Source organism: Danio rerio, chromosome 11 (assembly GCF_049306965.1).
Source record: "Danio rerio strain Tuebingen ecotype United States chromosome 11, GRCz12tu, whole genome shotgun sequence".
Classification (NCBI taxonomy): domain Eukaryota; kingdom Metazoa; phylum Chordata; class Actinopteri; order Cypriniformes; family Danionidae; genus Danio; species Danio rerio.
This window is the reverse complement of record NC_133186.1, coordinates 19,857,511-20,001,689: the sequence shown is the minus strand read 5'-3', so window position 1 is coordinate 20,001,689 and position 144,179 is coordinate 19,857,511. Positions and strand designations below refer to the sequence as shown.

Sequence of the window (144,179 nt, the reverse complement as noted above, 5' to 3'; positions counted from 1 at the left end):
CCCAGATTTCAGAGCCTCTGAAACTGGTTGGCATGGATCTGAAGGGCAAACTGACACCAACTGAGAGGGGCCATCAGTACATTTATGTGATGATTGATTATTTCACCAAATGGACAGAGACTTATCCTTTGAAAAGCAAAAATGCAGAGAAAGTTTCAAGGTGTGTTTTAGATTTCTTTTACAAATTTGGTGCACCCAAAAGGCTTTTGACAGATCAAAGCAAAAAGTTTGTCAATAAGGTAAGAGTTTAGAGTTTATTTCTAAAGAGGTTTTTGTTGTTTATTCTTGACAAATGTATTTTTCTTTTTTCAGATTAATTTTGACCTTTGTCAGAAACTGGGAGAAGAGAAGCATCTCGCAATTAAGAGAAGCTTATGTTCACCATACCACCCACCAACAAATGGCCTTGTGGAAAAAATGAACAGGACAATAAAGAGGTATGTTCTGTACTGCTATTTTCATAGCAGCATGTACTTTGATAGGTTTAACAAAATGCTGATTTTTTTAGAGTTCTAGTGAAGTTGGTGGGATTCAGTCCAAAGACCTGGGACACTCATTAACAGGCAGCATTATTTGCACATCACACAAAAAAACAACTCACCACACAATTCTCACCCTACTTCCTTATGTTTTTGAGGCCAGGTACCCTTCAGAGGTTCCTGCGGATTATGAGGTTTGTGTTATTTAAATGGATTCAGTAAATCTTGTGAAGTCATATAGCTAATTTTGGGTGTGCTTTGTCTAAGGTAACTTATTAGCAGGTCAAGAGAACTGTTGCTTTAGAATCTTTATGTCCTGGCCTCCAAGACCTGCCAAAGCTGCATGATGTAGTAGAAAAAAATGTGGAAAGAGTCAGGGAAAAGGTAAGGAAGAGGAAGGCGCAGAGGCGTCTGGAGGACAAATTTGAGGTGGGGGACAAAGTTCTGAGACAAAACCTACGCCAGGAAGAATGAAAAGGGGGAAAACTATTTTAAAAATGAATGAAAAAAGTGTGGATCTTATTTCAATAAAAGTAAAGGCCATCCATAATGTAAATGCTGACCAATTAATGCCATAAATTGAACCAGAGCCCAGGGTTCCTCACAAATGGCCTTGTAAAGACTCAAGAAATCCTGGAGCGCTTCTCTAAAAGCAAGTCCCCTACTGAAAGTCCTTATAAATCAACTGCACCTGTGAGGCCTTCTATCCTTCTCTCTAGTGAAGGTCCTACAAAGGCTGCTTCTCTGGGTCATTCTCTCCAACATTCTGAAGACCCAGCACCATCTAAGGTGATTTCCCTAAACCCTTCAGTTCAGCGTTGCGATTCTTTAGAAGGCTGTAAGTTCTTACGATTTTTTTCTTCCTTCTAATTGCTTTTTTTTGTTCCGTCTAATTTCTTTGTTTCTCTTTGCTCCTGTGGAAGATGCCATCTGGGATGGTAAAAAATTGGGTTTTGTGGAGCAAGATGGGGCCATACATGATCTTTTCTGAACCTATACAAAATTATCTTGGACCTAGAAAGGAGTTGGAAAGTGTGGTAAGTTATTGAACTTTGTTTAGGAACTGATTTTTTTTTTTTACAACTAATGGATTGATTTAAATGTTTTGCAGATTATTAATGCATATCTTGCAAGTTTTGTGAGGGAGTACGGCACAGAGGGTAGGAGAGGCTATGTTATAGACTCCTACCAAATGACTGGAATGGAAGTCACAAAGGCCTAAAAAAAAGGTAATAAACCTCTTTGCTTATGATCATGATTATGATCCAATGGATTATGACATGCTGATTGCAGCCTTGTGTGTAAATCATCACTGGACGCTTGTAAGTGGAAAAGGACATCTTAAGGTAAACTTTGTAATGGCTTAGCTATTCCTTACAAATATCTTTTTATTGGTGCACAATCAAGGTCATTTATCCAAAAGAGAAGCAATGCATCTATGTTGACCCATTTGGAGCCAAAGTCGAGGCAATGAGGAAATGCAGAGATGTAACTCTGTAAAAACATGGTGTCTGTGTGGGTGGGATGAGGGGATCTGGCTCTCTCTTTCTCTCTTTAAGGGGTGACCAGAATGTAATTTTAAGGCTTGGTTGTGTTTATAAAATGCAAATCAATGTGTGCTCATGATTCACTTGAAGGAAATCCCGTTATTTTTTCATAAATCTAACTTTGATTATACAAAGCTACTTAGCTAACATGAAAATGACTGACATATTTCCTAGTTCCTCTGAAAGGCCCGCCCTCATGTGACTGATTGGTCATGTCATAATGTGCTGTGATTCGCGGATCGGCTCCACGTCATGCCCGTACAAGCACACGCTCCTCTGCTGTGTAAACAGTCAGTCAACCTCCTGCCTACTCTTTTAAATAAAATCTGACAAGTGCCTGTTACGAGTGAAAATGGGGTGCAGCTCCCTTAGGAGACCTAGCTATTGCGTGTGTCTATGTGTGTGTGTGTGTGTGAACTTTCTGTAGATGTGTGTAATGTGCGCGGGACTTTTTCTTTTTCTTTGATGCTCGGATTGTTATTTTCTGTAATATATTGTGACACTGCTGACTGAAGAATAAAGCACAAGATGTGGCATGAGACCTGTGTAAGCCTTGATTAATTTTTCTGCTGCTACATGGGTTAGGAGAGCTTTCCTGTATTTTTTTAACTCAACGCATTACACAAGGTCTTTCACATATATCCGGAATATGCAGGTGTAAGTAATATAAATCATCCACATATCTTTTGCGACTTCATTATCTGAGATGTAAAACGCATGGAAAAGCTGCCTAAAGAGAAACTGCAAAGTCGCGTACACACATAGAGAGGCTGCACGCGCCGAGATGTGTGTGTGTATGTTTGTAGCAGTTTGACTGATAAGTATGAATTTGTAGCTAAATCGTTTGCGGTGCAAAACAGGATTTCTCGTTGTTTACATCATTGCTACCGCATACCGTTAACACTAGACACTGTAAATGTCATGATCAATTTTAACAAATAAAAACAGTATTTTGTAAAAACAGTAGTTTTTTGTAGTCCCCAAAATTCGTTTATTGTAGGCTTTGCTAAGCTAACTGTAAAAATCAAGGTCTCCCTTTGGATTGAACTTTGAGCTTTTTACATTCAAAGATGTTGTGTATGTTCCCAAAGCTAAATTGCACACCAACTAAAGTTTAAAATATGATATCTTAGTGGACCACCCCTTTAATATGATACCATTTAAATTTTATAGAGCCTTTATGACACAGAGGGTTGTACGCATTTCTAGGTGGACAAGCAACACCATTGTCCATTCCCAACAAGAAGACAGTACATCCTGCGGGGTATTTGAGTGTGTATAGTAAGTTAAACTGCAGCAGGCATTTTAATTTTGTAACCCTAAATTCATGATTTATCAATTCCTTCTCTCTAAAACAGTTAGCTGAATGTGTCCTTAAGGAGGAACATCCAACATTCGCAACTGTTCGCAAATTGTTCTGAGCCTACGAAAGTGGACATGTAATTTTTAAAGTTTTATATCTTTCTGTTGTATTCATATTTTGTATTATCTCTAACAAAATCTCCATTATCTCTATTATCTAAATAACAAAAAGAAAGAAGCTGCTCGCAGCATCAACAGAGCTGTGAGGCGAGTGCTCTTTCTTACGGCATTTACAGGCATTTAACGCGAACGTATCATGAACAAGCATACCATTTAGATTTGACAAAAACTTTCGACAACCTTTATTGACTGCTATGCATTTAAAATGGTGTAAAGATTGTTGTGTGTAATTGAAACATCAAGGAGGACACGGCAAAGAAAAGTAATCAAAACTTTATTATTCTATGCAACAGCCTTACATTTAAAAGTTAAACAAGGTGATTATAAGCAAAAAGACCCCTAGCCTATAAGGTGTTTTATGAAATAGCGCTCGCTTTAGGCGAGATAGTTAAAACATAGCTATTATGCCCAGGGGCCTCTGAATTCTTAATCCGGGCCTGGTTGGAATAACAGATTTGGGAAACACCAAATCAACAAATTATGTTTGTAATGACACAACTTGCGATCTTAGTTGGCTAACAAGGGTTTTCGGAAAAGAAGTGCTTTAGATCTGGATGTGATTCAAATGTCGCTGGACACAAATCGTACAGTACATAAACTTTAGCAACTTTGCCATGCTTTAAGCTTGGACCTAGAATCTAGCATAATTAAAGTTAGTCTCTGTGTGCGAGTAACACAAACTCCAGGGTCTGCTTAAGATGATTTGGGCCACACAGAATTCTCTGCTGCTGCCGCTCCGGCTCAGCAGGCAACACGCTTTTCAGATATGTTCTGTGTTTTTGACGTAAAAATATATATTAGTTTTGGCACTACTGGCAATACTACGAGCATAATTGTAGTGAAGACTACCTTGCCATTAGGGCTAGTTAAAGGGAGCATAGAGAACCAGGGGTGTTGGTCAGAACACGACAGAGATGAGGTCAGGTTTAAGAGGATTTATTAATAACTGCAGAACATCCACAAAAGGGGGGAGCCAGCCTGTACAGCTATCATTCAGTAATAAAGAACAAGATGGGGAGTGAGCTCTAATGCAGCAGCAAATACTGATAGTATGGGGCAGAGCAGCTTTGAACTGTCCACTGAAGGCTGTATGACTTATAATCCAGGGTACATCAACATCCAGGCCAATGAGAGGGTGACTTGGAACGAGTTTGTTTGTATGAACTGAAGCACCGTATTTATGAGGGTGAGCTGGTTAAGGCAGAATGCACAGCAGTCCAATGGTAGTATATTGCACACTGAAGAGCAGTAAGATCTTCTTGAAAATGAGGCATTGGGCTTAATGGTGGCCTAGGTTTAATCTGTGAGCACTTATGGGATGTACGTTGGGTGTATGTGTGGTTTCTCTGGAGCACACAAAGTAATATAAACTAAATTAAACTAACATTAATCAGTCACATTAAAAATATAGGCTGCTCCCCATATACAAGAAAAAAGTGAGCCATAAACATGTTACCTGACATTAAATATCTTGACTTATAACTGAATATGAAAGTTTTAGCCTACTGTGATAAGAATTGAAGTGCATCATCACGTTTGGAATGTTCATTCATGCAATTAACATGACATCTGGAATGCTACTCTCTCTCATAGGACGCACACAACACCATACACAATCCTTTGTCGCAGAAATGAGCTGCAGTGTCCGTCTGTGGCTCTTAACAGGTGGAGAACTGCACGTGAGCAATGGCCGCAGCGATATATCGATCAGGGTTGCCAGATTCGAAATGTCAAACTATCGTACCAGAACATGAAAATGATCGGATTTGGAGGAAAATTATCGTACACGAGTCAAACGAAGAGTATGCAGTTATTATCTAGACAAATAGCGTTTTGACACAACGTGCAAATTACCATAATGCATAAAAAACTAGGCGTACCTTAGTGGGAAGCTTCAAACTCCACCTCAGAGTCGCTGTCATCGGATAACTGCGTGTTGCCAGATGTTGAAGGATTCACTTTGGGGTTCAAATTAGACGCCGTCATGGGCCTCAACATTGTGCTGGTTGGTTTGAAAGCAGTGCACCCTCCCGAATTTTTAATACACTGATGTGTGCACGAGCCCATTCAGGGTGTGCTTAATGAGCCGATTTCGTGGTTTGTCTTGATGAGATTCACTTTGAAAAACACACGCTCAAATGAGGCATTTGAGTGGGGGAAAACGAGAACATTAAGGGCAAACTCTCCCAATTCACTGAACACCTTTGCACCCTCGAAATTCTTTAATGTATAAATACGGTGCCAGAATTCATCATCATCCATTGCCTTTGTATCTTCGCTTGAGGCCACCAGTGGCAATCGCCTCCATTGGTCATCGATGATTTGAAGACGTTCTGCATCTGTCTTGTCAATCAACCGTGGCACTTGTTGCGTGAGGGGAAGCAAAGACGGACATTCTGCGCGTGCCCTGGCATCACTCGTGATAGCAGGGGAGAGGCATGCGATTTGGGTTAAGAGGGCATCATCAAAGTCAAATCGTTTCCTTATTTCTTCGCAGGCAACTCAGAGAAAATTCTGACAGCGAACATGAAAATCTGTCAGGATGGATACTAGAATGTTAGCCTGCTTGGCATGCTGCATCACTTTACACCAAAGTACATTGTATTTAATCTGAGCTTTGGCCTGTCGTTTATGTTGATGTACGTCCATGAAGGCAAAGAGGAGATCTTTGTAGGTTTCACAGACCTTGTTTTTCAATGAAGTAATCACCACCTTTTCACTTTAAAAATACTGATTAAGGTCTGTGAATTTAGGCAACGCCCACTCAAGGAAATAATAGTACAGATGAAGAGACTCATCATTTAGGGAGTGAAAAATATTCTCCGCAGCTGTCAATCTGGCCTAGAGCCACTGGTCGGTGAAAAAAAGGCGAAGAGCATTCCGCTGGGGGGACACACGTTTCACAACTTCGCTCAATGACAGCCATCTAGTCTGGGCGGGCTTTAGTTGTTTGTGGGGCTCACACGTTTTTGAAATATCCATATGTCTCTGGCTAAATCCTCGCACCTGTGAGGGAGCTGCTTGCATGCTTCACTTGCACAGAGGTGCAACGAGTGGCAAACGCACCGCTGCACTGTGATGCCTGGCAGATCGTTTCTAAGGCGACTGGAGACGAAATTATTTTTTCCCATCATTGTATTGCAACCATCCGAACCGAATCCCACTGTTTTCATTCGGTACCTCTGCATCGGTGAATGACTTCATCATCTTGTTGTAAAGTCTTTCTGCAGTGGCTCCCTCAGCGGCCAACTGTCCGTCTTTTTCTGAATAGATCTGTACCAGTTTCCAGAAATGGGTTTGAATCCTATTTATGCCTTAGTCGAAAAAACCAATGTTACATTCCTGTACATTCCTGTGTTGCGTGATTATTATTTATATATTTTTTTCTCGCTAGTCTCTCTCTCCCTCTGCTTCTCTCTCTCTCCGTGCTCGCTTGCTCTCTACCTCTCCCGCTTCCACCTATACAGTGGCTCCAATTGGCTACCACTGCCCAGCTGTTTGCTGTGCCCCCCCTGACGTCACCCAAGATCTCCAATCCAGCCGCTGCCAACGTGGCATAAAAGTGGTGACAGGACGCTACTCTGGAGACTCTGAATTTCTGTGTTGTGCTGTGTGTCAGTGATTTTGATATATGTCTACTGTGTTTTACAATTTGGTATCTGTCCGTTATTTGTCTGTTCTCCATTTGTCTATCATCAGTGTCATGCGCATCTGAGGTTGGAGAGTTGGACAGGTAAGAATGTGGCTCGACATACATTGTTCACACGTAGTTTGAATATCTCTGTTAGTAGACACACTAGGTAAGGGGCGTACTCCACCCACTGTATTTTTGTTTTCTCATCAGATATTAGCGTAGGTTAGGTAGTGCGTAATAGACGTGAAGATTTCTTTTCAATAACTTCTGTATTTTTCTTTTGGATAGTTAGGATAGAGATTGGGCCAATAGATTGTTTTGGTTTATTTATTTCTATTGTTTGGACGCCGCCCACGTCTCATTACTCCAACTCTCCCATATCTGGTCAAACGTCTTATGTCTCATTTGTTATCTGTGAAATTCAGTGTGTCTTTGTAAATATTTAATGATCTTTCTATGATACATATTTTGGCATTTATTATTGTCACTATCTTTGTAAATAAACTCACTTTATTTCATTTAGCTGGTCTTGGTATTTTTGTCCTCACTTGTTGATAATGTGTGTTTGCTTATGTGTTTCACCCAAAAATTAATGTTACTCCTCTTCCCCTTAAATTACCATCTTTTGCATCCACATATATATCTTAAGTGTTGGGTGGTGTTGTTTGAGATAGTTGATGCTGTTTGCAGGCATTATGGTCGTATTTGACTTGCAGGCTTTTATTCTCAAACCGAGTTGGGAACAAATTCATAAGTGTAGAAAAGATGACTTATTGATTATTGCAAGCCATTATGACATTACTGTTGAAAAACAGGCTTTAAAGAAAGAGATCAGACATTTGGTTGAGACACGCTTGGTTGAGCTGAAGGTACTGCAGGGGAGTGGTGAAGGCGGTGAGGGCTTGCGACATTCCAGCATGGAGGCGCGGCCTGCTGATTCCTTGAATGAGCTGGGTAACGGTTTGGATGAAGTAGATGCCGAGGCGGAGGCTGATGGTAAGCCTGCACTTCCTCCCTTTTATCCTTTTCCCCCTGTTTCCACTGGGTCTAGGGAAGATGTACGTTTAAAGGTACGTCTGGCCCGAATGCAAATGGAGACGCAGAAAAAGATGCAGGCTCGCCAAGCTGAATTAGACATGCATGTACAAATAAGTAAGCTGGTGATCGAGGCTGATTCACAAGTAAGGTTGCGCCAGCTTGAGCTGGATGCTGCGAAGAGAAATCAGAGAGAAATTTCTCATGAGAGAAATCAGTCCTGTTTGATAAGTGGTGTGCTGCATGTCAGGTAACTGATTTAGCAAAATTACGAGAATTGCTGGTAATTGAGGAGTTTAAGTCATGTTTACCAGAAAGGGTAGTAGTTTATTTAAATGAACAGAAAGTGTCCACTGTGTCCCAAGCAGCTGTGCTTGCAGATGAGTTTGTGCTTACGCATAAAAATGTGTTTACTTCAGTGCGTCCCGAAAAGAGCTCATCTGGCCCGCATGCGCAGTCACAGCCATCTAGTTCAAACCCCAGTCCACAAACTACTAAAAATGACCTTGAGTGCTATTACTGCCATAAAAAGGGCACAAAATATCTGATTGTACTGTTTTAAAAAGAAAACAGCAACAGCCAAAAAGTGTTGGATTTGTGAATTTGGTTACTGCGTTACCGAGTGATGCTTGTAATAGCAGCTTTGCGCCTTTTCTAATGAGAGGTTGCATTTCTTAATCTGGAGAGCTGCATGATCAGAAAGAAGTTCAGCTCTTGCGTGACACTGGTGCCGCTCAGAGCTTTATTCTTTCTGATGTTTTACCGCTGTCAGATAAATCGTACTGCCTGCGGCAAAATTACCATTACCGATCGATGTAATTTTCGACTTGTCTTGGCATAATGGTAAATTAACATTAAAAAACATAATTAGCATTTAGCATATTTTTTAGCTGTGCCTGTGCATTTACTATATGAGCACTGTGCAGCACAGTAGGTGTACTGTGTCTAAACTGATAAAGTTAGTTTTAGTTTCGCATATTCAGACTTTCCCCGTAATAATATAATTTCATAAAGTATTATTTGCAAACTCTAAATAGCAAAACCATATTAGCAGCCAATGACTATCAAAGTACAACATTGTTCAACATTGTTTAGAAGTTACACTTGCATGCTAATTCCAATTGAATATTCAAAGTTACATGGTAAACAATAGAGATTTTAAATAAACGAATGTGCGAATATTAAACCAACTCTACCTCTATTCTAAACTGACCCCACTGAAATTTTTGTAAACCTTTTTAAAATCTTTTATTTTCTAATTCCTTGTTTTTTATTTAAGCAGCTATCATAACATTATTGATCAATATGGAATTTGGGACCATTGTTTTTGTTGAAATCCATCAAAATGATCTATAAATAAACTTGCCTTGTCTTGCAGTGTCATAGACAAGACAAAATGACAGAGAAAAGAAAAGGGGACACAAGGTCATTTTTAGTGCACCTAAATACTAATCACATCAAATATTAATTACAGACAAAAGAGGAGACAGAAAATATTGATGGGCAGGTAGAGCAGGGTCAAACAGATCCACAATGTGAGGTAAGTGTGTTTTGCTTTTATTGAAGGGATAATGACAGATTTTTATTTTTTTTTGTTCGGGCAAACATTTTATTTTATGTTTTCTGAGTTGTAGTTGTTCAGTAGAACATCACAGGGACACCAATGTACAGTTTGATCCATCAATTTAACAAGTGTAATGTAAACTTTTTTAAGTTTAAAGTTTTTATGAGTATGGAAAACATCTTTTCCTGCATTTTTTCTGCTTCAGGAGTCAGTCTGTTTTGAGACAGTGAGAGTAGAGGAAGGGGCAGATTCAGAACCAGGGAGAGAGCCGGAGACAGCAGAACAGAAAGATGATATTATTGCCAGCACCAGCACAGGGAGCACAGTTTTTAGCTTAGATATCAGTGCCAGCATAAAGCCATACCAACCACCTCCCCAGTGTATTGAAAAACAAATACTTTCAAATAAGTCACTGACATTTTAAGAAAAATGGTATCAAGACTTTCCATGGCTACATTACAGTCTATCAGTGAAAGGAGTCTTATGTTTTTACTGTAGCAAAGGGTTTCAAACCAGGCCTCTTTAGGTCATAGACCTGATGCTGCTTTCGTTACTACAGGCTTAAGAAACTGGAAAAAAGCAATTGAAAAATTTAAAGCACACCAGACCTCTCAAGCCCACCAACATTATGTGACTGTCACTGCACATCAGCCAAACCCAATAAGCACCCAGTTGTCTAGTGCATGGCGTAAACAGCAGGAGGTGGCAAGACATTGCTTGAAGAAAACTGTTAGCTCTGTGCAGCATGTGGCAAGGCAAGGACAGTCTTTAAGAGGCTATACTGAAGAAAATGGAAATCTATATCAGTTCAACTTAGGGCAGAAGAGGACGATCCAGTTTTTCTGAAATGGTTAACAGATCGTGCCACTTCATATGTAAGCCCTCAATCACAGAATGAAACCCTGAACATTATGGCCAATACAATAATCAGAGAAATTGCAAGTGAGGTTAGGTCTTTAGCCCTTGTTCAGTTTTTTGTGATAGTTGACGGCGCCCAGGATATTTGTGGTAATGAGCAGGAAAGTATCTGTCTGCGCTATGTGGACCATGATCTTATGCCTCACGATGAGTTCATTGGACTCTATAGTCTATCAGCGACAACGGGCCAAGCCATTGCCAATATGGTTAATGATGTGTTGTTGAGGCTTAATTTGCCAATGTCTGCTTTACGTGGGCAAAGTTACGATGGCACCTCCAACATGGCAGGAAAGTACAGTGGTGCACAGGCAATAGTGAGGGAGCAGCAGCCATTAGCCCTCTATGTGCATTGTGGGGCACATTGTGTCAATTTAATCACACAGGCTGGCTGCTCAGTCTCCCCTATGATTCGGGACTGCCTTTCTTGGGTCCATCAGCTAGGCATTCCTTAACCAGTCAGGAACATTTAAGAGAATGTAAAAAAAAGCATTGTTGAAAGCATTGTTACCTCTGAAAATGAGCCTATCACCACCACACTGAAACCTCTATGTCCAACCAGGTGGACTGTGCGTAATTCTGCTATAATAGCTGTGCTAGCACAGTATGAGCGGGTCCTTCTGAGTCTAGAGGAGATGGCAAAAAGTTAATCTAGGACAGCTTTAACTGTCAGTGGCTTATTTGAGCACTTCACTAAGGGTAAGACTGTGTTGGGTCTTACACTTGCCTCTGCTGTTCTTGGAGAGCTTGAGTGCTTAAACATTTCGTTGCAGAAGAAGACCCAAACTGTATCTGGTATGCAGGATGTGGTAGATTGTTTACGATCCTACCTTCATGGAAAAATAAATGACATGCTATCTTGAATTGTATAAGAAAGCTACATCGTTAGTAAACTCCATCAAATTAGTTGACCCTATTGAGACTGCAAATTCAAGGCATTTTGCTGGCAAAGCAGTGGACCATTACAGGGCAGAGTTCTTCAAAGTATTAGATTGTGTGGAGGTTCAGTTTGGTGAGCGTTTCAATCAAGACAGTCTTAAGTCCCTGCAAAGCTTAGAGAATGCCCTCTTGACTGGACTGATAACTGATTCAGTAGATAAGTACCCTGAGTTGCACAGAGATACTCTTGCAGTACAGCTCCCTCTCTTTCGCCAGAAATTTTCCTGTAGCAGCAGTAGAGAGGCAGCAGAGATCCTAAGGGGAATGCCAATGGAAGTGCGTGGGTTGTTTGATCAAGTTGAAGTTCTTGTCAGAATTTTGTTGGTGGTTCCAGTGTCCTCATGTGAAGCTGAGAGGAGCTTCAGTGCATTGCGGAGACTAAAGACATGGCTAAGGGCTACTGTGGGTCAAGACAGACTTAACAGTCTGTTAGTCTGCAATGTGCACAAAGACAAGATTGACAACCTTAGCATAAACAACATTTGTGCGACCCAGTGATACTAGGAAAAACACATTTGGTAGTTTTGTTTAGTGTTTGCTTTGTTTATTGAAAGTTTGCTTTAAATTACAGATGTTATTTAACTATATATATATGTGTCCCCCTCGAAAATTGCTCATGAGAAATTTTATGTTTATTGTCCCCCCCTACTGGTAAATCAGATTTACGCCCCTGGCTGTGCCAGCGTTTTAGTTCAAGAATTTGAGATGGGTATTGTGAATGTGCCATTACACCGTGTACATTTGCAATGCGATCTAATTACAGGATTTGTGAAAGTTGGTTTGCGTTCTTCTTTGCCTGTAAATAGAGTTGACATCATTTTTGGAAATGATTTAGCAAGAGGGAAAGTGATGCCTGTTGTGGAAGTGTTAGACAGTCCGACTGTGTCTTCTTCACCTGACATTTTTACGAAAAACTATCCTGAAGTATTTTCTGCGTGTGCTGTCACACGCAGATGTGCAGAGGTGGCGAGAACGCCGCATTGGATGACACTTTTATGGCTTCAGTTTTTGCAGACCAGTTACCTTCTCCTCCCTCTGATTCAGAGTCAAGTTCAAAGGCTCACTCAAGTTCAGTGTCGGCAAAAGCGCATGCGCCACTAAATTTTGATGCTTAACCATTAAATATCACTCGAGATCAAATGTGTGCTGCGCAATGTAAAGATCCTAATTTGGGTTAATGCTTTGATTCGGCTCTGGCTCCTGAGATTGCTAAAAAGAATTAAGTTGCTTATTTTGTTGAAGATGGTCTGCTTATGAGAAAGTGGAGTCCTAATAACAGAGGAGACTTAGACTGGAGTGCTGTGTATCGAATTGTCATACCTGATGTGTACAGACAGCAAATTATGAGTTTAGCTCATAATAATCACATGTCAGGACATTTGGGGGTGACAAAAACGTATGACCGTATCATCAGACATTTTTTTCGGCCAGGCATGAAAAGAATGTGGCTGAATATTGTCGCCCCTGTCATACTTGTCAGGTCAATGGAAAGCCTAATCAGGTGATTCCCCCTGCCCCACTTGTGTCTATTTCTGTGATTGGTAAACCATTTGAAAATGTTATCGTTGATTGTGTCAGACCATTGCCAAAGACTAAATCAGGAAATCAATTTCTTCTAACTATTATGTGCCGCACGACCCTGTTTTCCCGAAGCAGTGCCACTGCGTAAAATTACAGCTTCTTCCATCACCAAAGCACTCGTTAAATTTTCTACATTCTGACTTCCTAAACTTGTTCAAACAGATCAAGGAACTAATTTTCTTTCTAAATTGTTCTCACAAATTCTGAAAACCTTTGGCATTTCCCACCGTCATTCTAGTGCATATCACCCCGAAAGTCAGGGTGCGCTTGAGCGGTTCCATCAAACCTTGAAAAGCATGTAAAGAAAATATGCAATGGACACTGAAAAAGACTGGGACGAGGGTGTGCCACTGGTTTTATTCGCAGTGCGTGAAACTGTTCAAGAATCGCTGGGATTTAGCCCCGCAGATCTAATTTATGCACACGGTTTTCGGGGACCTTTGAAGATTTTGAAGGAAAATATTTTATACACAGACTCACCCCTGACAGAAGACGTCAGTCACGCGTATGTCACATCAATAAGCTTAAACCATATCACTTCAGAACTTCACCTGTTACATCCACAGTTCAGATCGCAGGGCCTGCAATCTCTTCTGCTGCAGTCTGTGATGTGTTATCCTCATCCCTTCATTTGCCCAGTGCAGATGATGATGGAGTGGTTTTGCGCAAAGCATCAGTTCAGTCACCGCGTTTAAGCAATTCAGATAGGCTGAAAATTCTGTCCACGTAGTTAGATCACTTGTCTATCGAACAACAAAAAGATGTTGAGTGTCTCATTTATGTTTTTCACAATTATTTGGAGACATTCCTACGCAGATCACAGTATTAAAGCATGACATTAAAATCAACTGCTCTACTCCGATAGAGTAGCATGCTTATAAAGTGAATGCCACAAAGAGGTCCATATTGAGAACCGAAGCCAAATATCTGCTTGATAATAATTTGGCGGTTCATAGGAGTAGTCCTTGGAGTAGTCTGTGTTTGCTCATTCCAAAGCCCGATGAACTGTATCGGTTCCGTACAGACTACAGAAAAATAAATGCCGTCACTGTAAAAGATCCATATCCATTACCGCGGATAGAAGACTGTATTGATAGCCTTTGTACTGCACAATTTGTCACAAAATTAGACTTACTTAAAGGTTATTGGCAAATTCCCCTCAGTCCACAAGCTTCTGAAATTTCTGCATTCGTTACTCCGGATTATTTTCTTCAATATTCCGTAATGGCTTTCGGCATGCGAAACGCCCCCGCAACATTTCAGAGACTTGTCAATATTGTTTTAGCCGGTGTTCCAAAATGCAACGCATACCTTGACAATTTGGTGGTATATTCATCTGACTGGAAAGAACATTGCTATTTTAAGGACAGTGTTTGAGAGGCTAGCAAATGCCTCACTGACCCTTAATTTGGCAAAATGTGAATTCGGCCAAGCAACCGTTACATATCTGTGAAAGGAAGTTGGTAAAGTTAAAGTTCGTCCAGTTGAAACTAAGGTCACTACCATCTCTTAGTTTTCCATTCCCAAAAGCAGACGCAAATTTCTTGGTATGTCTGGCTATTACTGCAGCTTTTGTCGAAACTTTTTAACTATTGTTAACCCTCTTACTGGCCTTCTTAGCCCTGCTGTGTCATATGTACGGACAGAGCAATTTCAGCGTGCGTTTGACAATGTCAAAGCACTCTTGTGTAGTAAACCTGTGTTAGCTGCACCAGATGTGACTAAAGCTTTCAAATTGGAAGTTGATGCCAGTGGAGTTGGTGCAGGTGCTGTCCTCATGCAGGAAGATAATTCTGGTATCGATCATCCGATTTGTTATTTCTCTAAGAAATTCAATAAACATCAGTTGAATTACTCAACTATTGAGAAAGAAGCTTTAGCCCTTCTTCTCGCAGTGCAGTATTTTGAGGTTTATATCGGATCCACCTGCATTCTGGTTGCAGTCTATACAGATCATAATCCGCTTGTGTTTTTGTCAAGGATGTTCAATCAAAATCAACGCCTTATGCAGTGGTTGCTGATTTTGCAGGACTACAACCTAACCATTTTCTATAAGAAGGGAGCAGAAAACGTGGTGGCAGATGCTCCTTCTCGAGCTTAAGTTGTTTGCATTTTCTTTGAAATGCTTGTGCTTATTTATTTATTTATTTATTTGTTGTCACGAGTTACAAACATAAAATGTTTGTTCTTTAGGGTGAGGATGTTACATTCCTGTACATTCCTGTGTTGCGTGATTATTATTTAGATTTTTTTTCTTGCTAGTCTCCCTCTCCCTCTCTCCATGCTCGCTTGCTCTCTACCTCTCTCACGCTTCCACCTAAACAGCAGCTCCGATTGGCTACCGCTGCCCAGCTGTTTGCCGTGCCCCCCCTGACGTCACCTAAGGTCTCTAATCCAGCCGCTGCCACCGTGACATAAAAGTGGTGACAGGACGCTACTCTGGAGGCCCTGAATTTCTGTGTTGTGCTGTGTGTCAGTGATTTTGATATATGTCTACTGTGTGTTACAATTTGGTATCTGTCCGTTATTTGTCTGTTCTCCATTTGTCTATCGTCAGTGTCATGCGCATCTGAGGTTGGAGAGTGGGACAGGTAAGAATGTGGCTCGACATACATTGTTCACACGTAGTTTGAATATCTCTGTTAGTAGACACACTAGGTAAGGGGCGTACTCCACCCACTGTATTTTTGTTTTCTCATCAGATATTAGCGTAGGTTAGGTAGTGCGTAATAGACGAGAAGATTTCTTTTTTAATAACTACTGTATTTTTCTTTTGGATAGTTAGGATAGAGATTGGGCCAATAGATTGTTTTGTTTTATTTATTTCTATTGTTTGGACGCCGCCCGCGTCTCATTTCTTCAACTCTCCCATATCTGGTCAAACGTCTTATGTCTCATTGGTTATCTGGGAAATTCAATTTGTCTTTGTAAATATTTAATGATCTTTCTATATACATATTTTGGCATTTATTATTGTCACTATCTTTGTAAATAAACTCACTTTATTGCATTTAGCTGGTCTTGGTATTTTTGTCCCTCACTTGTTGATAATGTGTGTTTGCTTATGTGTTTCACCCAAAAAATTTATGTTACTCCTCTTCCCCTTAAATTACCATCTTTAAAATCGTAACAACGAACAACAACACAAAGCGTTTTTACTTTCCCGATGTCTGTTGACTCATCAATCAAAACACAGATTTTTTTCATTTTTAGAATTTCGGTTAGACTCTCAAAGTAACAGTCGCCAATGACATGCTTGGTTATAGCTGTTGTCTTTGTGTGACTAGGGCACATGTGCTGTTTTTGAATCTTTAAATATATATTTTAAGACACCAACCAAATGATCTGAGGTCCTTAGTGCTATGTTGTGCTCTGCCATAAACCCTGTTAACTTTATCTGTGCATTTTTCACTGCTGTATCCATCTCACTCTCCACAGGTTTCTGCAGCAAGTGGGCTACGGACCTTTGAGCTGGGACAAGATTTTTCTTTTTGTCTTGAAGTTTCTTTGACTTTTTGTGATTTTTTAAAACAGTGATCTCAGCCACCATGTGCACATTACAACACCGGCAGAAAGCTTTGCTGTCATTGCCAAAAACAGGCCTTAGCCATCCTGCAAAAATCGGATCCTTTTCCCACTCACTTCTGTACGTTTGCTGTCAGTGCTTACTTTTAGGCTGCTCCACAGACTCTGCCTTCCTCTTCGCCTCTCCCCTGTCCTTCTCACCTTCCTTTTCATCACTCATTTTTTAAAGTTTGTTTTGCTAATACGATCGCCCTCAAACTGAAAACTACTGTACTGACCTAAACACGGCGCGCGGGAGGAAAACTGCCATTCTCCATGTTGATTGGCTGAGAAGATGTGACGCAAGTTCACGTTCTCCTCACAGAAAGTAGAGGAAAGATGCAGCTATATTAATAAGTATAGAAGCCCTAAGATTACAATAAAATTAATTTTAAATTCCAAAAATTCTGAAATCATCACACATTATGGGATTTTTTTCATTATTGATTGTACAGAGGTCGAAATTATCGTACAAATACGATAATTATCGTACGTCTGGCAACGCTGATAGCGATCTCCAGAATGAAAGCAACTTTCTTTTCTGGCCAGCCGCGATCTGTACATTCATAATAAAAATCCTCCGGGCACCATCCACAACATCATGCTTTCACTTTCTTTAATCGCCCTTTTGCACTGTAATGTAGATATTTTAATTAACAGTTCAGTCCAGATGTTGCTGTACCTAGAAACATACATTTCCATAAACTAAGCAGGCCTGTGTAGGTAAAAGATAACCGGGGATTTTTTGTATCCATGTTTGTGAAAAACACTGGAGAGTGCTCAAACCAAATGCTTGTGTGTCTAAGATGATAATGGTGCAATAATGTGTTTTAACCGGAAAAAACAACAACCTGAAAACACTGAAAAAGATTACAAAGGTTGCTACAGAAAATAGCCTAACAACAATAATAATACTACTAATAATAATAGGCTAATGTTTCCCAGTGATGGATTGCAGCTGGAAGGGCATCCGCTGCGTAAAACATATGCTGGATAAGTTGGTGGTTCATTTCGCTGTGGCGACCACAGATTAATAAAGGGACTAAGCCAAAAAGAAAATGAATGAATAATAAACATAAAATAAAAATAAGGTAATAATCTTTACAATAATCTTACAAGCAGCCTTTTTTATTGTTATTTTAGAGATGATACATTTGAATTGCCGCTGCCCCCTTCACCCACTTCAATCCTGAAAGTTGCAGAGAGAACACCTTGATGCCTAAGTCTCAATAGCAAAAGATCATAGTCAATTTACACCTCAGGACAAGTGCTAGTCTCAAACAGACTATTCAAACGTCACAACAGAGATAATAAACTAAGATTAAACTTTCTTACCACACTGGAAACAGGAAAATATCAGTTTTAGAACAGTTTGCCGGTAATCTGCTCACAACAACATTGTCACTTGCTGAGCATTGTGTACTTTTTTGCTTGTTGTATCCCAGAGTCCAATGCGATCTCCAGCATCGCTTCTCTTAAAGGGGACAGAACCCAACATCCTGGGCCCCAATGACCTTTCCAAAGGTCATTTAAGAACAGAGAGAAGGGTTGTGTCCTAAACTTAACTGTCATTGGTGAAAAGATTGGCCTCCAGAAGACAGATTTTGTCCACTGGATGAGTGAAGATACCTGCTTGTGTTTTTACTTCCACAGTACGCACAAGTACATTCATGCCTGGACAAACTTGAGTGAGCAGTCCTTAAGGCCAGTGATTTTGTGGTGAGTGTTCATGCAAGATAAGCACAAGATCTCCAACTTTTAGGTTCCTCTTTGGTTGGTGCCATTTCTGACGTTGCTGTAAAGCAGATAAATACTCTTTGAGGCATCTGGCCCAAAAGACATCAGCCAGATATTGAACCTGATGCCATCTGCGCTGGTAAAGATCTTGTTTCACAAAAGCTCCTGGAGGTAGAGTTGGACCGGATCAAAGTAACAGCAGATGATATGGTGTAAGTGGTAGAGGATCTGATAGGTCATCTGAAAGTTTAGTGATTGCTCTACCATTGACAATAGACTCAACACAGCAAAACAATGTTGCCAAACCTTTATCATCTGGTGTCTGCTATGACAAGTGTTGAGAAGAAAACGAACAATGCGTATTTGTCGCTCCCAAATACCACCCATGTGAGAGGCATCAGGTGGATTGAATATCCACTTCACACTGTTTTGCAGCAAATAATCAGAATTGTTTTGCTGATTCCTGTCAACAACACCCCCACGAAATTAGTTCCATTATCAGATCGTATTTCAGTGGGTGGGCCTCTCCTAGCAATGAACCTTTGTAAGGCATTGATAAATAAATCTGGATTAATGCTGTGTGCAATTTCTAGATGGATTGCTCGTGTGGTGAGATATGTAAACAAACATCCATATCTCTTGATCTAACTATGTGCACTTTTAATCAAGAAAGGTCCAAAGTAGTCAATGTCTACACAACTAAATGGAGGTTCTCTTGGTGTCACTTTAGAGGCAGGCAAGTCTGCCATTTGTTGGTCCTGAGATTTAGCTCTAAGTTTTCGACACTGCAGACATGACTTAAGAGATTGATTAATGACAACTCTGCCTTGCAGAATCCAGAAACTTTGTCGAATTTCACTGAGCACTCGTTCTGTTCCTGCATGTCTCAAGCGAAGATTGCAGTGATTCACAATCAGAGAGGTGACATGGTGATTGTTGGGTGGAATAATTTAATGTTTAGCTTCGAAAGAAATTGTGGCATTTGTTAGTCTGCTTCCTACACGAAGCAGTTGTTCATTCTCATCCTGAAAAGGCTTAAGCTTGACAAGAGATTTGTTTTTTGTTTCAGTGGTTACAAAAGATTTAGTTTTTTTATAACTGAGAATTGCTAACTCTGCCAGTTGTAGCTCGTCAACAGTGATTGGATCTGAAAGATGCTCTCTGTCTTTCATGCACAACAAGGTCTTGAGACGCAACAATTTAGCAGTAGCCCTTTTTAATCGATGCCAGCTGAAATACTATCCACTGCATTTTTCGTCACCTGGTTGGAATTTATGCTAGCCATACACCTCTTTAGTTCGGTTGATCTCCACTTATTCTGGTAATTTGTTTACATCAGGTTGGACAGGCCAGTGTTCCTCCTAATGCAGAAGAAATTGTGGACCAGACACCCATTGTTTACTTGGTAAGATGTCTCCCATTGACATCCCGCGAGAGACTTTATCTGCAGGGTTAGAAGCAGAGTTGATGTGTCTCCATTGGCTGGGTTCTGAACATTCAAATATTTTTGCAACTCTGTTAGCAACAAAATTCTGAAAACAACAGTTTGTTGTTAATGTACTGAAGTACAATTGTACTGTCCGTCCAAAAGAAAGTTTTTCAAATAGGGATTTCAAAGTGATGCTTGATAATCTGATCCAGCTTTGTAGCAACTACCGCTGCTAGTAGCTCCAATCGTGTAATGCTAATTGTTTTGATAGGCGCAAGTCTGGCCTTTGACATTGGAAGACTACAAGTCAGCTCTTGAAAGATAGCCTTTGCCTAGAGCACAAATGGGCTAGCGAATCCTAAAGGATCAAATATGAAACTGGTAGTGCTCAAAATTCCTCTCTTTGTTGCAGGCTTATCAACTGTCTTGACTTTAAACGTTAAACGGTGGTTGCGTTTGAAACCACATATAATGCGGTTACTTAATGAGTATACGCAAACTTAATGAGTAGGTACTCAATTTCAATAAGTACTTTCTTTACGAGGACTTAAAGAGTAGGCAATCAACAGCTAAATCTCGTTAAGTATGAATAGGATCGTACCTCATCCGCCATGTTTACGTTATCACGTGACTCATGTTAGAAGTGCAACAACTTTGAAGAAATTGCAGGTTTAATGAATCTCAATTTAAAATATTTATACTTTAAAAAGTTCACATAAATTTGTTGTTGTCTTTATTGTTTGTAGAACATTTTTCATCCACAAATAACCTGCTCAAATCTTGTTTGTTTTCCTGACTTGTTTGATTATTCAACACAGATATATTTCCTAACCTTCTCATTGTGCATTTGTGTGCATATAATCTCATATAATACAAGAAACCCATTACATTTGTAATTTTTGATCATTGTAAACAATACAACCATGTCTTTCAGAGCTTGTATAAATTATAAGTTCTTTAATTATTAATAATATTTATAACAATCCAATAATAATATAAATAAGATAGCAGGGACAGAAGTACTATATCTAATAGTTTTTAACACTTTTTTCCTTACACACACACACACACACACACACACACACACACACACACACACACATATATATATATATATATATATATATATATATATATATATATATTAGTGCTGTCAAAATTAATGCGTTAACGCATGCGATTAATTTTAAATAATTAACGAGTTAAAAAAATTTAACGCAATTAACGCAGTTGCAGGTTTTTTTACTTTCTGTTGTGGTTGACGTGTGTTCAACATGCAATAAATGTGGATAAGACCAAGGAAGCACTTTTTGAAGGCAAGTTTCAGTATAAAACAATTAGTCGCATCACCAGGCTCTCCAGAGTTTCATGCAGTTTCAGGTGTTTCATTTTTAACTTTCGACTTCTGTTGTAAGTTGATACCGCATGGCAAACAGAAAGAAAATATTGGTGTCTTACGTAAATGTACTGGACGTCTCTGGTGAAGTCGCGAGCTGTCAAAGACAGGGCATTACTCTGCCTTTCAGCATGAGCCCTCCAAGTTTAGCGTGTTTCCTCATTAAACGCAACGAAAGCATATGCTTCACGTTGTTGTGTCAGAATCCTTGTGAAATACAGTAATACTTTAGGACGCTTAGTTTAAGCAAATTTGATGAATGTGATCATGCGTGTTGAATCTGAGAGGAGTCGCTCCAGTATGGAAGCGCGTCTGCAGCGCGTTGTGTGTGTGTCTGTGTGTGTGTGTCTGTGTCAGGCCCGTTGAGGGGTGTCAGGGGTGGAGTAAGCGACGTATCTGAGTAGGGGCGAGAAGGGTGTGCAATGTATTTAACGACTGGTTTGCAAGAAATTATCATTCATTTGCGGGCATTTGGGAGTCTCTGTGCCCTTACAGGATACTCCTAGTCTTAGCAACTGGATGAATGTAAAGGAGGATTAAGCAAAATTGTTTCTACTCTATACCTAATGTTCTCAACTCACAGCAATAAAACTTTACAATGAGTGCAACAGTTTGTATTATATAGTTGTATGTGCCATCAATCTGTCTCTTCTTGTTTTGTTTCTCTCTTTGAATTAGCAGGATTTGAACGCGGGTAACATAAGACAGTCCAGTGATGTCATTTCGAACATGTTTAATAGCAACTTAACTGAACTATAATACACGGTCTTGCTTCCATCTTCATCACACAACTTCTTCCAAGCCGGAAGTGACATCAGCATATACTTAATATTAAAAATTAAATTACTTTTAGTAAAATATTTTCAAGTTGCTTTTTACATTATTATCAATTTAACATACATAAAACAATGAACTTGCTATAGGCCAGTTTCAGGTCTGTAAAGTCTAAAAAGGAAAGTATTAGTAATTTTTTTTTTTTTTTTGAGTACAGTTAGTGGTATATCCAGCGGCAATTGCAGATTAGGAAGTGAAGTGGAGACTAAATAGTTGAGTTTTTAGTCGTTTCTTGAAAACGGAGTGACTCTGCCGTTCTGATGCAGTTAGGGAGTTCATTCCACCAACTGGGCAGACTGAACGCGAGCGTTCGCGAAAGTGATTTCTTCTCTCTTTGGGATGGAACCACGAGGCGACGTTCATTCATAGAACGCAAGTTTCTGGAGGGCACATAGATCTGCAAAAGTGAGAGCAGATAAGAAGAAACAAAGCCAGAAGTCACTTTGTAGGCAAACATCAGAGCTTTGAAATTGATGCGAGCAGCAACTGGCAGCCAGTGCAAACGGATGAGCAGCGGGGTGACATGTGCTCTTTTAGGTTCATTGAAGCCCCCTCGTGCTGCTGCGTTCTGGAGCAGTTGAAGAGGCTTGATAGAGTTAGCTGGAAGCTCGGCTAGTAGAGAGTTGCAGTAATCCAGTTTGGAGAGAACAAGAGCTTGAACAAGGAGTTGAGCTGCATGTTCAGATACGAAGGGTCGGATCTTTCTGATGTTATAGAGTGCGAATCTGCACGATAGAGCAGTTCTAGAAATGTGGTCAAAGAAGTTTAGTTGGTCATCAATCGTTACTCCAAGGCTTTTCACCATTTTGGATGCATTAATGGTTGCCCCATCTATCTTGATTGAAAAGTTATGGTGTAGAGTCGGGTTGACAGAAACTACAAGCATTTCCGTTTTTGCGAGGTTAAGCTGAAGATGATGATCTTTCATCCATTGTGAAATGTCCAACAGGCAGGCTGAGATGCGAGCTGGAACCGAGGGATCCTCAGGATGAAAAGAGAGGTATAGCTGGGTATCATCAGCATAGCAGTGGTAGGAGAATCCATGTTTCTGGATGACTTGTCCTAGAGATGAAGTGTAGATGGAGAAGAGAAGTGGCCCAAGAACAGAGCCTTGAGGTACCCCAGTGTTTAGATGCTGTAGGTTGGACACCTCTCCCCTCCAAGACACCCTGAATGACCTGTCAGGGAGGTAAGATCTGAACCATTGTTTAACAGTGCCCGCAACGCCCAGTGACTCAAGCCTAGATAGCAGGATCTGGTGGTTTACAGTTTCAAAAGCAGCTGACAAATCCAGCAAGATGAGGACTGATGATTTTGAGTCTGCTTTAGCCAGTCTGAGACTCCTCCTCGACCGAGAGCAGGGCAGTCTCAGTTGAGTGGCCTTTCTTAAAGCCGGATTGCTTGTTGTACATGAGATTGTTTTGAGTAAGAAAGTCCAGGACTTGATTGAACACTACTTTCTCTAGAATTTTGGCCATGAATGGAAGCAGGGATACTGGTCTGTAGTTTTCAAGTAGCGTATGGTCCAGGTTGGGTTTCTTTAGCAGTGGGGTTACCCTAGCCTGCTTAAATGAAGTGGGGAATAAACCAGAGTCAAGAGATGTGTTAATTATGTGAGTCAGTGTTGGTATGACTGCAGGAGTGATGGCTTGCAAGAGATGAGAGGGAATGGGATCAAGTGAACAGGTGGTTGCATGGCTAGATAGCACGAGTTTGGACACCTCAGACTCAAAGAGCTGAGAGAAAGAGGTGAGTGTGTGTGGTGTTGGTAGTGTATCTTGTGTGTTTGTTGTAGGTGCAGCAAATTGAGCACTGATTTTTGCAGTTGAAAGTCTGTTCTCAAACATACCGTCAAGGCTAACGTTGCCGAACGCAGCTCAGACATATTGAATCTGTTGTGGGTTCTTTGCTCTTTACGGAGTATTTTTTACTGCTTTTACTAACAGCGACTGATATAGCTAACGCGTTAAGGCAAGCTAACTGTGATTTTGACTCACCAGGTCTAAAGTCATGGTGGAGAACGGGAAGGAGACCACTTCACGCTCCTGTCCGTCAGCGTGCGGATTTATGATCTCGGGCCGGGATTTACATCCGATGTGCATCGCATGTACGTGTGTGAAGCATGCCCAGGCCTCGTTGGCGAACACCAAAAGCTGCGTTCACTGCCAGGCAATGCCGATGAGGATTTTGGAGAGAAGGCTTCGAGTGGCAGCATCTTTCAAGGACGATCCTGTTCACTCTGCCACTCCGTTGTCAGCTAATGATGCCAAATGCTCTCGTCCAAGGGATCTTGCTTCGTTGGGGGATATCATGGAGTTAGAATCCCTCGAGTATGAGCCACTGTTTGACTAGCAGCTACTGGTGGGCGGTGATGAGATGGAAGGGGATGAGGAGGAGGATGATGAGACGCTAGCCCGTCTCCGAGATAAGCCGGACGATTAGGAGAAGGATGTCATCTGCCGTTCTTCCCATGCATCCAGGCCGGCTAGCGAACCGGTGTCGACAGTGGTGGATTGCGACCTCACAGATGTTTGCAAACGTGCTGCCACCAAGATCGATGTGGCGTGGCCTGTAATTTCTGGTCATCCAGGAGTTAAACGGGATGTGTATGAAGGGAAAAGGCTCGCTCCCCGCGCTCCCCCAGCAAAACAACTACTTCCCGCTCTCCCAGATTGCATCACGGAGATGAAGCGGTCATGGGATAAACCCTTCACCAACCATGTGCCCGTCAAGGGTTACTCTTTGCTCAACGTGAGCGAGATGAAGGGGCTAGGGCTCTCTAATCCTCCCATGGTCGAGCAGATGGTGGCTCTTCACCTGCATCCAAACAGGCGGGCTGCTGTCTCATCGGCCACACCGTCCCTCCCTGGTAAGTTGGAACGCTTCACTGCTTCCATGTACCAGAAGATGTATAAATCTTCGGCGCTAACAGTGAGGGCTTTGAACGTCATTTCATTGCTGACGGCCTATCAAGGCAAATTATTGGAGGAGCTTGGCACACAGCTGGACGCCGGCGGTCCAATCCAAACCCGGCGGTCTGGGAAGAGATCTGTTACATTACAGATCTAAATCTGCGCGCCTCACGCTGGGCGGTGCAAAGCTCCAGCCGTACTATGGCTCTCGCTGTTGCGGGCGATCGATCGCTGTGGCTTGATCTCTCGATTATTAGGGACAGGGAAAAATTGGATTATCTCGATGCTCCCGTAGACTCGACTGGGTTATTCGGCCATTCAGTCGCGTCGATGAGGCAAAGATGCCACCTTAAGAAGAAGGACGAGGAGACTTTTGACCTCTGCTTGCCTCGTAAAAGGACATTATGTCCTCCTGTTCCTGCTACTCGGCCCATTCCTCCGACGCAGGGCAGAAAATTTGTTAATACGTCCAGTCAGCCTAAACCCCACAGCACAGAGCAGATGGCCTGCCCCCTGCTGCTACAAGCACTAAGCCATGGGGAAAATAGTCATTCGCGGCAGCAACTGCAAAGTCCAGATCCACTAACCCCTCCTCCAAAAAGTACTCCTAGGACGCTATGCTTGGAGAGGAGAGACAGGCAGCACATAGGGTTTTCTGCGATGTCTTCTCCACAGTCTGCCGCATTTGTTTCCCAACCCGCAAAAATGCAGAGATGGAATTTGGGCGAAGAAATGGTCCAGAGTTGTGTTCAGGCCAGTTCAGCTTCCCTTCAAAACAAAATGTTTTGTGGATTGCCGACAGCAATTCCACAAGTTCATGTGCAGAGCATTCGGCCACCATGTGGTCTGCCGAGTTCAGGCACACGTTCGCAAGTGTGTTGTTACAAAGCACTTCATTCCTTGTGTTCATGGCAAATAAAAAAATCCCCTGTCGCGTCCAGGCTCAATGCCGAGGGCGCAGAAAGCCAAAAACAAAATAAAAACACAAAGAAAAGCGAAAGCTCAAAGCCGAGAGACAGGCTAGTCTCTGAGCCAAACAGATCCTGGCCAAAATTCTTTCTGGCCACAAGAGGGGTCCAGAGCTCCACCAGTAGGGCTGGTTCGACAGCAGCCTCTGTCTCTTTACCCGGAGGCCTGGATAGAGTGTTCTCCGCACCCGTGGGTCCTCGCAACTGTAACCAGGGGTTACAGGATTCAGTTTGCTGGAAATCTCCCTCCTTTCAATGGGGTTATAGCATCTGTGGCTAACGAGGATTCGGCTCAGGTGCTGGAGGCAGAGATATCCTCCCTCATGGAGAAGGGAGCTATAAGACGAGTTCCAGTGGAGGAAACTCAGACGGGTTTTACTCATGTTACTTTCTAATTCCAAAGAAAGATGGGAGCCATGCTTTCGGAGAGAAGGATTACGGCGTTCCGTCTATGCCTGACCTATTTTCGCAACGGAAACCTGGTCTCGTTCAGAAACTGTCTCCGCCTGATGGGCATGATGGCTTCATCTCTTTCTGTGATCCTGCTGGCCTTATTAAAGATAAGAGATTTTTAGCGTTGGACTATTGCGTACGGAGAATGGGTTCTCCACCCGCAGGTGGTGAATCAGATTTGGGTGATGTACGGCAAGTACATGCCGTAGATCTCTTTGCCTCGCGGGCAAACGCAAAATGTCCAAATGCGTATGTCAATGTCCTTCTCTCCCTCACCGTCAGAGGCACTTTCTCCAAAAATATCTTCCCAAAGCTAAAACATTTACAGTTGCTGAATGATTTGGTCGACATTTACAGTTTATGTATCATTGGAAAGAAGACCCTCTGGGCAATATTATCCATCATCCAGTGTTTATAATGCTTTAAATGACAAAATGTTATGGATGCTTAAGTAATGTAAAAAAATTGCACCGCACTAAACATTTTATTTCATAAACAAATATGTGAAATAACTCCTGGATCAACACAGAAAATGTAATGGGTCAAAAGCCCACATCTCCTGAGTATATGTTTTGAATTTGATGCCAATATAATGCAAAACGAAATTTCTGGAATTATTTTACTGTCTTGTGATTTTTTTTGTCCCTCATATTGTTTGTGGAGAAGCAGTCTGATGACCACACACACACTAACTGATTTACACTCCAAAATTTTTTTAATTGTGAAATAATACGCAGAAACGTACAGCATGAATGATTTATTTAAGCACAAGTAATACATTGTATAAAATAAGCCTAGTGCATAAGCAACAAAAAAGTCTTACACGAATAGTTGTTCTGCTCTCAGTAACTGGCAGAAGATTCTTCACTCCATCACTCTAGCGCAGAGATTCAGCTACATGACAAAAAAAAAATAAAAATAACAGAATTAGGATTCTATTGTAAACAATTTTGTTTTCCCCCCTTGAGTAGCAAACACAATTTACTCTGATGCCCATTTATACAGATCTAACAGCAGCCATTCAGATAAATGGCCAACATGCTGCATGATAATGGCAACCATTACTGAAAGATTATGGCTAGCAGAGACACATTCACACTTTTAGGCACAAGCAGGCTAAACACAGAAGACCTGAGACGTAAACAAGCAATGCCAGTATAATAAATTACTCACTGTTAGAAAAACCCAAAGTAGAGCTTCATCCACGTGGTGTAAGTATCAGCTCTCCTTAGAAATATTCTCCTTTATTTACTTTTTGCAAACGAGCTGCTCTCTGCCGTTAGCTTGAGTTGTTAGCAGCTGTGTGTGGACTCCGTGCAAGGGGCAGGTGCATCGAGTGATAATTGACAGTTTTATGAGCCAATAACCGACAGTAACAGAAAAAAGTGTGCAGTAAGATGAAAACCATGCAGCTATTGGCTAAATTCTCTGTCAGTCAAACTTAGTGAAGTAAGTGCCTGATCGATAGGAATGACGGCTTTGCTTAGGTTTTAGTAACTATAACTTGGACTTTTTAAATTTAGTTTGTGGCCTCATTTTGTCTGTAACATTGTAAGCTATGACATCAATAGTCTTTTACTCCAAAGACTCTGTTTTCGCGTGTAAGTACCATGGTAAAACAGTGTAAACAATAGGTCACCGGCAGAAACGGTGACATAAACAAATAAATAACCATCCATAATTCAACACTATTGTGTCAGTGGAATAAATGTGCTTGATGGGATGTTTTTCTGTGGACTCTAACCTTTCAAAATAAACTGTGATGTACAGCAATGAATGCGTGTGTGTGTTGTTATTACATGATATGTACGCCATATCTAATAAGCGTTTTCTGTAAAACTTTAACAAATTTTGCAAATACATTCTTTATAAGCTTTCCATTGAAAAACAACTAGCTGCAATGGGTGCTTAGGAGATGTAGCTTTAAACTGATGTAGAGTTTTTCAAGATTACTCGTCCTTTTGGGTGTGATCTAGTCATAAACATTGACATGTGGAAAAAAACAGTGCCTCAGTGCGACCTCGTCGGGGCGCTGTGGAAGGGGTTAAATCTAAATGCGCTCTGGCTTCCACGGGAGGTCATAAGCACTATCCAGAGCGCTCACTGTACGACCTGAAATGGCGTGTGTTTGAGGACTGGTGCACTAGTGAAGGGCTTATCCCCTTCCAGTGCTCGGTAAGGGATATTCTCTGCTTTTTCAAAGCTTACTGGATAATGGGAGAGTGTTCTCTACCATTAAAGGTTACCTGGCTGCTATTTCCGCCTGCCATGTAGGGTTCTAAGGGGTTTTAGTGGGACGGCACCCCATTATATGCCGTTTTATGAAAGGAGTGAAGCATGTGAGACCAACAGTGAAACGGCTGGTTCCGTCATGGCATCTGTCTCTCGTTCTGGGCGCTTTAACTCGTGCCCTATTCGAACTTCTGCAGGATATTCCTATTAAGCTCCTATCACTGAAGACGGCCTTACTACTCGCTCGAGTCTCAACTAAGCGAGTGATTGAGCTGCATGCTTTATGGGTACATCAAGCGTGCATGGATTTTAGCTGGGATGATGACAGGGTTACACTGCTACCAAACCCAGCATTCGTTCCCAAGGTCAGTGATTCTGCTTATAACTGTTCTGCTATAAAGTTGCATGCCTTTTATCCTCCTCCTCTTTTGTCACCGGAGGAGAGAAAGTTGCACACTTTGTGTCCCGTACGAGCGTTACGCCTCTACATAAACAGGACGCGATCGTTTAGGAGAAGCGATCAGTTATTTGTGTCATGGGCCACTCGCCATAAGGGTGAGGCTGTTTCATCTCAACGGCTCTTGCATTGGATAGTGGAGGCGATCGAACTGGCCTATACATCTAGGGGTCTTCGTTCCCCAGAGGGCTTGAGAGCTTATTCTTCAATGGGTTTCGCTACCTCATGGGCTTTGTCTAGAGGGATTTTGGTAAGAGATATTTGTAAAGCGGCAAGTTGGTGTGCCGCAACCCTGCGTTTGAGTGAAGGTCTCGGTCGTAAGATCGCCCCCTGGAGGCTGGCTGCAGTACAAGTAATAAAACCCGCCTCCTCCGTGTTAATGAAGGAGACTTGAGCCCAAATAAAAAAATTAATTACACTTGCAATAAAATGTCCCGAAAGATGGTTCTGGTCCATTAAGGCACTGATTATTGTGCTGAAATAGGTGCAGATCTTCATTTTTGTAAACAGTTTGTTTTTAGCAGTAATTTAATGCTGGGCGTGTCATCGTGATTGACAGCTGTGATTGACAGTTTCTCAAAGCAGACCGTCTGAGCTTCGGCAGGAGACTGAAATGTTATTATTTGATTTCTGTGTTATTTTACCATGCCAAAATGAGTTCAGCAGTAAACTACAGTTTCTAACATACATGATCTGGTGGAACACTGTTTATTCGCTAAGGTCAGGGATTTTTTCTGGTTTTATTAGTTTGCTGATACACGGACGCCACCCAGATAGCAAAATACACTCGGGCCAGTTCTTGCCTGCCGGAGACTTACCCCTCAGACTGACTACCTCTGCTGGACCTACTCCGGATGCCTATGGACTCACTGTCCGATTCCAGCCCGAGTCAATCGAGCCATATGCGTCAGGCGAGCGAGCCGACGCTGCCGCATGCGAGCCGGAATCGGCCCGCGACGCCGCGAGTAAGTTATGTGCGCTGCAGCCCAGAGCTGGCGCGATTGAATCTTCATTATATAAACCCTCACCTTTGTTAACGTTATTATAACCATTTGTGTTAATATGACAGCAAACGCAGGCTATATGTAAACGCAAAGTGTAGCACTGAGTTTAACCTTTGAATAAAATTGCAAACAGCATACATCGCATATATTCAAATAAAGCTAGGACAAAATAAATAACAATAAACCTGTATTAATTGCACAAATATTAAATAATAATAAAATTAAATAAATTTTGTAGTGCACAAGAATAAAGAAATTCAATAAAGGCTAAATATGGCAATAAAACTGCACAATAAATGACAAATAAACTAGTTTAAGTACGGGGAAAATACAGGTGATCGTTAGCAGTAATTCTCTTTGTGTGTCTAAAACAGGGGTCGGCAACCCAAAATGTTGAAAGAGCCATATTGGACCAAAAAAAACAAAAACAAATATGTCTGGAGCTGCAAAAAATTAAAGGCTTTATATAAGCCTTATAATGATGGCAACACATGCTATATGTATTTATATTAGCTATATTAGCCAACTAAAAAAATGACTTCGTTGGCTACAAATACATACTGAGCCTTCATGATTAAATGTTCATTTCCCTGCAGTGCATCCTGTAGAGAATGACGCGCCACCTGACTACTCTGTTGTACGATGCCGTCTCAAGTTTAACTTAATTACAGTATATTAATGAATTATGTTTAATGTTCAAGTTTAACTTCATTAAAATATTAATGAATTGTTTAATGATCAAGTTTAACTTCATTACAATATTAATGAATTGTTTAATGATCAAGTTTAACTTTATTACAATATTAATGCATTATGTTTAATTATCAAGTTTAACTTCATTAAAATATTAATGAAATATGTTTAATGACCAAGTTTAACTTCATTACAATATTAATGAATTATGTTTAATGTTCAAGTTTAACTTCCTTACAATATTAATGAATTGTTTAATGATCAAGTTTAACTTCATTACAATATTATTGCATTATGTTTAATTATCAAGTTTAACTTCATTAAAATATTAATGAAATATGTTTAATGACCAAGTTTAACTTCATTACAATATTAATGAAGTATGTTTAATGTTCAAGTTTAACTTCATTACAATATTAATGAATTATGTTTAATGATCAAGTTTAACTTCATTACAATATTATTGCATTATGTTTTGCTTTGATGAAATTAACAAAATGCAATAAAGAAATCAGATTTTTTAATGTTTTTTTTTATTTTGAGGATTCAAAAAAACAAAATCAAAATGAATGTGCACAACGTGCCCCTTATCTGGACAACAAACAGTGCAATAAAATGCAGCCTGCCATTTCAAGATCAGCTCGAGTCATTCCTGGGAATGTGCTCAACAAGGAAGGGTCAATCTCCAAGGGTGTGTGTCAAGGAAAGACAGTCTCGTTTTTTCCTTTCGCAACTCACAAAATCTGCTCCCAAATGCAGTTTGCATATCAACGATCGCACCTTGTAAATAATCACCGTTGAGTGAGTGATCGGGATGGGCTTCTTTGAATTCTCTCAGGGAGGGAAAATGAGAAAGCGTGCCCCGCTGTACATCTTTGGCAAAGACAGCTTGCGCTCCATGGCGCATCACACAGCCGCCGGTTTGTTTACAACAGCTACCTGCCTGGCATCCCGCCCTGCTGATAGAAACGTGTCTCGCAGGCTATGACGCAAATCTTCGTTGACAGAAATGTTGAAATTAAATATTCTACACACTTTTACAGCATTGGAAAACGTTAAGATTGTTTTTCCTCCTATAGAAACCATATTAAAACAAAAAATATATTTACCTCCCTCATCGTTTTCCATTTTCAAACATTTTTTGAAAAAGTTTCAGGGAGCCACTAGGGCAGCGCTAAAGAGCCGCATGCGGCTCTAGAGCCGCGGGTTGCCGACCCCTGGTCTAAAATAATAATCTCCACGTTGATCTCCTGTAAGGTTATTTGAACTTGCTTTGCAGGACGTCTCTGCATTTTAAGTTTTGGCATGTTAATTGAGTAATCTACTAAATGTGCTGTTATAAAACATTATTGAAACCGAATCTTATAGTCTAATAGAGCTGTAAATGTTAGACATTATTTATTTACATACTGTTGGCGTTTTATTTGAAAACTCCAACTAAATATTAATATGAATGTAAATTCCTCATTGCCAGATATAATGAAGGCATCGAATAAACCAAATGAAAACAGAGGCAAAAAATATAAATAAATAAACAATTCAAGCGAAAATTAATAAACAATATACTAGCGATGTTGCAGCAGATGGACATTGTATTAATACTGCAATGTTTTTTTTGCACAAATTGACAAATTGCAGGGTTGGGATGTGTAAATATCCTGTTGATGTTTAGTAATCTTGCTGTATTTATGATTTAAACGCACGATTGTTCTTGCCTGGAAAATCGTTATGGTGTGTAGGCTATATTTTGGGTTCAGTTGATTGCTAATTAAAAATAAAAACCTTTCCTAAAATGTACGTGTTGTTTATATGTTATTGTTCATATTTTACAAGTGTTATTTCTACCCCTATGAAGATAACAAATACCAACAACCCTGTTATAAGAGAATATGTTATTTGTGCTCATGTTCAGGCTAGAGTGTATAAAAGATCGTTTATTTCTGCAGTCCAGCATGTATTGCTTTTATTAAATTTTAACAGCTTACATCACACCGTTTTTAAACCGTATATTATTCTGTGTTTTTAAATGTAAGTGCTTCTATTTACATCAGCGAACGTTTGTTATAGTGCAGACACCGGCAGTCGAGTGAGAAGTTTGGTAAGATTGATTCAGCTCATTTTCGCGGCTCCTCCTCTGGCTCCATCAGACAGTCCTTCTGTGCATGTCCAGGCTCTAATTTCAGCAGTCTTTTGCGACAGTTTGTGCCCGTCAAGCAGGCAATTTGCCCTCAAGGCGTTCAATGGGAAAAGGGGCTGTCGCGTCGTCCATATTTTTTACAGTCATTGGTCTTCCACACATACATTTGTCAGGTTTTACCACCTTGACGTCACTGCACCTTCATTGGCTTCCTTTCACGCATTACACTCGGGAAGAGCGTGCTTCAAATGCCGATTCGGGGAATCACAGCGGATTATAAAGGAGAGGGTGGTATTCTTATCGCGTCCTGTGATTTGTCCGTCCTCAGACTGATGTGATGTAATTGGTGCCTCCATAGTCTGTCATGCCTGAGGCGTTTCCCATAGTGAGATACCTCGCTCTGTTCTCAGAGAACTGGGTTTACACAAGTTACCTTGTGGTCTTGTCCACAGCACTAAAGTATCTCCATCATCATCTCCAGCACACTGCTGCGCTTCTTCATCCTCAATGCACACGGCACCAGTCGGAGGACATTTCAGATCATACAAAATAAACAAGTCCATTTAACAGACTAATGTCTTTTGGTGATTGAAAATAAATACAAACAAATTCCTCACTATCAACTATACAAATGAACAGATAAAACAAATGAATTGTGTCGACAACGGTGAATTCATCAGCACAAACACATCACTCACTTGGGTGTCTTATTAATGTTGTGATTTGCTGATCTGCAACACTTCTCATATATTTATGTCAGACATTTAATAATCGTCTTTTTGTTTATGTAAATTCACATTCCTACATAATTATGTTTTAAAGAAAAATAAAACAAACATAACATTACTATAAAGCATCTTTACACTTTCAGCAACTTTACAATTTACTGTATACAAAGTTAGCTCAACACATGCAATTTAACTCTTTGCTTTCCAATAACTTACGTTTCAAAACGTCAGTGTCCCGGTTTTCCTCACATATCCTCTTCTCCTGCTTCTTCTTCTCCATGCCGTATGCTATCCCATGGCCTGATGGGATAGATAAGTAACCATCTGAGAATAATTCGGAATCTGGGCAGAAGCAGTAGGGCATCTGGGGATTTCTCGCCTGCCGTTTTTTTTTTTGATAACTGAAGTTTCAAACATACTTCTTTCTTCACATGCTGTTTTCTCCTATTATGTTGTAGGTGAGTATACGTATGGCCGAATCTCGCGAGGATTGAGGTAAGTCTTGCCTTCTCTGTTTTGAACATTTGGGATTCAAACATACTCAATCTGTCACCTACTGCTTTTTCCATACCTAATAGAAGGGAAGTATGCATTTTAGAATGAAGCCAGTCTCTTTCTACATCCCAAAGGACACCTAATGTTCGTTCATACGGTAAGTCCTCCTGATCGAGATTGACCTCATGCAATGAGTTGGCCCACAGTTCAGCTGGAATTGTTTTCATGACTACCTTGGAATTGCTCAACTAATTAGTTAGCCTAAAGCCTCCACAGCTGAGTAGCTCATGAAGATCAGAAGTAATTTTACTGGTATCATTCACAGTTGATACTGACTTGAGACTTCATTTCCCAGTTTCCAAGGCATCATCAGAAAACCTTTCACAATTGTCTTCCGCAACTTTCTGCATGGCAAAATTGGCAGCACTAGGACTCTAAACACCTATGAAAGGATAAGCGGTCATTCAATAGTGTTTAGGTGGTTTGTCAGGAAATAGTGGGTTCATTAGTAGCCGACACTGTAATGTCTGTCATTTCTTGTTGAAAGTTGATTTAGCATTTGATTAAGAGTTTGGCTGCGATATTGCATATGGATTTCCAAAACGTCTTTTCAAAATAGCCATTGCATCAGCATAACCCTAGCTGGAATTGGGGTTATACAAGCAATGTGAGATGGCATGTTTAGCTTGCCCAACTGTGTACTGATACAGTCGAGTTAACTTCTCTTGGTGAGGCACTCTTTTTACTCTCTTTATCAATCACAGAATTTAATAATTTCATGAACTGCCATTACTTCAAAGGCTCTCCATCAAACTTGATTATATCAACAGGTGGTAGATGCATGGAGTTGATATGTGATTGATATTGTTGCTTTTACAGCTCTAAAAGTTGACTCAGAGAATTCTCATTCACTGTTGAGAATGATGAACGAAAGTTAAGAGCAGGTTACCTGAAACAGGTGTTAAAAAGTCCTTGTTTACTGTCGTTAACTCTGGCTCCTTGACTCCCGAGTTCATCCGTTTTAAGCTCTGAATGTTGAAGCTGTAATTTAAAATCTGCTCGAAGGCATTCCTTCCTTCTGGGCCATAAACATAGAAAACGTCTGTTTTTCCTTTTTCCTGAGTTTATGTAGCTCCTGTAGCTGATTAGATAGTTGATCTGCAAAGGATATAGGAGACTTCACAGTTTCATCAGTGACTGAATCTTGAATATTTAGTGCATCAGGAGATTCTTGCTTAAAATCTTCCAGCCAGCTCAAAACTGTACATGTCATGAACCTCATAAAACTGATCTACAGCCTCATTCAAATTAGAAAGTTTTGTTTCTACTTCTTTGGGCTGGTTACAGTTCATAGCTGTAGTAATTTGTGTCAATGACAATGACACTTTAGATGTGGTGGTTGTTTTTTAGTGTCTAGATTTTGGAGTGGAAACTGCATCTGAATCCATGTTGCTTTTATTTGCTTTATTAATTTCTTGTTTGTGATGTTAGTCTTCTAGATTTGACATTGGACTCCTTGATTCAATGTGTTTGACTTTAATGTTACCAATAAAAATAACATTAAAATAACATTAACAAGTTACTTATTACACTGAAATGTTGATTACACTGGCATGTGTTAGCTATTAAGTGAAATAGCTTTAATTAATTAGTAATATTTTATTTGTTTATTTTATATGTTTGCAGTTTGACCACACACACACATAATCATGTTAATGTTATCTTTTTTTGGTAACAACTACTGCGCTTACCTAACTCTCTAACATTACAGCCTAATGTCGTCTAAACTCTTTGCTGTTGTTTATTGCCTGTGACATCATGTCTTCAAACTACTCGTATGTTCCAAGGTGTTTTGTTGGGAACCTGATGGACACAGCACAAGCATTGATGACTGGATAACATATAATTTGATCTCCGTAACATTCGTAGTCAAACTCAATGTGGATTTCAAATGCCTTCTTCTGAGTTTCAGTCAGCGGGATGTGTTCTTGGCCAGTACACCACTGGAAGAATTGTCATACGGTAACAGAATCACCACTTTCCTGGTTTTCGGCCACAGCAAGTTCTTCTTCATTCTCCAACTTTTAAATGAAGTCTTGCAAAAAGTTGATTATGCGGCACTCCCTGTGGCGGGCAAGCAATCTGTCCTTGCAGAATACTGAAGCCAAGGCAAGCTCTTGGAATTCTGCATTAACTTTTGGCAAGTGTCCAGGAACAAAGTGTGGCTGACAGGTCTCACTGTGTTCTCGGAGTAAGTCATGGAAGCCATACAACTTTAACCCATCACAGATTTGCTGTAATATTGGATTTGTTCAGACTGCCGAGTGCAGGAGGATTGTAATATCCTTCTTCCTCTTATAGACAATGGGCACAGACAATTGTTCCTATACAGATGTAGTCATAGCACCATTTCTTTAAAAAATTTGGTGTGGGGCCCCCTTGTGCTACACTGACAGCAAAGATCTGCCCACAAGTCTTGTAGTGATCTTTCTGATATTCAGAAATTGAGTATTTTGGGGTCTTTCCATCATCTCCTCTTGAAAAAAGCTGAGCCTCTATTCCTTATATCATTTCGGTTTGGATTTCTTTTCGGAGAGCCCTATTGTCAATTCCACACTCTCCTAGAAAATGGACACTAAGCCGATTCTTGGGCCCCTGTAAAACAGCTAATCTCTCGTGACACTGATGTTAAATGTTGACGTGCTATCCATCCTGTCAGAGAGCTCCATGATGACGTCAGAGAAGCTTCTACGTGGTTTCTTACTTCTCTTTTCATCGTCTTTATCATTCCATTTAAGCCTTTCACCACAACTGCAGTCCAGAATAGCCCTCTTCATCTGGTGCCACTATTGTAAGGGACTATTGCCCAGATCCCCCAGCTGCTTTGTACAACATCCAGGCCTCACTTAATTCTGCCATTTTTGGGAACACTTCAATGAGGCGGTCCGAGACCTCTGAATGGCTTCGGGCACACTCACGATCCTTCGACCCAGTCCTGCCTGGAGGGTGTTCTGTAGCGCCTTCAGTCATAAGACTAGTGATTCTGGTCAATAAAATGGACCTTTTTGCCCTTTTGATTAACACTCCTTTGAGCCAATAGCTGAAAGAGAAATGTCACCATTCAGTAAGCTTTAAAAAATTTGAGATGGTCTCGTCCTCTCTCTTGACAGGTTAAGAATGGATTCTGACTTTATGAATGAACTGGGCCAGATGTGCATGTGATTTGAATCACATTAGGATTTCAAACGTAATATTATTTATTCATGGACTACATTAAAGCCCATAACTAACATTCACTTTTTAAGTTCAGGGTTTGATGTTGGAAGTTGATGTATTTAAAAAATAATACATTAATTAATTAAAATATAAATAAATACATTATTTAATTAATTAATTATCAAAAATAAGTAAATAAATAAATAAGTAAATCAATAAATATATAAATAATAAAAAACCTCTGCCACATCTGATTTTCACTTCTGAAAAGATTACTACCCAGCTATTGAAAAATATTCAACACATCGTGCACAGAAGTTCAATCGTATTATGCCAGTAACTCATATGTTCTTACACAAGTGACATATGTGAGTTCATAAAAGCAAATTGGTTGGATGTGAAACGGCAAAGAAACAAACTTCCCGCTCGACTACAATAAATAGGAGGAGGCCATTCCTGAAGAATGAAGTAACGTTTCATCCATCTACTCGGTTTTAGATACATTTGCATTTAAATATATATATATATATATATATATATATATATATATATATATATATATATATATATATTAGAGTTGGGGTCGAGTCCACCTTGTCACGGTTGCAGGTTTGTGCGCTTTTCCGGAGTGTCTGTTTGATCACGTTGGTTTGTTTTTGTTCTCCTCGTGTATTTGTTTTGATCACGTGTGATGACGGCACTCAGCTGGCTTGATGAGCTCGCCAGCTGAGGCTCATATTCGGGTCTATATATGGGCCACGTTTTCTGTGTGTCTTTGTCAGTTCGTTATGTGTGCTTATGGTGTGCTATTCTGTCTGTGTGCGTAGGATCTGAGGACTATTTTCTGGACCCTGTTTCCCGTCTGATTCCTGCCCGATCTCTCCTCGCACTAGCACCATTCTTTACTTGATTTTTGTTTGACTTTGTCAATAAATATTATTTTGTTTAACTCGCACTTGGATCCCTCAGAACATTCATTTAGACGTGACAGAACGAACTGACCTTCACCATGGATCCAGCGAGTGCATCACAGATTTCAGAGTTCCTCACAAACAGCAATGCCCGGATCGATCGCCAAGATGAAGCGTCGGCCACTACAGCACAGGCTATCCAGGCCCTGGTTGAGCAGGTTTCACTGCTGACGACGCAGGTTCAACAGCTGGGTTCTGGAGCAGCTCAAGCGGCTCCTGAACCAGCCCCGGAGGTGATACCTGCGCCAGTTATTGCTAACGCTAGCCGCTCTGCTGAGCCTCGCCTTCCTCCTCCGACCTGCTATGCTGGAGAGCCGCACTTGTGTCGGTCCTTCCTGGCCAAATGCTCCCTGTACATCACCTTGCAGCCATCCTTGTTTTCCTCTGAGCAGTCCAAGGTGGCGTTCGTAATCACCCTCTTGTCTGAAAGAGCAGCCCAATGGGGTACCACAGCATGGGAGTAAAAGCTACCGTGTTGTTCATCCTTCGACCTTTTCTCCAAAGAACTCAAGAAGGTCTTTGATAGGGCCGCCTCAGGGAGAGAGGCCGCCCGAATCCTTGCTGAGCTCCGCCAGGGGAATCGGAGCGTGGCGGACTATTCAATCGAGTTCCGCACGTTGGCTACTGAAAGCGGTTGGAACGCGGAGGCTCAATGGGACATGTTTCTACATGGGCTTTCGGATCGGCTCCAGGATGAGATCTACTCTTTAGATCTGCCTAAGACGCTGGACGAATTAGTGGATCTGGCTATCCGGGTGGATTCCAGACTGCTCCGCCGTGAGAGTCGCTTGAGGCATGACAGATTTCCGGATCCTGTTCCTGAGCTTCCGGTCTCGGCGGTGGCGCCGGAGATGAGTAGCGCTGACCCGGAGCCCATGCAGGTGGGCAGATCCCGCTTGTCCGTGCAGGAGAAGCGTCGTCGGAGAGCTGAGGGACTCTGCCTTTACTGCGGGGGGGTGGGGCATCGGGTGGCTTCCTGTCCCGTAAAAGACAACACCCATCAGTAGGTAAGAGGTTACTGATGGGTGAAATCAGTTTGGACAAATCCTCTGCGGCGGCCACATTACTACCTGTCACCATAACATGGGGTTCCGGAAGTCAGAACACCCTTGCCCTTGTCGATTCCGGGGCGGAGGGAAATTTCATAGACTCCAGTTTTGCTTTCAGTTTTAAACTTCCGGTTATAGCTCTGGCACAACCCATTGCAGTACGCGCACTCAGCGGACTTTCCCTTCCCACTATCACTCACTCCGCTAAACCCATAAAACTGATCACGTCTGGAAATCATGTTGAAAACATTTCATTTTTTTTAACAGACTGTTCCAACACACCGGTGGTTTTAGGTCATCCTTGGTTAATTCTTCATAAGCCTCATATTAACTGGGGTCTTAATACTATATTTTCGTGGAGTGAGAACTGTCATCAGTCTTGTCTTTCGTCTGCTCGTTCTGCTGTTTCTTGTTCTGTGTTTCAGGAGGAGCGCATGGACCTGTCAAACGTGCCCAGTGAGTACCTCGACCTGAAGAGAGTGTTCAGTAAGTCTCGAGCTGCTTCTCTGCCTCCTCACCGTCCCTATGACTGTGCAATAGACTTATTGCCAGGTACGTCTCCGCCTAAAGGCAAGTTATACTCTCTTTCTATTCCTGAGAGGGAGGCCATGGAGAAATATATTTCTGATTCTCTAGCGGCCAAGATCATACGGCCCTCTTCTTCACCGGCGGGGGCGGGGTTCTTTTTCGTGAAAAAGAAAGATGGGTCTCTTAGACCCTGCATTGACTATCGAGGGCTGAACAGCATCACGGTGAAGAATACGTATCCTTTGCCGCTGATGTCTTCAGCGTTCGAGCGTCTGCAGGGGGCTTCGTTTTTCACGAAATTAGATCTCCGTAACGCATATCATTTGGTTCGCATGAAGCAGGGTCATGAGTGGAAAACTGCGTTTTTGACCCCCAGGGGGCATTTTGAATATTGTGTTCTTCCGTTCGGGCTTTCTAATGCTCCTGCAGTTTTCCAAGCACTCGTAAATGACGTGTTGCGAGACATGATAGATCAGTTTATTTATGTCTACCTGGATGACATTCTGATTTTTTCTCGTTCTCTCCAGGAACATGTGCAGCACGTCAGGCGAGTGCTTCAGCGGCTGCTAGAGAATGGGCTTTTTGTCAAGGCGGAGAAATGCGTGTTCCATGCACAGTCTGTTCCCTTTCTAGGACACATTGTGTCAGTCGAGGGGGTGCGCATGGATCCAGAGAAGGTTCAGGCTGTGGTAAATTGGCCAATTCCGGAGTCTCGTAAGGCCCTGCAGAGATTTCTGGGCTTCGCCAATTTTTACCGGCGTTTTATTCGCAATTTCAGCCAGCTCGCCGCCCCTCTGACGTCCTTGACCTCCTCCAAAACTTCCTTCAGGTGGTCGAGCGCAGCGCAGGCTGCATTCTCCAATCTAAAGAGCCGCTTTGTTTCAGCTCCCATTTTAGTGACACCTGATCCCTCCCGTTCCAAAAACATCAAGCCCGACGCGTTATCCCGTCTTTTTGATTCTTCCGAGCGCAATACGTCTCTTGAGCCCATCGTTCCCCAGAGGATTTGTATTTCTGCAGTGACATGGGAGATCGAGAGCAGGGTCCGCACAGCCCTGGACGGGGTAACGCCCCCGGTCGGATGCCCACCTAGTCGATTGTTTGTGCCGGAGGGGATTCGGTCTGACGTCATTCGGTGGGGACATTCCTCCAAAGTGGCTTGTCATCCAGGGGTGAGTCGTACATTATTCTTAGTTAAACAGCGATTCTGGTGGCCAGCTATGGCACGGGACATACGTGAGTTTGTTTTGGCCTGTTCCGTTTGTGCTGTTTCTAAGACTTCTAATCGCCCTCCTGCTGGACTCCTTCAGCCGCTGTCAGTGCCTTCGAGACCCTGGTCGCACATTTCGCTAGATTTCGTCACTGGTCTCCCGCCATCTGGTGGCAATACGGCTGTTTTGACCGTTGTGGACCGGTTCTCGAAGGCTACTCATTTTATTCCTCTGCCCAAATTACCCTCAGCCAGAGAGACAGCGGATGCTGTCATTAATCACGTCTTTCGCATTCATGGCCTCCCGACGGATGTGGTTTCTGACAGGGGACCCCAGTTTGTCTCTAAATTTTGGAGAGAATTCTGTCATTTATTGGGAGCGACTGTAAGTCTTTCTTCTGGTTTTCATCCTCAGAGTAACGGACAAACTGAAAGGGCCAACCAAGATCTCGAGCGCATGTTACGTTGTTTGGTTTCCCAGAATCCCTCCTCTTGGAGTCAGCAGCTCCCATGGGTGGAGTACGCACACAATTTTTTACCAGTGTCGGCTACGGGCCTTTCTCCGTTTCAGTGTAGCTTAGGTTACCAGCCACCAGCTTTTCCCAGTCTGGAATCCGAAGTCGCGGTTCCCTCCGCCCACGCCTTTGTCCAGAGGTGTCGACGCACTTGGAACAGGGCCAGACAGACCCTCCTCCAAGTGGGTGCGCGCACCAAGGCTAAAGCCGATCGCCACCGGTCGAAGCCTCCCGTTTACGTCATCGGTCAAAAAGTGTGGCTTTCAACTAAGAATATTCCCTTGCGTTCCGTATGTAATAAACTTGCACCTAAATTTATTGGCCCATTCACTGTCATCAAGATCATTAGTCCGGTGGCAGTCCGCCTTAAACTTCCTCCAGCGTACAGGAGAATACATCCCGTGTTTCACGTTTCTAAATTAAAGCCCGTTTTTCATACGGCGATTAACCCGCCCACTCCGGTTCCCCCCCCGCCGCGTCTCGTAGATGGGGAGACCGTTTATTCGGTTAAGCGCATTCTGGACTCGAGACGGAGGGGGGGAGGATTTCAGTACTTGGTGGACTGGGAAGGTTACGGTGCGGAGGAGAGAACTTGGGTGCCTGCAAAGGACATATTGGATCACTCTCTTATCGATGATTACAATCGCCAGGTAAGCGCTTCTGGGAGCACCAGGAGGTGCTCTTGAGAGAGGGGTAATGTCACGGTTGCAGGTTTGTGCGCTTTTCCGGAGTGTCTGTTTGATCACGTTGGTTTGTTTTTGTTCTCCTCGTGTATTTGTTTTGATCACGTGTGATGACGGCACTCAGCTGGCTTGATGAGCTCGCCAGCTGAGGCTCATATTCGGGTCTATATATGGGCCACGTTTTCTGTGTGTCTTTGTCAGTTCGTTATGTGTGCTTATGGTGTGCTATTCTGTCTGTGTGCGTAGGATCTGAGGACTATTTTCTGGACCCTGTTTCCCGTCTGATTCCTGCCCGATCTCTCCTAGCACTAGCACCATTCTTTACTTGATTTTTGTTTGACTTTGTCAATAAATATTATTTTGTTTAACTCGCACTTGGATCCCTCAGAACATTCATTTAGACGTGACACACCTTTGTCGAGTCCAAGTCGAGACCAAGTCCTTAACCAGTCGAGTACAAGTCCAAGTCCGAGTCCAAAAGGGGTCGAGTCGGACTTAAGTCCGAGTCCTTAACATCCGAGTCCGAGTTGAGTCCGGCCGAGTCCAGAGTCTTAAAACTCATTTATTATTTTTTCTTTTGGCTTAGTCCCTTATTTATCAGGGGTTGCCACAGCTGAACGAACTGCCAACTAGTCCAGCATATGTTTTACGCAGCAGATGCCCTTCCAGCCACAACCCATTCACTCTCATTCACACTCACACACCACGGCCATTTTAGTAAATTAAATTTACCAATAGTGCATGTGTTTGGATTGTGAGGGAAACTGTAGCACCCGGAGGAAACCCACACCAACACACAGAGAACATGCAAACTCCACACAGAAACACTCCTGGCCCAGTCGAGACTTGAACCAGTGACCTTCTTGCTGTGCGGCAACAGTGCTAAGCATTGAGCCATGGTACCACGTATGTAAAAAAAATTTAAAATAACAATAATAATAATAAGTCAAATATATTTTTCTATTAACAATTAAACTGTTAAATGAAGAATTTAAACTTTTGTTACATTTTTACAAAATGACTTGTATTTTTTGTTAGCTTGCTTCAAATTAAAATGAAAATAGGATATATGTCGAATTTTTATTATTTGACAAAACTCACATGTTTGACATTATTCTAATGTTTGTTTAAATTACGCTTATATTACCAAGGCAACAATGCATTTTTATGAACATTAATTCCAGAGAACTCTGTTATCAGCCCCAGCGTGGAAAATGAAACCATATTCATGCAAACTGACCCAGATCTGCACAGAACATAAAAGGTTCAGCAAATAGAGACCATTCGGCTTCACCGCTGTCTTAACAGGGAATTAACAGTCAGAAGAATTTTGTTTTAAATAAACAAAGAGTAAATAAATAGCGGGGGCGATTGGGTGCAAAATAAAACCCAGTGGGAATCACACTGAAAAAACAGTCCAGTGCAGATTTCTAGGCTCATGATCTGGGTCTATCTGTTAATGATAGCCTGAAACAGGGGTTTTCAATGTCTACATTAAAAGGTCCAAATCTGATTTTTTTAATTAAGGTCAAAGGTATAAAACAATTGATATTACATAACTTGTTTTTAATAAACATCCACAAGATGCAGCACGGTGGCGCAGTGGGTAGCACAATGGCCTCACAGCAAGAAGGTTACTGATTTGAGCTGGCTTAGGGCAAAATAAACACATACTTATCTGTTCATTCAACTTTGAACTGTCTATTCTCTTCATCAATTCTTTTCAGTGAGGCCGACATCTTCTTCCATTAAAATTATTGCTTTGCTGCAGTGTTGTTAAAACAGGCGTGCGTGCGTGATTATCCAGCATGATCATGATTAGGCCCGGCCCTAACCAATTTGGAGCCCTAGGCAAGATTTCAGGTGAATTCCAGTAAATTCCACTGCTAGTGTACATATACTCATAAGACACTCATTAGCTTTGTCTTGGACATTCTTTCATTTTAATAAAGCAAGTTTACATTCAAAATACTTAGATGTTTTTGCAACTCTGGGACACGCAGCGATTATGCATAGTGAAACCTGTGTAAGTTTTGCAACTGGACAAAACAAAAATTAAAACAATATTATGATGATCTTATTTCAACTAAACATGCTATGAAGCAGAAAAGAAGGATGAAGAGTCAGGCAGGTATTAGGCCTAAAACAGTTCACAATTCAGGTCTAAAAAGACAACAGATAATTCTCATTCATTCATTCATTTATTTTCTTTTCGACTTAGTACCTTTATTAATCAGGGGTCGCCACAGCGGAATGAACCGCCAACTTATCCAGCATGTTTTACACAGCGGATGCCCTTCCCTTCATATGCTATGGCCAATTTAATTCATCAATTCACCTAGAGTTTTTGGATTGTGGGGGAAACCGGAGCTCCCAGAGAAAACCCACGCCAACACGATGAGAACATGCAAACTCCATACAGAAACATCAACTGACCCAGCCGTAGCTCGAACCAGTGACCTTCTTGCTGTAAGGCGACAGTGCTACTCACTGCGCTACCGTGCAGCCCACAGATAATTCTATAAAACATATCTTTTTGTATCTTATGGAATTGTCAAATTAAATTAATATTCTTGCAAAAGACTTCTCAAATGATCTTAATACATCACTCCAGTTGTGTCTTTGTGTTCCAGTTACATTTAAGACAAATTTCTGTTATTTATTTAGAATATTAATTGTATAATAATAATAATAATAATAATATATATATATATWTTTATATATATATATATATATATATATATATATATATATATATATATATATATATATATATATAATATAAATAAATGGAGGGTGGGGGACTTTTGAGGATATAGGTCATAGTCCTGGTCCTCAGTTCAAAAGACAGTGATGATGACATAAGCATACAACTATGCATAATTCTGAATCATTTCAAAATGAAACAATTGAGATGATTAATTGTGCAATACACATATTCTTGCACTCTGTCATTGACTTCATATTAATAGAATCAGAAATATGTCATTATCAGATTTTCTCTTGCATATTCAACATGTAGGGAAGATATATACTGCTGCTCACAATCAGTAATGTTTATTCTCACACAGAAGACTCACATTGTGGACTCAGGCAGCCCTAATCTCTCCAATGTCTCTCATCAAAATATTACCTGAATATAAATTTTTACACAAATTCAAAGTCAAACCTCATTCTATCTTTAAAAAGATTAAATTATTGCTTGAATTTGTGGACTTAGTGTGGACTGATTATCCATTCTGAATGTTGTCTGGATTTGAGTATAACTCTACATTAAATTCATTTGTGCTTATATTGACTTAATATAATATGCAACTCCAAGCAACATTATTACAACATTTCTGCTGAACCATCATTTAATTACTGTAATTTTACACAATCTTTATACTCTCCTAACCCTATCCTCAAAAGCAGAAGCTGATCTGGGATCTGGGATGAGTTTATTATACGGAACGCGTCCGTCAGTCAGCATGCATAAGCTACACGTGATGATCGACGCACATCTTTAATGGAAGTGAATGCAGACATTTTTATATTCATTTTAACGTGCTTTAAGCCAAAATAAAGCGAAAGCACAATTCTCTTGAACAGCTCTTGCAGTTCTATCGCATTTGAGATCGCTGTGTTGACGGTACTTTCACTTTTCATAGAAAGATTAAGCATAAGGGGGAAGTATTGGAAAATGAATCGGGATGATAGCGGGATGTCATTATAAGAGTCACACAGGAAAACTTTGAATATTACGGAGTCCGGATTTGAGAAGCCCTGCCCTAAATCAAGCGCTGAACGCATATTTCTCTGGCTCAGAGCCAAAGCGCAAAACTTTGAATCTGACAGTTATTTGCGGATATATTGACACCAATATAAACAACAAAACAATATCGCCAGTATGTTATAACATCATCCCTACGATATGAATGTACAATACAAGTAAATAAGCTCTTACCTTTCTTTGTTTTCTTTCAACATGTCGGTAGAAGACATATTATTGCTGATTTTAAAGACATTATTGTCCTAAACCTAGCCACGCATTGTGTGATTATGGCTATTTCTGGTTACACGTTTAAGGTGATGACGTGCTGCTGCTGCCTGCTGGTATGGTGCGGTGGCGTAAATAAAAGCTGGCATGCAGCCAGAGAGATCGCTAAGTGTGGTTTATTCATAAACTAATTTCGAGAGGATCACGTGCTTATAATCATCACGGCTGGCTCCTTGTTAGCTCCGTAATCAGCCCTATTAGATGATTACGGAAGCATTATAAATAACCTGAGTTTTCCACTCCAGTTATCTTCGTCTTGAAGCTCGCTTCCCGCTACAAAACGCTCCAGCATCGCACCATTTAACCTATCGATACGGAAGAACACACAACAACAACAAACAACAACTCCAGCCAGAGCTCCACTCTCCCGGAGAATTCAGCCGCAGCCTCGCCAAAATCGAGCCTGAATTCCCGCAAAAACGCCGGTGCTGCCCACCAGCTCTTCCACCTCCACTTCAAACTGCCTCACGCAAACGCAGTCCACAACTCCACCTAAACTCTCTAGGCGTCGACGATCCAAAACATCGCAAAAGCCTAACTCACTGCTTCCTAGTGGTGCACCCTCGGTAACTAAAAGACTAAACCTATTTACAAATCTTTTAAAAACAAGATTCGCGTGATTAGAAGATTCATAAGAACTCACCCTTCAAGCCCGTTCACAAATCCATAAGTAAATCACTGCAAAGATCACGACATTAGTCCACGACATATTGATACGTCGATGAACCGCGCTGTTATCATCCAAACTAGTCGCTGATGTGCCGCAGTGTCTTCACACAACACTGGTAAACAAACTTGGCCTTCGATCTTGATTGACGCCCCATTGAGCCAATAGCGAAGAAGCAGCGCCCTCATCCAATGCGCTTTTAAAAACTCGATATGGTTCCGCCCTCTCAACAATTCATGAATGAACCCAGCCATAAAAGACTCGTGAATGAACTGAGACAGACATGCTTGCGAATTAAGTTAAGATTAAGAATTTAAGAAGTTATGATTCCTAACATGTATTTAAACAAATTAAGTAAAGCCCATAACAAACATTCCATTCATACAGTTTCCACCAAGTAGTGAATTAAGCGTTTGATGTTGGGATTTGATATAATAAATAAATAAATTGACAAATAATAATAATAAATGAATGAATTAATAATAATAATAATAAATAATAATAAAATAATAAATAAATAAAAACCTCTGCCAGATCTGATAGCATTTAATTTCTGTAAAGACTACTACCCAACCAGTGAGAATTTAACACAAAAGTCCAGTCGTAATACGTCAATGACCCATACTTGCATATACAGTGCCATATGTAACTTATAATGGCACGCCGGTTGGAGGTGAAAATGGTAAAGAAACTAACTTCTCGCTTGACTGCATGAATAGGACATTTAAATAAATCTTCAAGAAGAATTTCTAGGACCACCAGACAAGCTACACCCCCATATCCCCAGCTCTGCATCCACCTGCTATCCTGTGGGGGAACAAATGCCCACCTCTATCATCCTCGCAGACTGCGACAACGAAGCTCACAATTGTCCATGCTCTTAAGATGCCTTGCATTAGATATCGGCTAAAACAATTTTGTCATGTCTGCTATACATGTATCATGTTGTAAAATTTAATTTCTGATTTTCTCTTGTTTCTTATTCCAGAGATTAGGACAGCCGGCCCAGAAGCTGACCTTCATCCAACCTATTACACTCCACATCCATTCCAAATGCAATCACAATCTACACAAGGATGCATTTCCAATCATACAGCCCACATCCACAATGCCATATTCACATTAGTCTTCGGGTTTTGAGATTCTCTGAATTACCATCAGTTGCAATCCCACAATCCACCTCACCATATCTGATCTGACTGGAGGAACACTATCTCTCTCCATTAAGCAAGCAAACCGATTATTTCGGCAAAGCATGTCCTATATACATTTTCGACATCCCTTCCCCCACTCACACAATTCAAATGTTTTAAGTGTTACTAAGTATAAGCACAACTTAAACTATCCCATACACCCATACATTTTTACTCACCACAGTTCCAACTTATTTAGGGGTTGCCTAAATTTTTCTATTACTGCAGCAGGGATGCTCTAAGCAAACTCTATACACTTACAAGTCCAATAACACTCGTCACACTGCCCTGCACTAATACAGCAGTAAATGCTTCTGCAGGAGCACACATTGTCTCCATACTGATCCTCTGCAGCAGCAGAATCGCTCCACTGTGCCATACTCACCCATTGCACCTGTAGCTAAGCCCTTATTCACTTCCTCTCTACATATCACTACTAACAGTATTTAATATTCTTGCGAGAGCATTCATAACTCTCCAATACCGATCACTACTGCACCTATCCAATAGCAGTAGCGTTCCGCTGAGCTACACTCACCATAGCATCACAACAACCGCAGTCACACTCTACCTGAGCCCCTACTAACTTTCATCTCCACACATCACTTCTGATATTTAATATTTTTGTGGGAGCACCTATAATGCTCCAATACTGACTACCACCGTACCTGCAACAGCAGAGATGCTCAGCCAAGCCTTATTCTACCTCTGCACCACTGTCACAGCGCAGCTCCTTTCCTTCCCACTCCCTAACACTGCACAGCAGTTATACATTTTCGGGAAAGCGTACCCGCCTCCCGACATTGACTTCCACCACACCTCTGCAACAGCAGAGAAGCTGCAGAGCTTCTTTTCCCCCCCGCTTCACTGTCGCAGCAGTGACGCTCTGCCTGAGCTCACATACACTTCCATTCAACATACCACTATTGACACTTCACAACAGTTTAAACGCCTCCATAAAAGCGTTTACTCGTTATTATCGTCTAGCCCAATTACACGTAACAGCCTCAGCGTGATGCATGTATACATTTGGAGAGAATATCAATTCATCCTCACAGCTCGCACTCACGACATCCACTATCTTGAATACAAGGACAGAAATTTAATTCTGCCTGTTCCCCCCCCCCCCCCCCCCCTCTTTACAGCGCTCCCAGTTCAGCAAATAATCTCCCCCTATCTCTCTCCCAAGAGTGCCTGAACCCCGACCCCAACAGGAGCAAAACTTTTTTCCCCAAGGCTACCAGTATAAAATCTTTTCAGTCTTCACTTCCTTCCTGCGTCGAGTTTCTCCGCACCTCCTTCTTCTCCTTTCTAGCGTTGAGTTCCTCCGCACCTCCTTTCCTTCCTTCAAGCGTCGAATGCTTCCGCTCTTTCCTCCATCCCCTCCCACTCTCCCCCCACCACCTCAACATCTTTTACTCCCTACCCCTTTCCAGCGTCGAGTTTCTCCGCTACTTTTCTCTTTTCAGCGTCGAGTTGCTCCGCTACTATCTCTTCCTTCTAGTGTTGTTCTTCCGCTACTCTCATCTCATCAGCCTAAGTATCACCATTCAAGGCCTGACTCCCCCGGAGTCAATCAATTACCCCAAACCCCCCCCCCCCCCTCCACAATCGACAACTTTCTTGTTTTCTAGCGTTGAGTTCCTCCGCATCTCCTATTCTATGTTCTAAAGCGTTGAGTTCCTCCGCATCCTCTTTACTTCCTTCAAGCATCGAATGCTTCCGCTCTTTCCTCCATCCCCTCCCACTCTCCCCCCACCTCCTCAATATCTTTTACTTCTTACCCCCTAGCGTTGAGTTCCTCCGCATCTCCTGTCCTATATTCCCTAGCGTTGAGTTCCTCCGCATCTCTTTCTCTTCCTTCCAGCGTCGAATGCTTCCGCTCTTTCCTCTCCCCCCTCTTACAACTTCTCTCCTCTCCCTACCCTTAACTCCCGATCCCCCTTTCAGCGTTGAGTTTCTCCGCTACTTTACTATTTCCAGCATTGAGTTCCTCCGCTACTCTTTCTATATTTCAAAAACATCACTCACCAATCTGACTCCCAAGGAGTCTTCCCACGTTCTGACTCCCCCGGAGTCCCGCTCAGCCCACCACCTACAGAAGTCTCCACCTCTCCCTCCCTTCCCAGACTCCTGTAGTAGTCCAATCCTACAGCTCTAACTCCCACGGAGTTGACCCAGAGCTCTGATCCCCATAGGTTTCTTTTCTTTACCTTTCCAGCGTCGAGTTCCTCCGCATCTCATGCTCTCTTCTTCCCAGCGTTGAGTTCCTCCGCATCCTTTTTACTTCCTTCTAGCGTCGAATGCTTCCGCTCTTCTCTCCACCCCCTCTACAACCCCTCTCCCCTCCCCACTACATTCCCCTTTCCCAGCGTTGAGTTCCTCCGCTACTTTTCTTCTTTCAGCGTTGAGTTACTCCGCTACTTTCCTATTTCTAGCACCAAATCCCTCTGCTACTCTCCTTTCTTCCGTTAGGCTCCCCAACCCTGCCTCCCCGAACCCAACTCCAACAGAGTCCCCAGCCTCTCCTAAGAATCAGTTTAAACTTTTCTCCTGCAGTAACCTATCTCACTTAAATTTACATTCAGCAGCCGGATATGGCACTGACCTCTCGCCTTTTGGGGGGCACTTCAATATGCGGCTGCTGTCCCGAGCTGAAAACCTTTGCCTTTTGGGGAGTTCTCGAGACCTACCTGACCTCGAATTCCCCTCTCGCCCTTCTAACGGGAGGGAGCCCCGGGCTCGAGGATATTACGAGCTCAGGACTCTCTCCCGGGACAGCATGCCAAATACGCTTTATTGATTATCAGCTAAGTGTGAACTCTTGAAGTGTGGTTTATTCATAAACTAATTTCGAGAGGATCACGTGCTTATAATCATCACGGCTGGCTCCTTGTTAGCTTCGTAATCAGCCCTATTAGATGATTACGGAAGCATTATAAATAACCTGAGTTTTCCACTCCAGTTATCTTCGTCTTGAAGCTCCCCCCCTTTCCACCCCTACATCCTCCCACTTTTTCTGATCGGGCGACACGGTGGCCCAGTGGCTAGCACTGTTGCCTCACAGCAAGAACACCGCTAGTCCAACTCATCGGGCTGGTTGGTGTTTCTGTGTGGAGTTTGCATGTTCTCCCCGTGTTCGCGTGGGTTTACCCCGGGTTCCCCGGTTTCCTCCCACCATCCAAAAACATAAACCATAGCCAATCGACTAAAACAAATTATCACCCAATACAACCTGAGTTTACACTTCTCACGGTGACAAGCAGGGGAGTTCTCGAGACCTACCTGACCTCGAATTCCCCTCTCGCCCTTCTAACGGGAGGGAGCCCCGGGCTCGAGGATATTACGAGCTCAGGGCTCTCTCCCGGGACAGCATGCCAAATACGCTTTATTGATTATCAGCTAAGTGTGAACTCTTGAAATTCTTGTCATACTTTCATGCTGTTATTTATTCATTTTAATATCTTTATTTGTGTTGTGAATGATGTGGACTCGACTGGACTCGTGATATTTTCAGTCCAGTCCAAAATGTCCAAGTCCGAGTCAAGTCCGAGTAAAAGTTTCCCCAAGTCCGTGACAAGTCCGAGTCCAATGAAAACTGGACTCGAGTCCGGACTCGAGTCCGAGTCCAAGTTCGAGTACCCCAACACTAATATATATATATATATATATATATATATATATATATATATATATATATATATATATATATATATATATATATATATATCACAAAAAGGGTTTAAACTCCTCTTCACCTACTTAGTCTTCAACAGGTACTTCCTGGACCACCAGACAAGCCAGGCCCCATATCTTCAGCTGTCCATCCATCTGCCCTCCTGTGGGGGGACAAATGCCCACCTCTACCACACATTACGTCTAAGAAGCTATCATACCATGCATTAAAGGCGCTTCCATTCACAGTTGCCCATACCCTCATTAAGACGCCTCTCATGGATTTCAGCTAATACAATTCATTGTGTCTGCTGTACACATATCATTTTGCAAAAAATTAATTCTGATTATCTCTTGTTCTCATTTCAGAGTTCTTAACAGTCGGCACCAGAAGCTGACCCTTATCCAACCTATCACACTCTACATACATTCTAAAGCTACTGCAGAATCCGAAACTGTCAATCATCTTATTAAAAAAAGAGATCGACAAACCCTTTATGATTGGACCATTCTCTGCCCAACCCTTTAAGATGCCATTCAATAGTCCTATAAGCAGTGCACCTGGCCAATTTTTTTGACAAATGGATGTTATGTAAAAATTACAGATTAAAGACTCCACAGAACAAAGCATAAACAAAGGCATCTCTACTCACCACCTTTAATGACGCTTTTAAGATACCTCATTTTGACACTAGCCAAAAAAAACAATTATGTCTGCTGAACTTGTTCCAGGTTGCAAAAATCAAATTGCTGATTCTCTCTCTTTCTCACTTTCTTTTCCAGAAATTTCAGTACTTGGCACCAGAAGCAGACCAGCATCCAACACCTGTCCCACATTATTCACAAATTATATTGCCCTAAATCACCCATTACACCACTTACATGAAACTTCCATATCCATCATCCTACATGCAGCGCCCCAAAATGCTTCAGTCTTATCTCACCGCATGGAAGTCATTCAAACATTTCCACAACCTCTACTATATACATTTCCTAGATTTCTCCTTGTTCTCCCATCACCTGCTTTATTTTCCACCTCCACGTTGCCAAAAATATGCAGGCTAGCTATATAAAAAGCTACCTCAATGGAATCCAATTTTTTCATAAATTGATACACAGGTCCCCCTCAGAAGCCATTTCCAACGCACAAACCTCCCTCCTTATCAAAGGTATCCAAAAAACACACCCCTCCCCGACTCCAGACTACCCCTTACACTCAACATTCTTTCAAAATGCATCCATACACTTCGCACACTGGACGCCATGTTTACCCTGGCTTTTTCGGCTTCCTTGAGTGTTCAGAAATGGCTATTACATCCAATTTCAACCCTGCCATCCACCCCACAAAATCTAATCTAACTTTCTTTATTAAGCAAAGCAAAACAGATCAGTCAGGAAAAGCATTCCTCCACCTAAGGAAATCACTAGAGCCTAACCCCTTTGCCCCACTTTTTTTTTCAGATGACACTAACTGTCCAGTAACCCGTGTTTGGTTCAAAAAACACTTAAAGAAGTTTTCCGCTTCAGGCTTTTCCCCCCGAACCATATTCTAGCCATTTATTCAGAAATGGCGCAGCCACCACAGCAGCTCACAAAGGTCTCTCCTCACATCAAATCCAGACCCTTGGCTGCTGGTTCTCTGATGCCTTTGCCAGCGTTGAGTGCTTCTGCTAGCTTTTTACCCCTTTTTTATCTCTTCTGTTATCTCCTTATTCTTCAATTCCCCAACTATTTTTCTTTTTCCAGCATCAAGTTTTCTCCGCTAAATGTGTTTTTTCAGCGTTGATTATTCTGGTACCTTCTTACTTCTACTTAGGCCCTCAATCCCCAGCTGTAACTCCCGCAGGAGTGACTAAAATAAGCTTCAACTCCCGCAGGAGTCTACTTTCCTCTGCTCTCGCAGGAACCTCTCTTCCTAAGCTATCAATATTATATCCAGCAGCTGTGTATAGCATTGTTACATCTGCATTTGGGGAGTTCTTAAATACACAGCTGCTGTCCCAAGCAATACAAGGCATTTTGGGGAGTTCTTGAGATCTACCTGAGCTCAAACTCCCCTCTCATTTCCTTTTAGTTTAAGTCGTGACTGAGGAATTTGCAGTGAAATTTTATTTAAGGACCTAAGAGACAGAGGAGTTGACTGTAAGTTAATAAGTTCTGATATATAAGAAAGTGCTTGCCCATTCAGTGCTTTAAAAACAATAAGTAAAATCTTGAACTGAATTCTAAAATGAACAGGAAGCCAATGAAGGGATGCAAAAATTGGTGAGATATGAGCATGTTTTTTGGTGCCTGTTAAAAGTCTAGCTGCCGCATTTTGAACCAACTGCAACCGTGCCAATGAGGATTGAGGGAGACCAACATATAAGGAATTGCAATAGTTTAGGCGGGATGTGATAAAAGCATGAATGACCTTTTCCAGATCTTAAAAGGAAACAATGGATTTGAGTCTGGAGATGATCCTCAGCTGACAATAACTATTCTTAACAACTGAGCTAATTTGTTTTTCTAGACAAAGCTCAGAATCAAAGATAACTCCTAGATTTTTTACTTGCGATTTAACATACGGTGTAAGACTTCCCAAGCCCCCAATATAAGACATTCTTGTTTTTGAGGGGCCGAAGAGAATAACCTCAGTTTTGTCGTTATTAAGCTGAAGGAAGTTTTTTGCCATCCAACATTTAATATCATCAAGACAATTAATTAGAGACTGCAGGGAGTTCTGAGGTTTTATGTGAAATGAAAAGAGATGTTATGTTTCCTTATAATATTACCAAGAGGAAGCATTTATAAATTGAAGAGCATTGGACCCAGAATAGAGCCCTGCATTACTGCATTACTGCCTAAATCTACCGACAGCTGTAAGTCATTCAACACTTTTAACAGAGCGGTTTCAGTACTGTGGTGCGTAGTGAAACCTGGCTGTAAAGGTTCAAGTTTATAGGACGATTTAAAAAAGGCTGTAGCTGTGATAAGACAGCTCTTTCTAGAACTTTTGACATAAAAGGAAGTTTAGAAATAGGACGTAAGTTGTTAAGGCATTTTATATCGGCATTGGGTTTTTTAAGCAATGGCTGGACAACTGCATGCTTTAAAAATGCAGTGACAGTGCCTGAAACTAAGCAGGAATTAATAATTGCTTGTATAATAGAACCTATTGTGTTGAAAGTCTCCTTTAAAAGGTAAGAAGAAATAGGATCCCTTAACAAACCTTAACTCAGAGAGAGACACCGGTGATCCAGTGATTTAATGTGTTGAAGATTTACGCCCATGCGTCGGATGCGCACCCGTGGCGGAGCTCCGAATTCTGCCGGCTGCCGTTGGTCCGGGATGAAAGGCAAGTGACAGGTGTATCTAACGTCCCACGAGCGTCGAGCCGGGTGCAAACCGCGGTGACCATACGTAGGTATAAATAAACACGCAGTATGTAGAGCCAATGAAATAGAAATTTCCCTCCTCATCCTCACCCAGACACCTCCGTGATTTCCCCTTCTTCTGCGACAGCAGGAAAGCCAGCGAACAAACACAGCCGTGGGAAAAGGAAACGATGAATAGCAGTAGTCTTGTGTTATGGAGCAGTCTCTATGTTGATTCTCCAACAAACCTCTAATGTTTAACAGTGCTTGGCGGTCATATAAATTAATGCATCAACACAGCTCATGAATAGGAGCAGAAAAAGCACTGATAGAATGGTTGCCGAACAAACATTTAAAAACTGACGAGGCAAACGGCATGCCGACAAACACACAGTCGCCATCTTTGCACACGTCAAGTGCACACGTCTTGCCATTGTAATAACACATAATAATATGATCACACACACATAGCGCAGACACTCACACAGAGAGAGACAGTGCGCGTTAAGCTTTGCAGTCGTTTTGCATGCATATGTGACATGATACAAGTTAATATACACTGCTGTTTGGATATCTGTTATGTTAATGTACAAAATAAACTTGTTCTAACATCCACAAACCGAGACTGAATTGTCTTCTTTTATAATTGTTCTGACATGCGGACGTGCTGATGAAGTGAATCTGAAGTGAATCGCTGTAATTCATTACACACGTGCTTGCAAAACTCACTCTTGATCACATTTGATGATGATTAATAATCCAAGCAAACTGAACAGACCTTTTATTTCCGGTTGCTTTGCGCTCGTTCTGTCTTGTTGATATGATTATATGCGTTACTACGGAGACATGTTAAGGCGCGCAGTTGTCAATCAATACTGATGGGACCGCACTCCTACGCCAAGTTGCGGTCGACCAATTGGTCCACCGTTTTTATGTTGTTAAATTTGAAAAAAAAAAGGACTGGGTTTGTTTATATCATCATAATATGACAATATATACGCTATATCTACACATATGTCTGTCAAAACAGTTTTAAAAGTACATTTTTCACCATAGGTGCCCTTTAAATGTGTGTGTGTGGATGAGGATCAGGTGCAGGGTAATCAGCATCAGATAGGGGAATTCTGGGGGATGGAGTACTTAGAAGGCTGGTGATAGTGACCTCTGCTGGTCAGTGAGGGGAATAGCTGGGACCGAGTTGGTGACACATATAATGCATAATATTCATATTAATTACATACAATTAACACCTGCACTGGACACAATATTTAGCACAGCCTTGTATGCTTCATTTGAACAAGAAAAACATATTCATCCTAAAACATTAATTAAAGAAAGGAAAAATTTATATGTAAATATACACAGAACATATGCAATTACAAGCTTTGATTTTGTATGTAATGACATTGTAATTACATTTTAATTACATTACTGATGAGTGAGGAGTTATGAATCCCTACCAGGACCTACTTATCATTTAACAATGATAAACCCTCGTTTACACCAAAACTCAGACAGCTTTGTCAGGCCAAAGAGGATGCCTACAGGAGTGGTGACAGGATCTTGTATAATCAGGCCAGGAACACACTGACAAAGGAGATGTGTTTGGCTTAGGTGTGGCTAAGAAGAGCTTTGCCAAAAAGCTGCAAAACCAGTTTTCTGCTAACAACCCTACATCAGTGTGGAGAGGCTTGAAGGGTATTACTAATCACAAGTCACCATCCCCCAGCATCGACAGCAATAAACATCTTACAAACGAGCTGAAAATTTTCTACTGTAGATTTGACACCTCTGACCAAACACCTCACACCCGCCCAGACCATCTCCCTACACAGCCATCAATACCACATCAACACAGCCTGGACCATCTCCCAACACAGCTATCAACACCTCCAGCCTTCTCCATCTCCCCCCTGCACTTCAGATCAGAGAGGATAATGTGCGTCAGATCTTTGGTAAACAGAAGAAAAGGAAAGCACCAAGCCCAGACGGTGTTTCAGCAGCCTGTCTGAGAACCTGCGCTGACCAGCTGGCTCCCATTAGCCGCATTTCCACTATCAGGCCAGTGCGAGCCAGGGCTTATATCGGGCCAGGCCGGACCAATCGCCTGGGAGGTTGAGCAGTGAGGCCGAAATCATGTCGCGTTTCCACTGTGGGACTAGTAGCTTGCAGCGCGTCAGCAAACCCCTTCCCCAGAACATCCCCGAATCGAACGTCACTCAAACCGCCCACTTCAGCGAGAATCATGCAGATAAAGCACACCATCACATCATCACAAAACTATTAAAATAGGACAACCAAAACAAACAAATGACACGTTACTTTACAGTAGTACAACACATGTCTATACGCACATGCCTGTGTGTTTTCATTCATCATATTAATTTACTCGCCGACCGACTGGCATCGAAATCCAGTGGTCTTGCCACCAACGGAGGGACCCAGTGCAGGGAGCGCACACATCCATAATATAACACCACATATATAAAATTCTCCGTTAATAACTCGATATAAAATGTATTTTATAACATCCTCTAGATAGACGCTGTCCAACATTCATCCCAAATGCTCCGGAGAGAACTGAAACATGATTATTTTTCCCTATAGGCTTTATGACACTTAATAGGTGATTCCCTTTATTTAAAGATGTTTCTTATTATATCTTAAGTAAAGGAAAGTGTTCAGTGTTTCAGCACATAAGAGCAGAACGTAATAAAATATTGCCTATATTTCGTTGCGCTCAGCAGCAATGCACTAATAAAGCTCTTTATGTATTTTAAATTTCCTTTTTTAATTTTACCACGTTATATAAAAACATACACACTAGTTTGAGTACACAGAACACATTTTGAACTTGCAGTTTTCCCCGTCAAAAAAGTGCTGCGCAGCTGGAAGATAGAAAAAAAAGGTTCACTCACCCCGAAAATGCTCTGTTTGCATGATTTGATTAATATCATCGTATCCAAATACTTTATAAATAATATTTAACACATTTTCCGGTGTTTATTTATTTATTTATTTATTTATTAGAAAATCTTTTTTTCAAAGAGGCTTTTGAAAAATGAAAGTTTAATATAAATTTGAAGTTATAAGTTTATAAGTTTGATATAGTACCTAATTGTTATAGCTATAGCTTTTGTTAGTTTTATATTGGTTTATTTATTTAATGTGATTTTATTATAGGCCTATCTGATATTTGTAATTCTTTAAATTATTTAAATATAGCTTAGGCTATTTTATCTTAAGATGACACTATTGTTTTGAGCCTACAAAAGCGCACATGAAATTTGTAAAGTTTAATGTCTTTATGTTGTATTCATAAAGTGTATGATCTCCAAAATAAATTAAAACAATAAAATGAAAAGAAAAAAGCCGCTCGCGGCATCAACAGAACTATGAATGGAGCGCTCTTTTCCTCGGTCTCACACACGCACAGGCATCCGTCTGTCTAAAAACACTTATTAAACTTGACAAAACCTCTTGAAATCCTTTACTGTCTGCTGTGTCTTTAATATGGTGTAAAGATTAGTATGCGTTATTGAAACATCAAAGAGATGCAGCAAAGAAAAGTGACTTATTAAAACTATCATTTTATGCAACAACCTTACATTTAAAAGAGAAACATTAGGGCGATCATATGCAAAAAAGACCCCAGCCTATAATTTGTTCCAGATGTTTTCTTTCTCTTATTTATTTATTTGTTATGTGTTTGGCGCATGTACTCGTGTGCGATCGGAAAACTGTGCTCGCCTCTCCTTTCACTCCGCCCCGAAGCCCTGGCTGGCGCTCTTTGGCCCAAGGTATTCGGCGGGCCGAAAAAGGCCGGCCCCTGGCCCCAAGAAAGCCCCGCTTTGGCCCGATTAGGCCCGGAAGTGACAGTGGAAACGCCACTGGCCTTGGCTCGCCCTGGCTCGCTCGCTTTAGGCGCGATAGTGGAAACGCGGCTATTTTCTCACAGATCTTCAACAGATCACTGGAACAGCGCCAAGTTTCATCCTGCTTTAAGCGCTCCACTATCATCCCAATCCCAAAGAAGCCAAAGATCACAGGACTCGATGACTCCAGACCTGTTGCCTTAACATTTGTGGCCATGAAGTCATTCGAAAGACTGGTACTAGCATATCTGAAGGACATCACTGGACCCCTGCTGGACCCCCTACAGTTTGATTTTACATTGAGAATTTAGATTTCAAATGCATTTTTTTGAAATATGACTTGGAGATGGTGGAAATTCTCACAATCAAGAAATATAGTACTATTTTCTAACTCATTATCTGCATTGAAAATTTTTTACAGTGATTAAAAGGATCATTTAAAAGACAATAGTGTCTGTATAAAATTTGTTAAACAAAAATAATAAATTATACTAAAATCAAAGAGAAATACAAGTTACTTTTTTATGTTTAGTAGAGCAGAATGAGTTGACAGAGAAGCTGACTTAAACCTGCTCAGTGAAAAGTTGTTGCTGTCAATCATTATTTACTTGACTAAGTCAGTTTAATTGATTGGGATTGATACCATAGGCCTATTGATAGAAGGTTTACGAAGAAATACCCTACTCCCTTGTAAATATATTTTGTAGTATTTTCAAAATATAAAAAAACAGTATTTATTTTGATACATCTGTGGCTGCTGTATTTTGTAGTTTATATTGATACGTGTAAAATTGAGGTATTTGGTATTTTATTTTAAAATACATTTCAATGTATTTTTGTCCATCCCTGTCCATGCCTAATATCAGATGGCCAGTAAATGGTTAATTATTATAAATTCTTACAATTTTGGTCTTTGTAATACAGCATGTCCAGAAACTGTTGTGTAAACCATGATTGTATATAAAATTCACTTTAATATGTGCTATTACTAAAAAGTGGTCAAAAACAAATATATTCTCTATTCAAATGTGACCCGCAAACTGTATTTCATATGTCAACGATACATCACCACTTAACAAGCAGCTTTCTCCACATGCCCCAGTCTAATCTGAAAAAGACAAAAACAAGATTGAGCAACTTGCTGGCTGATCTCCAGCAATAATCAATTGTTCTCCATTGTTCTGTAGTCTGAGCCCAGCTCAAGCCCACTAACACCTCCTACCTCTTGGACATCTGTCATCATTAGGTGATACCTGACCATCAGTTTTTTTTTAATCATTGCTGAGATGTGTGATTCCTTAGTTTCTCCACTCTACTCTGTAAAGACAAAGACAACATTTATAGAGCTCTACCTGCTTGTTTAAGGCTATCTATCTATCTATCTATCTATCTATCTATCTATCTATCTATCTATCTATCTATCTATCTATCTATCTATCTATCTATATCTAGCTGTCTGTCTTTCTATCTGTCCCTCTGTCCGTCCGTTCATCCGTCTGTCTAAAGCAAATATCCCACTATCACTGTAAAAATTTAAAAATATAGTGTTTAAGTGTTTTATGAAGTTAATTTATTTCAATTAAAGAATTTAGGGCTGTACCTAATTTATTGCGATGCACTTGTCATTGCTGAGGTGTGTTACCCTGTTTCTCCACATGACCTAGTCTAATCTGCAAAAGTCAAAAACAAGACTAACAGAGCTCTTGCTTGCTGGCTGGTCTCCAGCAATAAACAAATGTTCTTGTGTTCAACAGATAAATTCTTACCATTGCACTTTTGAGTCTCCCTCATCTGCCTGTTGTGTGTCCATTACAGACATCTATCTATAATTACCAACCCCTCCTGCTTGAATTGCTCATTTTATTTAACAAAACTAGCAGAAGCCTGGTATTTACTGCAAGTTGCAACTACTTGGCCTTATGGTAAATGCAGTAAGTGACTGTATCATCATTAATATGTTACCACAAAAGTTCGTAACATACAAAAAAAAAAAAAAAAAAAAAATCTTACCTATGAAATGTGATACCTTTGTGCTTTTTATTCTTTGTTTGTTTACTACACCCGAACATTGCGAAAGTCCTGTATCTTCACATTGGCTTTAGTCTTGACTAAGTGTGGTTGAATGACATTTGAACTGAACAAATGTGGCGCTATTGAAGCACGCTCAGCGTCCGTATGCCATAGTGTATCTATGATCATTATCACTGACGTTTATTTCCCTGTGTCTCCACATGCTAAATGCCAATCTGCCTAATGGAAAGATATTAGGTCTCTAATTAATCCTAATACATTTCTTTGGAAATAACTCCACTGTTCAGTCTGTTCAAGTAGTTCTACCTGTTTGCTAAGCTTCCAGTATATCTTCACCGTTCCCTTAGGGATGCTGCTAAACACTGGGGCATGGGTCCCCCTCAACCCAGCCCCCCTCTGTTATTTACCCAATATATAAAAAGATTTACTGAATATTATACATTTAAAGTGTCAGTGTCATCAAGATAAAAAGTCCTGACACCATTGTTTATGAACAAGATAGTCAAATGGCTTTGTCATGTTTTCATTATGATAGTTTACTCTCTACATTTTTTCAATGCAAAAAAGTCAGATTTTGGTGACACATTTACTGAAAATGCTCAAGACAGCACTTTATACTATTTGCACAGCCATTTGAAAACTACAGTAAAGTTAGACATCACTGCATTTAGTGAGGTATCTGAGTACAAGACACTGAATATGTATGTTTCACATGTTTACTGCATTTGCTCGTTGCAGTTCTAATTTATTCACAGCATTGTGCAAAAGAATAAACACACCCTTATATACAACAAACATAAACTCCCTTTGGGTAGAGCTGTGCACAACTGTAAACAATATTGCAGTACATATTGGACCTGAACCTACAACATACACAGGTCTGTAAATCATTCATCAAATTGTTCAATTTTAAAGACATTTTCAGGAAATAAAGATTTAATTAAAAAAAAATTTTTAAGTTTGTTTGACCGATTTTGACATCAAGTTCAACATGTTTGTATGTAATGACTCAAGTAATGAAATGAGGACTGTTAGTTTTATATGGAATGACTATTCAGCATTTACAAGTTTAGTTCATTTTGACTGACATGACATAAGCAGATGATAATGTTATAAATAGCAGAGAGTTGTATGAAAGCAACTGATTCAGAATTTGCAATTTGTTGAAAGGAATGAGAAACTGCTACTATGATGTGCACAAATGACTAACTGTTTTGAGAAATGCATGACCTGTTGTGCAAATATAAATAGTGTTGTAAGAAATGCACCAAAGCCACTATGAAAAACTCTAAATGTGGTTTCAATAGAAAAAATATTTTTGAATGTGTTTTGTTTTCTTCGTTTTTTACATTACATCTGATATTATAATTTTGCTAATGGTTCACAAATTCAACAGGAAATGTATTAATCGTGAAGGTACAAATATTGCTGCCATCACTGGGAAACATCCGTACACACTTATTCACTCACACACATACACCACGGACAATTTAGCCTCCCCAACTCTAATATACCACATGTTTTTTGGACTTGTGGGAAAAACCAGAGGACCCAGAAGAAACCCAGGCAAATACGGGTAGTTTATGTATATTTGTAACAAATATTTGTAAAAAACAAACAAAAACTTTTTTTACAGGTTTATGTGCTTCATAGAGGTCTGCATGTAATACTATAACCTTAATATTGCATTACATTTAAATAATATTGCATTTTGAGTAATTGCCTCCCAGCTGTGCCGATATACAGCCATATCACACTGCTACTCGTGTGATATTGCGTTTATAAAGCATAATTGTGAATATAAAAACAAAATCAAACATGGAGAGCCTCAAAAACCCTTTTGTATGACAAACTACTTTCTTCCGCGTTGATTTCAAATCATAAACTGACAGTTAAACAGCTGATCAAGCATCTTTTAAACTTTAGATCTGTAGTGTCTGCTTTTTGCTGGCTGAATGTGGGCAGAGTAAAACACAAAGGCTGCATCTGAAACCGCATACTTCCATAATATACAGGATGCTAAAATCAGTATGCGAGCCGAGTAGTATGTCCGAATTCAATGAAAAAAACAGTATGCGAGAAGTACCCGGATATACCCGGCGAGATTCTGGAGTGCGCATCCCATGCATGCTGCGCTATCCCATGATGCCCCGCGAGCGAATTCATGAATGGGAGTAAAACGGCGCAAATGACGCAGGTACGTCACGTGACTATGTCAAAATGGCGGATGTAGTAAGTCTGAATACATACTTTTCACATTCATACTTTATATGAACGTACTTTTCTAATGATGGAGTAGTACGTTTAAATTCAGTACCTACTGAGCAGTAGTTTCGGATGCAGCCAAAGGGTTAAGAGGCTGTACGGGTGCTGATATTACTCAAATATATCACAGCTATCAGCCAATCAGATTCGAAAACCAGACAGAACTGTTGTATATATGAACAATATCACACGAGTAGCAGTGCGATATGGCTGTATATCGGCACTGGTGGGAGGCGTGCGTTGGCACGAGGCCGCAGGCCTTGTTATATGTTCTATGTTTTATATATATATATATATATATATATATATATATATATATATATATATATATATATATATATATATATATATATATATAACATTTATTAGATATGAAGAATAAAAGAAAATGAGGGATCCTCTTAGAAAAATAAGAGATTTGTAGAATTGTTGCAGAATGTTCATTATGATGTCTAATGAATTCACTGAAATTAATTAAATTCTAAAACGACTGTCTCAGCTAAAAACAAAATACAGATATAAACTCCTGTCTTGGCAATTTAAAAAATAGATTAAACCAACAGAAATGTTTTTGTAACACTTTAACTGATTTCATACGAAATATAACTCCGTCAAAACAGCGGCAGCTCGTGACTTTTATTATGAAAAGTCGTAGTGCGTCAGCTGGATAGCAGTTTTCCGTGTCATAAGATTGCGCATTTCAATTTGAGCGTTTATGACAATATGGCGGAAGGAGAGGAACCGTAAGTGATTTTTTTTATCCAAAGCTCCTCATAAATCCCTCGTAACAGTGCTTGTAGTTCAACCAACAGGACGCAAGAACGTTAACTTGCGGGTAGCAGAGCATGATTGAACCTTCTTTTATTCTCTCTTTTTAGGGAGAAGAAAAGAAGGAGAATAGAGGAGCTGAATGAGAAGTTAGTGAAATGAACGATAAGAATTTAGATGTGGCAGCCAGCAGGTTTGCTTTGGGAGGTGCTAATTCTTAACAATAACTTTATATATTGATTTTACATCTATTGTACAGTCATAATTTTGAACAGCTCTCCGCAATATAACTTAGATAAATTAATACGACTGAAAGCTTGCGAAACCTCCTAGCACTGCTGTTTGCACACATGCCATAATGTTCTTTCATAATATTTAATAAAAAAGACACATTGGTGTTATTTATACATTTTAACTTTAGTTCCACAAAACCTTAGCTTAATTGTTGTATGTATAATGTTTTGATATTATGTTATGTGTGAATGTGTTGTTAATTTTGACAAAAATAAATCTATAATCCAATAACGAGTGTATTATATAATTAATTATGTATATTTTGTTTCCCCACAGAATGGTTGTGGATGGAGGAAGTGGAGATCGGAGTGAGTGGCAGGGACGATGGGATCATGTCAGAAAGTTCCTAGAGAGAACGGGACCCTTCACTCATCCGGATTTTGAAGCCAGCACTGAGGTATGATGAATATTAATGCACACTATTGTGCCAAAATATAAGTGACCCTGGAACACAAAACTAGTCCCAAGGGTCAATTTTTGAAAATTGAGTTTTATAGACCAATTTGAGTAATGTAAACAAAAACAATGGTCCCAACATATACCCTGGTTTACATTTTTATTTCATTAACTTCAGAGAATTCAAAAAAAGATATATAGTGATAAATATTGTTATGATAGCTGTTTTAACATTAAGTTATGGTTAAATTGCCTCACAGTAATGAAATAATTTGATAACAAGCAGGAAATGTTCATGGGCCAATGACATGACCACGTTAAATTGGTCTATATATCTTGGAAGATTATCTTCACTTAATATTCCAATGATTTTTGACAATTTTGACTCGTACAGTGTATTTTTGGCTATTTCCACAAATGGACAAGTGCAACCTAATAGTGTTTGTGTGAACTAGGCTCACATATCTAGTGTAAAAAAGGTATAGTATAGTCTACATGCCACATTTGTTTTAAAATGTGCATGCTCATCATTAAACTTATATTATCTCCTTAAAGATAAGTTAAACTGTATGTTATCAGAAAATTTAATAATGTTTTTTTGGGGATGTCACGATCAGGTGTTTTGACCTCGAGTCCGAGTCATTATCTATTGATACTGAAACCCGATCCAATACTTCTATAATACATAAAAAAGAATAAAGAAGAGCGAAGAAACAGATCCAGGATGTTCCTTTTTTATTTAATTCACCTTATTTTAACATTCAACAACTCCGTTATCAAACAGAGCACTTCTGTAAGGTACCTTGTACAATCAAGTAATAAATAACATAAATTCTCCACTTTTGGACTTTTGTGCAACAGTAAATCTAAAAAAATCTAATATAAAAACAAATAGCACCTCAACTTAAAATACCTGGCATGCAATCCCAAGTTTACATATGTTTTGAACCGATATAAAATTTTTTCGATACGATAACCTTGGATAAAAATATCACGGTATCATGATCACTGCTTATGATCAACTTATGATCAAGGCAAAAATATTCTTTTTAAATGTCTGTGTTAAAAACAAAAGCCCCCCCTTAACACAATATATTTTATTTTGAGAAACATTTAAATATTTTGGAGCATTAATTGTTTCAGGCTAAAAAAATTCTAATGAATTGTTGACTTCTGCTGTCTTCATTAGCTTCAAAAACACAGATTTCTGTTTGTGATGCATCTTTTCTGCTGGTGATGCTGTTGTTAAAAAATGTAAATAGAAAATCTTACATATACATTAGGAAGGCTATTACAGAAAATTAAAAAAAATAAAATAAATTTTACCAAACCGCGGTATACCTTGAAAACAGTTCCCATCCCATGCCTAGCCATGGCAATGTTGTCATCATCAACTTTTATTATACCTCCAGATCACAGACATACTCGCGCGTTCCACTTCAAGCTGCTTCTGTTCTACTTTGCCAGCATTTAACTAATATCGTCTCCGCAACAAAGGGATGTCATGCCACATGCGTTGCTGTTTCTGTGTTAGTCCTGATCGGGAGGTAACGTCCAATTTTGATCAAGTCTAAAACTGTGTGATCGGATCTGGACATCCCTAGTTTTTTTATCTGTGTATGTAGATTATAATATGACTGCTTAAAAGGGATAGGTGATGCTCCAAAAAGCAAAAACAAAAATAGTCAAAACTAAATTAATATTTATGAAGTTAAATGATTAATTCTGTGTATTATTTTTGAATTTATTTAAGGTTTCATTCCTTTTCTTGAACGTAACTGCTTATTTCACTTTACTATATTACTTCACTTAATAAAAAAAGATTGTTCACCTCTGTATTGTCAGAAGATGCTGATTTGCTGAATTAATTTTCTACTGAAGAACTAAAAAAAAGTCTGCAGCCTTTTTAAAGTGTTATTTAACAGCAATTTCTAAACTATCCCTTTAAAAATCTCACAAAAGCTAATGTCTTATGCATAACTACTACACAGAAATGGCACACTCTGTGCAGATTTAACCAAATAATAAACCAAACAAATCACATCCAACATTACATCCAAAGTTCATCCTCATTCATTCAGCTTGGGAAGTTTACATCAGGTGTATTTTTCATGTCCTTGAATGAAGAGAAGTCTTACAAAGGAACATGTTGTTTTTTTTGTTTTGTTGTAAATAAATTGACTGATGCTAAATGGTCACTGCACAATTTAAACCCTTAAAAAAAAGGACAGACGGTTGTCATTACCAGTACAGCATTAATATATTCCTATTTGCTCTCCCAAACCTTTATGAGTTTATTTTTTCTTTTGACTGCTAAAGAAGCTATTTTGAAGAATGTGAAAAACCGTAACCATTGACTTCCATAGCAGGAAAAACCAATAACATTGAAGTCGACAGTTTTTCAGATAGTATTTTGAAAGGTTTCCCGCTTTCTTAAAAAAAAAAAGTGTGTGTATATATATATATATATATATATATATATATATATATATATATATATATATTAGGGATGTAACGGTATCAGAATTTCACGGTACGGTAATACCTCGGTATGAATGTCACGGTACGGTATTTATTGAATCATTTACAGGAAAAAAAAAAACTTTTGAAAATACTCCAAAAAAGTGCCAAAAGTGTCAATGACATACAAATTAGCCATCTATCTGTAAGCTTTGAAACAGGAACTTCAATTTTAATAACAAAAAATTATTAAACCATGTAAAAAAAATAAAGTTTCAATTTAGTATTGTTAAAAACTCATCACATTTAACATTTAATCACTCACTTAGATAGAGATGGGTTTAAAGGAAAATTATCATATAACTATAATCTGGTAAAAGCTGGTATCTCTGGGTATTTACAATGTCCCCTGCAACAGAAAAAAACCCCTCTCATTTGGGACTGAGGATTCTGGGACAAGAGAGATATGACTTGGCCCATGTTGACAGCAGTGGGGTAACGTTGTGCATTGTCTTTCCCCCACTTGAGAGGACAAACCATGAGTGAGATAGAGATCTCTTTGCGGTACAAGTCAATGTCTGCATCAATCTGAACAGTGTGCTGTGTTTCTGCAGTCCCCATGACTGTTATTAGTCGTATTCCCCAACTTGCAGGCACGTGCACACATAGGGCTCAACCTGTGCAGTGCACATGCCCTTTTTAGTCTTGGATAGAAAATGCCCTTCCAAAACGATCAAAAGTGCCCCCGCGACGCGACACAACCTCCGTCCAGTCCAGCCCTTCAGTAGGCGCGCGATAACACCTCTCTTGAGTATGCGCGCTCAACCCCCCCTCGGCGCTTTACAATACGCGCGCCACAACACAGCTGATCAGAACGCGCGCGACAGCACCGCTATTCAGCACGCGCGCGGCGACAACACCCGCTTTAGGTTCGATCATTTCCATCTTTTTTTCATCTCCGCTACTAGCAGCACACTCCATTTCCGCATTACTGGATCTGTAGCGACAACAGACCGCAAAGGATTATGGCCACGCCGGGGCTGATGGGAAATGAAGTTTCAGCTACCTCCCGTTCGCTTCATTCGCCTGAGCAAATTTTCTCAGAAGACCTATAGTTTTACCGAGTCATGCGACTTCGGTAATATCGAAAAAATTTAATATTGCGGTATGACGGTATTTACAATACCGTTACATCCCTAATATATATATTTATTTATGTTGAACAAATAAAAGAAAGGTTTGGGCCAGTAAAGGGTGAGTAAATGATGACAACTTTTAGTTTTGGGTGAACAATTATTTTAATAGAGATTCACCTAAACAAAGATTGAAAGAAATCTTCAGATTTAATATTTTTAATAGTATTTTTGTTTTAGAACACAAATTGATATATTTTAAATGAAATCTGAGAGCTCTTTTATCCTCTATAGTCAGTCACAAAATGTCCAAAAAATGAATCAAAAGCATTGTTAAAATATTTCATTTGTCTTCAGTGGTTGAATTATAATCATAAAAAGCTCCATAATGCAAAAAAAAAAAAGTAAAAACCTTCAGTTATTTCTCTGAAATACACAAATGTTGCTACAGCATTTTAGAATTTTTACAGCATTTATTTATATTAACTTATTATTTACAGATAAAATGTAAAATTCAAAGTTAAGCTTGTTAACATTCCTTAATGAACTGTGAGTTAACGAGAAAATTTGTATTTTTATTTTTCCGAAAAACTCAGAACGCTCGCAATAAAAAAAAACAAACAAACAGGGAAGCGCGAACAAGTGGGATGATGACATCTGCTGCTTCAGAAGCATCAATAGACTAATATAAAAAAAAAACTTTAAAAAAACAGCAGGTCGGTAATATGGGAATATTTTGGTTTTAAAGTCACATACACCTAACTACATCAGGTCATTTGTAAAAGAGCTGTCACAGAACTGTTGCCACAGCATGAAGAAATACAACATTCAGCACCTAAAAAAGCCCAACAGGCGCCTATATGAGGAGTGTTTTGCTAAAAAGTTAACTAATTATATTGCCAGTGACACTCAATCTAGTTACTAGAAAATTTCAATTTTAGAGTTGTTTGCTAATGTAAGGTGATATCTTTTCAGTTCCACTCGCTGCATTTTAGCAGATAGAAGCTACAATACAGATTGTTGAGCTGAAGCTTGACTACAAAATTAAATCGCAAATCAAATCGAAATCACAATATCTGTTCAAAAAAACGCAATTAGATATTTTCCCCAAATCGCACAGCCCTATTATAGGTTCATAATAACTGCCTTATCAATGCAGTGTATGTTTTGCATTCGCAAGATATGTTTTCACAGTGGTTAAATTACTATTATGATATTATGGTGGAGAATAAAATGCATAAATTACATTCTTCAGATGAATGATTTCATATAAAGCACAACTAACATTAAAATAAGACAAAAAATCTAAAAGATATTTCATAGTTTGAGAACAATGTCATTATCACAATATCAGTCCATTTGTGGTAATCTTAATATTGCTCTGCTCTCTTTCTCTCCTTTTTCTTTATAAATTGCGCACATCATCTTCCAGTCTCTCCAGTTTTTATTGGACACATGCAAGATTCTGGTTATTGGAGCCGGTGGACTTGGATGTGAGCTGCTCAAAGATCTGGTAATGTTGTTTCCTGTTTGATCTTGTGCTGGAATAACAATGCAATATATTTGACACAATCGATCCTCAAAGAGGCTAAATGTGTTTTTTTTTTTTTATATCGCTACAATGTCATCAATCAGGCTTTGTCAGGTTTTCGACATATTCATGTAGTGGACATGGACACCATTGACGTTTCTAACCTCAACAGACAGTTCCTCTTCAGGTTAGTCTGCGGACAGCTGTCTTTTTGAACCCTTTGTCGTTCTGATTTTAATCATCTAAACAGCCTGCTCTTGTTTCTCTAGGCCAAAAGATGTGGGCCGACCAAAGGCAGAGGTTGCAGCAGACTTCGTAAACGACAGGGTCCCAGGATGCAGTGTTGTCCCGTATCCTTTAAAGTGTATTAACTTAGTTTTGTCTTTTGTTTCAAAATTTAATTTTGATTTTGTTTGTGGGAAGTTTGAAATGCCACTGTACTTTTTTTCTGTGTTCAAAAAGTTAGAGGGCAGTAAGATGATTATATTTTATTTGCAAGAAACTTCCAATATTTTTTGCAATAAAGGATGCATTTAATAATCAATAAATCTATTAAATATGTGTATAATTTTACAAACAGTTTCTTTTATTAAAGGTATGCTTTTTTCTGGGATTTCTATTCATCCTAAAATAATAATAATAAAACATAAAAAATACAGTGCTGGGCAAAGATTAATCACATTAAAAATAAAACACATTAAAAATATTGTTTAGGCGTAATATATGTCAGTGTATTATATATATTTATTATGTATATACAGGGCTTTACATTAACACCTGCCAACCCGCCAAATGCGGGTAGATTTCGGTTGTGGTGAGTTAGACAGCCACTCTCACCAGCCACTTTGGCTGGCTGAAACTCCTTTTTAAATTGCCAGTGCTGGCTCGTCGTCACTAGGTTAGACTGTTAGTTTATGACCGTTTGTCTATATGCGTACAAATGTGATCTTAGAATCCAGAAGCAGCACGACTGACAAAAACAGTTTTTCGCGCGAGCAAAGGAAAGCAGATAAATAACGAATTAGAGGATCACGTACACAGTGAGACAGGCTTTCCTCACTCACTGACGAGGGCTCGTGTCGCGCGCACAGATGATTTGATTTGATGTTTCTTTTGCTTGCTGTTATTTTTGTTAATATAGTTTAATAATCATCCTTTACAATAATATTGCTTAAATATGTTGTTGTATGCACAGTTAACTGGTGATCTGGGATTTTGAGCCAGAACAGACCACTGTGCATAGTTTTAAATGCGTGAGTGTATATATATAAATATATATATATATATATATATATATATATATATATATATATATATATATATATATATATATATATATATATATATATATATATATATATATATATTTCGCGTGGGTTTCTTCCGTGTGCTCCGGTTTCCCCCACAGTCCAAAGACATGCGGTACAGGTGAATTGGGTAGGCTAAATTGTCCGTAATGTATGAGTGTGTGTGTGGATGTTTCCCAGAGATGGGTTGCGGCTGGAAGGGCATCTGCTGCGTAAAAAAAACTTGCTGGATAAGTTGGCGGTTCATTCAGCTGTGGTGACCCTGGATTAATAAAGGGATTAAGCTGACAAGAAAATGAATGAATGAATGAATGAATGTAAATAAATATATATATTTTAAATGTCAGCTGTTTTGTTAAACAAAAAGTGTATGGATCCAGCAGTATTTTGCTTGTTTTGACACATTATTTAAAATTTGTGGCAAGGAAATAATTAGTTTGGAGTGGCCAGTCGAAAAAAAAGGCAAACCATTATTGTGTTGAGCCCTGAAAAGTCCTGTGAAAGAAAACTAATTGCAATGCGCAACTTTTTATGAAAGTAATAACCCATAATCCATAATAACTAAATAACCCATTTGCTAATGCTCATTGAGTAAGCTCATAAACAAAAAAACAGTTAAATGAACAAGAAGTAATTTTAGCATGCCGCAACCCATGCCAAAGTCAAATTTATGCATATAAAATATATTTTCCCATCAGCAAAATTGAAATTGTGGCTAGTGAAAATGGCGAGTGGCTAGTAACGGTGGAAAACTACTAGCCACAATGGCTGGTGATCAAAAAAAGTTAAAGTCAAGCCCTGTGTATATATGATATACACATACATAAAATCAAAACAATACAAACATTTTTTTTTTATTACATATTTAAATTTATATATAATTTGTGCTATATACACTACCGGTCGAAAGTTTGGGGTCAGTACATTTTTTAAATGTTTTAAAATAAGCCTATCTTGCTCACCAATGATTCATTTATTTAATCAGAAATACAATACAAATTGTAAAATGTTATTGCACTACTGTTCAAAAGTAGTTTATCATTTAATCATTTATTCCAGTGATTTTAAAGATAAGATTTCAGCTTCATTACTCTAGTCTTCAGTCACATAATCCTTCAGAAATCACTCTAAGATTAATTAATTAATGTTGTTGTTGTTATTATTATTATTATTAATGGTAATTGTAATAAAAAAATAATGAATGAAATAATAATTTCATTTGAAACTACATACAATAAGAAAGCAGTTATTTAAAATGTTAATAAATGTTTAACAATTTAACTTTTTTTATTTACATTAAATAAATGCCGCCTTGATGAACATAATCATTTTCTTAAAAAAATTAAAAACATGAAAAAAAAAAAAAAAAAAAAAAAAATATATATATATATATATATATATATATATATATATATATATATATATATATATATATATATATATATATATATATATATATATATATATATATATATTGACCGGTAGTTAACATATAAAATTTATATCTAAATATAAATATTTTATCAAATATATCCATGCATGCATGCATGTGCGTATTACATATACATAATAAATAAATATTTACAATACACACAAATATTATGTCAAAACAGTACCGTTATTTTAAATTAGTTAATGTTTGATCAACACTAATAAAATATAATTCACTCTTTTCAACTGATATTAACAAGCATCTTAAGTAACAAGCAGCATATATACAATATAAAAGATGTAACACAAATGTAAAACTGAAGCGTGTAGTAATGATGCTAATTAATCTGCTTTTTCAATAGTGTGAAAGTATGCTTTTTTTTAATTCTAAAATATTTAGTATAAATTGGAATAATACTTGGCAATAATACTGATTTACGCTATTGTTCATCAAATAAATGCAACAGAAGTGAAATTTAAAAAATCTTACTGAGCCCAAACTTCTGAACTTGTAGTTTTTATACTGATTTATACTGTTGTATTTATACTGTTTTACACAGATTTGTACTGTCAAAATATTGTCATTTCCCTTAATACATAATGCAGACATTTTAAGAAAATCCAGGACTTGGATGAGACATTTTACAGGCGTAATCTAACTGTTACACATTTTGTTTTCATTATTTTTGTGTACAGAAATAATGTCCTAAAATCATAAATATATGATACTATTGTTCTGTTATTGTTATTAATAGTATGATGCTTTTTAGGCAGTATTATATTCTTAAATCTTTGTAATTTAACTGTTTTTGCATAGAATTCCACATAGTCGTCTGTGGCCTGGACTCTGTTATCGCCAGAAGATGGATGAACGGCATGCTTGTATGTCTCATAAACATCCAAGAATCTATTAATAGATATGTTTAGATCTAAAATCCATTCATTCATTAATTAAGTAGAGTGTTTCTATTCATTGAGAAGTACATATAGTCTATGCATTTACCTTTGTCAGCTCTCCCTGCTGATTTATGAAGATGGAGTCCTGGACCCCAGCTCTATTATTCCACTAATAGATGGTGGCACAGAGGGCTTCAAGGGCAATGCCCGGGTCATTCTTCCAGGAATGACAGCCTGCATTGATTGCACTCTGGAGCTCTACCCCCCACAGGTGCATTTTGGGATTTTTTGTGTTAAGTTGAAGTTTCAAAGCTTTTTTGTCATGCTCATTTCTGCGCCCTACACAGATCAACTTCCCGATGTGCACTATAGCGTCTATGCCACGGTTACCCGAACATTGTGTTGAATATGTACGCATGCTGCTGTGGCCCAAAGAAAAGCCCTTTGGAGGTACAATATGAGCTGATTGATTGGAATTTTTGGTTGTATTGCTAGCAGGTAATCTACTGTATTTCAGATATGGCTTTTTTGTTCTTCAGATGGTGTGGTTCTAGATGGAGATGACCCAAAGCACATCCAGTGGGTGTATCAGAAATCTTTGGAGAGAGCGGCTGAGTTCAACATCACTGGGGTCACTTACAGACTCACCCAGGGTGAGTGAGATGCCCTGTTCAATGGATCTTCATCAGGGATTTTTAAAAGCATCTCTTTTATTGACTTTAGGGCTGTAATTGTGCACATATTCATAATGAACGATTTTGATACAGGTCTTAGGGGCTGATCACAATGAACATGTTTTTCCGTGCTAAAACACGAGGCGCACCATATTTTCTTCTTTGTTGACGAGAAAAAAGAAGCGCTTTTTGCTAGGCAACAACTGAATCAGCTGTGTATTGTGCGAGAGTGTTGCTGTGATATTGGTATCATTTTAATATTAAATAATACATTTTATTTGTATATATAATATTTGTTAAGTCATACAGCTCCGGATAACTCAAAACAGCAACAGCTAGTCTTTCCTCTTTCTCCAAAAGTTTCCGTAGTCATCTTGACAACACAAACACTGCTGTCACCTCAACAGAAACCCTGCCTCTGCTTTTATTTAATTGTAGAATGAAAAAGACGCGAGTGATGTAGCACACTTTTTTTCCCTCGGAGTTGACTTTTTCAACTGCAAGTGCACAGCACCTAACGGCAAAAATGCAAGGCGCACAGGGCGCATTAGCAGTGTGCAAAACGCTCATGACCGTTAATAAACTATTCTAAAGATTCAACCCTCAGCGCAAAAAATGCATTCTGTGTGATTGGCCACTATAATTCACATAGACATTATACATAAAGTTAAAATATAACTAGTGGGTGGAGGACACTTTAGTTCATTTATCAGGGTTTTCGAGGGACATTTAGGTCCTATCACAGTTCTATTTTTGTACCCCTTCCCCTTGGCCTTTAAAACCGAGTGTGAAGGGGAAGGCGAAAAGTTAGCCCTAAGAATTGGGACAACGCTACAGCACCTGTACACGTCATCATATCTCTTGCTTCTTATGAGATCGATGATCGTGACTGCTGTAGTTATTCCAGTTGCTGTAGTTTTTGGTATTTATCTTCAGGAGATCACTGAAGGCTTATATTATAATATCAAAACTATCTAATGTGGCAATAAGATCGTAACTGTACTGCGCATTTACACTGTGGCCATATTCGTCAATATAAACACACAAAAAACAATAACATTATAGCAGACACCGTAAAAAGCTCATGCGCAACCAATAGACTCTTCTGAAATGGTATTCGTGTATCATCGAGTGTCAGAATGTTGTGGGATTGCTATACAGGAGGTATGATTATGGATTATATATAGTGAAATTTAGCTGGTTTTATATTAGTATTTTTTTAAAGCATGACGGTAAAACATGAACGCGGTTATGAATATATTAAAAGATGTGCTTGTTTGTTGTAAAAATTCATAATAATGAAAAAATAATAATAATTTGCGTATCTCCTTACGTCCGGGTCTAGCTATCCTGCCCTTGTGGCTGGTGTATTCTGGGAAATTTTCTTACCCCTTGGTTTCGAGTGTGGTCCTGAAAAATCTCCATTCGAAGGGCTATCTACCCCTTAGCCCTACACCTTCAAGCTAAAGAAAATTAGGACACCCCTACCCCTTAATTTAAGGCCTAAATGGCCTAATAAATTATGTTTAATAAACTGTATTTGAAGAGTTCAGATGCAAAATCCCCCAGATGCCATCTGACATTTTCTTTTAAAATGAGAATTTTTTTCAAAAAATGATATTAAAATCATTTGAATTGAATTGAATGAATTGTTGAAATAATTCACTTTAAGTGCAATAAAAACATATTTATAAATGTAAAAGTTAAATAACTGGTCACACAACATATAAACAGGGCCTTAATTTCCAAAGTATTTTGAATGTAGAATCCATGATCAAACAAAAAGTGTTTCAGTGGTAATCAGTATATTGCTGTTTATTGGATAAGGGATTCATAAAGATATTAAAAAATATATCAAAGGCACTCAAAATTATTATTTTTTAAAAAACAACATGACTCGTTCACCTACCCATTTCGGCAAACTTGCCTTTATCAGGATGACAATATTCAGGTCGGTCTAGAGTTCATTTGAATTTTCAGTATGTCACATGACACAATTATATTACTACACAGTACAGAAAATAAAATAACTAAACAATAATGTCAACTCAGCAGTTATTCACAGTACAGTAATGAGAGAGAGAAAAAACAGAATAATTATTACAACATAAACTATACAGCATAATTCTCAAAATTTAGACATACAATACAAGACATATATTGAATACAGCTTCAATAATAATTTATTTTAATTTGCTTTTGCAAAATATGATCAAAACACAGAACCAGCTTTGATTATTTCTTTGAGACTGTTTATGTCTGAGAATAACATTTGCCTTTTTTTGTTTATCAATTTTTCTTTCTTGTCTCTTTGAGACAAGGCTGGGGGCTTGGGGGCTGACCCTTTTTTTTAGTTATTTCATTTCAATATGGATTCTTAAATGATTAGTCCAGGATCAGTCTTTCAGTTTGTGTTATTTCAGTTAAGTCAGGTCTACCACAGAATGGGCGTGGAGCTTCGCGATCAGAGGTAGGAGTGGGCGTGGCTAGCAGAGCAGGGTAAAAGTAGGGGAGCGAACAACTGTTGTCAGTTAGCTCACAAAATGAGACACAAACCGTGAGAAGATGCATGATTTTATAGTTTACAAAGTTAAAATGCAAAGAAATAAACAGTAATTTTATGCCCTGCTACATTTGTAATTTCATATACATAACCACAATTTATACCATTATGAAGATAATCGTGTTCATTTAAACACTATGAGGACTTCTCCCTCAATCTCTGGGTCTGTATGCAGACTCTCTTGCCCTGCCTATTTCAGCCATTAGCCCTGCTGGTAATCTGAAGGATTTAGGTGAACACAGCAGCATGGCGATGTGTCTAAATGTGAACGAACTCCACTGATAAAGGACAATGTTCGCCATTCTCCGCCATACTCGTACTGCTCTCCCGACAAAAATGCTTGCTGCACACAAACAGCTTTGCTGTATCGGCCCTGACAGCCCTGTATTTGATCCCGCCCCAAAAATAATTTTAAACCCGGAAGATGAAATTAGCTGATAATAGCTCAAAATTGTCCAGTTTTTACCACAATTAAAGCTGACAGGTGCTAACATTGTCCTAACTGATGCTCAACACACAAATCTGTTAAAATCTCAAAAAAGTACTCTGGTTTCTTGAACCTTTAATGCTCAAAGAACTTTACTAGATATTATACAGTACACCTCCCAACCAATAATCACAAGCTAGACAAGAAGTGTTTCTGTTAATTTTGATAAGAAATGAGGTCTTTCCAATTCTGTCCACTTTATCAAACAATAAATGCTATTTGGTTTGGCAATATAATGTTCAGGTTCAGTCTTTTTCCAAAAAGTCTAAATCAAGTTCACACAATTGTACTTGTTGATGTAAAATCACATCCTGTTTTTCAGGGGTTGTGAAGCGAATAATTCCTGCTGTGGCTTCTACAAATGCTGTCATTGCTGGTATTCTGACATTACAAATAATCTCTGGTTTTATTGTGCATTTTTTCAGTAAGTTGAGCGATAACTGTAAATACTATTTGCTTTTTTTCCTGCATGTTTCAGCTGCTTGCGCCACAGAGGTTTTCAAAATTGCCACAAGGTAAGTTATAATATAGTTCTTTAAAAAGAGCTTTGAATTCAGCATTTATTGACATATTTATTCTGTTCCCGAACAGCGCTTATGTTCCCTTGAACAACTACCTGGTGTTTAATGATGTCGACGGGCTGTACACATACACCTTTGAAGCAGAAAGAAAGGTTAGTAACTTGAACAGCATATGCTAAATGCTATAAATGTTTGAATGTGGATACAGCTGAAATGTTGTCCATGTTGTATTTGAAGGAGAACTGTTCTGCGTGCAGTCAGGTGCCACAGGACATGCAGTTCACACCGTCAGCTAAACTACAGGAGGTTCTGGACTACCTGACTGAGAACGCCTCTCTGTGAGACACTCACTGAATTAAATGCTTTACAGTTATTTGCATTGAAATCTCTTATTTCTTTATCATTGTCCTACAATATGTGTACCAATGCATAAAGCGTATAAAATAGTAATACTGTAAAACTGTGAACTTAAAATATTTGTAATATACTATATTATACCATATTTTTAATAAACTAAAGTATATAATATTAATCCACTTTAATATATTATATATTAACAGATAAATACACTGAAAATCTGAATTAAAAAATAGTAATTGTATAAGTCTTAGACCTACAAATAAGCTATCACATTTAAAAAAAATAATTATGTCATGTTATAATTAATTATATTAAAATATTACTATGTAATTAATATATTTTCTCTGTTAATTAAATTAATATAATTGATATTACACTATTGCTTACTCATTCAAACTCTTGACAAATTTTTTTCATATTTTTTTATGCTTATAAAGTAAATTAAAATAATAACAAATTATAGCTGGTGTGTTTTGTGTGTATGATCACCCCATATTATCATATATGAAGCTCAATTAATCGAGCATGGCACTAGCAACAACAAGGCTGTGGGAAAGCATAAAAAGGACTACCTTAAATGAATTGAAAGCTTCTTCGGAAACAAGTGTCTGCAAAATGCAGAAATGCAACTGTAAATGTGAGTTAAGTTGTCCCAATTCCAACCTGCATTCTAGTCAATCAATCCACAAGATGGTACCTTGACCCAGTGAAAACATCTGGCGATTATGTAGTTCTGGCAAAATGATGTCGAAGGCTCTCCCAAAATCTGTTGATTTGTCATTTGTTATTCAAATCTTGTAAACCATCTAATGTCAAATATAACATTACGCAGTTTCAGACATTATCACTTGATGGCTGACTATATGTCTATAAATTGTTAAGAAAGCATTTTTTTTATTGTAACAACAATTATTGTATATTTAATGCATTTTGCTAATTTATACTGTATATGGGGGAAAAATGAAAGTAAAAATCATGTCAATGAATTTTCACCATGTTGCCAATTCTATCCTAATGTTTTTATTTTAAATTGGAGGTGTAAACTTTATACTCAACGTTGTATAGATTTAGTCTGAAATGCAGTATAAAATACACTTGCTATTAAATTACTAGTACACTATAAAGAAGCAACAACAAAAACTAAATAAAAGCTTAATGTCTTTCTCCTCTATTAAGCAAAGTGCAGTATACAGCAGGAATCTGCCTCAGTATTAATTCCCTTTGCACGTAATGCTCCTTGTTTTTTAGATTAATAATAAAATATTGTAAATGTCAGTCATACAATTTTTTTTTTTTTTTATATTTTCGTTTATAATAACGCTGTTTTCTCCTCCTAGCCAAATGAAGTCTCCTGCAATCACTACAACTTTGGATGGAAAAAACAAAACTCTGTATTTACAGGTTAAAAGCTTTTCTAACATGATTTGATTACTGAGTTTCAAGAGTTTGACTGCATTTGAATCTCTTTGGTTTTACTTTCAGACTGTAGCATCTATTGAAGAAAGAACACGACCTAATCTGAGCAAAACACTGAAAGGTGAATTAAAGTTCTTTCCTGGTTAATAAAATATCTCATTTTATAGTTTACTGTGATTGTATAACTTGAAATGGCTAAATTGATCCCTTAACAAATAAACAGTAAAGTAAGTAGATAAAGCTAATTTGTTGCCAAATGGCCAATCAAAAATAGTCCAATCATACCAAAATTCTAAGTATGCCATTTACATTTGTAAAGTGCATATTTCATATCAGTCTATGCATTATACACTGTTTCTTTTATGGAAATAATTAGATATTAATAATTTTAAAGACTACTTTTTTTTTCTTTCATGAATAAAATCAAGTCTCTCATGTGCCACCTTGTTATATAATGGATGTTGGCGGGCAAATGCCAAACAGCTTTGGCGGAATTAGACCCCAAACTTGTAAAATATATTTTAAAGTAGAGATATTTTAACAATCTAAAATAAACATTCCAGATATTCTTAATTAAACTGTAATTGACTTTATGTAGATTACATGAGCTTTGTTAGTTATTATTTTGCAAAAATCAAAGAGAGTCCTGTCAATCTGTTACCATAGAAATCTGCATAGCCCCTGAACCTCATAAAAGTGTGATTACCAGGGTTACCAGGTCAAGGTAATTTTTCCAGCCCAATGATAACTCAAAACCACCTGAAATGAATGAAATGTAGCCTTCTGGTGCTGGAGCACTGTGGCCTAGGCCAGAAGTTCCCAAACTTTTCAGCTTGCGACCTCTAAAATAACAATTCCAGTGACTTGCAACCCCCAAATTACTCTGAGGGGCTTATAAATATACAAAAGTTGCACACCAACAATTTATAAACATGAGCATATTGACAACACGAAGTGCAAAAGTCTTACAGCTATGTCATTTTTATAATCACTTATTATTTTGTTTAATTTAATATTAACCTCAGCTAAAGAGACTGCTGGACACAGTCTATTTTTGGTTTAATTTTGGAGCTAATCAGAGATCGGTCAATGTTCAGTTGTGGCCTGTATTTATTTTGAATGTATTTGATTGCCATAAAGGTGTCAGAAAGTTTAACCTGCTACTCTAAACTCAATCTGCTATTGGTGTTGTTAATTTAACGCAAACACACAATCCTATAAAAAAATAAAAAAAATAAATAAATAAAATCTGATGGCTTTTCATTTGCATGTTGTTGTCTTTTACTATTAAAATCTACTATTTGTGTCTTTTGTGGGTTATGGACAAAATTAGTTCATTTTAATAGTTTAATAATTTTTTTTTGACTTTTTGAAATTATCAAGCGACCCCGTCATCGTCCCACGACCCCCATGTTGGGAACCACTGGCCTATAGGCAACACTAGTGCTTACTCTGTTTTATCACTCTACCACAAATTTGATAATAAAAGACAAATAAAATATAAAAAGATATTAATTTATTAGAGTAAAATCTTTCAATGCAACACAAGCAATACAATATAATATGTCATAAAGAAGTATGATGATGCACTATGTCACACCTATAACCTGTGTAATACAAACCAACCCTTGACAAGTGATCTAAAAATAACCTCTGATTTAGCAACTCGGTTCCTAACCTTCCTGTATTCTTCTCCATGATGATTAAGTTCTTAAAGAAAAGCCAATAAAAATTTAATCTTGGAAGGTTTATTTATTTTAATGTTATTAATATTTATTACATTTTATTTTAATGTATTTTATTCTTAGTGTTTTGTATGTGAGTCATGGTTGGTTGAGAAATGTATAAAATTAAATAATAAATAGTTTAAATCAGTACTGTATGCGTAATGTAATTGTATTGATGATGGTTATGCTTGCAGAACTTGGACTGGTGGATGGTCAAGAGCTGGCTGTGGCTGATGTCACCACTCCCCAAACCGTGCTCTTTAAGCTCAAGTTCATCTCATAGGACAAATGCTTTATATGGACATTTTAGATGCGGTTAAACTGCAGTCGTCTTCGAAATGAAGCATTCTTGGAAATGTAGTCTGTAAACTCCCTGTTTCAGAGCATCAGCAGTGACATCACGTGCACATGCTCCGCTGGAATAATTAGCTTATTTTGGGGCAACTTTGTACATCAGAGACACTTACAGAGGGCGTATGTTTCTTTGTCTTGCACTGCTATAGTCATAGGAGGCATTTTGACGGATTTCCTTTTTATGCAAACTGTTTATCTATTTATTATTTTGTGCATTCGAACCAATCACAGTATGTTGTTCAATGTCTTGTTGAAAAAAAAGAAAAGAAGAACTGTTCATGTTTTGAATTAAAATTGGGAACCTTATTTTAAATTAAGTATTGAAGTATTATTGAAGTATATTGAGTTTTATTTTAAATATTGAAGTCCTAGACTAGTAATGTCTTTCAAATTATACATTTTAATTTGTCTTTTATCCAATTTGTCAATAAATTTAAAAGTTAAAAATATGATGAATTCCCTAGAAATACATTTTATATTTTATATTAACTTACAGAAAGATGCTTTAATGTAATTTTCTAAAATAAAAATTGTTTGGCCTCTCAAGTAATATTGATTCACAGGAACACAACACAGACGTTTATTTAACATGTTAATTTAAAAGTTGTTGTTTTTTTGGGAGAAGTCTTGGCAGCACATTACAGCAGTGGATACAATTACAAATGTTTGAAAATCTACAAAATGAAATTAATGTTTTTTTTTAATTATTGGCTACTGTTAGTGTATTTGGACATTACATTTTATGTAAAATTTGAAAATGAACATGTTAGCCCCCCTTCTCTCCCTTTCAAATTCAAAGAGTTTATCGGCATGACTGTAAAACAAATCACAATGTTGCCAAAGCAATAACAAAACACAGAACATTCATTTAGATAAAACAAATATAAGTAATGAACAAACACACACACATACATATATTATCTCATTATATCACACATATATGTTGTCACAATAAACAAGTTAATAAAAAAAAAAGATTAACAAAACTATATAGCCATAAATGATAAGGACAGAGAGCTCTCTCTCTTTCTCTCTCTCTCTTTCTCTCTCTCTCTCTCTGTATATATATATATATATATATATATATATATATATATATATATATATAGATAGATAGATATAGATAGATAGATGGATAGATTGATCCTTTTAAAACTAGTAAAGATGGATAGATTGATCCTTTTAAAACTAGTAACATGTTCATTTTCATATTTTACATGAACATAATGTCACTACCTGACAAACATCTTGTTGTCGATCCCAGTTGTAAAGGCAACAAACAATAACTTGACTTCTAGTAGGTCATTTTGAAAAGTGGCGGAAGGTAGATTTTTCAGACGAATCATCTGTTGAACTGCACCCCAATCATCACAAATACTGCAGAAGTCCTCTCTATTACAACCCATATGGACCCATGATTCTCAGAGAAATCAGTCAAGAGTAATAAGTCATGGTTTGGGTTTACATTAAGTATGCAAACGTGCAAGAGATCTGCAGTGAATGGCAACTTCAACAGCCTGAGGTTCTAAGACGTTTGTGCTGCCCATTACATTACAAACCACAGGAGATGGCAAATTCTTCAGCAGGATTTAGCGCTCCTTCTCATACTTCAGCCTCCACATCAAAGTTCCTGAAAGCAAAGAGGGGCAAGGTGCTCCAGGATTGGCCTGTCCAGTCACCAGGTATGAACATTATTGAGCATGTCTAGGGTAAAATTAAGAAAGAGGCATTGAAGATGAATCCAAATGTTCCTTATGAACTCTGGGAGTCCTGCAAGAAAGCGTTCTTTGTTATTGAAGTCATAGCAAAGATGTATGGATGCAGTCCTCCTGGCTCGTAGTCATACACAACATTTATTATTTTTTCACTGCACCATGACTTCTATTCTACACTGTACATTATTTCTGTTAAGTGACAAGACTTTAGTCTAAGCAAAGTCAGACCTTCCTGTCCTAATTAAATAATTACAAGTTAAGGCATGATCATATCTTATTTTGGTAAAATAAGCGTAATCTAGAGGACTGTGCCTTTCATATAAGCCAAGTGATCAACTAGAAGTCAAGTTATTATTTGTTCCTAAAATTTGGATTGATGACAAGACTTTTTCTTGTATAGGTGAAATGACAAGCATGAACAGATGTATATATGTAAAACAAATCAATCTACATACTCTGGCCTGTACTTATTAAAATATGTAAAATAGCAAGTGAGTAAAATAAATGTCAAAGGATCAATAATGCAAAAAGGGTATTTTAAAAACCGTGAACTATACACTAATTAAAACGGGGTCTGAAAAACTATCATTTAACAGAACACAACATTGAATACAAAAATAAATATTTATTTTTATAAATTTTTGTTTACACGTTCTTTCCAAATCCTTCCGAAGGACTTTAAAATGTTGTACTTTTTAAGTTTATGTTAATTACATAAATTCTTATTTTAATAAAATTACGAAAAGGGGATACTTTTGGTTATTTACCTTTATATTTGTTTTTATCTTCGTTAAAGAAGAACAAAAATACATCTAGACGTCTTTGAGGTGGCCTGACGTCACGTGCAGGATCTGATGCGCTGCTACGTGGACGGGAAGTAGATCTCGAGCTGCCAGAGGAAAACAAAACAATGCGTACAAGTCCAACCTAAGAGTCGAGGATTGCGAAAGTGAAGGAAAAATGTCGCCTATTCCCTCCTTTAATTATTTATATTATCGACTTTCGTTTTAGCCCTATATTATGTCGACTGTCAGCAAATTGTCTGTTGTTTTGCGAGCAGAACTAGCCGCCAAGCTAATGTGGACAGCGGCCTAACAAAACAAACACACATCAACCTGCTCCGGCTGTTAGTGTGGAATAAAGCTGCTCTCGTTTGGGAATGCTTTTAAAAATGTCGTCTTTTATATAGACGTTCGCTGGACTGTCACACAATCGGGTGGAAGTACGTTAGAGCAATATGAGTTGGTTCAACGCTTCACATCTGTCGAGTTTTGCCAAACAAGCTTTGACAACTGCTCAGAAATCTATCGACAGGGTCCTGGACATTAAAGAAGAGGAGTGGGGTGACACAACCGGACAGAACTTCCCTGGTAAGTTTAAGTATGAATGGTGTAATTTGAGTGGAAAAAGAAGATGGAGTGTGTTTAATGATTCTTGCTTGATATATTTATGCAGGCTATGGATTTATTCAAAGTCATCTAACGTTAAGTCATTTCCAAATGGACACCAATACCCACAGACAAGCATCTTTTTAGTTGATTTGCTCTTTGCTGCATAATTCCTGTCCTATACAGACAGATATTCTTATGGGTGCTGGAAATCCTTGAAAATACTTGAATAAATGTAATTGTTGCTGTCTTAATATGTTAATTAATCTGTTAAACTTTAAATAACAAAAAATCATTATATTTTTGCATAAAATGAAAGCTCTGGAGTCTGCGCATGTGTATGTAGGTGATCTGCCTTTTCTATCTGTACCTTTTGATTCAACAGTGTGAGATTACAAAATGCATGAAGATGATTGCTTCATGAATAAAATTAATATCAATTTTAGATAATACATGACATATTAAAGATGTGAGCCAATGGAAGTGATTCAATGTTGTGCTAGAGGCGAACATGCCATCAGAAACTTTCCTTGCATTAACCTATAGCACATGTGTCAAACTCAGTTTCTCAAGGACAGCAGCTTTGCACTGTTTAGCTTTAACCTTAGTTAAACTTGCCTAATTAAACTAATTGAGTCCTTCAGACAAGATTGAAACCAGCAGGTAATGTTGAAACACCCTTTATAGTATCGTATAGCATTGTAATAAATAGGATCTGATATAATGTGGTGAAGAATGTAAATATGTAGTTTGCCACACTTGTAAAGTGCTGGACAGTTTGAAAACGGGTCGAAGAACCCTGTACAACTGGGAAACAAAACTGCAGGATTTACAACCAAGTTATTGAGACTGAACCACAAACCATCCAACCAAAATGAAAGCCCTGTCAAAAGTGGGTGAAATAAAGTGCTGTCTTCATTTAGGATAACATATAAATTTATGTTGAAATGAAACAACATGTACTTACTCTGACCTGTACTTAATAAAACAAAACACAAGATAACAAAAGATCTTTTTTAAACCTTGCTGACAAATGGTTTAAACCTTATGGGTTGAAGGTACATTATAAAGATTAAAAATGACAATTAATTAGAGTTGATTTTTTCCCTTAAATAATATTCTTGAATAAAAGCTTTTTAAAATGTCCTGATAAACTTATTCTACTACATATGCATGAAACCATGTTTGTTACTACTACTCATGATGCAGAGATTGAATTGGTGTCCCAGTTCAAATATCTTGGCATTTTAATTTATGATACACTTTCTTTTAGTTCTTACATTCAGCAATTGGTGAAAAAATTAAAAGTGATTTCAGGCTTATATTTTAGAACTAAGACCTGCCTTTCTTTTGATGCAAAAAAAAAAAACAAAACAAAAAAAAAAGCTGGTTGATGCAGCATTTATGTCGATAATAGACTACAGTAATGTTATCTCTATGAAAGCTTCATCTCAGAGTCTGCTTGCATTTGGTGACTGTTTACCATGGTGCCCTAAGATTTATAAGATTTATTTATACAATTTAAGATTTAATATATAGGTTGGTCTTCTTTGTCCATTAGCAGGCTCAAGCATTGCCATATCTTTGTTTAAAATCTATATTGGGTTTACTCCCATCATATATACAGCATAACATTTGTAAAAAGCTTGTCCTTAACTATGGGCTTCAGTCACAGGATATTTGTTTACTGTCTGTTCCTAAAGTGTGGACTGAAATGGGGGAAAAAATATGCAGCACCTTTTACATGGAATAATCTTGCAGTTTAAAGAATTGATTTCACTGAATGCTTAAAAAAAGAGTATAAATGATTTAGAAATTGAAACAAAGGCTTGTAGATGTTTTGATAGTTTGTTGTCAATGTGTGATTCATGTTAACTGTCAATGGTTTTTGTTTATTGTTTTGTTAGACTGATGTGACATGTATACTGCCTAATCTCGGCCAGGACGCTTTTGTAAAAGAGTAAAAGAGATTTTTAATCTCAATGTGTCTTTCCTGGTAAAAATAAAGGTTATAATAATAATAATAATAATAATAATAATAATATAAAATATATATTATTATTTTATATATATAAAATATATATTTCATTGTAATATGTTTAAGTAATGCATACATTACTATTATTGCTGTTGTTGTTATTATTATTGTTATTATTATTATTGTTATTATATATTTTAAATATTATTTTATTATAATTTTTTTTACATACTTAATAATATTGTTAGTTTATTTATTGAACGCAGTTGAACTGAGCGGGATAATAACACTGTTATCTTCTGTAGGGCTGAACAATTGAACTTGTTACATAATTTACAAACTTTGCAAAATTAGTAACACTGATGTTAGGCTGTTTATTACTATGTAACGTTCTGATAGTGCCCATGCACACATTGTGGAAAAACTCTCCTGAATATAATTCAATATCTTTTGATAATGGTTTATAGCAAGTCTTTTTAAAATAAACGTTGTTATTATTTTAATCAAAATGATTGGATACTGAATGCTAATGATACCAGAGCATTGCTATGGTTACCTTAAGGGCAGTTATCTCAATTTCAGGAGTGATTCAATACATGCACAAAATGACAATTTAAAGAATTAACTCTAAATTGTTTTTTTTAATCGCTGTATTTAAATTAGATTTTATGTTATTACTTTTAGGCGAACTTTCTCTTTAAAATATTCTTAACACTCTAAATACTTCCTTTTTCAGATCCACCAGGCAAGCCAGCACCTACGGGATGGGGAATGAACCAGTGGAACTCGCCTACTGAGGAACAAACCACGAGTCCCCCTCCATCCTCTGAGGCCATCACAACGCCTGTCACACGAACAGTGGTTGATGAATCTGAGGATTTCTTCAGTGCCTTTTTGCCTCCTGGGGATGTACAAGCTGTAAGCAACACTAAGGTAGTGTCTGTGGCACCTGCCAAGTCAAACCGCAGACTACGGGAAAAAGCAGACAAGGACAAGGAGTTAGTGGACAATGACTTACAAGGTCAGGCAGAGCTCAGTAAAAGCAGCAGCCAGGAAATAACTGAGATAAAGCCAGCCGGGGCAGAACTTTCAGAGCAGAATTCATCCACTGTGGAAGAGCAGATGCAACCAGAACTGGGTATTCCTGCTTCAGGTGTTGCACCAGAACAAGCTGTAGAACAGGAGTCGATCGAGGACCAAACAGAGTCAGATGGTTTGGTTTTAACTTTAGATGTTCCACTCACAAATGTACCTTCATTTTCCTCAGAGGGTGAATCTGTTGATTCGTTTGATCCACCTTTGAACGTCGAGACCAAAAATCCAGATAAAACCCTGCCTGTCCCTCCTAAAGAAATTATTTTAGAATCCAAAGATGCTAAATCAGAGGACAGACAAAGCGACACCCCTTCTCCTCCTGTTAGTGCCTTCTCCTCTGGAACTTCCACTACCAGCGACATTGAGGTTTTGGACCATGAGAGTGTGCTGAGCGAGAGCTCGGCCAGCTCCAGACAGGAAACAGCTGAGGCTAAAGCAGGTCTGCACCTGATGCAAGGCTCATTCCAGCTTCTCTCCGCTTCAACATGCAGCGACTTCCCTCGCCTGGATGAATATCCCAAACTCACTGAAAGCTGCGGCTCCTCATCTGATGCTTTTGAGCGCATTGACTCGTTTAGCGTGCAGTCGCTGGACAGCCGCAGTGTCAGTGAAGTGAATTCTGATGATGAGATCCCAGGGAACCGTACATTGGCCTCCATCACAGCTGGACCTTTGCCTGCTCCGGCTGAGTCTGTGCCACAGACAAAACAGGAGGAAGAGGAGGGTATGATTGAGTCAATGAATGACCAATCGCTGGATGACAATGAGATGGAGGAAAGTGGCCGCAGTGCAACACCAGTGAACTGTGAGCAGGTAGATGAATTACAAGAAGTCGACCAGGAACCTGAACCTGACCTCACAATGTCCAGTCAAAAAATCGATGTACATGAAACTGTAACACCACTGAGTACTGAAGAAAAACCTGGAGATTCACCCTTCCAGATTTCAGAGCTCCAAAAGGTTGTATTATATTATATTATTCATTCATTCTTTCATTAATTTTCTTGTTGGCTTAGTCCCTTTATTGATCCGGGGTTGCCACACGCAAACGCAGGGAGAACATGCAAAATCCACACAGAAACACCAACTGAGCTGAGGTTCGAACCAGCGATCTTCTTGCTGTGAGGCAACAGCATTACCTGGATCACTGCGTCGCCCATATTATATTATATTATATTATATTATATTATATTATATTATATTATATTATATTATATTATATTATATTATATCATGTCATGTCATGTCATGTCATGTCATCTCATGTCATGTCATGTTATTTATTTTCTTTTATTTTATTTTATACATTCATTGATTTTCTTTTCAGCGTAGTCCCTTTATTAATCTGAGGTCGCCACAGCGGAATGAACCACCAACTTATCCAGCACGTTTTTACTCACACTCACACTCAAACACAATCATTTACACACACACACACACACACACACACACACACACACACACACACACACACACACACACACACACACACACACACACACACACACACACACACACACACACACACACACTCTCTCTCATACACTATGGACAATTTAGCTTACCCAATTCACCTGTACATCTCTTTGCACTGTGGGGGAAACCGGAGCAAACTCCACAACGAAATGCAGAAGCTCGAACCATCGATCAAGCTACCTTCTTGCTGTGAGGCGACAACACTACCTACTGCACCACTGTGTCGCCTATATTATATTATATTATATTATATTATATTATATTATATTATATTATATTATATTATATTATATTATATTATATTATATTATATTATATCCTATTATATCATATTATATTATATTATATTAAGGTATAAATGCAGGCAATTGCTATCATTGTTAGAATGATTAAAGAATAATGAACATTATTTTCCTAAATTAAATGAGTAAAATTTGGCTTTTACTTCTGTTATCAATGGAAAGTTCAAATAAAAAGTTTTTAAAATAGAAATCTTTGATAATATTATAAATGCCTTTGCTGTCTTTTAATTTATTGTGTACTTATCATACAGATGCACTAGTTTAAAAAAATCTTTCTGACCTCAACAATTTTTTTTTTATATAAGGGCTTGAAATTGCGACCATTTTTTTAATTCGTAATTTAATCTATGTGACCTCAATAAATATTTGGGAGCAGGGGCGGATTGGCCATCTGGCAATTCTGGCAAATGCCAGAAGTGCTGGACCATTTTTTAAATGTGGGCCGGTCAGTTTTTTTAATAAATTTTTTATGTATTGTTTTTAGATGCAGGCAGCTTTTATCTCTTGCAAGATGTGAATATGATGATGATCATGATGATGATGATGATAGTAATAATTATAGTAAATGTTAAGCACTTGGCCCAACCGGTAACGGCCAGCTGGTTTGGAGATGCGCTGAACAATTCGACCAAATCAGAGGTTACGCGGACGTAATCAAAATTTGGCAAGAATGTCAAACAAACAGTAAGTGCAACACAAACTAATTGTCAGAGATGTACTGTAAAAAAGGAAAGGCGGAGCCGAAAAGCTCAGAGAAAGCAAAAAATGGCTCTAAAATCAGAAGCTGCCAAATCCATCAAATTAACTGAAATATTCTTGAAAAGGGGCAACGCAGTGGCGCAGTGGGTATCGCTGTTGCCTCACAGCAAGAAGGTCTCTGGTTCGAGTCCCGGCTGGGTTAGTTGGAATTTCTTTCCCCACAAGTCCAAAGACATACACTGTAGGTGATTTGGGTAAACTAAATTGTTCATAGTGTATGTGTGTGTATGGATGTTTGCCAGTGATGGGTTGCAGCTGGGAGGGCATCCGTTTTGTGAAAAATATGCTAGATAAGTTGGTGGTTCATTCCGCTGTGGTGACCCCAGATTAATAAAGGGACTAAGCTGAAAAGAAAATAATTCAATGAAATGAACGTATGTATAAATTTGTTTATAAATGGGTTGTTTTTGTTCCAGTCACATACGCTAGATGTTTAAATATCTATTACAAATGGTACTGCTTATTTTATTTTACCATCTGTACACCAATATAAGTAATCATTGTGCATGTCTGTAGGTCGGCCTGTGTCGGTGTGTTAATGTGGGCTGGTGTGGCCACAGTGCCAGGGCTTTTTTGTCCCAGTCCGCCCCTGTTTGGGAGCATTTGTGCGAGTACATTAAATTGTTGCCGTGCGACCTGCTTTCATTTCAAAATATTTTTCACTTGTGCAGATTTGGAGACATTCATGCGAATACACCTAAAAATTTTGCACCTAAAAACGTGAAACACAGCTCTCAGGAATGGTTTAAGACTGTTGTCATGCCAACTTGCTACAATGAATGAAGTCAGCAACACTCTCTCTTCTGATTGGCCCACTGCTCTGGATCTGAGAGACAGTGCTACATGTAAAAGTTGAAAATCTTGATGCGGCATCATAAAAATGCAAGGTGCTGAAAAACACAGGAGTGTATGTTTGTGAAAAAAAAGTAAGAAATGTAGCGCATTTTTGTAGAAAAACATGACGTGATTGTTTACTATTAGCTGTCAGTCACACAGTCAGTGCCCTCAGCCATCAGATGACAGGGGACTATAATGTGTAAATGTAAAGCGCTGAAGATGAGTGAATGAAAAGATCATTGACGAATATAGTTTTTGAAACCACCATAAGTTACAAATAATGGCAAACTTTATCAGTGATCTTGACGCCACATGGAATCTGTGCGCATGCAGAAATCTCCACAGATTTTTAGCCCATTATTTTGTCTTTTATTTACTTGTGTAAACTTATATTTATTTTGTTTTTAAAGTAATTTCAGCAATATTATTGAATAATATAAAAATGTTCATATGATTTATTTACCATTTAGTTTGTAAAGTAATTATTTCTGTCTTTTAGTGGATATAATAAATGAGAGACTTTCTTTGCTTATCAAATGGCTGGATCTAATTGGATTTGCATTGTAAACAGTAACTACAAGTTTAAAATGTATTACTTTTTATTTCATATATTAAGTTTTTAGTTATAATACATAAAAAATCATTCCGCATAAACTTTTACAAAATTCTGCACTGAAATAGCAAAAAATGTCAGCAGATTCGGTCTGGCCTTAGTGATAATATACCATTTGAGAATGTGTACACATTTTTCAGAATGAATAGAAAATAGACTTCCAGTGGGACCAAGTTTGCAGGTAACCACGTTTGCCACTGAATCTACCTAAATTTTTGAAGTTGGGAGCACCAGTGCTACCAAGCAAAAACAATAATTTTAAGTCCTGTATATGTATATGAATTTTTTTTAAATGATGAAATTTATATTTTTTTTCTGTTATTGTTCTCTTTCCTCATCTCCAGATTATTGAGGAGCTCTCTGGCCGATTGGAAAAGAGAGAATCACAGTTGCTTGCGGTCAGTAAAGACAAGGCCAGACTTGAGGAGGAGTGTGACAATCTCAAAGAGTAAGTTAAACCTGTGCTCCAGAAAACAATCTGCTCTCCTATGTTTTCTAAAATGATACATGCTTTCACTAGCTAATTAGGGAAACGACAGTATTTGTACAGCTTGATGCCGGATGCTGTGCTCACATACTGTTGACAAAGGATTAGCTTACAAAAAATGTAAAAACCTACACATCTTTTAGCAAGGACATGGCACAAAAAAGCTATTATGTTTTGAAAAATGTGGAAAAATATTAAAAAGCTTTCATTAACATGGGTTTTTAATATTTTTTCCACATATTTTGATTGCCTTGGACTTTCTTTTGCTGTTTATTCTGATAAATCTCTTACCCAAAGAGCAGCAATACATTAATTAAGCTACCCCTTTAGCATGTTTTGTTTGATTTTGAGTAATTATTTCTTATTGGGCAGATAATTCTCTTGCATGATGTGTAGGGATGCAACGGATCACAACCCACGGTTCGGAACACTTGTGGGCCGCACATTAATTTTTTTTTACTGGTAGATTAATCCTAAGTTTGCAACGATCACAGAGAGATCGCCACTCACGTCATTCAAATCACATGAATTAAAGCATTTAGGCTTTCCTGTGAAATATAATGATGACTGAAGAAGCTGTGGTAGGTTATTCGGAATGTGGAGGATTTCAATAAAGGTGTTTTCTGTCACTACTTGTTTAGCCTGTATCAATGTATTCAGTGTAGGTTGCATGATTAATCATTAAAAGATCAGGATCTCAACAACCTCGCATCATAAATTATAAATGATGGTGATTTGCATGTTTATTCATCCTTCAAATTGCTGCATTGAAATCTGAAAACACAAAAATAAAAAAATGAAAAAGAGATTCAGTCTTTAGTCTTTTAAGTTGGTTATGAAGTTATAGTCAAATAACAAAGAAGTACTGGGATAACAGTTTATAGTTTAGATCTAACCCCTAATGTTTATTATTAAAATCACTGTCATGCATTTAACGACTCTCAAAAAATCCAAGTTGTAGGCACCAATTACATTAAATGAAATTATAAATGTATTATTTAAGCAATAGGTGGCAACATCCAACCATCAAAAATATGCCACTGAATAATGACACATCTAGCAATGAAACATGAAGTTTTATGAGTGAATAACTGAATCATTTATTGAAAATAAGACAAACAATAAAAAGGGTCATACAAATGAAAATGTTAGATTTCTACATATAGTGTTATCAGCAACAGTAGTAGTAACAGTGATTTTTTCCCAATACTTAATGTGTTACAATTTATTTTTATTTAACTGATTATTTTTTCATTTTATTTTTAATAAAATCACAGGTTCTTAGTTCCTAAAGTGTCTTGCAGTACAGTTGTTGTAATAAATGGAAAGGAAATTACATTTGTCTCTTTTCATTTTTGGCTGATCCGAATAATGGTCTGATCCTTGACTAAAAAAAACCCTTATGTCATCCGAACCGTGACATTTGTGATCCATTGCACCTAGGGCTGGCTGATATGTCAAAAATGCAATCTCAGAAACGCCAACTCAGCCGAGGTTCGAACCCGCAACCTTTTTGCTGTGAGGCAACAGCACTACCTACCCACTGTTTTACCCACAGTATATATTTCAATATAAGTTAATATATATTGATATATTTAAGATATATTGTTAATGCTTCCAGATTTTAAAGAGTACCCCAACAGTGACTGAAGACACAAAAATTAGAGGGTGCATTAAACAGCACAACATTTTCAGTCGATACATTTTTAATGGCAGAAATTTCGGTACATCTCTAATATTAAAGAGCCCATATTATACATGAAATAGGGTCATATCTTGGTTGTAAGGGTCTCCAACAACAGTTTAATATGCATGCAAGGTCAAAAAACACTTTCATGGTCTTATAATCTGCATTTATTTTTACCTAATTATCCCAGTGACTCCTGTATGAATCGTCCAGTGATTCATTTGTTCCCAAACCCCTCCTTAGCGCGCAGCTAACCTGCGCTGATTGGACCAATGACAGTCTGTCGCGATTGGTCGACTGCCTTCAGTCAGAGTGAAATGCCAAACAGCTAATCAGCAATATAAAAGTAATCACAGTTCATACACGCTCGATGGTGTAGGCGTGGAGTTTAGCTGCCAGTGGGTCAATGTAAATACAGACTATGGACTTGAAAATACAGACGACTGACTATTTTATTGAGCAAATTCTCCAAAAGCAGTTGAGGAGATCTCCTAGCTTCTCACTCTGCTCTTTTCACAGACACACACACACACACACATATTGCACAAACACACACACGCACTTAACCCTGCTCCGGATGACAACGCGCGCGCACACACACACACACACACCTCCGGACGACAGCGCGCGCTCACACAGACACACACACTACTCCTCATCCACGGAGCTCCGTTAACGCAGCACGCGTCGCGTTTTTAACGTGACTTTGCACGCGATAAGAGAATATAGCCAGTTAACCTGATACAGTACACACGGTTACAAGTAACAAATCACAACTAAATACATTTGCAAGCTAGAGTCAACGAGGCAACTTTAATCGCACGTACTTACACTTGAGAAATGGAGGAAGAAAAATCCTGATGTCCATCAATAAGTTACTCTTTACTGATCCTTCCTTTAACAAACGCTGATGAAGTATTCTTTGTAGCATGTAGCTTCCAGAAGTTTCCAGTAGTTTCCAACTGCTTGGCTATAATGCTGAGGTTTCATGTTTGGGTAGAGACTCAATATATCCATCTGCAGTGTGACTTCAATCGACCGGCATGTTTGTGTGTGTGTGTGTTTGTGGGTGTGTGTTTGTTTGTGTGTCTGGGTTTCTGCGTCAGAGGGCGGGGCCTCAGGTTTGAAATCTCCCGGGTTTGCGCGTGCACGTGAATAACTTGGTTTCGTTCGTACGTCATGGCGAAACACCTAATGAATCGGTATCAAGGCGACTCGTTTGAAGCACTATGAGTCGACTCTTTTATAGATGAATCAACCGTTTTAAACACTGTACACTAACAGATTTAAGCCTTAGCTGGATACTTCACTTCACTTAGAGCTGTGTTACACAATACATGGAGGGGAATTTTCAAAAACCCATAATATGGGCTCTTTAACTGACTTTTAGATTCCCATTGTTTAACATTTCTGCTTTCTGCTACTACAGCTCTTATATTAATATAGACTAAAAAAGTCCAGAGCTTATCATTGGTATTGACCTAATTTTTATTGGGATTCGATATAATAGCGTTTATCGGCCCAGCCCTAGTTACACCTCTAATGATGCTTATATTAGACTGTTTTGCTATAATGCTGATATCAGTTCACTGCATTATTTATCAAAATAAATATCTTGTTTCTGATATAAGCATCTTATATTGGTTTTAAAATACAGTTAACAAGATCTGTGTTAACAGTGAGGTGATCAGCTTGAAGGAAGAAAGCTCTTCTGTACAATCTTTAAAAGACGAGTTCACCCAGCGCATTGCTGATGCAGAGAGGAAAGCTCAACTCTCCTGCAAAGAGAGAGACATCGCAAAAAAGGTATTCATTTTCTTTATTATTTGTGCGAAAGTCTTTTTTTAATCATCAATCTTGTTTTGCATTTAAATGCTTCATCTGTGATGACCACAGGAAATCAAAGGCCTCAGAGAAGAACTGGCAAGCAGGTTAAACTCAAATGAAACTTTGGAACTGATTAAAGAGAAAGAAGAACAGATCCGAGAGCTTCTTGAAGAAGGCGAGTGTTTACTTGTGACCTTTACTAGGAGGATCATTTGAGATTTTACTGTACAATCCTAAAGGAATCTGGGTATTTTTTTAATTGGGTGTTTTTCTTTTTGCTGGTTTTCTTTTGTTTAGGTGAGAAACTGTCCAAGCAGCAGTTGCAGCACTCCAACATCATTAAGAAACTGCGTGTGAAAGAGAGGGAGAGTGATGCACAAATCGCCAAACAGACCAAAAAACTTAAAGAACAGGAAGAAGAACTGAAACTCTTGCAGCAGGTCAGAAACACAACATTTAAAGTCCAAATGAACTTAAAGATGTTTCAGAAATGGAATATTAAGTAGGGAGCGGGACTTTCTTTTGGCACATCATATATATTGTGCAAGTGAATTCAGACATATTTTTATATCAAATATCAGTGGAATAATTAGGTTTCTTCAATGTTATCATTTGTAGGTTATGGATGGTAAGGAGGAAATAGAAAAGCAGCACAGAGAGAACATCAAGAAGCTGAATGCTGTGGTGGAGCGGCAGGAGAAGGAACTAAGTAAACTGCAGACCAGCAGCGAGGAGCTTCAGGAAAAGAGCCGCAGCTTGCAAGCAGCTCTCGACAGCTCCTACAAGTAAATAAACACTGCATACATACTTTATGCCGACACGCACACACATTTCCTGTCCCAGTGTCACTGCAATTTAGTTGTGGTTTGTATTTGAAAAAAATAAAAAGTTCTGGGGGTCTTCAATGAATCCTAAATCAATGTTTTTTTTGCCTTAAAAAGGTCTTAAATCAGGTCAGCAGTCTTAAATTTATATGATCATGGCATTGATTTTTATATTTTACTTAAAAGTGAAGAACAAGCAAAATTTAAGCAATGAAAAATCATCATTTTTGTCATTGGCACCTTTAGTGTTCACCATGATTGAGCATGAGCTTTATTGTAACTTTTATTAAGGATGTACTTCAGGTGTGTAATTGTACTTTATAATTACAGATTTCTTATTTTCTTATGTCTGTGGGATGCACTGTCTATATAATGCAATGTTTATGTGTAGTGCTATAAAGTGGACAAAAAAAAATATATATATATATTATTAATTAAATTAATAATACTAAAATAAATCTATAAATGCATAAATATAACAATACAGCTATAAAAACAACTCTTCATGTAAAGACATATGTAATTAATATTTTTCCTTAAATGATTATTTTTTTGGATTGAAAGTCTTTAAAAAGTCATAAATTAAAAATCATTCAAAAAAAAAAAAAAAACTCATAAAACCTGCAAAAACACAGACTCTTCTGTTTTCTAGGGAGTTGGCTGAACTCCACAAGGCCAACGCCTCGAAGGACAGTGAAGCACAGGAGCTTGCGCTGAGCAGAGAGGTGCAGGCAAAAGAAGAGCTGAGTTTGGCTTTGGAGAAAGTCCAAGAAGATTCCCGCCTACAACAAGAGGCACTGGCCAATCAGGTAAGCCCATTTTGTAAAATTGTTTGACCATATTAAATTACCTTAAAAGCATCATTCACTCAGTGTTGAAAATTTTCTCTCCATTTACTAATACTGAAGTGATCCTAAATTTCTTAATTATTCTCAATTATTAAACACAAGATATTCTGAAGAATGTCGAAAAAAAAGCCATTGACATTTATAGATGGAGTAAAAAATACAATGAAAGTCAATTCCTATTTTTTCCCAACATTTTTCAATATATCTTCCATTTGTGGAGGTCGAGTAAAGTAAAATTTTTGTATTTTTTATTACGTTTATTTGTTAAAAAATAATGTCAGCATCTGGGGTTACTTATCTTGGTGTATTTGTCTTTTTTGATGTGTGATTTTGAAGTTTTAGCTTTCATGTTTATTTGTGACTTTTTTTTTTGTTATGTTCAGGTGGCTGATCTGAGGGTGGCTCTACAGAGAGCTGAACAGCAGCAGGCCAAGAAGGAAGATTACCTGAGAGAGGAGATCAGTGAGTTACAGCAGGTAACCAGAATACATTTCCTGCTTATTGGAATTATTGCACTATTTGTTTCTTGTCAGCTGTTGTGGAGAAACCTGTTCTTTTAAAGTCAGCTTTTATTTTTTTGAGTCACTTCCATTACTATATTCAAAGGAGTTTGACAAAGAAAACAGACAATAATCAGAAATCAGAGTTCCATTTGTGTGAAACAAGCTCAGTTTATTAGGGCCAATCATTGTGTTACGGTCATTATTAGCTGGAGTACCTACCAGATTCTCTACAGGGCACTCCAGAATGCTTGACTAGCCAGTCATCCGGATTGTACCTCCCATTATGCTTTGCATCTCACTGCTGAACACTGACACACAGCAAATCAGCGAAAGTACAAATAAAGTGTTTATTCGGGTATTGAATTTTTTCTCCCATTCTAACTGATCATAAACTGCTGATATCAGCGGGTGACAGGTCGCTCTTCAGCCCACAATCTGCAAAAAGGCAGGTAAAGTCACGCTTTCCCTCATTAAAAACTGTTCTCAAGATTACATTTTGTGATGTAACTTTTTTGGCAATCCTCTATTGCACATTTAACCATGCACCACTCCCCAGATTTAACAATTAAACAAACTGTTTCAGATGCAAAGCATGATGGAAGTTGTGGTCTAGGTGAATAGCTCTTGGAGTGCCCTCTGGTGAGTTTGGTGGGTACTCCAGCTAATACTTGTTTTGTTCTAGTTAGTTCAAGATGGTTCATTATAGCTAAATACAAATGTCTTTGCTAAAAGAACCTCAACTAAACATTCCAACAGTGCATGTCTGTTTATTTTTTGAGCATCTTTTTGCGAGAATTAAACAAGAAAAAGAGTATCTGTATAATGTAAGAAAGTCCCAGATTGACTATTCATTTTTTTCCTATACAAACTGTTTTCATATCCACAATTGTTTACCACAGTTTTTGACAAAACTAATGTAACTGTGACTAAAGGCTCGCTATGGTGGGTGATTTAAACTGAACCAGTTGATCACTGTACTCTGATCAACAGTGTTGCCAGGTCCACTTATTATAACAAACACTTAATAAGCCTTAAGCGATCTTGTATAGTGAACTAATTAATCATGTGATTACAAATGTAGGTATGCATCTTATTTAAAGGATTTACATTTAGTTTTTTTGTGGTATCTGTTTTAGGGCTGTGCAATTAATCGAAATTCAGTTTCGATTTCAATTTTGGCTTCTAATGATTATGACAAAATATTACCCGAGATAAAACAATTTTTTACATCATGTACTGCCCCTTTCCATTTGTACACTTTTGTTGCTCTGCATAGCTGAGTATCTTATGAAAATTACTAAAAGCATGTACTGTAATGTAACTTTTGCAGTACAGGATGCCCATCATTCTCTGATGTACATTCGAATCATTCATGTGTTTAAAAGCGCGAAAGAGAGCATGCTGTTTATGTGTGCAAGCTCTGCAGAGACGAGCAGAGCACACACGTCTACAGTCATCTTAATGTGACCTCTTTAATTGTCAAATACATGCAAATTTGTGTCAAAACATGGTGTTTAGTGATTATACATACTAACCCTCATTTATGCAATAAACAAACGAGTTGAGAATCAAAAGACATGTCAAAGTGAAACCATGAATCAGAACCGCACTGCTCTTAAAGTGACAGCGTGCAATATTCCTGCTGCCAACTGTTATTATCATTATTAATTAAACAACAAAAGGACAAAATCACTCACTACTCTTGACTGAAAGACTTTTATAGTTAAAGTTTTTTTTTTTATAACAGTGAAGAAGCTTTAAGCACAGTTTGTTTCATTTTTTAATCTATTGTATTTATTCCCCTTTCCTTATTTACAGGGAGGAAAATAACTTTATATATGCAGTTGAAGTCAGAATTATTAGCCCTCCTGAATTATTATTGAATTATTAGCCCTTTAGATTTTCCTTCCAGGGCGACGCAGTGGCGCAGTAGGTAGTGCTGTCGCCTCACAGCCAGAAGGTCGCTGGTTCCAGCCTCGGCTGGGTCAGCTGACGTTTCTGTGTGGAGTTTGCATGTTCACTCTGCGTTCGCGTAGGTTTCCTCTGGGTGCTCAGGTTTCCCCCACAGTCCAAGACATACAGTACAGGTGAATTGGGTAGGATATATTTTCCGTAGTGTATGAGTGTGAATGAGTGCGTATGGAAGTTTCCCAGGGATAGGTTGCAGCTGGAAGGGCATCTGTTGTGTAAGTGCTGGATATTGAACTAAGCCGAAAAGAAAATGAATAAATGAATTTCACTCCAAATTCTGTTTAACGGAGAGATTGTTTTTCAACCCAGTTCTAAACAAAATAATTTTAATAACTTATTTCTAATAACTAATTTCTTTCATGTTTGTTATGATGACAAGACATATTTTTTTACTATATATTTTTTAAGAGACAAGCATTTAGCTTAAAGGTGACATTTAAAGGCTTAATTAGGTTATTAAGGCAAGTGAGGGTAACTAGGCAAGTCATTGTTTTACAGTAGTTTCTTCTGCAGACAATCACAAAAATATATTGCTTAAGGGGGCTCATATTTTGACCTTAAACAAGTTTTTAAAATTCATTTTTTTATTCAAACCTGCTTTTATTCAAGCCAAAATAAAACAAATAAGACTTTCTCCAGAAGAAAAAAATATTATTGGAAATACTGTGGAAAAAATCCTAAATTCGTTAAACACTCATTCATTCATTCATTTTCTTTTCGGCTTTGTCCCTTTATTAATCCGGGGTCGCCACAGCAGAATGAACCACCAACTTATCCAGCACATGTTTTACGCAGCGGATGCCCTTCCACCTGCAACCCATCTCAGGGAAACATTCATACGCACTCATTCACACTCATACACTACGGACAATTTAGCCTACCCAATTCACCTGTACCACATGTCTTTGGACTGTGGGGAAACTGGAGCACCCGAAGGAAACCCATGCGAACACGGGGAGAACATGCAAACTCCACACAGAAACACCAACTGACCCAGTCAAATCTTGAACCATCAACTTTCTTGCTGTGAGGTGACAGCCTTGCCTACTGCGCCACTGTGTTGCCTTGTTGAATATCATTTGGGAGATATATATTGAAAAAATAAATAATTCACAGGAATCAGCTGTAATCCTTTTGAATAATCATAGATAAAATTATGACCAAATTAATCATGATTATGATTTTTCCCATAATTGAGAAGCCCTAATCTGTTTTTATTTGCAAAATGTGGCAAGATTAATGAGAAAAGATGTATCTTGCTCCCTGTGAAATAATAAATAATCAAACATTTTTGTCATTAGAAACTAGTTGTTTACAGGTTCCTTACACACTATGTAGAATATTAATTAGAATGGAGAATATCAAACAGATTTTTTTTCTCTGTCGTTAATTTGGTTTTTAAATTTGGCTGTCACTCCTTTTGCTGAAATGATTGTGTGCTGAACAGGACTAAACACTAAAAGGTAAATTGATTGCCAAATTGAACTGCGTCTATATTTGGCCAATTTGTACAAGTAAATGATGGGTATGCTGTATTTGTACTCGAACAGAGGATACAAGAAGCAGAGACAAGAAACCAGGAGTTGAGTCAAAGTGTAACATCAGCAACACGGCCGCTCCTTCGACAGATAGAGAACCTTCAGGCCACCCTTGGGGCTCAGACAGCATCATGGGAAAAACTGGAGAAGAACCTTTCTGACCGCTTAGGTGAAACTTGCTTGTTTCGACTAAGTGTTGGTGGCTTATCATATGTTTAAATTTATTGTTTTTTTTAAAGAATAAGCTGCATATGTCATCCATGAAGTTATTATTTGTTCATAAGTTATCATTTATTCACAAGTTGTTATTTCTCTGTTTACAGCTGATGCCCAGGCTCAGCTTGCTGTTTCAGTAGAGAAAGAGCGTTCAGCTACAGAAGAACTGCTAGCCATCCGAGCACAGATAACATCTTTTGAGTCCCAGGCCTCTTTATTGAGGCAGGAGAAGGGGCGTCTGCAGGGACAGCTGGATGCAGAGAGGATGAGGAGGGAAAAACTGGAGGATGACCTAAGCAGGTATGAGACATGAGATATGTTTCATGTTGTAAAAACCAAATGATGGCGATGCAGTGCTCTTACAGTGATTTCTGTGTGTGCAGGGAACGTGTAGAGCTGGAGAATCTTAAAGGGGAATATGCTCGAGTATCAGAAGACTCCAAGAAGGAGAAGGTACTATTTGTTACTGTCAGTCAGCGCTAAACATAAATTGCAGCAGTCTTTGCTTCCCTATTACCCTGTTTACACTCTAAATTAAAATGTCTTTTGAATGCAGAGCTAAGAAGTATGAAGAAATTAATTCCACTCTTGTTTCTTTTAAGTGCTTGTTACATGGCAATAGTAACAGTAAAGGGTCTTAAGTCTTCACTTGAGATCAGAACACTTAAAATTCTTTTTAAGAACAGGTAGAAACTGGGCCTGAATGAGATTTATCTGAGAGAAATGGTTTGTGCTACAAGAAAACGGGCTTGATTTTGTCTATTGGTTATTTATATTGAACCAGTAAAGGTATTATCAGAGAAGAGGTTTTGCTTAAAGGTTATGAGCACGCAGAGATGTTAAAAGATGATATTTACAGATACATTATTTACAATAACGTTGCAGAAATGGTCCAACAGGGTTGAGCTTATTGTCTTAAGGAGTTATGGGTATGTTTTGAGAATAAACCTATCAGAGTCTCATCTCCTTTTCCCTTTGAGAGTCAGGTGTGTTGTACCATGGTGCTTTTACTATTTACATGGTGGTTTTTATAAGTGGAAAAACTGAGCATTTCACTAGTGAGAAAACCGTTAAACAGACCATCTGCAGTGGGAGGATAAAGAATGAGCCTCCTCCAATCTGCCTTTACTTTCACTTTCTGTTTTACTTGGATAAGGAAATGTGTTGTAGGCACATACATTAGCCTACATAATTAATTTAGTTTAAGCGCAAAGATTTGTTTCAAAACTATTTCTAAATTCAGTTGTAATTTCCCAATAATAGAAAAAGAACAATAGAACAACTTGTAATTAATAACTAAAAAAAAGCCCCCCGAGATGAAGACAAGATTGAAAACAAATAGATTTTGTTTTAAAGATCACGAACCACATTTCTCAATGTATAAACATGCACAGATTACATCTTGAGCTTAAGATTACAATGTGTACTAAAAAAATATATTGTTGTTCATTTTGATTTCACGTGGACTTTAATCTCAGTATCTGTATTGTTTGCTCCTCTTCAGTTGCTTCTCACTAACCAACTCGAAATGGAGAAAATGAAGGTGGAACAGGAGAAGAAGAAATGCTACCTTGCACAAGAGGCCCTCAAAGAAAAGGTTTTGCATGCAAAATAATTTTCATCAGTAATTTTCAAATTTTCAATCAGTACTTTATGAAAACAAAAAGCCAAACACAATGACAATAACTGTTGTTGTAAAGTTTCAGAAGTCTGACATAAAGGTTCTCTGTTTTACCAGGAGAGGAAGTCTCATCAGTCTGTGACTGATGCTCCAGCTTCCTCCACTCCTTCACTGTCCCGCTCCAGTTCTGTTAGTGGAGCCGATCATGCCGGATTACCTTCCTCCTTCTTCTCACAGGTACTTTTTGAGATGCTTGAATTTTTTTCTTCTTCTCAAAGTCTGGTCCTACTTCAGCTGCAATGTGTGGTTTTTGCAGCAGGAGGACTCGCTGGACCATTCTTTCAACACTATGACCATGTCCATCAGCGGGACTAACCTGTATGAAGCGGCTCGTCTGGGTGGTGGATCCAGTGTCATTGAGAGCCTACAGTCTCAGCTCAAGCTCAGAGAGGGTGAAATAACACAGCTGCAGGTATGACCGGCATTTCAACAGAACAATTCTTTTTCAAATTACAAGTACATAATGAGTTATTTACCTTTGTATTTAGAAATACAGTATTTTATTTACTAATTTGTGTTAACCACTTTTGGTCTTCTACAAGATGGAGATTGCTAGTCTAGAGCGAAGTCGCACTGTGATGTCAGAAGAGCTGATCCGATTGACCAATGAGAACGATGAAATGGAGAGTAAAGTGAAGGAAATCCCTAGGCTGAAAGTGCAACTGAAGGTGAACCACATGCAAATCTACTAACAGATTATTACAACTTGTTATCTTTGTGCATAAGATGCATATATTTGATCCTAAAGATGCTAACTTTAAAAATTTTAATTATTTAAATATGATTAAGCATGATGAGCTTTTCACACGAAAAGATTGCTGTGAATCAAGCATGTCATGAGGCTATTCTTTAGTTACAGCTTTGTGATATGATGCTATTGTTTTGTTTTCACACAGGTTATATAAATAATAAAAATATTGACCAACTGTATGACTACCTCATAGTACTTGGCAAAATATTTTACTTCCATTATTTATTTGGCAAGTTTTAATTTTAGGTTCTATATATGTGTGAACAGTAACTGTAAAAGGAGCAGTTTTGCTATTATTTCATATTTAAAAATTTATTTAAAATAGCAATAGATTAATAAAACCATTCATGTTTTTGTGGTATTATTTATTGTATTTAAATGAGTATCTCACTCTCACCATGGCTGCAATCATTTGATCAGAAATAGCGTACAAACAGTAATATTCTGGAGAGTTATTACAAAACAAGCAGCTTTATTATTTATATTTCAAGATGTTTTTTTTATGCCAAAGCTAAATTATCAGTACAGTTATTCCAGTTTTCAGTGCCAAATGTTGCTTCAGAAATGATTTTATTATACTGATTTAGAGTTGAATAATTGTACTCATGTGCTGCCCTTTTTTAACTGTCTTACATTTTCAGGGTTCTTTTATGACTAGAAAGTGAGAAAATTCATTAGAAATAGAAATTGTATGTAATCAATTCAAGCTTTTCATAATAATTATTGTTCCAAAGCAGCTTTACAATTTTTATGACATTAAAGTCAAAATCAGAAAGTTAAGGTGTTGTGTATAGGAGGACGGTATATAGTGTCATTTTACAAAACGAGATGTTTACTAGTATAATATATTTTAAATCTTTTGTCTTTACTGTTACTTTTAATTAGGTTAATGCATGCTTGCAAAATAAAAATATGAATATTTTAAATGAATATCCAAATTTCTCTCATTTTGAAGTCCACCGCAACGTAGGACGTAGGAGTGTGGTTTCCCCACCCACCAAATTGCTTGACAGCCGCTTATTAACATGCCTCTGTAGTAAAACGTATAATCATATCCACAAGAAAGGACTTGCCCAAAGCAACTGGGATTAAAAGATCTGTTCAGCTCTCTGTGATCATCAGTCATCAAATGTGATCAAAAATGAGTAAACAAGTTAAAAACGTTTCTAAAATAGTTCATGTTCAGTTCATACAGCGATTTTACCGTCTTTACTTTATCACCACAGCCACATGTCAGTACAATTATAAAAGAAGACGCTTCAATCCTGGTTTGTGGACATTAAATCAGGTTTATTTTGACCTTAACATAACAGATGCCCATACAGGAGTGTATATTAACGTGTACCCAGTCACATTTGCCGTGCAATAACAGAGCAAAGTTAAATGCGTATTCGATGTGTGTGTTTGTAACAACATTGTGTGTGTCTCATCGAAAGGCTTGAATTAAAGTAAAGAAGTAAAGAACTTTTATTGTCATTGTAGTTGTACAACGAAATTTGTTTGGCAACTCACAGAGACCAGCAGCAACATAAAAAGAGAGAAAAACAAACAATAGACATAATACTAAAATATAAGACATAATACTAAAATATATAAAAACCAACAATAGACATAATACTAAAAATATAAGATGTAAAATAAAAATATACTAAATGTAATAGTCACAGTATTTACATTATGGCAAATGAGTGCAAACATGAATATCCATAAAGTGTCTTTGTGCATTAGCAGCAGAACATCAGAAAGGTAGGGAGTGAGGGAGGGGGGGGGGGGGGGGGGGGGGGTGATTGTTAATGTGTACAAGGAGGAGGGGTGGCACAGGCTACAGCTCTGGGGAAGAAGCTGCTCTTTAGCCTGTTTGTGCGAGTCTTAATTGCTTTATATCTTTTCCCTGATGGGAGTAGTGCAAAAAGTTTGTGTCCTGGATGTGTAGGGTCCTTAATGATGTTGCTAGCTCTCCTCTGTAGGCGGCTAGCGTAGACTGTATCGAGGTTTGGGAGTTTAATTCCTATGATCCTCTGTGCAGTCTTAACAGTCCGGGATAGAGCTCTCCGGTTTTCCGCAGTGCAGCTTGTGTACCACACTGTGATGCAGTGACAGAGGATGCTCTCTATCGTGCTCCTGTAGAAATTTAGTAAGAGCTGGGTCGGTACTTTTGTTTTCTTGAGTTTTCTTAAGAAGAAAAGTCTCTGTTGAGCTTTCTTCACTAAGTGGGTGGTGTTAATGGTCCATGTGAGATCTTTTGTCAGATGTAGGCCTAGGAATTTGATGTTGTTTACCCTCTCGACTTCCTCGCCATTTATGTGGAGGGGGGTTGGTGGTGTCCTTTTTGCTCTTCTGTAGTCAACAACGATCTCTTTTGTTTTGGAGGTGTTCAGAACCAAATCGTTATTGACACACCAGTTGATTAGGTGTTGGACGTCCTCTCTGTATTGAGACTCGTTGTTACCTGAGATTTGTCCTATTATTGTGGTGTCGTCAGCAAACTTCACTATAGTGTTGGAAGGGTGAATGGGTTTGCAGTCATGTGTGAATAGGGTGAAAAGTACTGGGCTGAGGACACAGCCCTGCGGTGCTCCTGTATTAATGGTGATGGTGGATGAGATGTGGTTGCCCACTCTTACATTCTGTGGTCTGTTAGTGAGAAAATCCAAAATCCAAGAACAGAGTGAAGGGGTTAATCCTAAATTTTTCAGCTTGTTTACCAGTTTGTATGGTACAATGGTATTAAATGCAGAGCTGAAATCTACGAATAGCATCCTAACATATGTATTGGGATGTTCCAGATGAGAAAGGCTGGTGTGGAGTGTGATTGAGATTGCATCCTCTGTTGATCTGTTCCTGCAGTAAGCAAACTGTAGGCTGTCCAGGTCAGTAGGGATGTTTGTTTTGATGTGTGAAAGGATAAGTCTCTCAAAACACTTCATTATAATGGGTGTCAGAGCAACTGGGCGATAGTCGTTCAGACATTTCACTGATTGCTTTTTGGGCACTGGAACAATGGTTGTTGATTTGAGGCACATAGGGACTATGGCCTGTTTTAAAGACAGATTGAAGATGTTGGTGAACACCCCCGCCAATTGGTCAGCACAAGACTTAAGTGTGCGACCTGAAACCTTGTCTGGACCAGCTGCTTTGTTGATATTGATCCTCCTTAAAGTGGATCTCACCTGGTGACACTCGAAGACGGGTATCGTCTCTTCTGTGGGTGATGGTGCTGTCTGGATTTCCATTCTGTTGGAGTCACTGTCAAAGCGTGCGAAAAACTCGTTCAGGGTGTCAGGAAGCGAGGCATCATGTCTGGACAATGAGGGGCTGTTCTTATAGTCTGTTAGGGCTTTAATGCCCCTCCACATGCTGCGAGGGTTGTTGTTTTCAAAGTGTCCCTCCAGCCGTTGCTGATATCTGTACTTGGCTGCTTTAATGCCTTTCTTTAGATCTTTTCGGGCATTTCTGTAAGCATGCCTGTCCCCTGACCTGTAGGCAGCGTTCCTCACTCTCAGTAAAGAGCACACATTCCTGTCAAACCATGGTTTTTGATTCGGGAACACCACGCTGGTTTTGGTGGTTAGCACAGAGTCAGTACAGAAAGCAATATATGCTAAAACAGATGAACTATACTCCTCCAGATCTGTACTCGCAAACAAGTCCCAATCTGTGTTTTCAAAACAGTCTTGTAGGCGTGAAGAAGATTCCTCATTCCAAACTTGCACCGTTTTTACAGTTGGCTTTGTTCTGCAGATCAACGGTCTATAGGACGGAGTCAAGTGTATGGAGATATGGTCTGATAAACCTAGATGAGGTGATGGGGCTGCTTTATAAGCTCCTGGGATATTGGTGTATACTTGATCCAATATACTGTTGTCTCTGGTGGGAAAGTGTATGCTGGTGTGTAGTTTAGGCATGACCGTTTTTAAATCCACATGATTAAAGTCTCCTGCTACAATCACAGCTCCCTCTGGATATGCATTCAGCTGGCTGTTAATAGCTTCATGCAGTTCTTCTAGCGCTAGCTTAGCATTAGCCCGTGGTGGAATGTAAACAGCTGTGATAACAATAGCAGCAAACTCTCTTGGAGTGTAAAAAGGTCTGCATTTTAGTGACATGTATTCGATGTCAGGTGAACAGTGCGACCTAATAATGTCCGCTGATGTGCACCAGTCATTATTTATGTATATACACACTCCGCCACCTTTGTTCTTAACTCCACAACAAATACATCAAATAATCATTGGGATAGTTCTTACTGTAGTATTTCTCACAAACGTTACTTGAGGTCTGCTTCCTTCATGTCTGTCACTGTGCTGTTTATCTGACACAACCAAGGCGGAGATTGAGGCACACTCTGACAGCCACAAAAACAGCTACATTGTGTTCAGAGCAGAAAATTCCAATATTCTAAAAGCTATAATAAATAATCTGATGAGTGTTTTGAGCTGAAACTTTACAGACACATTCTGGAGACACAAAAGACCTAATTATTAAAAAAGGGTAAAATATGTGCCCTTTAAAAATTTACCAAATGTTTGTTTGCTCCTCAGGATCTTGAACAAAGGCACAACACAATCCTGCAGATGTATGGCGAGAAGGCAGAGGAGGCTGAAGAGCTGCGTCTGGACCTTGAGGATGTAAAGAACATGTACAAACTACAAATAGATGAACTGCTGAAAAACCAGAAACAATGAACTCTGCACATGGACTTGCACACACTGACTGTAAACAGAGCTTTGCAGTAGAAGACATAACTGTGCTTCTCATCTCCGAGCGTTGGTAATAAAAGACCAAGTAATTTAAATGTATTTCTTTTTTTCTGAGAAAAGAGTTTGTTTAGCATATTTCAAGGGCCGTCGATTAAAGTTATTTAAGATGTGATTCCTCTCACGGTTGTGGGATTTTACTTTTAAATGATTTTGCTCTCAGTGAAAGGGATAGATTATTTAAAGAAATTACATTTCTGTCATTATTTACTCACTCTCTAGTGCTTCTTTCTTCTGTTAGGCATAAAAGAAGATGTTTTGAAGAATGTTTGAAACTGGCAGCCATTGACTTCCACTGTTTTTCTCAATGGCTGCCGGATGGCTTCCAACATTCTTCAAAGTATCTTCATTTGTGTTTTACAGAAAACAGAATAAATGAGTGAATACATTTTCATTTTGGATGAATATCTCTTTAATAACCATGTTTGGTTTAAGAAATGACATCACTTTCAGTGTATTGGTGTTTAGTTGTGGTGGTTTTTTTTAACACTTAAATTTGCACAGTGAAGTAAGAATTCAGACTTCATGCGTTTGGATTATGATCATCATAACTGAATTGCTATATTTTCCTCTGATCTTCATCCTCTGGGCTGCACATCTTGCTGGTAAGCAGGCGGTTTACAGTTGAAGTGTCTTCTGACATTGTGAAATAATGTAAACCTGTTTTTTTAGTTGATTCCAGGGTACCACACATCATTCAACATGCTTAAGTTAGCCCAGCTCTAGTTATACGTTAAGATTTGCACTCATTTTAATCTCATCTCTCACTGATTGAGTTTTAGTGTTGAGGAGATCCAGGAAAATCTTTTACTGTCATATTCTCAGAGATCGTAACTCTGTGATGTCACTGTAAGATACCTTTCCTGTGTATCTGCAGTTTTATGCACACATGTAAATAAAGTAGGAAATATCTATCGAGCAGACTCTTTTTTTTTTTATGTTAATTATGTATTATATTATGATTATGATCATCAGTGTTGTGTTTTTCAGTTTATTAATCATTAATTAATAAATGTTCATCTAAAAAATATAAATTTTTAGTTACAGTGATCAGCATCTATAAGTACGCCCCTCACATATTTTAAATTTGTGTTTTTAAAAACATGCTTTACAACATTATATTTGTGCAAATACATTAGATTAGTCAGTACTGAAGCTAAATCTGGAGCTTATCTAACAAAATAACTTAAGATAACGGTCCAAAAACTAGGACACCCTAATTTATATGTTATAGAAAAATATTAAATACAAATTTAAAAAAGGGAAAAAATCAAGAAAAGCAATAAAAAAGGAAATTTTTAGTTATAAAGTTATTTAGCTATATTTAGCTTGAATTTAATTGTATTATTTTTCATCATTTCTAAATTTGGTTGGTGACTAAGATATTATTTAAATAAATTTATCTGTTTAATAAATCTGTTTTGTTAAGAGGCACCAAAATACATTGCTTATATTTAATGAGAAATGGATCAAAATGTTCATTTTCAAAATGGGGTGTACTCAATCATGCTGAGCACAAGTTAGTTATATAGAATATATTATTACTAATGGTTTTGTTTTCATTATGATATTTGTTATTAGTATCACCCGTTTTAATTTAGTGTTTATCATTTTTAGTTTTATAATAATAATTATTAAGTTGTTATATTTCGTTAAATAATAACAAATATCGTAATCATCATCTTTGTTGTGTTTTACAGATTTTTCATTTATTCATTTTCTAGTCGGCTTAGTACCTTTATTAATCAGGGGGTCGACACAGCAGAATGAACCGCCGACTTGTCCAGCATATGTTTTATGCAGCAGATCCCCTTCCAGCCGCAACCCAACACTGGGAAACATCCATACACTCTCATTCACAGACACACACACTACAGCCAATTTAGCTTAATCAATTCACTTAGATCACATGTCTGCAGTGGCACAGTGGTAGCACTGTTACCTCACAGCAAGAAGGTTGCTGGTTCAAGCCTTGGTTGGGTTAGTTCTTGTTAATGTGGGATTCGTCCTGGGCTGCTCCGGTTTCCCCCACAGTCCAAAGACATGCGGTACAGGTGAACTGGGTAAGCTAAATTATCCGTAGTGAATGTATGGATGTTTCCCAGTGATGGGTTGCAGCTGAAAGGACATCCTCTGCGTAAAACATACTCTGGATGAGTTGGCGGTTCCTTCTACTGTGGTGACCTCAGATTAATAAAGGGACTAAACCGAAAAGAAAAGGAATTATTTTTATCAATATTATTATCAGCCACTGAAAACAGGTATACAGTAACAAATTTATTATTATCACCACCACTAATTTATATATTATCATTATCATCCTAATCTACTTAAATTTATTTTCAGTGTGTTCTGATTTAAATAAATAATTTATAAACTATATTTAGTTAAATGGTAACCAATTTGTTTTTACTATTTATTAATATTAATTATAATATAGTTATATGTTTGTTTTCTAGCTTTGTTAATGAAGTATAATATTTTATGCTTAAGAATAATTGCAAAGATATTGTTTTAGTTACACACACACATTTATATATATATATATATATATATATATATATATATATATATATATATATATATATATATATATATATATATATATATATATATATATATATGTATATATACATATATGGTTTTTTGTTTAGTTAAGTACTAAAATGCCATTTTTAATGTAATAATGATATTATTTTACATAATAATAATATTATTAATAATAATAATAATAATATTTATTATTATCAAGCCATTAAAATTTTCCACCAGCTAAATAAAACCATCTCTCGCCCTCTCGCGGTGGCTGAAAGTAAGACTGGCTGATAGTTTCCGGTAGTATGGCGACTGCATCCTTAAATGCTCCCACTGCGTCTTCTTAGTTTCTCCAAGGAGGTAAGCGTACAATAACTTTTCAATTGGCAATGTGATTACTTGCATCTTTTTCTCAGCAATTCCAATGGTTTGAACAAAGTGACTATACTCTACGCGTGTAAAAGTGCTTTTTCCCCGCTAGTAAAGGCAGCTGATAAAGTAATTGATGGAGAGGAGAGGAGCAGCTGTGAAAGGAACCTTTTATTTTGGCAACGTGTCAATCTTTGCGGTTCGTGCGGTCCTTACCTCAACTTGCTCTGTTATTATTTTTTATCATGTGTCAATTTGACTTCCGTGTGTCAGTGAATTTGGAAATCTCATTAGTTTGGCTACGTTTCCTCGAAAGAAAAGGATACAGCTTTCTCTTACCATTTATGGACATAAATTCATAGGTTTGGAAATGATTAAAATGACGGTTGATTCACTTTCTGCAGGAGTTTTAATTGAGATGCTCCATCAGGCGAATGAGATCTGAATACAGTGCGTCTTTGTTAATCTATGTGATCTGCTCTGTCTAGACGGATTAAACTCTCAATTTAGAAGTGACCAACCTAATAGTTCAACATCCCCGCTATTGTTACTATTGTAAAACCCGTGTAATTAAGACGCCAGCTCTTTTAATTAATGCCAAATGCCTGTGCTTGCAGGACAACGTAAAAAACAAGAACTAATTAATTGTTATCTCTTCACCATCTGCTTAATTACGTTATCATCTACAAATATGTTTTTTTTTTTTTTTTAAAGTTGACTAAAAATGCCAACGAGGCATTGCTAAAATAAACATGTGTTAAGTTGTACCCACAATCAGATTCAAACTAAATGATGGTTTCTTTCTTGTTTTTTTTTTAATTCTTTGTTTATTGGTTTTAATGAACATACAAACATCAAAAAATAAACAAAGACAAGGATGTCAGTAGACCAGTATAGCAGAAAAAGGCATAAAAATAAATAATAGAAAATAAATAAACATACAAACAGAATACATAAGTCATAATGAACAAAGTTATGCTGTGATTGAATAAAGTCACACTTATAAAAATACTTAAGAGGGGGTCAGAGAGTCAGAAGTTCATTAGAGTCATCCATATTTTCTGAAAGACATCCCATTGGTTTTCTAACCGCCTTAAATAGTATGTATTTTGTTCCAAGAGCATTGTTTCATTCAAGAGTTGGTTCCAGTTGAGCAAAATGCATTATTTTGCTAGATGGGGAATGATGCTGAGTAGGCATGGCATGATAACTGTTTTCAAGGTATACTGCGGTTTGGAAAAGTCAAGGTTTTAAAAACCCCAAAATGATCTGTAATATGGTTCCTAAGGTATGTGAAAGATTTTTTATTTACATTTAAAAAAATTTTAAATAGAAAAACAGTATCTCTAGCAGAAAAGATCTCCAAAGACACTGCTTTAAATTGTGAAGAAATCTGTGTTTTTTAAAACAAATGAAGACAACAAAAGTCAATGATTAATTTGAATAATTAAGCCTGAAATGTTCACTGTTCCAAAATATTTTAAATCTTTCAAAAACTAAAAAATATTGTTTTTAAAGGGATTTTTTTTTTTTTACAAAACCATGATACTGTGAAACCCTGATATTTTTATTCAAGGTTATTATACTGTCAGAATCTTTTAACGGCCCATGCCTAATGCTGAGCCTCTTTATAAAAGTAGGATCAAATGTCTTGTTCAGTTCTTTACCAAAGAGGTATAGTGTTGGTGTGTTGTCCAATGGAATTTGCAAAGCTTTGGCTGTAAAGTCCTGTGCTGCTTTCCAGAAAAAAATCGCCTTTTGCATTCTCTAAAAACATGCATGATTGATCCTGAATAGGTCGTACATCTGTGACACCAGGATAATACATTGGGGTACATTTTGCTTAACTGATAAGGGGTCAATTACATCCTATGCATAAATTAATCATTTTGTTTTTGGAAAGAGGAATGAGAGTATTCTGAGAGTATTCTGAGGAAAGAGGAATGAGAGGATATAGTCTCCCTCTGATCATCATTAAAATTATACTCCAAATCTCCAAATTCCAAACCACACATTTTTAAGAGATCCCAGTAAAGAGTTGTAATATTCTAATAGTGCAGAATAAATCTCTGAGATCTTTCCTTTTAAAGATTCTGAATTCACCAAAATCTCCTCAATATTGGAGAGCTCTAGGGATGGTTGTCCTCTCTTTTCATGACTAACTATCAAACAGCAAATTTGCAGATATTTATAAAACTCTTATCTTGGTATCTTTAACTCTTGCCTTTGGTCAGAGAAGGATTTAAGGGGACAATTGAAACAGATCTCGAAACTGACATATACCACATTCCCTCCACTTTATAAACAAAGATTTCCCAAGTGAAGGTGACAAATCTGGTTTGAGGGACAAAAGAGCTAACATAGATATTCTAGCAGAGGAGCCACAAAACCTTTTTGCATCTTGCCAGGCCCGATGGCTTTTTTCATTGAGACATTAGAGTTTTAGATTTTTGAAAACAAATTTTTGCCGCTCCATATCGTCAATAGCTAGAAAATAATTTAAAAATGTATATTAAAATGTTGTAGCTATGTAATCAGGAGAGTTATATATTCCTCTGTTATAATATTACTACTAATAATAAAACTTCAGAATACAGAATCAGGCTTCAACGTAAATGATTTTTTTCTACTAGCTTGAATGGGCCAGTGGTTCTGATTTTTACTTGCCCCAACAAAATTTTCACTGGCCCACCAAAAAAAAAAAAAAAAAAAGCCAATAGCTATTTCTTAGCCACATATTTTTAATAATATGTCAAATAATGTCTTTAAATCTCAAATTTAAATATTTAAAAATATCAACAAATGTAGAATGAGCAAAATTCAGTGTTATGCAAACAAAAAGAGCAGCATGGAAATCTGCAGGTATTTTATTATTAATTTATTTAACAAAAGGTGGCTAACTCGCCAAACTGACAGCAAACTGTGCAAAACACTTATTTTTTGTCATGTTGATCCCATTAAAACACATAATTTGATGTTGCCGCCTCTTCGCTGTACTGTTTGTTACCATATGAAAAAAAAACATGCCCACAACATCCAATCAGATAAGAGGAACTGAAATGCTACATGGTGTTCATGACATCACAGAGAAGGTAGTATATAAAGGCTTAATAGCACCAACTGTTCCTTGATTCTGAGACTGTGTTTGCTTCGTTCATTCATTTACTTTTGGCTTAGTCCCTTTATTACTCAGAGGTTGCCACAGCGGAATTAACCGCCAACTTATCCAGCATATGTTTTACGCAGCGGATGCCCTTCCAGCTGCAACCCATATCTGGGAATCATCTACTCATTCACACACATACACTGCAGACAATTTAGCTAACCCAATTCACCTATAGTGCATGGAAACCGGAGCACCCATTGGAAACCCACACAAACATGGGGAGAACACACAGAAATGCCAACTGACCGAGCCGGGGCTCGAACCAGCGACCTTCTTGCTGTGTGGCACTGTGCCACCGTGCTGCCCCTGTATTTGTTTGCAAATGACAAATAGTCACAGCCAAATTAAGCCTATAGTGACAAGGCAGCACTGGCCCAATCCAGCGTCTCTCATGGTAGCCCCTTGCCATCGGGTCTTTGTTGCTGAGCCCTGCAGATGTTTATAAAACTGTTATAAAAGTTTGCTGTATGTAAATGCTGTTGCACAACTCAGGTCAGAAAATTGTCTTTAAAAATTGTATTGTGATTGAAATCAGAAACTCTTAAAGTGCGTTTCCTTTCATTATAGTGTAAAAGGACGACATGGTGGCTCAGTGGTTAGCACTGAGGTTGCCTGCTTTGTCCAGCTGTGGACGCCTCACAGCAGGAAGGTCACTGGTTTGAGTCCCTGCTGGCTCAGTTGGCATTTCAATGTGGAGTTTGCATGTTCTAATAAACTATTTTTAATAATAATCTAATAAACTATTTGCTAATTGAATAAACTAAATTGGCTGTAGTGTATGAGTGTGTGTAAATGTGAAGGGATGGGTGTTTCCTGGTACTGGGTTGTAGCTGGAAGGGCATCCGCTGTGTAAAACATATGCCGGATAAGTTGATGATGACTAAGGGGATTAAGCCATAAGAAAAATGAATATTGTAAAAAAAAGAATAAAAGAAAGAAATGCTAAAAGCCCAAAAGCTCAAAATGGTCTTTCTTCTCTTAAAAACAACACTACTCCTTATTTTCATAGTTTTATGTTGCCATTGAAATCCTAGTTTTTGTTCTTTTTAATATTAATAAATTCATTTGGAGATTCTGGTTTACATTTGCACACTGTGAGTTTGTTGTTGTTTTTTTCTCAGAGGGTTTTAATTACGTACTAATCTGTAATTATCTTGTCATAATTACAAGGCAACACAGCAAAGCAGTTAGTTATTCCTCCCGGGGAAAACAAAACATCACCAGCTTCTGTCTAAATAAGGAGAAAATAATTATTATTATTATTGTATTAACACTTTGCTCTTACATTGTTTTTGTAAAGTCACAAATCTTAATAATTTAATGAGAAAGCTATTTTACTTGAACATTATTAAATAAAACTAAAGACAAAGCTATCCTGTGATCAAGGTAAACACAAAATGTCATGAAGGTTGACACAATTTATTGAATTAATATTAAAATGTTTTATTAAAATATTTTGACATTTTGTCCATGTCTCTGTTAACAAACAGCATCATTTCAATGATGAAGTCATTTTAGGGAATAAAATGTAAATATTGCTTTTACCTGGTTAATAAACAGTGTAGGGCCACATGGTAGCTTAGTGGTTAGCACTGTCGCCTCACAGCAAAAAGGTCGCTGGTTCGAGTCCCAGTTGGCATTTCTGCATTCAGTTCATCCAAGTACACTGCAGTAATGCTAGCAACATATAATTAAAGTGCCAGGTATTGTGACTCAGTATGGAGTAGGGGTTGCACGGTTTACCGGTACTATGGTAGTATCATGATATTATGGCTCTAAAGTATTGGTGGTGCCACTGTAGTTTGTAAACAATAGTATCGTCATTAAACACACTCCACAATACATAATGTTACATGTAGAAAGGTCACTAAAATGCTCACACGTTTGTGCAACAAACAATTTTATTTTAATAGTCTGTGGAGCCCTTTAAGGTTGCAAAGCTGTAGAATTTACACATTTTATTGGTAGCCTATTGGCTATTTCTGACACTTTAGTTCAAATCAGTTCATTTTTTTTCTTTTCAATATTATTTAATAGCTTCAACAACTGCAACAATCATTTAACAGAGCGACTCACAAAGTGGAATTTTGAATTACCTTGGATTCTTACCTGATAAGACTGAAAAAAAAAAAAACAATTGGTGAAAAACCCCAAATTGCAGGAAACTTTTTTTTTTTTTGGTAAATAATTTAATTTGGTATAATTTGCATCTTTAATGTGTTTTTTTGCTGGTCAGTTGTCTACAAAAGAAACAAAAGAAACAAACACATTTAAGGTGAAGTGACATGCAATTAAAAAATGTTTTCAGCACAGCAAAATCCCTATTTTTTGGTATTTGGTCCCTCTCTAAATTGAATAAACCCAAGTTTGAAATTGAATTACCCAAGTTAATAAGACAATAAAAGGATAAATTAGGTGATGATTGAGTACTGGTGATGAACACCTGCTGTCGATAAACAGAAACAGAACAATAGCTGACTTCAGTTACAGCCTTAAATGAAATCAGGTGAAATATAACACATTGAAACTCTTAAAATCTCAGCAGAGGATCATTAAGCAACTCCGCAAACAACAGCTATACTTATTACCAACCTATATATATATATATATATACTATATATATATATTAGGGCTGTAACGATACACCAAACCCACGATTCGGTTCGTATCACGATTTTTGACCCACGATTCGGTTCGTATCACGATTTTTTTTTTTTTCGTGTGGGGTGGGAAAAAAAAGATTTTTAAAACTATTTTTTATTAAATAACATTGGAAAAATTTTTATAGACTAAACATCAAAGAACAATATTAACTATGCAAATTATTAACAATATAAATAGCCATATATAAAATAAATAAATATCCAAAGCTATATCACTTCTGTTTTCTTTGTAACAAAATACTGTTGAAATACCAAACAGAACTAAACTGCATTGTGTAGATGGTTCAAGCATGTTGAAAATTATTTTTCAATCAAGTTCTCTTACATAGAAAAAGTAAATTAAATAGCTACTAGGGATGCTCATTTCGTTAATTTTGCTAACCGACAACCGCCGCTCATTAATCGGTTATTAACGGTGAACTGGTCAGATTACTATTAATTTTATATTAAACAAATTGATGTGTCTATTTTGTGTCTGACACATTAAATATTGCATTTTAAAATACTGATTTATTTTTATATATTAATAGCGGAACAGAACAACAGAGCATCTTCACGCACCTGCAGTGTTTAGCACAGAAGAGCAGAATAATCTAAATAAAATGAATAAAATAAATAGGACTGCCCTAAATTATTTTCACTTAAATAATTAATTTATATTACAAAACGAAAATACTGACCGATTCTTTTTAATAAGCGACATGGGCTTTTTTTTTCCAATCATATGTTTTTTTCTTCCGTCAAATAAAAATAGCTGACTTCCTTAAATTGCTCGCTCCACGGAAAATATGCATTTATTTAATGCCCCGCTGTTATTATTATAATCACAAAACCTTTTACATTTTTAATAGAAATCATTATTTTAAAGAACATGTCCTGATATAGCCTATGGTTTTTTCCTCTCTCTCCCTCGCGGTTCAAGTGCGCGCTGCGTGATGAAAAGACGGCAACAACGCGCTCATATGTAGACATTTTGTAAACAGTTTTGTTGTTTAAATATGATATTGCATTAATCTGCGTACATGCTTTAAGCTGTAAAATAAAAAGTAAAGCCTATTTGTTGTGTTTATTATGCAGATCCAGGTCAACATAAGCGCTGCCGCATCAACAGGTCTGTTTCAAACAGCAATATTCTTCTTCCATTTTGCTTCTTTGGCAAATGTGTCTGTAGGCACGGGTTATAGCCTACGTTATGGTCCCGCAAATTAAGTATGCCTTGCAGTTAAACAAGGGGCCGAAAACGAGGCGCATCTCACTGCCTTTATGTTGACAAGGAAAAAAGAAGAAGCGCGGTCCTCTTATGAAACGACTGAATCAGCTGGGTATCAATTGCGCAAAAGTGTTGCTGTCTGTGTTGTTACAATAGTAATATTTAATACTATTGTGATATTCAAGATTTGTATATTCATACAGCTCTGGATAACTTAAAACAACGATTAGACCATCAGAGCGGTGTTAATGCGTCCTGAAGTAAAGCGAAACGGCTATAAACTCCAGCAAGATTGTGAAGTGATTATATGCAGAGTCATATACCTTTATCTCTAAATAAAGTATAGCTATAGAAACTGTGTTCATCTTAACTTAAAGCTTCGTCGTGTTTTCTGACCTCACGCACCTGTCAGTCAGCACTCTCAAAGGTTCAAACAGAAAGCGCACAGCACGGTTACAGAAAGGTTTGCGCTGTTACCTGACATCTGGTGAACGCCCATCCCTCTCTGCGCAGCCACATTAACAGTGTGAGCAAATCATCGTATATGCGCTGAAAATCCGGCCGCTTTGACAGCATTGGCAATGTTTCTGGCGTTGTCGGTTGTCAAGCGGGGTTAAGTTAGTTTTGTTTTTGACATCCCTGACACATTCAGACGGTCCCTTACTAAGAGCTCCGTGCGAGCTCTCCCGGCTAAATATTGCAAGGGCTTAAACAGAGCAGTGCTTGTAATGTCTAGTGAAAAAAAGTGTTAATTAGCTCAACTTTTGCAGGCTCAACTTTTGTAGATCCGTGTATCGTTACAGCCCTAATATATATATATATATATATATATATATATATATATATATATATATATATATATATATATATATATATATATATATATATATGAATGTTACTAGAAATGCCAAATTCTGATAAAAACAAAAGTCTATTAAATTTCACACACAAAAGATTTTTTTTACTCTACGGTTAAATGGTTTTAGTGTGTAAAAGGGTTAATGTGAATAATGGGAGAGATAAATGCATCTGCCAAATCAATCAATCAATCAATCAATCAATCAATCAATCAATCAATCAATCAATCAATCAATCAATCAACCTTTATTTATATCCCTTTACAACAACCAAGGTTGACCAAAGTGCTTTACACAAGTAAAAACAAATTATAAAGCACAACTGAAAAGCAGACAATGCAAAACAATGCAAGAAATATCAACAAAATACAACAAACATTAAAACATAACAGTGTTAGACAGTGCTATGCATTAAAAGCCAATTTAAACAAGCTTGGCTTTTAAAAGTGGCAGGTCAGTGATTGTATGAAGCTCAGTAGGAAGGATATTCAAAATTTTAGGACCTGCTATGGCAAAAGAGGGATCACCCCACTGCTTGTACCTGGACTGTAGGACTTCAAGCAGAAGTTGGCCAGCTAAAGATCGCTAAACTCTGCTGTGCAAAATTTCAAATAAGGAGAAGCATGGCCATTGACAGCATTAAAAACAAACAGCAAATTATTAAATTATTATTAAAATCTATTATGCTTGCATTGTTTACTGTTGGTTACTAGGTTACAAATACTACAATCAGCCACCCCAACTAACCACTTAATGGAGATGCACATAATTTACATTTGATATTTTCCTTTTTTGTGAACTTTGAAAAAGATTCTTATTTTATTAAATTTGTGCCAAAAACACAGAAGGTGAAAAAAGACAACAACAAAAAAAAGACAAATTAATAATTTCTTAAAAAGATGTAAAACACAAATGAACATCTGACCCATTTTAATATGAATGCCAAATACAGCCAACCACTTATAAGTCTGTGATTCCCACATGCAAGGTCTGGTCGGAATCGGCACTTGTTGTTTTTCTATTAATTTCCCTCAATCCCTGCCTTATTGCTTAAACAATTGAAGGAAAAAGGTCACTAATATTTCCTGTGGTAGGAGTTCCACATGGAGTAAGATCCGTTCATTTGCAGGTTCCCACACTGTGGTCACTTCCAGCGCTTTGGTGTTTGTTGTCCCTTGTAAACTCTTGGTCTTCTGTCTCTAAACACTCTCTCTCCCTTTCTGTCTCTTGTGAATGACTGTAGGTACTGAGAGCCAGTGTGGTTCCTTCCATGTGGCTTGAGGGACTATGCTGCTTCTGGTAGCTCTTTGCCTGCTCTGCAATAATAAAACCGTCTCGGCCACAGACAGCAGCCGCACGCCACAGCTAGACTACAACAGCCTGGCTCTGCCGCAGCGACATATTCCTTTCTTTCTACACAACAACAAACCTCTGGCCAAACTCTGCAAAGAGGACCCGCTTTGCCCTTTTAAAGTAAGCTATTTTGACTTCTTTTTTTGTTTTATCGGAAACACTTTAGAATAATGGTCCATTAGTCCATTAGTAATACATTAATTATCATTGTAAACAGTATGCTATTTAAGTTAAGCTTATGTTAACTCACAGTCCATTAACTAATGATAACAAGGCCAAATTCGGATTTTAATAATGCATTAGTAAATGTTAAACTATGATTAATTAATGCTTCACAAGATTATTCATACTTAGTTGATGTTAATAAATGTATTAACTAATGGACCGTTAAAGTATTACCATTTTATTTAAGTGTAAAATCATGGTTAAAATCTTGCCAGAATCAGAAAAAAGTACAGATTACAACAATTTTTTTTCCCCTTATTGTTGGATTTATCTAAGTTGTATTATGCATGTGGGACTCTTGCTTTACATTATGGAGTTTTCAGGTAATACAACGAGGGATGGGGTATCTCATCTTATCATCTCATCATGCGTCAGAATGCAAAATGTGGGATATACAGATTAGAAATTAATTCAGCACCCCCAAAGGTCTGTTAAGCAGTATATTTTGTGTATATTGTCACATAATGTATTTTAGGCATCAGAGCTAGTATAAAAAAGGCAATTTTCTCATTACTAGACAGACTAATTACAAGATTTTACTTAAAACTAGAGCAGAGATGCCCAAACAAGGCCAAAAGTTGGCCCATGGTAACCTTTGATTTGGCCTACCATCCCATCTGAGAACAATGATGAGAATAAAAAGGATGGTTTCGTTATTGTCCATTTAAATTTAATACAACCGTTTGTTTGTTTGTTTGTTTGTTTATTTATTTATTTTATTGTTAAAAGCTAACTGTAATAAAATGTTTCAATTAAATGGTGTAAATTAATTAGATTTTTAAATGTACATGCAGCTGACAATGCAGAGACTTTGGTGAGCAAATCAAGTCAAAGGCAGATTCTGCTTGACTAATGTATTCAGTATTGAACTCCACTGTGTTATAAATGTGATTATGATTTTAATGCAATAAATCATTAAAAAAAGTTATAACGGATTAGTTTATATGATTTAAAGTAATGTTTTCTATTAAATTTCTGAAATTAATTAGGAAATTACCATCAGTATCTGTCTTTCTCGTATTGTTGCCAATATTCCAATAGATTTAAATTATTTAAATATTGGTTGATAAATTTAATAATTATTATTATTATTATAGTATCTGTCTTCTAGGGTTGGTTGAGAGTAGAAAAAATCAGCTATAATGGTTTTGAAACATTATTTTGGTAGAGCTTGTAAGTTTATGAGCTATGTTTAGTGCAGTGTATGTGCTGAATCATATGATGTGACGTTGTGTCTCTGTTGGCTGTGACAGGATGCTCTGCTGCTCAGGAAGGCCTGTTGGGGGTATGAAAAGAGCTGCTCTGCTGAGCACAGGTTCAGCTATCCTGTGTGCACCAGTCTTGATTCAGGATGGTAAGATTGTTTTTGCTGTTCTACAAAAAAGATGTGAAAGAAGCACATTTTTCTTCAGCACTCCTATGTTTCGCTATTCAGATGTACTGTACAAAGGGGTGCAGGACTGACACCAGAATCCAGAAGAATAATTTGCCATTGGCAAATTTGCCTTCGGGGTTTTTCAATTTCTGAGAAAAAAATGAAATATGTGGTTAAAATAACTTGACAATACTTTAATGTTTATCTGGACAATGCAAATTAGACACACCCATATTGAAAACAGGAATTTTGAAGCTGTCTTATAAAACGTATGTTTCTAATAGGTTTTTAGGGTGCGGCATGGTGGCTCAGTGGTTAGCACTGTTCAAAGACATGCGTTATAGCATATTGGTTGAACTAAATTGGCTGAAGTATATGAGTGGTGTGAATGAGAGAATATAAGTGTGTTAAAATGGGATGACAAAAGTCGCTATGTCAGATTATGCGATTTTGTCTTGCTAAAATCTTGATTATCGTGGGTAACAAATGTGCCAGACTACACGTTCCTTCACGATCATCATCCATGACGTCTATGACAAGCGTTATTTCCAAGAGCAGTCACAAGTGTTGCTATAACAATATTTCTTATCTTATTAATTCATTTTTTTTGTCAATCTCAGAAACAGTCATGCTTACTGACAGTTATGCTACATTATTTAAGGGCATTCGTTATGACATTGATAGGATCAATAGGATTGCACTTATGATTCCTATTTAATATTAAGATTTTTTTTTTTATCTAAATGAATATTTGCCAGCACTCCCTTGCCTGAGCCTGCCGCGAGTAAGATGGAGAAAATGAAAGCACATCAGCACTAAGGAAAAATTAGATGCTCAAGACAAAATAATGACATATTAAAAAATATATGACAGAGGTTTGTGTTACAACAATTACAGTGGTGCACTAATAAAATCCTTATTTTCCACAAAACAAATCGTGACCGCACAGTAGAGTAAAGAACAATCACAAATAAAACAATTATTTGTATTTGTTTCTTGGAAAAAAAAATCTTTTTGAAACGAATTTCATATGGTATAAATTGTTTCTTAGTTTTAATGTATTTTTGTTGGTCAGTTATCTACTACATCAAGGGTCACCAATCTTGGTCCTGGAGGGCCGGTGTCCCTGCAGGGTTTAGCTCCAACTTGCCTCAACACTCCTGCCTGGATTTTTTAAGTATACCTAGTAAGACCTTGATTAGCTTGTTCAGGTGTGTTTGATTAGTGTTGGAGCTAAAATCTGCAGGACACCGGCCCTCCAGTAACAAGTTTGGTGACCACTGTACTAGATCAACAAGAATAATAAATAACATCTGAGGTGAAGTGCATAATAATAATAATAATAATAATAATTCGTTACATTTATATAGCGCTTTTCTGGGCACTCAAAGCGCTTTACACAATGGGGGGGATCTCCTCATCCACGATAGATCCAAAAATGATAGCTGATGTCAGTTACTCACACTCAAACCTACTTATTGGTGCAATTGTAATTGTCAGTTTTTGTTATGTTGGTTGAAAATCTTTTTAATGATCCTGATGAAATTATCGTAAATGATAAAGTGGTCTAAATGCATTTTTACGTATTTAAATTTTCTGTAGGACCAAGAAAAGTTTTTTTCGACCTAAACATTCAATATACTGTAAGCTGTCATACCAGCCTGTCAAAATATGTAATTGCATCTCTGTGTGCCTTGTTTGCGAGATCAGGGTCACAATTATCAATTTATTTGTTGGTTAAAACCATTGGACATGGTCGGTTTTTATTGTATAGAAACATTTTTGAAAATGTCTTTTTGTGGTTGTCAGACCACAACATGACTCAGTAGTAAATGATAATCAACAGCTGTTAAAAACAGTATTCTTTGCATTCAAAATTAAGGATTTTAAAGATTTTTCTACGGTTAAGTCTTAATATTATGAGATATTAACATTAATATTATGATATATATTAATGCTGTCACTGCTCATGTTAACTGTACTTTCATAAATTGTGTTTATGATTCTTTTCGCTCTTACAGTGTTTCCTATAAATGTGCTGCTAAACTCTATTTCCCATGGCAAGCACTATTATGTTCCTTTAATCAAATACAAGCTAACACAAGTTCTAAATGTTTGAACACAACCTGCTTCATTCTGTTACTCAAACACTTCAAGGGCTGATAATATATTTAGGTCATACTTTATTTTAAGGTACAATTTGCACTATTACAAGCCATGAAATATGGCTTTTGCCTCAATTAACTCATAATTTGCTGTTTATTAATTGTTATTTAGGTAGTAGTTAGGTTTATGTATCGAATAGGATTGTTGATGTAGAATAATGTAAATGATGTAAGATCAAGCAGAATAGGTACTAATAAATAGCCAATAACTTAATAATAGCCAGGTAGTAAGTCACTAGTTAATAGTGGAATTGATACTTAAACTAAAGTGTTACCTAAAATGTATCCTCGGGCTTTACCTTCAACACAAAGACTAAATAAATGTTTATTATTGCTCCAAACAATGCTAATGTTGGTCTTCTTTCTTTAGGGCAAACTCTATTCAGGCAGCCCAGGAACTGTTCTGGAAACAGGCAGATTTCGGCTACGTGAGGGAACGTCTCAATGAGATGAAGACATTGTGCAAGCCGTCGAAACCCGTGAGTTTTATTCTACAGCCTTTACCTCATTTGATCTGTCTTTATCATGGTAAAGCTGAAGTTCATGGCCCAAATCCAGAACTCCTGAGCCAATGAGCATTAGCACTAAGCCTGGGCTCTTTTAAATATCACCGCTCCAACATGTCAAAGCAATCAGGAACAAACCTGCAAAAACAAGTTGAAACCTTTTCTTTACAGGCTGATTCCTCTCTGAAGTGCTCTAGTCATATGCGGTTCTGCAGGGCCACAAACCTGTATCTGGACCTGAGGAGTCCCCGCAGAGGTCACGAGAGGTCAGGCTAAGGTCATTGAAGATCAATGACAAAGTAAAACTGTGAAGTTGTTTTCCCTCTGGCAAAACTGTGAGAACTTCCTTTTTAAATGAGCTCCCTTTCGTTCTCTCTCTGTCTCTCTTCCTCTTTGGTCACTGCAGGTATAAAGAGGATTTCCTGGAGCAGGGTGAGATCGGGGGTCACTGCAGCCTTAACAGTAAAGCTTTAGAGGCAGAAGGGACACATAAGAGTCCCCTACAGTCTTGGTAACTAACAGAGGCCTGTGTAAAACATATTAATTCTTTGATTTTAATTAATCTTCAGTTTAATGAAACAATGTCAATTCAAGAAATTCATGAATTTGTTCTTAATGTGTGTGATAATTCAGAAGATGTTGCCTTCCTTTTAGTAATTCTACTTAAAGGGAACATTTACCCAGCAATGACAATTTACTCATATTCAAGGGTTTGTAAAGTTTTATGAATTTCTCTCTTCTACTGAACACAAAATAAAATGTTCTGAAGAATGTTGAAAGAAAAGCCAGAAGAATAGTATGAAAGTCAATGGCTGTTTTATTTCAGCACTCTTTAGTATATCTTCCCTCATGTTCAACAGAAGAAAGAAACTTAAATAGGTTTGGAATAAATGGAGGGTGAGTAAATGATGGCCGAATATTCATTTTTGGGTGAATCCCTTTTTATCTCTTTAAGTTGAAGAAATAAGTCTATATACGACTTATTAGTTAATACACATGGTATAAAAATATCATAATTCCCAAATGAAAAACTGTACATTTATTGTACTTTAATGTTTTGATATTCAACCAAAATGCATTTTCTCACTTTATGGTGTTCTCAATTGAATGTTGCTAGCATAAAAATACGTTTTTCAAAAATTTCATGCTGCTCTTTCCCATAAAGTAAAAATAGAACATGACCATTGGTTACCACTAGGGCTGCACAATACAGTGCATTCGAAAAGTATTTATAGCGCTTCACTTTTTCCAAAAAAATTTATGTTACAGCCTTATTCCAAAATGGATTAAATTTATTTGTTTCCTCAAAATTCTACACATAATATCCCAGAATTTTTTTATTTGTTGCAAATTTATTAAAAATAAAAAACTTGGAAAAAAAATCACATGTACATAAGTATTCACAGCCTTTGGCGTGAAGCTCTAAATTAGGCTCAGGTACAGTCTGTTTCCACTGAACATTCTTGAGATGTTTCAGCAGCTTAATTGGAGTTCACCTGTGGTAAATTCAGTTAATTGGACATGATTTGAAAAGGCATACACCTGTCTATATAAAGTGCCAGGAATGACATTACATGTCACAGCACAAACCAAGCATGAGACAATTAATTATCTGTAGACCTCCAAGACAGAATTGTCTTAAGGCACAAGGCTGGGGAAGGTTACAGAAAAATTTCTGGTGCTCTAAAAGCTCCAGTGAGCACAGTGGCCTCCATCATCCGTAAGTGGATTATGTTTGGAACCACCAGGACTCTTTCTAGAGCTGTCTAAGCTGAGTGATCTGGGGAGAAGGGCCTTAGTCAGGGAGGTGATCAGTAACTCAATGGTCACTCTGTCTGAGCTCCAGCAGTCTTCTATGGTGAAAGGAGAACCTTACAGAAGGACAACCATCTGTGCAGCAATCCACCAACAATCAAGTGTGTCAGAAGGAAGATACTCCCCGCCTGGAATTTGCTAAAAGGCATCTGAAGGACTCTCAGACCATTAGAAACAAAATTCTCTGGTCGGATGAGACTAAAATTGAACTCTTTGGAGTGAATGCCAGGCATTATGTTTGGAGAAAACCAGGCCCTGCTCATCACCAGGCTAATACCATCCCTACAGTGAAGCATGGTGGTGGCAGCATCATGCTGTGGGGATGTTTTTCAGCAGCAGAAACTGGAAGACCAGTCAGGATAGAGGGAAAGAGGAATGCAGCAATGTACAGAGACATCCTGAATGAAACCTGCTTCAGAGTGCTCTTGACCTCAGGCTAGGGCGACGGTTCACCTTACAGTAAGACAATTACCCAAAGCACACCGCAAAATATCAATAAAGTGGCTTTACAATAACTCTGTCAATGCTCTTGAGTGGCCCAGCCAGAGCCCAGACCTAAATCCTATTCAACATCTCTGGAGATATCTGAAAACGTCTGTACACCGTGGCTTACAATCTAACCTGATAGAGCTTGAGAGGTACTGCAAAGAGGAATGGACAAAAATTCCCAAAGACAGGTGTGCCAAGCTTGTGGCATCATATTCAAAAAGACTTAAGACTTTGCTGCCAAAGGCAATAGTATCTGGATGCAGCCTTTATGATGCAAGCTGAGATTGCATCACTCAGCGATGCAATGTCAGACACAATGCACTCAAATGGAGCTAGTGACGTCACTGTGTTGGGTAAGGTTAGGGGTGGGGTTAGGTGAGCCCATTAAAAAGCATTGGATGCAGCCCAGATTGCACTGCACCAGGTCTGTAGGCAGACCCCTCTCGCCAAAGGTGCATCAACAAAGTGTTGAGCAAAGGCTGTGAATACTTATGTACATGTAATTTTTTTAGCTTTTTTATTTTTTAATACATTTGCAACAATTAAAAAAAAAATCTTTTTCCCCATTATATCTATAGGGTATTGTGTGTAAAATGTTGAGGATATAAATTAATTTAATCCATTTTGGAAAAAGGCTGTAACATAAAATTTGGAAAAAGTGAAGCAATATGAATACATTCTGGATGCACTGTATGTCGTTTCAGTATGAATATCGCAATATGCAAATCTACAACAGTCTTATCGCAGGATTTGCAGTATTTACATATTTTTTTGTAAATATTTTTACACTACCAAAAAAGCATAAAGCTCTGTTTATTTTTCATTTTTATCTTTGTTGTTTTGTTGTTTTCATCTGTGCTTTTATTTGTTTATTTCATGGTGGGTATTTTTGTGTATAATTCTTTTTACATTTTATGCAGATTTATACAGATTTGACACTCCTACAAAATCATAAAAAAATCACTTACAAAAAAACTAAATATCACAATGTAAGTTTTTCCCAATATCATGCAGCCCTAGTTACCACCTTCAAAAAGTGCCACACATTTTCATTCACATCTTTTAAAGAAAATTATTAGCCATTTAATTACCTTTTTAAATTAATGAATACTTGCAAATATATATATAAAGTTATTTTTAAAAGACAGCTTCTTGTTTTCTTGTCAGGTTTTCTGAATTGCAAACATATTCAGAGCTTGACTTCCATCCCCTGGATGATGGCCATTGTGATGTTATCATTGACAGACCAACTGTCTTCATGAAACTGGATGCAGGTGATATTACTGTTGAATAAGGAAGCTTTTTTGTTTAGCTTTCTCAAAGGCCAGGCTGAAAAACCTCCATGCTTCATCTGTCTTTTGCAGGAGTGAACATGTACCATCATTTCTGTGACTTTGTTAATCTCTACATCTCCCAGCACCTTAACAACTCCTTCAGCCGTGACATAAACATCGTCATGTGGGACACAGTAAGTGTTCATCTTTTTTGCTGGGTGTTCTCTCTTGGCAGGTTTAGTTTGAATAAAACAAATATGGGGAAGATTAATTTAAAGAAGCGTTAATGTTGTACATCCAAATGAACTCCAAAATTGTGCTGTTCGGCAGAAATATTAGATTAGATTAGATTCAACTTTATTGTCATTACACATGTACAAGTACAATGCAACGAAATGCAGTTTAGGTCTAACCAGCAGTGCAATAGCAGCAAGTGCAGGATACAGGAATAAGTTATAAAGTGCAGTTATAGAAAAAACTATGGTGATATTTACAGATGGATGTACTATGAACATTATATACAAATATAAATATACATACACAACAAATATAAATGTAACACAGACCAAAAATGTGTAAACAAACCACAAACAAGACACAATGTCACATGATGTGACCATAAAAAGACTGACTTCTCAAGCATACACATTTCAAAGGGATAGTTCACTCAAGAGTGTGAACAAACAGTTTCCTCATAATTAAGTGGTTCTAAACATTTATGAACTTCTTTCTTCTGTTGAACTCAAAACAAGATATTATGAAGAACAGGCATTGACATCCATAATTGGAACTAAAAATAGTATGATTTATTGACTTCCCACTGTTGAAGTCAATGGCCATTTTTTCCAACATTCTTCAGTACATCTTTTTTGTATTCAACAGAAAAAGTATAAATAGGTTAATGATGTGGTAAATGATGTGGAGTATGAGTAAATGCTGACAGAATCATCTTTTTAGTGTGATGCTAGAATTTGTCTTTGTGTGATACATGAATGTTTGATACTGTATTGATTCTTTTACACATTTTATGAGCTCTTGACAAATACTTAACTGATAAAAGTACTGTCACATGTTTGCACACACAATTAATGTCTTTAGTTCAGCACACAACAATGTTTTGGATGTTTAGGTTTGGTGTTAAAAAAAGGAAATTAGGACTAAGTGTATCATTTTATTTTTTTAGTCCAGACCAAATATTCTAAGAGAACTGAACTACAAGTGTCGTTCAGTAAACCATTTAGTGCTTAGCATATATTTCTTTCAAATATATATTTGTTATGTCTCAGGACTAAAAAAGCCTATTACAGAAGGTTTGCTGTTTCAAGTCACTGCCAGTTTCAGGAGGTGTGCTGTTCCTATAACAGAAAGATAAAAAGGAAACAGTAGGTTGAAAATAAAGTGACTTATGAGGAAACCTTATCCTGCCTATTGTTCAGATGGTGGCATTTCAAGGATGAGGAAGAGAAGGAAGAATGAAGGGGTGCAAACAAAGAAAGAGACTTTTGTTTAAAACAATGTCAGTGAAAATGACTGCTAAAATATACATTTTCTGTTAAGTTACTCAACATCAGGCCATCTAAAACAGAGGTGACTTTTTTCTTTATTAGAATATTAAAAGGATACTTCTTCACCCCAAAATTAAAATTAACTTGCTATTTAGTGTGCGTGTCCACCAAATTGTTTTTTTATTAGAGCTGAGCATTTGTTTTCTTTTTTTATCTTATTTTCTGTTGTTGTCAATGGTAGCATCACACTTTTTTGAGTGCCTGCAGTGCAGCGAGGCGCTGAGTGGGCAAAAAAATGCAGCACCCATCAGTGTAATTTTTGAGCTAACCATCCAATCATAGTGAGGAGAGGCTGGACAATATCATGCAAATGTCAACAATTGTTTTGCTAAAGACTTTCAACTTGTAATAGTACAGCTGGTATACTTTGTATCAAACCTCAAGTGGTTTCAGACCTTTTTGAGTTTTCATTTTTTTCACAAAAGATATTTTGAAAAATGTTAGAAACTTGTAATCGGTGACTTTCATACTAGGAAAACCAAATACCATGGAAATAAATGGTTACAACTTTCCATTTTTTAAAATATTTTCTTTTGTGTTTAACGGAAGAAGGAAACAGTAAAGTAAAGGGTGAATAAAAGCATGACAGTTTTCAGTTTTGGGTGAACTATCTCTTCAAGAAGAAGATCTTTAGCTGAATTCCTATTGATTTTTTAGATGCAAGTCAAAGGCTAACAGCACTTTAAGATTCAAAAAAGTACTATTTATACAGGCAAAACTAAATAAATACTTCTACCTCCTCCTGATGATACATTGCGGTCTCCTGAACAAAGAAAATTATTTGCAACATTATTGTTAACTTTAATTCACAGCTTTGGGAGCACCTTCTTGATACATGTATCATTCCGTCACATGTATAAATTTAGTTTTGCCTGTAAATCTTTATTTGACTCTCACAGTCACTTAGATTAAATGAATCACAGAGGACAAAAAACATCTAGATTTTGGATGACCTGAAGGTGAGGAAATTAAGGGATTAACCCTCTAGTAAGGTTTGCAGCTCACTAACATGGTGTCTAATATTTAAACAGTCCTCTTGGATTGTTTTTTTTTTGATAGTAGATTAGAAGGGATTAAAAATAAACAGATTAGAATACAAACAAGTTAAGGAGAGGCCTGCTATTTTTATAATGGTAATTGCTTGTCTTTCGTTATATATATATATATATATATATATATATATATATATATATATATATATATATATATATATATATATATATATATATATATATATATATATATGCTAAATCATGAACAAAAATTGGTTTTACTAATTTATCATATGGTATATAGTCAAGCCTGAACATTGCTAAACATTTGGGCATGACAACGACCCAAAAACAAACAGCTAGAGTGGTGAAGAAATGATTAGCAGACAAAACATTAACATTTTGCTGTGGTCCAGCCAGAGTCCTGACTTAAATCCAATTGAGAATCTATGGAGGGATCAGGGTGATGGCAAGGAGACCCTTCAATCTAAAAAAAGTTGGAGCTCATCACTAAAGATAAATGGGCACAAATACCACTGGAGACATGCAAATAGCTGGTCAGCAGTTATAGGAAGCGCTTTATTGCTGTAATAGCTATTAAACATTTTTCTATTGATTATTGAGAATATATTAAATATTGTCTTTTTTAAATATTTAAATGTTTTAAAAGTAAATTAAATTTAAAATGTTTTGTTCATTTTGGATTTTGACACTTCCGGTAATTTCAGAACACCTAGTCTAAATTCAGTTTTAAATACTTTTACTTTTTAAATAATAATAATGTAATGTTTTTTGTCTATCAGAGTGTATATGGATATGGAGACCTCTTCAGTGAAACGTGGCGAGCCTTCACCGACTATGACATCATTCACCTCAAAAACTTAGACTCCAAAAGGGTAAACAATTTCTGCTCCACTTTACTCTACACTTACAGCAAACTTCTGTCTAATCGAAATTTTGTGTTGTTCACAGGTTTGTTTCAGAGATGCGTTTTTCTCTCTCCTTCCAAGAATGCGATATGGCCTTTTCTACAACACTCCTCTTGTATGTGTGTTACTCTTTACATGCCTTTCTTGCACACAGGACTTATTTTTATCATTCCGCATGTGTTCATCTCATCTGCAGTCATCAGTCTATGTTAAGCGACATCTGCAGATGTAGAATATTTGCATTGTGTGAGATTGAGCTCATCTGGTGCTGTCACTCAAATCAGCCCTCTATTAATGATTCTCTGTGTGCAAATGACATGTGGAGAAGCTTTAACTGACAGGTGTGTTTGTGTGCGTGTGTGCGTGCGTGTTTGTGTGTGTGTGTGTGTGTGCGCTGTTTAACAGATCTCTGACTGCCACAGTGAGGGGCTGTTCAGGGCCTTTTCTCAGCATGTCCTTCATCGACTCAGTGTCCCACAAGATGGACCCAAAGTAAACACAGACACACACACACACACACACACACACACACACACACACACACACACACACACACACACACACACACACACAGAGATGAAGTCAGAATTATTAGCCCCCCTGTAATTTTAGCCCCCGTTTATTTTCCCCAAAATTTGTTTAACGGAAAGAAGATTCGAACCTTGGCTGGGTCAGTTGGTGTTTCTGTGTGGAGTTTGCATGTTTTCCCCGCGTTTGCGTGGGTTTCCTGCGGGTGCTCCGGTTTTCCCCACAGTCCAAAGACATGCGGTACAGGTGAATTGGGTTGGCTAAATTGTCCATAGTGGATGAGTGTGAATGAGTGTGTATGGATGTTTCCCAGAGATGGGTTGCAGCTGGAAGGGCATCTGTTGCGTAAAACATATGCTAGATAAGTTGTCGGTTCGTTCTGCTGTGGTGACCACAGATTAATAAAGGGACTAAATAGTGCTGATTAATAGAGAGATTTTTTTTTCAAAAAATGTTTAAACATAATAGTTTTATGGAATTATAAAAATAATTTAGTCTTTGCAATACATAATATTTTACTAGAACCTTTTTTTACAGGATACTAGTATTTAACTTAAATTTTAATTTAAAGATTAACTATTTTAGGTTACTTAGATTAACTGTCATTGGACAGCAGACTTGTTCTTTAGCCATGGAAGAAACAAACATTTTAAGGGTGCTAATAATATTGATCTTAGCACTTTTTGAAATTTAAAAGCCAAATTAAATTCCATCTCCAAAAGGAAGATATAATAGCTGGTTTTCCTTGTCTGTGGATTTTCCTTGTCAAATTTCCCTTGGGGGAAATTTGTGCAAATAATGTCTTCAACCTTATGTACAGTACAGTCAGTATATGTTATAGTAAACCATCGCTCTAATATTATTGTCCACTAGATGGCACTGTTGCACAATTTATTACATCACGTTGTCTTCATAATCGGACAGCTCAGTTTATCATCACATATTATGGACACTTCATCATTATATAGATCAAAACAGTACATTAACAGTAAGTGTCTAAATCCATTTTGACTTGATGAAAAATATACAACTTAAAGTTTTACACCGAGATCCCAAAATGTGTTGAAAAATGTATGTAATCTGTAATGTTGTTGTGCTCTGTCAGCAGGGCCAGGTTCGTGTCACTCTGTTGGCAAGAAGCACAGAGTACCGTCGGATAATAAACCAGCAGGAGGTGAATCTCATTGATTTATCATTCTGCTTCCTTAAACTGACCATTTAAACTCTTTATTTGCCGGAGACCCTGCTTGATAAAAAGTCCTCGATTTACTTGGCCTCTGTCCACACTAGTGTGAGGTCTCGTTAATCACCCTCTGAATCCCTGCTGTGTGTACATGTGTGTGTGTGTGTGTGTGCAGCTTATCAATGCCCTGAAGACTGTGCCTTTATTTGAGGTCAAGCTGGTGGATTACAAATACAAGTGAGTTATTCCGTCTTTACTGGCTTTAAATGGATCGATTTCTTTTGAGTTTGCAGTTTGTGTGACTGAAAGCTGGTGTGTATTTATAGGGAGATGCCTTTTCTGGAGCAGATCCACGTCACACACAACTCTGATATCTTTATTGGGATGCACGGAGCCGGACTGACCCACCTCCTCTTTCTTCCTGACTGGGCCGTCATTTTTGAATTGTACGTGGTGTAAATATGCAGTCTTTATATAGTATATGACAGAGCTGCAGTGGTAATACTTGTTCACGTTTATTGAGTTTTACTGTAGAGACTGTTTTATTGTACAGGATTCACCCAAAAATAATAATTCAGTTATCTTTTACTCAATTTTTACTTGATCCATACTTGATCTTTCTTCTGTTGAACACAAAGATATTGTAAAGAATGTTGGAAATCCTTTATTGCTTACTTGAGTATTTATTTATTTTAACTATGTATGTCATTGGACACCGGTTTCTATTATTCTTCAAATTTTTTCTTTTGTGTTCAACAGAAGAAAAAACTTAGAAAGGTTTGTAACCACTTGAGGTTGATTAAAGTGTGATTAAATTCTAATTTTTGGTCAGCTATCTTTTTAAAACCATTACATTTGGGCCTAAATTTGTGTGCTGCATTTATATTGTTTTCTATGCTTACTGTTACACTCACATCTCCCATTTTTTGCAATGTTATTCCTCATGTGGTTTTAATCCTTTGAGTTTATTTCTTTCCAGGTTGCTGGAAAAAATACTTTGCAAGTGGATAAATGGGTGCAGCAACCAGCATTCTTCAAAATAACTTCTTTTGTTTTCAACAGAAGGAAAAAAAAAACTTAGAGAGTCATATTTGTGACAGTTCTCTGTGCAAAAAGATCATGTTTTGAGTGTGTAAACTGGCTTGTTGCACACATTAACAACTCTACATGAGAAAGATCATAATTTGAGTGTGCAAAATGACTTGTTTGGCATGCAATAACAATTCTGTGTGCCAATGATCATGTTTTGAGGGTGCAAAATGACTTGCTGCACTCATAATTCTGCATGCAAAAGATTATGTTTTGACCATGCAAAATTACTTGCTGAGCATGCATTAACAATTCTGTGTGCAAAAAATCATGTTTTGACCGGGCAGAATGACTTGTTGAACACACAATAACAATTCTGTTTTCAAAAGATCATGTTTTGAGCGTGCAAAATGACATGCTGAGCACAAGTTCTGTGTGCAAAAAATGTTTTTTGTTTAAAATGACTTGAGCATGCATTAAAATTCTGTGTGCAAAAGATGATGTTTTGACCGTGTGAAATGACTTGGTGTGCATGCAATCAAAATTCTGCTTGCAAAAGATCATGTTTTGAGCAAGTAAATGGCAGCTTTTTGTGGTCTCTTTTGTGCGCTTGCTCAACATAAACCTAGTATTACAATATGACTGAAATCTGGTCTATCAGATGGCTGATACATTTTGATTGCTGGCGTGACAAACTGTGATTTTTTTTTTAACATTGTACTTGTTTATAATCTTTTGTAAGATTATTAATATCTATACAGGCACTATTGTTGATCAGGTCCCTGCATCATCTCTTACATTTTATTGCATCACCTTTAAAAATGTTTTCTTAACTCTAGTTCACTACTAATAAATAAACACATGTCAATTTCATTTTTTCGCGACACCTATCTGAATGTGTTAAGACATATTTCCCAGGATGCATCTGTGTGTCTGACACTCATGTCATGTTATGCATCCACCAGACACTCATGCGGATGCAGTCAAGCTTCTGTACTTTTTAGTGTGTGTGTGTGTTATGGAGGAGGAAAGCGTCTGACTGTGTCTGTGTGTGAGTGTGACAGTGAAATACAGCCTAATTAAACAGTTATCCATCAAAGTGAGTCTGCGGAGGCTTTGTGGGCCACTGCCTGCTAAGTTTGGGACATAAAACATCCCTCTTGCTGTATTCCGCAGGTACAACTGTCAGGATGAGAGCTGCTACCGTGATCTGGCCCGACTGAGGGGAGTCCAGTACATGACTTGGCAGAAAAGGGACAAAGTGTTCCCACAGGATAAGGTAAAGAGAGCACACACTAACAGACACAGACACACACAAACACACACACACACACACACACACACACACACACACACACACACACACACACACACACACACACACACTTTTATATTTGGTTTACAAGGTCTCCCCGTAGGCATAATGTGTTTTATACTAAAGGACACTTATATATCCTTGCCCTGACCCTAAACCCAACATACACTTGTCATTATACAATTTTTATTATTATAAACCACATAAACAAACACACTCTTGAGCTGAACCAGTTCATACATATGTGCAGTGATGTATATTACATCGTACACTGTAAAAAAAATATTGCTGCCTAAACTTTTCTAGTCATCTCAACTCAACATCAGTCAAACTGACTTCTTCAAATTTTAAGGTAAACTTCTTACAACTAAAAACATTTAGTTGAAACCTGATTAACTCATTGTAATGAGTTAAAGTAACATACAAATATTTGTTAAGACTTTTGTCATGTTGTTTTGTTATTGTTACTTATAATAGGATTTTTATAATAAAATTAACTTAAATGGATTTATGTGTATCATTGTAGAATCATTTATGTTATGTTATGTTATAATTAAATTCTACTACATAGTCCACAAATTCCACAACAATTTAACAATAATAATCATTATAATAATAATAATAATAATAATAATAATAATGGGAAATAGAATACATATTATTTATATTTCATATTTGTTCTACTGTAAATAAGGCATTTATAGTAATTATAAAATAAGATAATAAAAATAAAATAAGCATATTTTAAAGTATATACATTTATTGTATAATTATATTATATTATATTATATTATATTATATTATATTATATTATATTATATTATATTATATTATATTATTTAGGCTTAGTCCCTTTACTAATCAGGGGTCACCACAGCAGAATAAACCACCAACTTATCCAGCATATATTTTACATAGTGCATGCCCTTCCAGCTGTAACCCAGTACTGGGATTTTTATTATATAATATTATTCATTCATCCATTCATTTTCTTTTAGGCTTAGTCCCTTTATTAATCCAGGGTTGCCACAGCAGAATGAACCGCCAACTTATCAGGCACGTTTTTATGCAGAGGATGCCTTTCCAGCCACAACCCATCTCTTGGAAACATCCACACACAATCATTCACACACATACACTACGTACAATTTAGCCTACCCAATTAACCTGTACCGCATGTCTTTGGACTGTGGGGGAAACTGGAGCACTTTTTAGAGTTCACTAGAGTGAATCTGATTAATGTTAGCTCCACGTCGAAACAGGCACCTCTAGAGTTTATTAGTTTGAGTAAAACGCACAAATAAAATGGACCGAGTGTTTTTTTTTCTCCTTCACTTATGAACATTTCATTCATGCCCCTGTGACAAAACTGGTGTATTCAACGCAAATACAAAGTAAGGACTGAGAGTGTTTTGGGATTTAATTACGCACACCAAATGAAAAGAAAAAAACTTCCGCATTTCACGATGTGTGTGTGTGTGTGTGTGTGCGTGCGCTCGTTCCTTCACTGAGAGCTGCATGTATAGATCTTGTCGAAAAATATGGCGAAAACTTTTACATGACGGTAATAGCTGGATTGCGGTGTTTCCTTTAATAATGTTGTGATGCATTTTGGAAACAGGAGATGAGCTCGTGGTCTAATGCGCCACCTCGCTTGAGTAACCCGTTCTCAAAGACTTACTTTTAGTCATTATTTGGGTAGCACACATATTCTAAATGCCTTCGGCAGAATTTAAATGAGCCATTTTAATCTTGGTTTATCTAGATTAATTCCAAGATTACAGTGAGATTCATCTAGATAAAAAAAAAAAAAAATCTATGCCCACCTATAATTATGTTATATTACATTATTAGTGTTGTAACCTATCCTGTTAGTAAATTTTAAAGAATGTAATAAATACATTATATAATAGGAGTTTAATTAAATATATATATATATATATATATATATATATATATATATATATATATATATATATATATATATATATTAACTTATTAATCGCACCTTTTTAAAAAAAATTATCATTCATATAAAAATCGCATTTAAAATACTGAAACTTGTAATTTTGCCTATTTAAATGTAAAATTAATGTAAACGCTAGAAAAAAATATTTAAATTCAAAATATAATTGTTTAATAGAATTTTTGTTTTAACTTGTAACACAGATTTCTTCATGTAAACAACATACCCACAATAAACCATCAAGATTCTGCTTGACGGCCATATTTATTACAGAAATTAAAACACAGGCATGTTAATGACATTTAAATTTCAAAACAATCAATGTCAATAAAGAAAACATTGATTTCCATGTTGGATTCTAAGTGGACTGCAAAAAAATGCCAAAATACAGGAATTGCAGATATGGAAAATGAAAAATTATAATAATAAACTATAGAATACAAACTGTTGTACTCATTGTAAAGTTTTATTGCTGTGAATTGAGAACATTAATTTTAGAGAAGAAGCAATTTTGCTTAATCCTCTTTTACATTCATCCAGTTGCTAAGACTAGGAGTATCCCGCAAGTGCACAGAGACTCCCAAATGTCCGCAAATGAATGATAATTTCTTGCAAACCGGTCGTTAAATACATTGCACACCCTTCTCGCCCCTACTCAGATACGTCGCTTACTCCACCCCTGACACCCCTCAACGGACCTGACACAGACACACACACAGACACACACAACGCGCTGCAGACGTTTTGGCCCCAACGGCCTTCCATACTGAAGCAACTCCCCTCAGATTCAACACGCATGATCACGGTCATCAAATTTGCTAAGCGTCCTAAACTAAGCGTCCTAAAGTATTACTGTATTTCACAAGGATTCTGACAAAACAACGCGAAGCATACGCTTTTGTTGCGTTTAATGAGGAAACACGCTAAACTTGGAGGGCTCATGCTGAAAGGCAGATTAATGCCCTGTCTTTGACAGCTCGCGACTTCACCAGACGTTCTGAGTACATTTACATAAGACACCTATACTCCGATTTTAATATGATTAAGATAATACTCTTATTAAAATTCTACAGTGTAGCCTTAAAAGGAACCTTACCTTAAAGGAACACCGAGTCACGAAAGGTGGAGGATTTTCTTTCTGTTCGCCATGCGGTATCAACTTACAGAGATGTCGAAAGTTAAAAATGAAACACCCGAAATTGCATGAAACTCTAGATAACTTGTGATGCAACTAATTGTTTTATACTGGAACTTGCCGTCAAAAAGTGCTTCCTTGGTCTTATCCACATTTATTGCATGTTGAAATCACGTCCACCACAACAGGAAGTAAAAAAAACCTGAAATGCGTTAATTGTGTTAATTTTTTTTAACGTGTTAATTATTTAAAATTAATCGCATGCGTTAACGCGTTAATTTTGACAGCGCTAATATATATATATATATATATATATATATATATATATATATATATATATATATATATATATATATATATATATATATATATAAATGTATCATATCTAAAATTATGGAATATTTATTTAATAATTGTATTTAATATGTATAATATATAGTCATTGTAAACGTATGTGGACATTGTTATCTGAAGTTATAGTACTTAGTTTATGATTTTAATTTAATAAAAATAATGTAATAATATTCACATATGTCTTTTTATTTGTCTATTTTTTTTAACAGGGTCATCACCCTACTCTTGGAGAACATCCTAAGTTCACCAACTACACTTTTGACGTGGAGGAGTTCATGCGTTTAGTTCTTCTAGCAGCTGAACATGTGACTCGACACCCGGACTGGAGAGCTAAACAAAGTCGAGAAGAACTGTAGAGCGTAAGATATGAGGATGAACACACTCCTGCAAACTCACTGCACTGCTGTTAATGTAGCTCATGAAAAGCTGACCGCTCAGAAGTCAAAGCACAATTACATTTCAGAAAAAAACAAAAACACATGTGCAGTTTCTGCTCCTCTTCTGCTCATGGAGGAGCTCAGGAGTTTTTCCAAAAGACTCCCATCTCAATTGCAGACTTACTTCTTGGATGTTTTGTGTGGTCTAACAGTCCTCTCCTAAAGTCAACCCAGACTCTTTCTGAAAATGTACCACTATATACATTTCTGGAGAGCCCTTAAATACAACCCAGGAAGTAAGTTTTTCAGTTTTTTTTCCACGAGTCCACCAGAGGCTGATGTGTAGGCTTTTTGAGATCTCAAATTTCTCTCACGAGTGCCACTAGAGGCTGTTGACTGAATGACTAACTGACCCACCCTCCTTCTTCCCTTAGTGTTTTTAAAAGCACCGTTTGACCATTAAATGACAATTTTGTAACAGTGGGAAAAGTCGTCCATACAGAGGTAAGCTGTCAGCTAGTAAGTGCGAAAATGAACAGTATTATACCCCCTCGTATTGTTCATTTTAGACGAAATGCAGCCAACTGTACTCATGGCTACATAAATCGCGATCTCCAGAAATGCCTAAAGCTGTACCTTTTTAGAATGAGTCTATATGTTGCCTAAATATATGTTCTTTTATTTAGAGACTACACTTTTAAAAATTGATCTGAGAGCAGCTTTATGATTTGTTTCTGACTGCATGAGCAAACCTCAGGTCTGCAGATCAATACAAGTTTGTAAGATACTTTAGAGATCAGTTTTTTCCTAAAAATCTAGCGATCAGGCTTTGAGAGTTTAGTTTAGAGTCTGTTTGGTAGCATTTTTAAGGCAAGACACTGCGGGCAAAACATATTTTATACTACTTCTGTAAGTTTTGGCTTTACATAAAGTGTTTTTTTTCCAGTCTAGTGGACTGAAAACTAAAATACACTGGATACACAAAAATTCATTTTTGTCTTCAGATTTTAATATTAGTATATACTGTATTTTAAAGACAGTTTTCTCAAAATGTTTTTTTTTTACCTCTGTTCTAAGCTATAAATCCCTACCTCAGCAGCTCTTACATATGCCAATTTCAGTTTTATCAATATCAATATTCTGGTGGTTTTCACAGAGGAATTTGTATTTGGTCTTATATATCATCACCTTTTAATTATAAGGTTCTATCTGATGTTTTTGTCAAAATTGAGTTTCTGACATATTCTTATTAAATGAGAACACATTTACATTAAGGGATGTTTTTTTTTTTTTATAGGTTTACATTTTAAGACTTTTTATTTAAAAACAAATGTTACACACAGACTGTTTGCTATGGAATGCAAAAACTTTGAAGCTCAATATCTTAAAATCATCCAGAACGCAGATAGAACCTTAAAATTCCAAGGTGACAATATTCTTGCACAATTTGGCTGATTATATAAAATGTGTTATTGAAATGTGCAGTAGGTGATCTGGCAAAAGTCTATCTGTTAGCATAATATATTTAAAAACAAAGACTAATACTACAATTCCGAACAAAAAATGGTATTAAATCTTGCACGTTTCAGTTGTGTAGCAAGCAACACATGTCATAATGTGCAATATTTCATGCAGGCATCCGCAAGGATCACTGGTATCACTCCCTCATGCCCTTTGTCCTAAAACAACTACTGTATGCTTAGTGGTTGGTTGGCAGGGTGTAGGAATTACACTTATTACTAAGCCATACTTACATGCTATTTCAGACTGAATATTCTGAGTAGCATGGTGCAAAAACTTGCTGGATAAGTTGGCGGTTCATTCCGCTGTGGCGACCCTGGATTAATAAAGGGACTGAGCCGAAAAGAAAATGAATGAATGACTTATGTTTTGTTGTTAAACTGATTAAAAATCAACGTTATCGATACTGTAAAAGGTTCCTTATGAAATTGAAAATAGTCACATCAATCACTGGAATATTTCAGTGGCTGAACAACACTTCCATGCATATAACCCATTCTTAACAACCAAATCTATATCAGCTTTGCATGACTAAAATAGTTTTAAAACATAAAGTTACCCGTCTAACAGAAATCTTTCCTTCAGTGTGCAAAAGTAACTCCAATATTGATTCAGAATTTTAAAAAGTTTTGATTCAGTTTTTGGTTTTTACTTCTGTCAGAGATTTTTTATCTGCTTAACAGGGATGTGCAGTTGTGCAAATCTACATTTGTTGACAGACAGTTTGGGCTACTTATCAGAATTATGGGAATTGTCGGCCTGACACATTTAATGAAAGAAGTCTTATGTCTTATCCAGAATAATAAAATACATATAAATACATTTAGATCACTTACTTTAATCATTATTATTGGAATGTGAAGTGTCTTTCAGCCAGCACAACAAAAAAATGTTTCTGAAGATAATCACCTACTGCAGCTTAAAATCTTTTAAAACTACATTTAATGGAGTGATAAAAAGAGATTAGCAAAATCTGCATCTTTAAAAACCTTATGTTGTTAAAAATTACTTTAAAAAAGAAAAATGAAACAAGAATTTTTGAACCAGATGTTAATAATTTTCTGATTTTTGTGATAGAAATGTAAAAACGCCACATTTGCATTTTTAATATACTAATGTAACCTATCGCTTATATAACTATTAATTTTTTCCTGCTCGCCACCAGTGTTTTGCCTTAAATAACAGCATTTTATTTCACTTTTTAACACATTAATGCAAAAGAGACGACCTCAGCTTCATATTTATTACAGTGTCAGTTATTTCTCTGTCTGCAGCCAGTGAATATCATGATTTTGTAAGTGTAAAATGTAAAGGGATTCCTGACTCTGTTGCACTTCAGTATTGCTTCATCTCGTAAAGTATTTTATTATTTTTTTATCAGTTTTAAGTGTCTGTAGCAAACATTGCTGAAAAGCATATGGGTTTTAAGTTCTGGAGTGAAAGTATTTAATGAAATCTTTTATTTTAAAGTTGTTTTTTTTATTATTATTTGAAAACATTTGTTTTGTATTTGAATAAAATTAAAATGAAGCTATTTAAAATATTTCCTGTGTTTAATGTCATTCATCATTTTCACAAGCGTTGGCAGATAATAATCAATACATCAAACAGTATACTATGAGGTTTCAATATAAATATTAAAAGGAATTATTAATAAAAAAATGTCAGCATCACTTTTATTTTAAATACCTGATTTTCAATTATGAACTAACTAACACTTATGAAATGAACTAACACTAAACAGTATTTATTAACAAACTTTAATAAAAGTCTTAAAAGAATAATGAATGGTGTAACAGAGGCTTACGTTTGGTATTTGATAGTAGTATACGAATATATGGTCACTAAGGGAGCTTTGTTATGAATATCAGTAGATTTAGTCCTTATAAGAATGGTGTTTGGTGACTTTGCTCTTGACTTCTTTCCACCGTTCTCTGTTTCACAGTGTAAGACTCTTTCTGACAGCAAAAGTGCACTGGTTTGAGATGTGCTGTCATTGCCATTAATCTCGGTGACCTCAAACCTCAAACAGTGGACTTGAGGACACTGAAAAAATTGGCTTAAAGTGTTTTACCATTTTAAAAAAAAGATTCCAAAGATTTTTCTTCTCGAAAAAACAAACTATATTTAATAATACTTTAAATATTTATAATAAATAAGTTGTTTTATATAATGATTATTAATTTAATTTTATTTGGTAAAATTATATAATTTTAAGTATAG

At 37.5% G+C, this 144,179-nt stretch overlaps 3 protein-coding genes across 6 annotated transcripts; all 3 read left to right on the top strand.

Moving 5' to 3' along the window:
- Positions 1–64,183: 64,183 nt before the first annotated feature.
- uba3 (ubiquitin-like modifier activating enzyme 3) lies at positions 64,184–82,124 on the top strand. 2 transcript variants are annotated; one of them, NM_213467.1, is given in 18 exon segments: positions 64,184–64,231; positions 64,367–64,405; positions 64,827–64,947; positions 69,972–70,052; positions 70,175–70,257; positions 70,340–70,420; positions 73,415–73,458; positions 73,626–73,690; positions 73,821–73,976; positions 74,053–74,155; positions 74,245–74,358; positions 77,752–77,805; positions 77,908–77,944; positions 78,021–78,102; positions 78,188–78,288; positions 79,648–79,711; positions 79,793–79,847; positions 81,648–82,124. In NM_213467.1, coding segments are annotated over 18 exon segments (1,389 nt in total). In that variant the 5' UTR covers positions 64,184–64,211; the 3' UTR covers positions 81,737–82,124.
- A 2,250-nt stretch (positions 82,125–84,374) lies between these two features.
- Positions 84,375–109,976, top strand: tmf1 (TATA element modulatory factor 1). 2 transcript variants are annotated; one of them, NM_001003522.2, is made up of 17 exons: positions 84,375–84,892; positions 87,625–88,943; positions 92,315–92,418; positions 95,824–95,950; positions 96,041–96,146; positions 96,269–96,411; positions 96,590–96,756; positions 97,448–97,604; positions 98,027–98,119; positions 101,668–101,824; positions 101,979–102,171; positions 102,255–102,324; positions 103,376–103,468; positions 103,610–103,729; positions 103,809–103,964; positions 104,095–104,220; positions 108,845–109,300. In NM_001003522.2, the coding sequence occupies exons 1-17, from the start codon at positions 84,760–84,762 to the stop codon at positions 108,986–108,988; spliced, it is 3,408 nt and encodes a 1,135-aa protein (NP_001003522.2). In that variant the 5' UTR covers positions 84,375–84,759; the 3' UTR covers positions 108,989–109,300. The 2 variants fall into 2 exon arrangements, with proteins under 2 accessions (NP_001003522.2, XP_021335270.1); XM_021479595.3 differs by having other exon boundaries at positions 84,402–84,892; positions 103,812–103,964; positions 108,845–109,976.
- A 1,904-nt stretch (positions 109,977–111,880) lies between these two features.
- On the top strand, positions 111,881–143,499 carry eogt (EGF domain-specific O-linked N-acetylglucosamine (GlcNAc) transferase). Of its 2 annotated transcripts, none has more exons than XM_005155821.6 (16): positions 111,881–111,955; positions 121,104–121,333; positions 122,692–122,792; positions 125,349–125,457; positions 125,656–125,750; positions 125,891–125,995; positions 128,956–129,062; positions 129,153–129,256; positions 132,423–132,515; positions 132,592–132,663; positions 132,954–133,040; positions 134,185–134,250; positions 134,435–134,496; positions 134,586–134,705; positions 136,465–136,567; positions 140,268–143,499. In XM_005155821.6, exons 2-16 carry the CDS (start codon positions 121,148–121,150, stop codon positions 140,412–140,414), a joined length of 1,557 nt encoding a protein of 518 aa, XP_005155878.3. In that variant the 5' UTR covers positions 111,881–111,955; positions 121,104–121,147; the 3' UTR covers positions 140,415–143,499. The 2 variants fall into 2 exon arrangements, with proteins under 2 accessions (XP_005155878.3, XP_005155877.3); XM_005155820.6 differs by having other exon boundaries at positions 134,182–134,250.
- Positions 143,500–144,179: the final 680 nt, after the last annotated feature.

Coding starts and splice junctions, on each gene's coding strand:
- uba3 (XM_005155802.6), top strand. CDS start 64,212: ATGGCGGAAGGAGAGGAACC. Junction 73,459..73,625: donor GGATGAGACATTTTACAGGC/GTAATCTAACTG, acceptor GTTTTTGCATAG/AATTCCACATAGTCGTCTGT. Junction 77,806..77,907: donor TACAAATGCTGTCATTGCTG/GTATTCTGACAT, acceptor TGCATGTTTCAG/CTGCTTGCGCCACAGAGGTT.
- tmf1 (NM_001003522.2), top strand. CDS start 84,760: ATGAGTTGGTTCAACGCTTCACATCTGTCGAGTTTTGCCAAACAAGCT. Junction 84,893..87,624: donor AACCGGACAGAACTTCCCTG/GTAAGTTTAAGT, acceptor TTCCTTTTTCAG/ATCCACCAGGCAAGCCAGCA. Junction 102,325..103,375: donor AAGACTCCAAGAAGGAGAAG/GTACTATTTGTT, acceptor GCTCCTCTTCAG/TTGCTTCTCACTAACCAACT.
- eogt (XM_005155820.6), top strand. CDS start 121,148: ATGCTGCTTCTGGTAGCTCTTTGCCTGCTCTGCAATAATAAAACCGTC. Junction 122,793..125,348: donor ACCAGTCTTGATTCAGGATG/GTAAGATTGTTT, acceptor TTCTTTCTTTAG/GGCAAACTCTATTCAGGCAG. Junction 134,497..134,585: donor CTGGTGGATTACAAATACAA/GTGAGTTATTCC, acceptor GTGTATTTATAG/GGAGATGCCTTTTCTGGAGC.